This window comes from Brugia malayi, assembly GCF_000002995.4.
Source record: "Brugia malayi strain FR3 genome assembly, contig: Bm_v4_Chr3_scaffold_001, whole genome shotgun sequence".
In the NCBI taxonomy this organism is placed as follows: Eukaryota; Metazoa; Nematoda; class Chromadorea; order Rhabditida; family Onchocercidae; genus Brugia; species Brugia malayi.
The window spans coordinates 1,216,711-1,324,653 of NW_025062477.1; the positions used below are offsets into that span (position 1 = coordinate 1,216,711).

Consider the following 107,943-nt stretch of genomic DNA (forward strand, 5'->3'; position numbering starts at 1 on the left):
TTAATACTAATTAAATGATTCACTTTTCAGCATGAATGATTTTCTAGTATTGCTATTACTTTTTCAAACTTTTTAAGTATTTAATTATTACTGAATTGATTAACTTCATTACTTATAACATTCATACATTTTCATTTATCCTTTAGAAATTTTCAGTCAAAGATTATTCTCTTTTTTCAACCTAATTTTCATTTACACAAATAAATTTCACATCTAAAAATTTATTCTTGCAATAAAATATGTATGAATCAGTTAGATTTAAAAAAAAAAAAAAAAAAAAAATTTCTCATATGAATATATTAGTCTCAAATGAAACGTTTTTGTTAGATAATTTTATCAAAATAAGCTTAAATTTATACTTTATTGTATTTATTTCAAAAATTTTCTTCATTACCTCATTATTCAGATCAAAAATTTTTTTAGATCAAAATTTTTTTCACCACCCAATTTTTTTTAAATCAAAAATTTTTTTTCACTACGTCTTTTTTGGATCAAAATTTTTCTCCACTACCTTATTTTTTTAGATCAAAGTTTTAATTTTTGCAATATTACAGATCAAATTCATTCATTTCATATACCTATCAGAATCTATCAGAAAATAATTATTTTCGTTTCTTTCTTTTTTTTTTTTTTTTTTTTTTTTTTTTTTGTTTAAATTGGTATAGCAATGATTGGAAACATTGGAAGCAAAGTCATTTATTTTCTCAAAGCACTTAGCTTCTCTTTTCAGTTTTCAATTTTCAATGTCTTTTCATGTGGCTTCTGGCTCTGTAAATTATGCATTAATGTTATTTAATTTTGAAAAACATGAAATAACTAATCTGTCTTTCTTAACAACTTTCAAATTCTCAACCATTTGCATTTCTATTTTTCTTTTCAAAAACATTTCCATTTCCTCTTTTCTTTTTTTTTTTTTGTTTACATAAAGTTTAATTGCTTATTGTTTACAATCATTAAATTGATCATTTTAAATCCTTTCCTATTGCAATAGCAAAAAATTAATTTAGTTCAATTAATTTAATTCATAATTTTTGAAGACATATATATTTGTTGAAATGAATGAAAACTGTGCTATTAGAAAAATAATTTCAAGCATAATAAACATTTTTAAAAGGATGCAAAAAATTTTTCAACTTCATCTAATTAAACATTTTCAATATGACAGATGATAGTGATGTCTAAAAATTTGTGTTATCATTTTATCGTAGAAATAAATTTAAGAATGATCGATGAAAAAGTAATTATTGAGATGTAATTTTTAAATAAGTAATAATGCAGTTGTTAAATGTATTTTCCTAAATTTTAACAAAAATTATGGTGTGAAAAATTGGAAATTAGAAATGAGAAAATAATTGCTTAGAAAATAGAAAATAAATTTTTGGAATTTTTTTAAAAATATTCACAAGTAATTTTTTTTTTTTGAAAATTTTATTTCTTCAAATGTTTTGAAGATATCACATACACTTTTTTTTTAGTAAATAATTTTTTAAATTAATAATTGGTTAATATTTTGGAATTCAAACAAGTATATTTCATTTTTTAAAAAAAAAAAAAAAAAAGAAAGGATTGAATTATCTTACATCAAATAATTGCACATGCAAATTTTTTTTTTTAGCAAAATAAAAAACAAAAATAATTGTTTAATTATCATTTCATAGCCATTGTAAACTTTTCTGACTGTAAACTAATTGATTTTTTTTTTCTTTTTTTGGCAACTAATTAAATTTTAGAAAGAACCATTTCATGAAATTTGATTAGACCATTTTCATTTTTTACAAAAAAAAAAAGAAATGTTTTTTTTTTTTTTTTTTTTTTTTAAGCCTGATAAATCATGTTGTTAGCCTATGATATTGATGAAGCCTAGAAATAAGGCACAAATTTTTAGAATTTCTGAAAGTCCTAAATTGAATTTGAGAATATAAATATATTGTGTTATTTATTTCTTATATTATATTTATCTCAAGTAAGTACATCAAAACATTGATTTCTTAAGCTTAAAAATATAAAAATTTGATGAAATAATTGATTATTATTGAAGACTGTTTTGAAGATCATTTCTCTCTCTCTCTCTCTCTCTCTCTCTCTTAAACCTATAAGAAATTAATTATAAAATTATTTACGCCATTTGTATTATTGAATTGAAATTTTGAAAATTTTATTTAAACAATAAAACTTTGCTAAATAGAAAAGTAAATAATCTTTATTAGCAATGAAAATGTATGATTAGTCTAACTTTTTATTTAATTTGCTTACTTAAGTAATAATATAATTCTTTGTTTCTTTCAAAAAAAAAAAAAAAAAGAAAAGAAAAAATTATATAACTTTGGTAAATAAATTATGTTTGTCATTTGAATTAAATTAACAAATCTTTTTCAATTTAACATAAAAACTGAAAAAAAAAAAAGTTTTTCAAATTTAACTCATTCATACCTACCTATTAGCTAACTTGCCTTATTCAATATTGTAAATTAAAATAGTTTAAATAAAAATTCAAATGTTGAAATAAATTTCCGAAATTTTGATTAAAGCATCGATTATTGAAACTTTTTTTTTTTTAAGACATTTTTCTAAAAGTGAACATTAGTAAAAAACTAAAGTAAAAATGTAAAAAAAAAAAAAAAAAAAAAAAACATTTCAAATATGAGAAATGGATGTTTATTTCGTAAATAATTCATTCCCTAAGGGTTTTCTGAGATTTTTTTTTTTTTTAAAAAAAAAAAAAAAAAAAAAAAAAAAAAAAAAGAAAGCAATCAATTTTATTAACTACAATTTTTTCTCGATAAATATTGAATGCCTTTAACACTTAACCAATCAACATTTTCTCATACATTCTTTTTCAATCAATAAAATTTAGTCTTTTTTAAAAAAAAAAAAAATTTTTAAAAAAAAAAAAAAAAAAAATTAGCTCATTAGCTCATTATTTCATTTTTCATTTTTCAATTTTTTTTTTTTTTTTTTTTGCTCTATTTACTTGCAAATATATTATCGTTGTTTTTGCGCATTGATATTATTAATTTTGAAAAAAAAAAAAAAAATTTCTCATTTTATAGCTCATATTTCTCAGCTGCTCCTTTTTTAAAGTAAATATCACACTCAAACAAAAAAACAAAAAAAAAAAAACAAAAAAAAAAGATTACAACAAAATTTTCATTTCAAATAACAAATGTTTTAGTAAATATATAAAAATTTATCATTTTACAAATCTTTATTATATATCATTAAATTATATTTATATTTCATTAATATTTCAAATAAAATTAAAGACAGAGAAAGGGAGAGAGAGAAGAACTGATCAGAACAAAATATTCTGATCAATATATTTTTCTCGATCAAAATTAGAATTTTTATTCAATCAAAAAATTTCCAATTAAAAGAAAAATGCATTTTAGTTAAAAATTAAAACTATCTTTTAATCATATAATAATGATGCATTTAAAAATGAATGAAATTTATGAGCGTTTCAAATTAAGCTAATATCTTATTTTTTTTTTTTTCTTTTCATTCAAATTACATTCTTTAAAATTTGTCATTTGAGAGAAATTTTTAAATACAAAAAAAAAAAAAAAAAAAAAAAAAACGATAATTATTAATAAATTTTGAAAAAAAAATAAGAGTAAATTTATTTTTGTACAAATTTAACATAAAAAAAAAGAGGAAGAAAAAATTAACCGGAAATTGATATTTTAATTTAATGAGATTTTAATCGACAATTGAATGTCTTTTATGACTGCTCATAATAGTGCTAATGTGATAATTCTAATTGAAAATATCATTTCATTTTTTTTTTTAAACTTTCCAGAAATTTCGGGAAATTATATTTGAATGAATTATCTACTATCATTGAGAAAATGATAAATGATGCAAATTCTTCTCATTCTGATTCAATTTTTTATCATTCAAAATTGTTTGTTAGAATTTACAAATTTAAAATTAATTAAGAAATTACCAATAAAGAAATTAATTAAATAAATTTTTATTCAATAAATTACTAACCAAAAAAATATATCGTTTGTGATATGATAATACTTTTTATTATCTAAATTTAATTCATTACAAAAGTTTTATTGTTAAACTTTTATGTATGTAAACTATTTAATAAAACAAATAATTAAATCGTTCAAAAAAAAAAAAAAAAAAAAAAAAAGGAAAAAACTAATTTGTTGTTATTATTATTGGTTGTATAACTAATTATAGTTAGCTTCTTGAAAATAAGCTTTTTTTTTAAATTATTTTTAAGCATTACAAACTAAAATTGGAAAAAAAAAAGATGAATTGTTGTCTTCTATTTTTCCTTTTTTTTTTGAAATCGATTTATGTTTTTGTTAGTTTATTCGTAAACAACAAATGAATTAGTTCATTTCTTATTTTTTTTTTTTTTTTTTGCTGCTAAAGAAAAAGAGAAAATAAACAAATAAGTAAATAAACAAACAAACAAAAATAATTACAACTAATAAGATCATATTATTAGCTATTGATAAGCTTAGCTTAGCTTAACAAAATGATAACTTTATAAATCATTTTGAATTTTATTCCAATTGCAAAAAAAAAAAAAAAAAAAGAGTAAAAGCTTCTCAATTCTTTCTCTCTTTTCACAACTGTGAAATGTTTATATGATAATAATGCAATGACATTTCTACTATTTCCTAAATTTTGTAAATTTACCTAATATTAGTGTAAATTATTCAATTTTTATTTAAAATTTCTCTATTTCTACTATTTTTTAAATTCTGTAAATTTTATCTAATATTTTTGTAAATTTCTTTACTATTATTTAAAATTTCTCTATTTCTACTATTTTCTAAATTTTGTAAATTTTATCTAATATTTTTGTAAATTTTTCTATTTCTAATATTTTCTAAATTTTGTAAATTTATCTAATATTATTGTAAATTTTTCAATTTTTATTTAAAATTTCTCTGTTTCTACTATTTTTTAAATTTGTAAATTTATTTATTTCTAATAAAATAATAGTATCATTGAATGTAAGTAATAGTATTTCTTCTCATTTACATCTGTCTTCTTCATTTTTCCTCTTTCTTCTTTCATGCAAATAAACAGAGAGAGAGAGAGAGAGAGAGGGGGAGAGGGAGAGAGAGGAAGAGAGAGAAATTTTTGTTAGATTATAATAAAAATTATTTTTAAAAGGAAAAATACCTTCCTTCTTTTTCTTGCTTAATTGTTTATTAAAAAATTTACCTCTAATTTATTTATTTTATCATTTTATGCTTTTTTAAAATAATTCTATTAATTCATAATTTATCTAAAACAAACAATACAATATGATTAGTTGAATAATTTACAAATTTACAAAATAATTCTAATTTTAATGTTGATAAAATGAATTATTTTTGTTTTTCATTTTTTTGAAATTCTTCTACAATCTAAAATTAACACATAATTATAAATTCCATTTATTAGATTTTGTCGCTGTTGTGAGCTATTTTTGATTAAAATTTTATAATTAATATTTAATTTTTCGAATTAAAATTTGTTTTTTTTTTTTTGATTTTTATTTTTAAGTGCAAAAATTAAAGTATATTTTATAGATTAGAGATTATTATTTTATAATTAATCATATTTTTTCCTTTTTTATTGTTTGAATAAAATAATTGAAATAATATAGTTAGAAATTTATTTCATTGTACATTTTTTGCATCCTTTTTTTTTTTTTTTTTTTTTTTTTTTTTTTTTTGAAAATTTTTGAAATGAGAAAAATTTGATCAAAATGAATTGAATGAATAATTTTTAGGCAATATTTTTGTTTTATTTGTGAATGTTTTATATTCAAATATAGCAATTGTTTATATTTTCTAAATTATTCAATTACCAATTTTATAGTTTGTATAAATTTTTTGAGAGTTATTAATGATATTTTAATTTTTGAAATCAGTTTTAAAATTTTTATTTTTTAAATTTTTAAAATAACAGTTAAAATGTGAAAAAGTTTGCAAAAAATAATAAGTGCTATTTGTCGAGAAAATAGGAAGGATGGAATTACCCAATCCACAATTGAAATTTATTTAATTAAATGCAATATGAAGGATAAATGAAGGACGAAAGAGAGAGAGAGAGGGAGAGAGAGGGAAAAGAAAAAAAAGAGAAGAACTAGCACTTATATGGAAATATATTGAATTGTGAGGGAAAAGAAAGAGAGAAATTGATAAAAAAAGTTAATTTGGTAGAAAAGATAAATTGAGAATTTATAAGAGAGAGAGAGAGAGAGAGAGGGAGAGAGAGAGAATTTCTTTTTTTACATGGATTAACTGACATCTCACAAATACAATCCATTATTTATTTCATTGAAAATGGTCGATGATGATTCGTCTTTTACAAAGATTTCAAAAGAAATATATTTACGCTTCTTTTTTTCTTTTTTTTTTTTTTTTGTTCTAAAATATTTTTAATTTATTAAATTGTTTTGTTAATAAAAAAAAAAAGAAAAATAAAACAAAGAAAAAAGAAAAAAAAGTTTTGATCAAAAAATTCATTTAATTTAATACAATGATTAATTCAAATGTGATAGAAATGAAATTATTTCATTAATTGAAACTTTTTTCTATATTAAATTTTATAATTGAAATTAAATATATATTGAAATTAAAATATATCATAGTTCTTTCTCTTGATTTGTTATCAAATAACTGTATTGTATGCATTGATATGATAATTTAATCTATCAATCATTACTTGAATTATATGAGAGAGAGAGAGAGAGAGAGAGGGAGAGAGAGGGAAAGAGAAATAATTATAAAATAATTTTTATTAAAAAAGAAGCAATTATTATTTCTCATTTTTTATTGAAATATTATTTCATCTAACATAAATATTTCAATCTATTCTTCTTCTTATAGCTTTTGAAAATGATTAAAGAATTTCATAAAATAATAAAACAATAAAAAGAAAAAAAAAGAAATATGAATAATAATTAATTTTGTCAAAAAGAAAAATTTTTCATTAAGAATATAATTTTGATTAATTTTAACAAAAATAATTACTGAAATCATTGAATTTGAATTATTTATCTAAATATTATTTTACTGAAATACAACAATTACACTTTCTATGCAAACTGATATTACAACTTTGCAAAAAAAAAAAAAAAGAGAAAATTCTTCACTCTTTGTCTTCATATTTTGTAATCATTCTTCTTCATCTATACACATTCTATTTTCTCTAAATCAAATATTTAAATTATAGAAAATTAACTATTAAAACCTTTAAATATCAATAATTTTTGAAATAAAAATTTCACAAAATTTTATTCAAAAATAGATTAAAATTAGATTATTATAAAAGTCATAGAAAAAATTTTCTTGAATTTTTTTTTTTTTTTTCTAACAAATTTATTTAGTAAAACTCTTCAAAAGTGACCTTCAAAGAATATTGCTTTAAGGATGAATGAGTAAACATAGTATAGCGCATATTGCGCTTTCTTCGAAAGGTCAACTTGTACACAAATTGACCTTTTGCTATATATTTCACTAACACAAAGTAATATTTTACTTCAGAATAAAAATTCGTTAGTTTCTTCAGTGATAAACAATTATGAATGATTTATAAAATAAACAAACAACAATTGATGTATAATCATTATTAATTGATGTATAATCATTATTAAATCAACTAAGCATTATAATTTACTTTTGCATAAATTAAATAATTATTTTAAAAAAGGATTAAAAAGAATTTTATCATAATAATGTAAATATATAAATGAAAAATGTGTACCGATGCGTACGTACGTGATTATGTACGTGATTAAAATGTAGCTTAAAACATTAGCCTTGATTTAGACAAAGTTCAAAAAAAAAGTATTTTTCATTTTTGAAATGTCAAAACGACGAAAAGATGAAAAAAAAAGGAGAATGCTTGAAGGAATTTTAAATGCTTTTTATTTCATTGAAATTGTAAAATATATCTCTCAAATGATTTTTAGCAAATGAGTTTGCATGCAATGGAAATTTTTTCTTTTTTTGCAGAAATCGTTATTTTGATTTGTTGAATTATTTCAAAAGTAATTTAATAGAACAAACATATAATTAATTAATTAATTGAATAATCTATGAAATTTTAATTTTAATAAAAGATATTTTACAAGATATTAACAATATACAAATCAAATTTCCTTTCTCCTTAATTGACATAAATTAATTATTTTTTTTAGTATCAAAATTTTTGAAAACACGAAAAAAAAAGAGAATTAGGAATAAGTGGAGTTAAAAAAAAAATTAGTCCAATGAAATTTCGTTTTTTTTTTTTTTTTTTTTAAAAAGCTTTTTTAATTTTCTAAATTAAATTTAAACCATTACAGTTTAACTTCAATGTTAATGAAATTTCATCTTTGTTCAATATTTTTCAATTCTATTGCAATTATTATTAATTAACATTACTCTATTAAAGTATCAAAAGTAATGCTAGCATTGCCTTTCATAAATTTCATTATAAATTTAAACTTTTTTTTTTTAAATATTCTAGACAAAAAAAAAAAAAAAGAAAATTTTCTTATCTTTATTTTTATAAAAATTGCTTATTGTCATGCGAATATTTCACAAAAAATATATACAATTATTTGTTGCTTCTTAACATTTTAAAATTTAATGTTACATTTCATAAATTAAAATTTTAAAGTTTCATTTTATAAATGAGCAATTTTTTACTTTTCATATGCTATCATTTTATACATTCTTGAAATTAAATTGAAATCTTCATTGAATATGAATAATTCTTTCCTTTTTCTCTCTAATTTATACTATCCATTCATTATTTCTTCTTTTTAAAAGCATATGGCATAGATTAGTTAATATTTAAACATTAAATAAATTATTTGATTGTGAAAATTTTTTAAATAGCAGTTTAATCTGTTTCAATTTCCAAAGCAAATCATTTTGAAAACATAAAAAAAAAAAAAAAAAAAAAAAAAAGAATGAAAAAATCATTTTATCAATTTCTTTTCGTTTCTTTAATAACATTTTAAACATTAAATTTCTTTTTTTTCTTTTAATAAAAATAAATTCTTTCTCTTTGCTTCCACAATTTTTGTTTGTTTGTTTGTTTGTTTTTTTTTTTTTTTTTTTTTAAAATCTGATTTTCTCTGGCACTTTTGTTTGCTTACAATATGTTGGAATAGAAAATTTTATAGAATTTTATTTTAAACTCATATCATTGCAACTATTTTTGTCTTATATGATTAATCTGATCGATTAAAAAAAATTTTTTTTTTTTGATAAATTTCTAAATTTTTCATTTATAGACAAATGTTTATTTCCGTCAGTTATTTTTATCATCATATTTTGTTATGAATTCAAAAAAAAAAAAAAAATTTTGTTTCTTTTTTCAAATTTATTTTTTTTTGGTTAAATTTTTTAAAAATTTTCAACAACAAAACGAATGCAAATTTCACTACATAGCATATTTTTAATGCTCAATTATAATTTAAATATAAATTTTAATTTGAAACTTTTGAATTCAATCATTTTTTCTTTTATTCTTTTCGAGTTTGATCCGAACAAACGCTGAATCAAACATTTGAATGATTCAGTGACTCAGTATGTGAATATTGAAAATGATCTAGTGATTCAGTATCTGAATGATGTATCTGAATATTGAAAATGATTTAGTAATTGAGTATCTGAATGATTCAATGATGTCTGAATGATCTATGTGGAATCAGAATTGATGAAAAGTTATTTGTTGAACGAAGAAATAAATGTTCAGATTTTATTTTTATTTTTTTTTTTTTCAAATTTCAATTTTTGTTTACATTTTGTTTTTATTTTTTTGTTTTTTATATTGATTTAAATGAAAGGTTTTCTGTTTCTTTTCCCATTCTTCCTTTATTTAAAAACTTTTAAAATATTTTGATTTTTTTTTTTAATTTTTAAATTTCTTTTTTTTGTTTACTTTTTTCGTTTTGTTTTTTTTTTTTTTTTATTTTGCTAAGAGAATTAGCACATTGCTAAATGCATAATGTTTTGAACCTATGAGAATATCACATAAACTTAGTTGAAAAAATATTGAAATCGGAAGATACTACGGTAGAGAGTGTAACTCATAGATGAGAATTAAATAAAGAATCTTTTTTTTTTTTTTTTTTATTTATTTATTTCTTGATTATTTTATAAATGTCACAAATGATTCCATTAAAATGCTTCTTTCTCTTTCAATTTTTCATTCATTATTTTTAATTTGTTATGCAACATTAAATCATTTCAAATTATTTTTAATAATTTAAAATACTTTTAAACTACTGCAAATAATAGTTCGTCTTTTTTTTTTTCTTGAAATTCTCTTTTTCATTAGACAATTTTGAATTATTACTTTACTCAAAATATATTTACATTTTAAATTTTGAATTTCGGCTAACTTTAGATTAAATTTTAAATTGTGTTTATTTAAAGTTAGAATAAGTAATAAATATACTTTTTTTTTTTTCCAAGTCATCGCTTCATCTTTTATTTAATGCATAAAATTTTTCATTCCATTCCAAATTTTTCATTCATTTTTGCGCAATTATCCTTTGAAGTATTATTAAGCCATCTTCCAAAATATGCTATTGAATTAAATTAATACCAACAATCGATAACACTTTTGCATCATTGATGAGAATTCGTTTTTATTTTTTTCATATATCCTAAAAGCATCTAATATTAAAATAGCAATTAAATATTTAACAAATATTTATATCTATAATTTATATTAAAATATAAATTTTTTTTTTGAACAAAATTAAATTTTAAATTTTAGATAAACATTATTCCATCTTATTTCGAAAAAAAAAAAAAAAAATGCTCGAACCATTATCAAAGCCACACTTAAACATTTGTGATCCGGATAATCTTTCAGTGTTCAAGAATAACGGATGCTGTAAGTGTATAAATTATTTTAATGCAAAATTTAAATTTCTATTTGTTTAACTTTGCTTTTTTTTTTTTTTTTTTTTTTAAAAAAAAACTAAATTTCTTTTTTTATATAAAATTATTATTAAAATTTTGTATTACAGCAGAAGATGATCGACAACATTGGGTTTCAACAAAAGGTGCATTTCATCAAAGTTTTGATGAGCGAAATCAGAATAGTGTGGAAGAATTTAGTAATTCATGCGTTGATCTTAATGATCCGGTAAATTTATTAATGATTTCTGATTGAAATTAATTATATAATTATTTTGAGTAAAAGATGAGTAAGAGAGAAAGAAAAAAAAAATTGAATTATCTATTTGATTATTAAAAATAATTTAACATTTATGAGAAAAATCTATAATTATTCACTAAACACATATTCATCTGTTAATATTTTTTTCCCAATTTTAATTATTTGATTATTTAATTAAAAATTAAATAAATTTGTTTATTGCTCCATTTTTATTATTTCTTTTTTATGCTCATTTTTACCTGGTTGTTTTTGTTTTTTTTTTTTTTTTTTTTTTTTTTTTTTTTTTTTTTGTAGAAAAAAATTAATTATATCTTAGTTTTAATCAATTAATGTAATCAATTGATTTAAAAAATTTTCTAATTTCACTAATTTTTTTCTCGATTATTTCTTTACTATATTCAATGGATAGTTTACCAAATAAAATTTCAATCAAATTTCATCCATCCAATAATCTATGAAAACTTTTTTACATTAGCATTAATGCTTACATCATTTAAATAAATGTTATTTGTGTGAAGAAAATGTCGCTAAAATTTTGAGTGAATAAATTGATAATGAAAAAAATTCTATTTTTATTTTTTTTTGGAAAGATTAGAGAAAATTCTTAAAAGACTATCAAAAAAAAAAAAAAAAAAGAAGAAGCAATCTATCTTCATGACAAATTGCTTTTTATTTCTTTTAACTATTTCAACTTTTTAAGCAATTATCTCTTGATTGATTTCTAAATAGAATTCATATGGTCCATTCTAGAAATTTTTATTTTCTTTTTCTCTTAAACACTAATGTATTTTAATAAAAAGTTTATAAATTTCAAAATTACAACTTTATTATCAAAAAAAAAAAAAAAAATAATTTACTAAGTTAGAAGATGAAGTAAATGTTAATTTTGTTTATTTTAAATAATTATTTCACTGCTATAATACTGAATTTTTTTTTTTGCTGTTTAAGAAAATAAAATGACAAATTGAAATGAAACCTTTTTTTTTTTTTTGATCACTTTCATCGATAAATTATTCAAAACATATTGATTGATCATTTTAAAAAGTAACAATCACAAATTAAACAAATATTTGAGAATGATAAACTTTCTGTTATATTAAAACACATTTCATATCAATTTATATAATAAAAAATTTCTAAAACAAATATTTTATTTTGCACCTGAAATTTGCACTGTTTGCAATTTGCAATTTGCAATCTGCAAACAGTGCAATATGTTTAGTTAAATTTGCTAAATGATTTTTTTATCTTTATATATAAATTTGTTTTTCATTGTTTGCAAACAAATCTATTCGCTCATTTATCTTTGCTTATTACAAAGTTATTTATAAATCACATAAAAGAGAAAATTTCTCTCTGATAATCCCTCTTTCTCTCTCTTCTCTCTCTCTCTCTCATTTTCTTCAATTTTTCTCTTTTATTATTTATTTTTTTCTTTTTTTAAAAAAAAATAATAATAAAAAAAATTATAAAATAACATCGATCATTAAAGATGAATAAGATAATCCTATTTTTCTGTTATTTCATAAACATCTGTTTATATTTGCATTAGCATAAAATGATTTTTTCAATTGTTTCAACTTCTTTTCGTCTTTTTTTTTTTTTTTTCAGTCCTAAAATTTTGACAAATTAATTCGTTTAAATTTTTAATTTAAATTTATTACAATCATTTGAAATTCCTCTAATTCTTTATCTTGATATCTATCATAGATTAAAATTATTTAAAAGATTTTTGCTAGTTCTATTATTTTTAGCAAGAAATTTTATTTGTTTGTTTAAAAAAAAAAAAATATTTATTTCTTTAAAAAATTAAAATTTAACAAAATTTTTGCAATTTTTTTAACAAATTTTATGTCTTCAAAAAAAAAAAAAAAAAAAAAGATTCTATCATTCATCAAATTAATTCAAATTTTTATCTAATAATAAATTGAAAAAAAAAAGATATCAAATTAAAATATTTACTTAATTACTCTTCAATATTGCTACTCTACGTAAAATCTTAGCATATACTTTTGCTAATATATGATATGATTTAATCATATCATATCAAATTTAATCATATCATATCATATCAATGAGTGGGAGGATTTTTTAAATCATAAATTAAAATTTTTACAACTATTTCAAGCGAATTTATTGAAATTATCATCCAAAATGTTTAGCAAATATACTATTCTGTGTGTTTTTTCCAACAATTTTTTTTTCATCGTTTTCATTTCTTTCTTATATTTCACAAAATATTTTAGAAAAATTAGATGCAATAAATATTAAAAAAAAAAGAAAAAACTTTACTTTGGTAAATTTTTAGTGCTCAAATTTTAATTCATTTTTTAAAAATGAAAAAAAAAAATATTCGTAAAATTTTGTGTGAAAAGCTATCTTTTCTATCTTAAAAAAAAAAAGAAAAAATTATATATTTTTATTTATTTAAAAAAAAAAGTAAAAAATATATATTTTATTTTGTTGAATGATTTTAAAGAAAGAAATAGTTAAATTTGATTAAAGTATTTATTGAATTTGATGATGCATCAATTTATTCATCAAATTAGAATAATTCTTCTTGATCAATCATTTTATTTATTAATTTATTCATTTGAAAAAAAAAAAAAATTCTTTTTTTTTTTTAAATCTCATAAGAAATTTTATGAAAAATTGATTTCCTTTTTTTGTAGAAACGTTTTTCAATGAAACGACGTTCGGCATTTTCCAGTAGCGTAGCTCGAAATAATGCATTTTCTTCCGGTTGCAGTGGGACAGCAAATTCACCCGGTAATTATTTTTTTTGTTCCTGATTAATTGACTGTAAATAAATTTGAGGCATATTAATTTTTTCAAAAACAAGAAAAAAAAAATTGAAATAATTTATGGAAAAAAATTTAACCGATTTTATGAGAAATATATGTTATTTAATTAGTTTCTTTTCTTTTTCCCTCTTTGTTTGTTTGTTTATTTCATTCTTTCTAATTTCTTTAAACTATTGTTATCTCAAAAAAAAAAAAAAAAAAAAAAAAGGCTATGCAAATTTTAAATTAATTTTAGGTTGTTCAACTGCTACCGGTAAAGGTAATAATATACGTACACCAGGTTTTGGTGGACGATCATTGCAGTCTTCACTAGATTCAAATGATGTTGGACAAGTTAGTTTTTAATTATTTTTCAAAAAAATTTTTTTTTCTATATTTATTATTTACTTTTGTTTTTGTTACTAAATTGAAGATTAGTTCAAAAATAACAAAGATTAGTTTTGGTAATCTCTATTTTGATCTTTTGAACTGCAATTTATTCATGCTAAATTAGTCCTATTCATTTTGTAATTCTAAATTGAAATGATTAGTTCAAAATATTCCAAATTTATTTAAAACAAAAAAAAAATTTAAAAATAAAATGGAAATTTTTCACTTTTTTAAAAAATTCTTTCTTTTACCAAATGCTCAATATATTAATGTTAATGTTATCCTTAAATTCATTGTATGATTATATTTGCTTCTCTTTTTTTTTTTTTTTTTCTTAAAAATTTATTATTTTCAAAAAAATTAACTAAAAAATTTTTAAATTTTAATTTTGAAAAAATTAACTAAAAAATTTTTTAAATTTTAATTTTCAATTATTCTACTAACTTCAATACTTTTACTCTTTTGTTATTTAATTACATTTTACTTTTTTTTAAAAACTATAAACAAAAACGAAAAAAACATTTTTTTAAAATGTTAAAAATTACAGATTTCAATGAATTTAATGCGTGTTAATGGAGCAATTGCGCCATTCAAAGCATTATTAACAAGTCTGACAAATCCGCCTGATCCATTATCACCTACCGCATCAATAAAAGCTGGTAGAAGTGCTTCATCGCAATATCTTTCCGGTAGTGTTAGTCCAAAAAAACTTCATAAAATTGGCTCACATTATGTGCTGGAAAATGCTAACCGGAAGGAAAGTAGCATAACACGTTTATTTGATGCGCCAATAGTTAATGTTGAAAGTTAGTTAATTTTTCTCTTTTTTTTTTTTTTCTCTCAATTTTTAAAGCTAAAAAAAGTAAACAATTTATTAAATAATGCAAAGTTAATATTTAATTGATCTTTAATCTTTGAATGCTAGTAGTAATAATTAGAATATCTGAAAAAAAATATTATTATTACCTTTTTTTTTTTTATTATTGTTAAATTCTCGAAATTCTCAGAATTTAAATTATTTAACAAATTTAATAAAGTTTTTTTTTTTTCTTCTATCTATATTGTTGGGTTTTAGTATTTTGGAAGAAGTTTAAATGGATTGCTTTCTTGAATTTATTACCAAATGTCTTATAAATTATATTTGATTGGTTGCTCGCAGCATTTTATCATTTCAATTTCGATTTGAAATTTTAATCAAGAATTTCTGTATGATTGATCGAGAATAATCTGATAGTTTCTGCATTTTTTTTTTATCTTCTCAATAAATGTTTATAAATTGAGCTGTATTTTGACCTTTCAAATCAGCAATGATTGATTGATCTATTTTCAAGAGATCATCGAAAATTAGAAACAGAAATATCAATTCGAGAACTTTTTTTTTTTTCCTAATCGATTAATAAATATTTTTTTTTGGAAATTTTAGAAATATTATTTAAAGTTTACTTTTTTTTTTTGCTTATAAATGAATGTAATTTGATGATATTTCGAAAAGGGAAGAGAAAATAGTATTTTAAATTTTTAATATTATTCAAACGAAATGTAAAAATGTAAAAAAAAAAAAAAGGAAAAGATGCACAAAATGCTGTAACTTTGTCATTAAATTTAATATAATTTAATATATATCTAAAATTTTAAAATATTCAGTTGAATTATTATTACCATTATTTTCATTTCATAAAACAAAAACAAACAAACAAACAAACAAAAAAGGAAGGACAACAACAACAACAACAACAACAATAGCAATAAATTATATTGGTTAAATTATTAGAATGACTTAAATTTAATCAAATCATTCTTGAAATACTCCCAAATACTTGTTTTTTTGATTTGCTAGGCAAATAATTCATTCTTTTACAGCTAATTTAACTAATTTATTTCAAAATTTCCTTTTCATTAAATTTTTCAAAAAAAAAAAAATAATAATAATACATAGAATTAATTTATTTTGAATATTCAATTTAAATTATTTATTTTTTTTTCAGAATTTTTTTTGATATGCAAATTTATTTATGCTTATTTTGCATTCAAATATTGCTAAAATTATTCAAAATATTTGTAATTTTAAGGTGCAAACAATAATTTATACTCTGAATTAGAAATGATAAAAAATGGAAAATGAAATAAAAGAAAATTTATTTTATAAAAATACGCTTTCATCAATTAATTTAACTTAAAAATGAAAGTAGAGAGAGAGAGAGAGAGATAGGGAGGGAGAGAAAAAAAAAAGGGAGGGAATAAAGTGATTGATATTTATTTATAAAATAAATATCAAAAATGGTACTACATCTTCTTCACTTCCATATTATTTATTTTTTTTTTTATCTTTGAAGATCAAATTTTATTGTCATTTTTTTTTCTGCTAAATGAAATAAATTAAAGATGAAAAAAAAGTTTTTTAGAGTTTTCGAGAAATAACTTGAAATTTTGTCATACAATAATTTTTGTAGTTTTTCAAAGAAACAAAAATAAAGGAAAAGAAATTGAAATTTGTTTTTATTTCATTTTTTTTTAAAAAAAAGAAAAGAATGCAACTTTTTCAGTATGAAACTTTAATGAATTATTTTCATTCAAAAATTTAATGCTAACTTATTTTCCTGAAAGACAAATAATAATTATTAGTTATATGTGATAAAAAAAAAAAAATGATTATTGAAATGAAATAATTTATTTGTTTGATATGCTTCAATAAAATTGCTTAACGTTGGAATAAAATAATGAAAATAAAAATTTCATTCGTAAATTTGAATAAGTGAAAAAATTAACTTTTTTTTTTTTTATTATTTCTATTTTTAAGTCAAATTTTTAAAATCACTGTGTAAGGAATTGTATGTAACTAAAATTACTTATCGAGAATTCTCTGTAAAAAATTTTTATCTTGCAAAAACAAAAACAAAAAAAATGTAAAATTATAAATATATTTCAATACATTCATCTTACTATTATTAGCAATTAAAATTTAATCATTTTCATATTTCTATTCGAAAATTTCAATTTTTTTTTTTTCTTTTGCTTAGAAATAACAAAAATCTTAAGTGAAAAAAATTATCTCTGATGCAATAATCTCAACACTTAACTTTCTTGAAAAAATAAGAATTTAAAGTATGTTTTCATGAAAGAAAAAATAAAGCGAACAAAAAGATTTGAGTAAAAAAAAAAAAAAAAAAAAAGAAAACGAAAAAAAAAACTAAAATAAAATTTGGATAGTATCAATTACATTCTAAAATTTCCATTAAAATATTTTAACTGCAAAATCCATTTAAAAACTATGCTAAAATGACCACAAAATTGATCTTTTCCCGAAATTTTCTCTTTCTTTTTGCGCCAAATTATCTTATAACAGTCTTTAGGACTTTTACTTTTCACATTTTAATAATAAAATTTCATTTCATTTTTTTTTTTTTTTTTTTTGACAAATTATCTTATAACAGTCTTTAGGACTTTTACTTTTCACATTTTAATAATAAAATTTCATTTCATTTTTTTTTTTTTTGACAAATTATCTTATAACAGTCTTTAGGACTTTTACTTTTCACATTTTAATAATAAAATTTCATTTCATTTTTTTTTTTTTTTGACGTATTTTTTGTACAAAATTTTATTATAGAAAAATTGAGGAAAAAAAAAAATTGTTTTTTTATTATTTTTATTTCTCTTAAAAAAAAAATTGCATTTTATAAATTTTTTTAATAAATAAGCAACAATTAGCATTGTTTTTCCTTTTTTTTTTAAAAAAAATTAATTTTGTTTTTAATGAAAAAAAAAGATATTATTTTCTAATCGATCGATAATTGATAGTTTGTGTTAGAAACATAAAAAATTGTATGAAAATTTTCATTTAAAATTATTGATTGAATTTTGATTTGAAATTTTCAATTATTATTGTTTTCTCTAAAATTTCTGATAAATTTTATACTAATACACTTTTAAAAAAAGAAATATTTATGAGTGAATTATTTTGTAAACAAATTTTTGATTAATTAATTAATTAGTTAATACATTCTCAGTTTCTCTTCCATTGCCTTTTCTTTTTATTTTTTTGTTTTTGTTTTTTGTTTTTTGTTTTCTAAATTATTGGTGTAAAATGCATATTCAATTTAATCTTTTCTTCTCATTTAGGATGGAATTTTTTCATTAATTATTTTTTTTCTATTTAATTTTATCAATTTAATCAATGAAAAGAAATTGTTGGTATGTTGTTTTTGTGGAAATTTTTGGAAATTCCAGAAGAAAATTTGAATTTTCTAAATTCATTTGAATTTTTTTTTTTTTTTTTTTTGAGATTAGTTAATAGTTATAGTACTATTATAATGTGTCTTGAATTATTTTCAATTTTATTTAATGTATAATTGACAAATTGAAAATGTTAGAATTCGTCGAGGAGCAAAAGCAAATTTGTTTTATTCGTTTGAGGAAAAAATGTATGGAAATAATAAATAAAAATTTTGTTAAAGCTCTTCAAAATTTAGTGAAATTTGAAACTTAAAATTTAAAATCAATCGATAAATACATTTTTTTGTTTAATTTACAATTAATTGTCAAAACAGAGACAGAATTTACTTTGACTGTCCGATTTTACACTCAGTTATGCTGTTAATTTAAGTTTTTCTTGAAAACTTTTTCTGTCACAAAAAAAAAAAAAAAAAAATGTCTCAGTGACCTTAAAATTAATCATGAGGTGACAATTTTTTTTTTCTACCAAATTTTCACATAGCTTTTTTTTTGTGTGGTTTAATTCATAAGGTACAATTTAGTATTAATTTTAATTCAGATAAATTGAACTCTTTTCTAACAATTACTTTTCATTTCATAATCTAAAAGAAATTTTACTTCTCAAATACTCTCTAAATTTAGCAGTAAAATCTTGAAATCAAAAAAAAAAAAAAAAATTGAAATTAGGATTGATAAATTATTTTAGAAATTAAAAATAAATTACTGAAACAAAAGAAATATATATTTTCCGGTAGATAACAACTATCACAAGCAATTCTGTGATAAAATAATTTTGAAAAAAATAATTAAATTTATCAAAATTTTTTCGTAAGTTTAAAATTAATTTCAACTCGAATTGATATGAATTAAAAATATTCATTGAATTTTAGTATTTTAATTTTAATTTGAATTGTTGTGAAATACAACAAAGCAATTTGATGTACGTACCAAACAATATTTACTTTGATAAAATATTGCATTTTCAAAAAAATAAAAAAAAATTTTTGAAATAATTTTGAAAAATAATCACATTTTTTTTTCTTTTTCTTATTCTTTTTTAGTTGGGCATATTTAATTAAAATTGATGATAATAATTTAAGATGTACCATTTCATTTATATGCTAGATCAATTTTTAGTTCAGAAAATTATTGAAATTAAATTTTAAACTATTTTAATTTAAAAATGACATAGTTATTTGGTGTGATCCAATCATTAGCACTCATACTTTATCATTTTATCAGATCACTATTAGTGGCAAAAATGTGATATCATCTGGAAAAGCTCATTTTTAAATCATAAATTAATATAATTTATTAAATTTTAAGAGTCAATATTTGAAATAATAAATGTCAAAAATTTTATTTCTAATAAATTTTGTTAATTGCAAACTTTTCTGGCTATAATTGAAGAGAGAAAACTAAAAGAATTTGAAACTTAAATTTAAATAGCAAAAAATTCAAATTTTCATACTTTCTCATGTGAAAGAGTTTATAGTTATTTTAAAATTTTTGTTATTTTAATATAAATATTTAAGCATCGCTGTTTTCGAATCGTATAGAATTTTCTCGATAAAATACAACAAAAGTTTACATTGATCAATGATAATTGTCAAAAAAAAAAAAAAAAACTTAATTATTCTTAATTATTCTCATTGTTGTTTATCTTTTGTTGTTTTTTCTATTCCTAATCCATTGTTAATGAATTTTTAAAATTCACTTTCCAATACTATTGTTGACAATTTGTAAAACTGTATGTTTCATTTGTAATTTTAAATTAAATAAAATGAATGAATTAATGAATTATCAATAATAATTGATTTTAAATTTAAATTTTATTATTAAAATAGAAAGGTATTTAGGAGAGCAAGATTCAAAGAAATCATTATCACTTGTACTTAGCGAAGATTTGGAAGGTCAACGAATAGCAAACGATGATTCGGAAAGTCCATTAATGAGGAGAAAAGAAACAAGGTGTATAATTTTATTGAAATTTAATTGGAAATTTAATAAATTTATTGAATTAATATTAGATGAAAATATGAAATTTGAGAAAAGAAATAAGCTAATTAATAAAAAAATTTAATTTCTTTTAATTAAATTTTAATTAAAATATATTATTTCAGTGGTGGTCGGTTAATTAGACGTCAATTACTGTTTCACGTACGACGCGTTACCAGTGATTATGCTCTATTTTTTGCAGCAATTGGAATTGGTGCATTTTATTTAATCTTTATATGTCTTTTTTTTTTTTTTTTAATTTTTAATTTTTTAAATTTTAAAGTAAATAATTTTGAGTGATAATTTTAGTGAAATTTCAGGTTTAATGATTATTGACAATGAAATGAGCGCTGCAAAAATTTATCAACGAGTATATTTTAATAATTCAAAATTGTTATAAAAATTAAAAATATGTTTGTTAAGAAAAAAAAAAAAAATTATTGCAATTTTTGGAAATGTTTCTGTATAAATTTTTTTTTAATTTGATTATGTGATTCAATCGTACTTCTCAGCTTTTGTCTTTTTTTTTTTTTAATTTCAAATTTAATTCCATTTCAGGGATCATACGCAAGTTTAATTTTGAAAGCGCTAATATTGCTAAGTACAATTATTCTAGTAATACTTGTTATCAAATTTCATGTTCACGAAGTACAGGTAAGCTTTTTTTTTTCAAATTTGATAAAAAGTCAAAAAATTTATCAGTAATAGAATATCTATGATTAAATATTTGTTATCACAGAATGACATTTGTGTGTATTTTACGACAAAAGCGCATTATTTTAAGTCTTTTCTCGTTTTTCGCTACAAAATATCCATATTTGCTCTTTCTATTTTCGATAATTAAAAATATTCATTTGAGATGAAAATATTGTAAATTAAGATTACTCTTCTAAGATCATTTTACTGTGACATTTGCGCTCCAAAATTTAAGCATATAATTTGCAGTTATTTATGAATGCAAACAGTGCAGAAGATTGGCGAATAGCTATTACATGGCAGCGTGGTTTGCAAATTGTACTTGAAGTAATGGTATGCGCACTTTGTCCACTTCCAATTGATATTAATTTCTATTGGACAGCATCTGATGGTGACACGGTAGATATTTTTTTTTTGTTAAATAAATAATTTAAATTAAATTATTATATTTTTAACATACGAGTATAAATAATTGATATTTTTTTTTTTTTTTAAATAAATAATTTAAATTAAATTATTGTATTTTTAACATACGAGTATAAATAATTTATACATTTAACAATTTTTGAGTAGCAGAAATTTGTTTTTGAAATCATTTAAGAGTTTCATAAAAATGAGCAATTTGCGCATTTATAATTTCGATATCTTTTTGATGTTAAATTTTAATTAAAATTCCCTTTGAAAAAACATTATTTAAAAAAAAAAAAAAAGTGCTTCTTTGTATAAATATAGCATTAATTAAACTTGCGATGATATTATTTGAGAGTTTTTCCCGCGATCTCTCATATTTTTTTAAGTAAGCCAAAATTTTAGATGAAAACGGTAGAGTTACCACTCAATGTCCTTTTATCAATTCCAATGTTTTTTCGATTATATTGGTTGTGTCGTGTTATGTTATTACATAGCCGGTACAGTTTTTTTTTTTTTTTTTTTTAAATCAAACCTTTTAATTAATTTAACCTTAATTTCAATTTTAGGTTGCCATTTTTTTTTGCAGTGTTTAGAAATGAAAATTTAAGTTATTATTAATTTATATACTAATAAAATTTAAATAATTTATAATTAATTATCAAAATTTAACTAATTAATAATAATAATAATCAAAATTTAACAACAAAATTAACTTTTTTTTGTTTTTTTTTTTTTTGTATCTTTTAGATTATTTACTGATGCATCCTCAAGGAGTATTGCTGGTCTCAATAGAGTAAATTTTAATGCTCGATTTATTTTGAAAACTCTAATGACATTATGTCCTGGTATGTTTATTTTAATTATTAAAAAAAAATTTTAAAAATTTGATAAAAGAAACAATTTACATGAAAATAATCAAATATTGCGAATATTTTATATTTTTTTAGGATATTTTGTAGAAATCTTTTTACTACTTCTATTACTTACAATTTATTTAGTATTTTACTCTATTCTATAAGTTAAAGGTACTGTACTTATGATATTTACTGCATCATTATGGATTATTGCTGGATGGATTTTAAGGTTATGTGAAAGGTTTGAAATATTTTCATTATTTCAAACAATATATTCATTTTTCACTTCTCATAAATACTCTTTCATTTTTGTTTTCTTAATTAAATCTTTTTTTTTTTTTTGCTTTAATTAATTAAGATATCTTATAAAATGAAAAATTTTTTATTGCAATATACATATTTTGCATAATAATTTCAAATACTTTTTGTCCTTTTGTTTTTTTATTTTGTTTTGGTTTATAGAATAAAACATAAAATAATGAAATTTATTTGGAATAACTGTTGAAAAGAAAAAAAAAATTGATTATTCTAAATTTAATTTTAAATTTTAAACGAATTTATAGGCATGATACCGTTGATCCGATTAATATTCATTCACAAAAACATCAAGATTATCTTAATTCATTATGGCTAATTGCAATAACTTTTCTTTCTGTTGGTTATGGTGAGCTTTTGCTGTTCAAACTAAAATAATAATAATAGTAGTATTATAGCTATCTTATGATTATGATTACGATTATAATTACGATTATGAATTGTTAGAAAATAGAAAGAAATAAACATTTTATACTCTTCTGATCATGAAATTGTTGCTAAAATAATTTTTTTTTTTTTTTAATTTTTGAAATTTGCAGGTGACATTGTGCCAAATACATATTGCGGTCGTGCAATGGCTGTTATTACTGGTATTTTAGTAAGTTTTTTTTTTTTTAATTTAATTTCATTTTTCATTTCATATAAAAACAAATAATTTGTTTGTTTCTGAAAGAATGAAGGAAAACAAAAAAAAAAAAAAAAGAGAAGAAGAAAAGAAAAGTTTTGGAAAAATTTTAATTTTATTGAAATGTTTTTTGAAAATGAGAAATACTTTTTTTTCAAAAAAAAGTTATAATTAGAATAAATTTAAAATTTTAGGATTTTTTATAAATGTATAGATAAAATGTGGAAATTTATTTGTAGGGTACATGTACATCATCAATGGTTGTAGCAGTAATAGCTCGAAAGCTTGAATTAACTCGTGCTGAGAAGCATGTACATAATTTTATGATGGACACTCAGCTTACTAAACAAGTAATCAATTTACACTTTTTTATTGTCAAATTTTTGATGTTTTTTTTTTTTTTTTTTAGAAAATATTTTTCATTTGATAATGAATTCAATTGATATTTCAAATTTTAAGTAATATATCAATTAATTGAAAATATCTTTTATCGATATTTCAAATTTTAAGTAATATATAAATTAATCAAAGATATCTTTTATTTTCTCATTAATATTCATACATTTAATTTTAAGCTAAAACATACAGCAGCAAATGTATTACGTGAAACTTGGCTAATTTATAAACATCGATGTTTGGTTGATAAAATTGAACCAGCAAAAATTCGCATGCATCAGCGCAAATTTTTAGTTGCAATCTATGCGTTAGTTATTATTTATGAAAAAAAAAAAAAAAATTTTTCTTAAATTTGCATTTTTTACTTTTTTTTTTTTTGAGAAAATCAAGAAATTATTGATGGAATAATCATTGAAAGTTTGATATTTCAATTTTAGATTACGAAAGGTAAAACGAGATCAAAGAAAATTAGCGGAAAATTCGGTTTCACTAGGTGATGTCGCAAAGGTTTGTAAATGATTATTATTATTATTATTATTCATACTATTATTGTTATTATCATTATTATTATTAATACTATTATTATTATCATTATAATTATTTAGGTGTATTATGGACTTATTTAAACTTATTATATACATATTTTTTTTTTGATTTATCTAAAAAGAGAAATAATTCATATCAGTTTATCTCTTTTATAATTTCCGTTTGCTAATCTGTTTTTTCTGTTTTGCTAACTTATTCACATAATTATACTGCAATTTGCAATATGCAATCCCTCGAATCTCTCGAATTATCATTTAAAAATGAAAGCATACTAATCATATTCAAACTCAAAAACAAAATTGTTTATTTTTCTAGTCATTCAATTAAAATAATTTTTTGTAAATTAAATATTTTTATAAAATGATTTTGTAAATATTTTTGGTAAATTAAATTTTGTAAAATAATTTAAATTTTATAAATTAAATTAAATATTTGTATGAGAAAGAGAGAGAGAGAGAGAGAGAGAGAGATATTTCAGACAACATCAAATACATATGAAATGGTACATGATGTTCAAAATAGTCAAGAAGGCTTATCACTACGAATGACTGCTATGGAATATCAATTAGCTGATATTAATCGTGAATTAAGCGCATTAGTTGAATTTTTGAGACCAAATCGAATTTTAAAAAATGCTACGCTTACAACATCAGCAATTATTAATTCAAATGATAATGCTATTAGAAGACGATGTAATGCAATGGAAGTGGAAGTGGAAAGTTGAAAAAAGAAAAAAGAAAATTCATATTTTTAATATTTCAGAATTTTTTTTTTCTTTTTTTTTTTTTTTGCAACACACTCATAATTTGTGTCTCAAAAATTTTTTGTTTATTTGTTTGTTTGTTTGTTTATACTTATGTATAGCTATTGTTGTGAACAATAAAAAATATTTTGTTTACATTTTTCTTTTCTTTTTTTTTTTTTTTAATTTTTACTAATATTTGATGTAAATTTTGATGTAATGCTATAAAATGAAAGAGTAAATGATATGATATTATTCAAAAGGCTATTTTTTTTTTCTTTTGTGCATTATGAATTTTTTTTTTTTGAAATTTTCAGTTGTATAATTTATTTATGAAAATTGTAATTTAACTTTTAATTTTTACTTATTTGTTTTGTCAGTATAATATTGAAATTTGAAATGGAAGAATAAAGAAAAAAGTGAAATATAGAGGAAGAAGTGAAAATGATTCTCATCCATTACTCATCCAATTTTTTTATGTAATTTAATTTTAAATTTGAAATTTACTAATTGCTAAAGTAATTGTTTGCAATGATTTTGTTTATTTGATTTGATTTTTTTTTTTTCATTTCTTATAACAAATTTGAAAAAAAAAAAAGAAAAAAAAACAGCCTAAGGCATTGAGAGAGACATATGACAAATGCATGTAATAAGCTTAGGATAAAATTTACTGCTAACAACTAAATTTAAGCTTAGTTGTCTGACATGTAAGACAAGAATGCTAAAATTAGTTATGTTTAGATAAATTGCTCAAATAAAATGAAATCCATCTTTTTTTATTTTTTTTATTTTTTCAATTTTTTTTTTTTTATTTCAATCAAAAATTAGAAAAGAAAAGATTTTATAAGGTTATATTTATATTAATTGATAATTTTTAAATTTTTAATTCTCAAATCTACAAAATAGCTTTTCTTTTCCTTTCCTTTTTTTTTTTTTATTGATAGCTGAAAAAATGTTTAAAAATTAATTAACATTTTTTATTCAATCATTTTCACATTCATCAATTTTTGATCATAGCTCAACAATGCTTTTTTCAATGCAAAATAATTTTGATCATTGAAAATAATTTTATTATGAATTCGTTTCTTTTTTTCTTTTCACTTCATTTCATTTCAATTTCAATTATGATATAATTTTGAAATTTATGGCATAAATTGTAAGAAAAAAGTTTTCTTTTTTTCAAAAATATTCATAAGAATTATCAGAAAATTTAAAGAAAAAAAAGGAACAAAAAAAAAAAAAAAAACAGTAAAAAATAAAAATGAAAAGAGCAATTGGATAAATTTTTCTTATTTGCAAAAAAAAAAAAATAATTATACGTAATGTGCAAAATTTGACATTCGATTAAAATAGCAAATATAAATAAATTCAAATATAGAAATATCAAGGTAATTAAGCTTATCACGACAGAAAATATATCATTGAAAAGAATGAACATAGAAATTTAATATTATGATGAAGGAAAGAGATGCAAGCAACTGCATATAATTAAGAGCCTAAATAAAAAATGTCACCCAACCTTGTCACCCTCCATTCCTATCGTATATTTCTAATATAAAATATTCGTTTTCTTTTTTTTTTCATCAAAAAAAAAAAAAGTAAAGTAAAGTAAAGTAAAGTATGACATAACATTTTTTTCTCTTTATAATAAACTATTTATTTATCAAACAAAAAATTTTTTCATTTTTACAAATTATTAATCACTAGCTATACATTTAGAAAAGTTTTGCATAAATTTTACATTTCCTTTTTTAAAGTATTTTCTTTTCTTTTCTTTTTTTGAAGTAACAAAAATTGTAAATGATAATAATAAAGTGTACTTAATCATTAATAAAAAGATTGCAAATTTTCTTTCTTTTCTTTTCATTTCTCCCTTTCTCTGATCATTTCTTAATTTGATCCCTATGAAGAAAAAAAAAAAAAGTGAAAAATGAAAGAGGTGGATTTTTTAATATTTTTAAAATGATATTTCAAACTTTTCTTAGCGAACATTTTCTCCTGAGATCCACCCTATTTGAAATTGTAATTTCATTGGATGCAAAAAAATAAAGGAAGTAAGTATTACTTACTGTCTGAATTAAAATCACTATTTCAATTTTATTTTATCGAATTTATTAAATATTAGCTGATTGGTGTAGGATGGTGTAAAAATTTTAAATGCAAAAAGTTTTTTTTTTTTTCTATTGTCAATTATTTATTATTTTATATTTTACACTGATTTTTATATGCCTTGTTTTTTTCTTTTTTTTTTCTCTCTTCTATTTTTGATTTTAAATTTAAAAAAAAAAAAAAAATTGCTAACAATATTTGTTAATTATTTTCCTCATTTCATTTCAAATACAATATTCTAACTATCATATCAGTATGAAATAATAATTTTTTATTCAATTAAATTAATACAAATTAAATTTCTCGTTTCAGTAATAATAATATTTATGTTATTTATCTGTCAACACAGTTATATTTTCTTAGAAATATGATGAATATATTATCAACAAAGCTATCAATGAATGAATAACATAAATAAAATAAATATATATTATTATTATTATTATTACTGAAACATTTGAGAGAGAAATTTAATTTGTATTAATTTAATAAATATATATGACAATAAATAAATTAAGCAACAAATAAAGCTGTCATCATATCCGTTAGCATTCATTCATTTAACAATTTCATAAAATATATGTTCATCGAGTAGTCAGCCATCTTTTTAATCTATCTATTTTCAATTTTTCAACCTTCTATTTCTTTCCTCTTCCCTCTCCCTCTCTCTCTCTCTCTCTCTCTCTCGAAATGTCGCCTTCTCATGACATTGCTATATTTACATAAGGTGAAACCTTATGAGGAATGAATGATAGTTGACAAACAAGACATCTGTTGACAAGTTTGCTAGAGAAAAAAAAACATACACAATTGATAAAACTTTGCAAAAATAAAATAAAAGTGAAAAGCCTATTAAACAGCATCAAATGATTTTAAATTAAAAGTTTGAGCATTAATGAATAAAATTTTGCTTAAAATTATTATCAACAAATATCATAGCAATTTGAATAGGAATAGAAAAATGATTATTTTAATAATAAGTAACAAAAAAAGAAAATTTATATCTTAGATAAGCCATATCATATATACTTACCAATTGTAAGTTCAAAAAAAAAAAAAAGAGAGAGAGAGAGAGAGAAAGAGAAAAGATATGAAAGAGTGAACTGATCGATTAGAAATACTTTTAATGCTATTCATTTAATTGCTTGATATTTTCTTTGAAATTCATTCGTGCTTTTAATTTCTTTCCTTTTTTCTTTTTTTAAATTATTCGTTTTAAATTACTGTCACAACCAAACTAAAAAAAAAAAAAAACCCTTAGAAACTTTCTCTTTTTTTTTTTAAAAAAAAGAGAAAAATTTCTTTTATTAATTTTTAATTGGTAATTTAAATTTTTAAATTTATAAAATCTGAAAGGTACAGCCTTTCACTAATAATAGCTTATTACATAAATATATTTATGGATATAATTAATATTAATATATGAAATTTTTACTATTATTCTAAAAAAAATCATAATAAAAAATTTTTCTCTTTTTTTTCTAAAAAAAAAAAAAAAAAAAAATAGCTAAATTTTGTTTACAAAGTTAAATGGCATACATTAATACCTACTAAAGCTTATTTCTCATACTGTTTCCTTTTAGCTATTTTAAAGCATTTATGCTTTGCTTCCTATTTCCGTAAGAAGGAAAAAAAAAAAAAAAAGAAATTGTCGAAATAAATAAAACTTTTACTTGCCCAAAATTTCTTTTGCAAAAAAAAAAAAAAAAAAAGCTTTTCAATCAAAAAAAAAAAAAAAAAAGAAAAATTTCTATTTCATAAATTTGAAATAGATGAAAAATGTTTCAAGAGCTAAAACATCATTGTTAGATACGGTATGCTTCATATTTCCATTATGATTTATACTTTAAAAAAAAAAAGTTTTTTTTTGCTATTGTCAATCAACTTATTTTTTATTTGCTAGAAGTGTTCACCTCTTTCTCTCTCTCTCTTTCAAATGCATTTCTTATTTTTTTTAATTTTTAAATATTTTGTTTCTAACTAAACTAAATTTATTTCTTCTTTAACAATTTCATTTTCAATCTTTCTTCTCATTTTTATCACTTATTGTTTGTAATTTTTGCAATCATTTTGAAGTTAATTTCAGTTTCAATCAATTTTTTTCTTCCTTGGAACAATTTATGATATTTAATTAAATTAATTGATAAATTTCACCTTTTCCATTGTACTTTTAAATTCATCTAATCTAAATCTTTTCAGTCTCTCTCTCTCTCTCTCTCTCTCCCTTTTTTTTAAATTATATATTGAAAAAAAAATTTTTTTTTTTTTTTTTTGCTTCCATTATTTTTTTTTGCGCTCTAGGAAAATGCATAAGATCATCAATAATAGAAATAGATTAATTTAAAAAAAAAAAAAAAAGAAAATATAATGCTGCAAATTAAGCGCAAATAGTATGACAAATAACAAATTAGCATAAAGCTTTTTCAATAAAATATAAAAGAAAAGATTTTATTGCTTATTGTTTAGTGAGAATGAAATGAGATAGTAACGAGATTAGTAGAAAGCATTTATATAATTGATAAAGGCTTTGTTAAGAAACGAAATAACTAAGTAAGTAAGTAAGTAATCAATAGACCAAAGCCGCCATATAGGAAGCTTATTAGCTTTATGAGCTCCATTACGAGAATAGTTTTTTTTATTTTTATCCACAAGCTAGGTTAAATTTAATTAGGCTTACACCATAATATCTAATAGAATATATCATTTTAGTATTATCTAGTAGAGTAATAACAATAATAAGAATAAGAAAAAAAAGCATAAAAAATAAATTTCAAAAATAAATATTTTTTTGTGAAACTTTAAAATTAAACATTTAGAAAAGTATTATTGATAAGTAAAATTTATTTGATTAATTAATTCCTCAAAAATTATGTCATTAATTCTCGTTTGCTCTTAAAACTATTACATTTATTCTCAATCTTTTTTTTTTTTTTTTTTTCAATTTGTAATATACAATTTTAAAATATTTAATAAATAGCATAGAAAATATGTATGCAATTCATTTTATTAATTCAAAAAAAAAAATTTTTTTTTTGAATTAATTCACTGATCCATGAAGAAATTTTAGTATAAAAAGAAAAAATTTGTAATAAAATTGAATTCAGATGTAAAAATGTAAAGTAAAAGTGCAAATTACCTAGCTTATAACTGCAAAATTTGAAGAAATTTTTAAATTAGAAATCATTTCAGAAATGTATTTGTAACAATTAATTTTTAGATTTGTATTTTTGTACTTTTCTTTTTCCCTCTCTCTCTCTCTCTCTTTTATTTTTTTGAAATTTATAATTAATAGTTGTTGAAATTTAGAAATAAGGTTTTAAATTGATTAAATAAACAAAAAAAATGGTTTAAAATGTATTGATTGATGCATAATTAACTTTTTCATGATGTTTAATTGGAGAATAAGAAAAGTACAATTTGGGATTGAATTGAATTTTATTTTGGAAGAGGAAATTAAACTGCTAAAAAAAACAAAAAAAAAAAAAAAAATTTGGTTTAATCAGACTTTTTTTTTTTTTGAAGAAACATAAAATTGATCTTATCAAATCAGTCTCGACTTTTTTTTTTTTTGCGATTATTATTGTTATGAATAAATTTTAAAAATATGAATGATTAGAAATGTATTGAAATCAAATGTTTTTACAAGTTTATTTTGAATAAAATAATTGAACAACTGTTTAATTTATTTTTTATTAATAGTTTTACTATTTTAAAAAATAATTTAGACTTTGTTTTGGATGTTTATTTTAAATTAAATTATGTAACTATTTGATTGATTAGTGATCAAATTTAATAATAATCAGATAATTGCAATTTATTGGTGATCTTTGACATGAATTAGTGATAAGTGAAATAGGTTGACACTATTTTAAAAGTACTTATAAGAGAGAGAGAGAAGAAGAGAGGGAGAAGGAGAGAGAGAGAGAGGGAGAGAGAGGGAGAGAGATGTTAAATGGAGTATTTTAGTTGATAATATACGTATGGCAGTGTTCATTGATTTGAAATGCATGAAAAGATGTAAATGTAAAAACTTTGAGGCCAAAAGTTGAAGCCATAAAGTTGAATTTTGAATTTTCATATTATTATCCTTTCCTTCTCATTTTATGTAACATTCATATTCATCAATACTTCTGTTATTTCGATTATGAGAACATTAGGAATTTATATGAAATTTTTTTAAAAAATATAATAAGTTGAAAATTATATTTCTAAATATAATAAATTAGCTTAGCTAAATTATTTTATAAATTTTTCAAAAATATTGAATTCATCCATTTTAGCAGCAATTTTTTTAACTGTTATATAAGAGAACTGAATGAGAATTAAATTAATGAATTTTTCATTTTTTTTTTTTTGTTTATCATTTGATTTTTTTATTTGAACGATTAGCAGTCATTAAATTAATTTTTATAAATATCTCATTAAAAGATCATTTTAATCTTTATATATTAAGAAATCAAAAAAAGAATTTTAAAAAAAGATGAAATTAATTAAACAAACAAATATTTTACAAAATATTTAATTTCAATACAATAAGAAAAAAAAATTTTAAACTCTCAGAGTAATTGTATAATGATAGCAGTTAAAGTTTTTACTACATTTTAAATAATAATTTAAATGAAATATTGTAAATCATTCATTGTTGTCCAAAATAAGCAAAATGTCATTTTCAAATTACTGTTAACAACTTTTAAATAATTTAAAAAATAATTTATTTTCAGGGAAAAATGATGGGTAAATCAGGCTAAAAAATGGCGAAAAGCATATCTGATGTAATATTATAAAAGTTTTAAATTAGTCTTAATAAATAGTTTTGCAAAAGTTTGCAAAATGAATGCTTATTACCTATCATTTTGCTAAAGCATACAATTACCTAAAACTCATTTCAATTTTTATTCTCCTATTAATTAAATATTTTGTACTTGAAAATATATTACAAATATTTTCTAAATGATAAACTCTACCAATAATTTTCATCATCATCTTCTTCTTCTTCAAACAACAACTTTCACTTATGCAGGTTCTCTTTTTTTTTTTTTCAATTTTTTATTTTTAATTTTAGCAATGCTTTTAAAAGAAAGAAAAAAAAAAGTTTTGTAATATTCGAAAATTATTTTCATTTATTATTTATTTATTATTCGTTCATTTATATGAATAACAATAAAATTCATTATTTTTTCTTTTTTTTTTTTTTTTTTGTTTTGTTTTTTACTTTTTTTTTTCGTTTTATTATTGTATATAATATTAATGAATTAATTAATCACTTCTGAGCAAATTTCAAACTTTTAAAGGGAGAAGAATTTAAATTTAAACATTTCTATACTTTGTATTATTTCAAAAATAGAATAATACAAATATAAATGAATTAATTAATAGAATAATTTATTTAATTTTTTTTTTCCTATTTGATATTTTAAAGTAATATTTTAATAACTCTAATAGGTATTGTTGCCTTAATTCAAGAATTTTGTTGATTTTGAATAAACAATTTGAAATTTGTTTATGTCTGAATCAATTATCTATTGTACAAAGATCAAAATGAACAATTTGAGTAAGTCATATTTGATGATAATAATACTTTTACCAACCGATAATATACTTTAAAAAAAAAAAAAAGTGAAAATAAAAAATTATGTTAATAATTTCTGAGTTATGCTTTTGATTTAAAATAATGTAATTGAAAAGTTTTTTTTTTTTTTTTTGAAATGCTTTATTGATACTTTCTAGTTTCATAGCATATTTTTAGGATGAAATATTTGCATGCATCTTAAATTTACATAGAAATGTATGCATTAGTTGTCTTGACAACCATCTCATCATTATATTTAATAATAACCGAATTTAATTACTTAAAACGTATGTTTCTTTTTTTTTCTTTTAACCAATTGATTTGGATTTGTTTCTTTTTCCCTCTCCCTCTCTCTCTCTCTCTCTCTCTTTTAATTTTAATTTCAAATTTAATGCTTAAAAGATTTTTGTGACAATTTTAACAACGATTGTTAATAAAAAGAAAAAGAAAAAAAATCTGAATACTTTCTTTTCATTTTTTCCATTTATGATTTATTATTATTAGTGAAAAGTAATTTAAAAAGATTATTGATTATTATAAATTTAAAATTTTGAAATTATCAATTCAATATGTCACATTAATTTACTTAAGCAAAGGTAAATTATAAGCAAAATTATTTCTTATAATTATTAAATGTATTCATTAATGCATTAAATGCTACTGCTAATTGCTATTTTCATCTTTTCTCAATCTTTTAAACTATGCAAACCAAAAGTTTTTGCAAGAAAAAAAAAAAATCAATTTTTTTTTAAAGCAATTCTCTCGAGAAATGAAAGACAAATATTAAAATGCTAAATAAAACTTTCATTTTTTCTATCAACAAGGAAAAAAAAAAAGAAAAAAATATGCCTTCTAATTTTTTTTTTTATTTTTTTTATTAATTTCAATTGAATAATACTTAAATAATTTTTTTCATTTTATAAAAAATAAAAATAAAATTACAATAAATTATTCAAAATTTAATAAATAATTTTTTTTTTACTTTTTCTTTCGTTTTTTTTTTTTTTTTTTTCAAATATCAATTAGCTATTTAGAGCTATTAAAAAATTTTCATCTGATATGTGTTTGTTGTATTTTATATATATGTGCGTGTGTGAACGCATATCTCGAAGAATTCAATATAAAAACTTTTAGATAAAATTTCTTACTTAATTGTTTATTTGAATATCAAAAAAGTATTTGGCAGAAAATTAATTAAAATTCTTTATAATTTATTTCTCAATATTGAATTATAAATATTTTACTATTATGATTCCTCTTCAAAATATCAAAGTAAAAGTGAATGGAAATGGTGAATAATTTGATGTCTAATTAATTAATTAATTAATAGTAATTTTATCTTTTGGTCGATCCTTGTTTCTCATACGTTTACGGAGTTTGTTGATTTTAATAATTTATTTTAATAATTTAATAATAAAAAAAAATTTATTCATCTGTTAATTTTTTCATAACAAAATTTTCAGAAATAAATGAAAAAAATTTCTTTTCTTTTTTTTTTTTGCTATGTGAATTAATTTTTAGAAAAAATACTATAAATTGTGGCATTTGAGACATTTATCTTATCATTATCATAATAATATCATAATCAAAAAAGTTACTTTTTGAATTTTTCTTATCTTTTATCTTTTCGATTCACTGTTTACGATCATAGCAATAAGTTTTAATCTTATTACTATTTATTATATTCTTTGTTTACCATTCTATTTCCATTTTTTAATTGAATTGTAAAATTTATCAAAATCTATATCAAATTATCAGCTTAATATGAATGAAAAAATCTTCAAATATTTCACTGACAATTTAAATCTTTGATTAAATGTTTTTTTATTGTTATCAAAATCATTTTTCTTTTTTCTTTTTATACTAATAGTTTTATTTGCAACAATTTTATATTTATTATATTTTCCAAATTTTTTTTCAATTTTTAATAAAAATTTCATTTTCTTTTTTTTTATTCTTTTCTTTCTGAATTAATGCTTCTTTTTTTCTCTTTTAATTATTGTTTTTTTTTTTTTTTCACAATCGAATTTCATATTAAAATAAAAGGAATGTTTTGTTATTTTTTTTATTTCGCAGATGTTTGTTTTCTTTTTTTTTTTTTTTAAAAAAGAAATTTTCAATTCTTAGAAATTATTTTTAAAATCTTTGATACTTAATTATGCATAAACAATTTTGCAATTATAAAAATTGTATTATTATAACGTTCAAAATTAAAATTAAATTTTAATTTTAAAATTTAAACATAAAATCAATAGCATTAAAGCACTAAAACTAATTTCCGGCATTCTCATCAACTGAACACAATCAAACGATTACGAATACGGTTGCAGCACTTTTAACACCACTCGATAATTTCTACTCTCAGTTAAATTTACGATCAATTGCTGGTTACTGGAAATTATATTCAGCAAAAAGTACCACCGATGATAAGGTTCTTATTTTACAATACTAATTAAATGATTAAAATAATAATAATAATATTAATTAATTTTTCAAAATCATTTGTGTGAGAAAAAAAAAAAAAAAGCAAACAAACTTCCAGTATAGTTTCTTCAAATAAACAAAAAAAAAAGTTTGAGAAATTAATTTAGGATGTGACAATATTTATTTTTAATCGAAAAGATAATGTCAAAGCACCATCACGACTAGGAAGTGGTAATCGTCTTACATTAATTGATCTTATTCGATATGACATTTCACAACTTTCATCACTTGCTCATCCACGAATTTTACAAATTCTTCACGATATTGAAGAGAATAAGTGAGTAAGACAGTAATTATTTAAAATTCTCTCAAAAAATTTTGAAAAAAAAAAAAAAAAATTTCGATTAAAAATTGACGAAAATTTTTCCTTTAATGAAATTATAAAATATTTTTTTGAGATTTTTATCTTCAGATAATACTATAGTGATTAATTGATTTCAATTTATTGCATTAATGTATGATTTTAATTTTAGATTAATTAATTTTATCGAGAAAAAAAAGGAATGAAAATTCATTTTAAATTTTATACTTTATGAATTGTTTTGCTAGAGAGATGATAAGTTTTGCCTCGGAACATATTCAAGCAAGTTTGGAGGTGACAATGCTTGAGGATGGACTTAGTAGATTAGAAATGAAACTTGGTATTTTACAGGTATTTTTTGCAACCAAATATCATTTTTCTCCTTTTTTTTTCAATTTGTAATTTTAAATCTAAACATTTATGTGCTAAATTTTGATAGCTAACAATTGGCTATTAATTAGTGCATTGAAAATTTTAATATGCAATAAATGAATTTGAAATTTTCAATTGAAACTGAAAAATTTGAATTAATGTATAGAAAATTGTAAATGACAAAATCTATGCTAATTAACTAATTTTTAGATCTGAAAAGAAGCAAAAAGTTTCTCTCTTTGTTATAAAATTTTGTTGGTCAAAAAAAAAAAAAAAAAAAATAAGACAGTAATATCTAGTGGAATTCATTTTAAGCTAAATATTTATCTGAGGAGGAAAGATTTTTAAATTTTTAACTTAAATTCTTTTGAAGAGGAAAAAAAAAAGACAATTTCAATTTTTAGCTAATTGATGGCTTATCATATTTGCATAATAGCGCAAAAATACTTCATGGCAATTTAACACCTAGTGTTATCTATATAACACTTTCAAGACATTGGAAAATTGCCGGATTTGCATTTTCGGTTGCTGCTCGAGAACCGGTAAGCTTATCGAAATCATTTTCAAAAATAGCAAATTATCATAAAAATAATGATTAAATGTTTATTAATTTATCATTAATTTAAATTCCTTACTTTAAGAATTTTTAGTAAAAATGCTAAGATGAGTAAAAAATATATTGAATTAAACTCACTAAGAAATAATATTCTTGGAGAAAAAGATTAAAATAATTTCTTGAAACTAATTAACATAATAATTATTCATAGTATTTCATTTCATGTAAATGTAAAGTCACTAGACACACCTAAAACTATTTCAAATTGTTTTTTTTTTTTTTTTTTTTAATTTTGAAAAAAAAAGCAAGGAAAAAATTTTGTTATTTAAAATTTCAATTCATTATGCAAAATAAAATAGTTGAATAGCTTATTAGTAAATAAAGCAACTTTTACTTTTAGCAAAAAATGATAATTGTTCTGCAATGAATATAATTTTACTAAATGAAATGTTAATTTGAGAAAAAAAAAAGAAATCTAACTTAAATAATAATGAAAATATTATAATTCTCATCCTATTTCTTTCTTTTTTTTTTTTTTTTTCTCGAAATGATATAATGGAATTTGTAATAATTACTACTATTAATGTTATTATCTGTGCTTTTTTGTCTTTTTCATTTTGGTAACTTTTTTGTTTACAATTTCACTTATAGCAATAATTTATTTACACGTACGTGTGTGATGACGTGAAATCATCAAAAGATTGATGAATGATTAAAATAATAGAGAATGAAAAGTTTTTTTTTTTTATTTCAACACTAATAACAACATATTTGATTGCATCTTACGTCATTTACAAAATTTTTTAAAATGTTTTATTAGGACAATAAAAAAAAAAAAAAAATAAAAGATATGTATGGTTAATATGTGCTATTTCAATGAAGAAATGAAATTCAATTTTATAAATTAAAAAGGAAAAAAAAAAAGAAAAAAGAAAATTCTCCTTTTTTATATCGAAATCAGAAGTGTGTTAGTCTAGAATTTAAAGATAAAATGTTAAAAGAAGCATTTTTACAGAATGTATTTCCATGTTTTCCTTGGACCAAAAAGCTATCAGTTCATTTGCAACCGGATCTTGATTTCCTGGCACCGGAATATTTGCTAGCAAATAAGAATTTGGTCACTTCGGCAGCAGATGTTTTCTCGTTAGGTGTACTAATTTGTTGGATATGTTCTGGTATATTTTCTAAAATTTAATTTCCAACCTTTTTTTTTGTTGTTGTTTCAATTCAATTTTTCCACTTTTAGTTAGCAGCAATAAATATGATAAATATAGCTATAATTTTAAGTTAATATGGACAATATTAATTGCTTTATTTTGTTTAGAATATTTGATTAAATTTATTTTTGACAATTACTTTTGGCATTTAAAATTTGAAAAAATAAAAATATTTATGAAAACCACCATGAAAATGCGATCTTATCTCAATAGTTAATATATTGCAATTTAAATTGAAGGAACATAAATTTGCACCAAAAATTGTTAGAATTTCAAATTAATTTATAGTTATAAAATTACTTGTTTTTTAGTAAATCTTTGATAATTTCGTTTATTTTTCAACAAAAAAAGAAAGAAAAATATGTTAGATTAAATAAATTTTTGTATGATTACTTGCTTCTCTCTTTCAAAATAAATTTTGAAGTCAAAAAAAAAAAGAGAAAAAGAAATTCTACACAAAATTTAATTAATTATTTTCTAAAGATACTATACATTTAGGAGGAAAACGATTAATTGATGCTAAAAACAATATCGATACATATCGTGTAATTTGTGGACAAGTAATTTAGTTTTGTTTTTTATTTTTATTTTTTAATTAAAATGCTATTTCCAATCATTCTGTTAGCTAAGAACTAAGAATTGATATAATCTAGGAACTGATTTTTATTTTTTTTTTTTGGATTTCTTATTTGATAGAAAAATCTTTTTTTTTTTTTTGCTAGTAATAATAGTGGCCACAAATATCCCCTAATGCAAAAAAAAGAAAAAAAAAATCCTGGTCGATTGATCGATCGGTTGGTTGATCAAGAATTATCATTTTGTGAGCAATCGATTGACCGATCATTGATGAGTACCATAGGTTGACTAATCCTTGGCTTATTCAACATTTGGCACTTGGCTCTATGTGACATACATCTATACAAAACCCAAATTGTTGACAGCTAAAATTAATTTCATAAGTTTACAGTATGTAAGATTTTAAAAAATCTTTGATGAAAATAATTATTCTAAGAAAGTTTTTTTTTTTTTTTTTTTATCTCTATTCTTCATTACCAATTATTATACAATTTTAAAATTTTTCTTCACTTCCGCAACTAATAACTTTGCACTTTAAAACTATCAATTATTATTATTTCTAAATTTTTCATTTTCTGAACTGATAATTTAACTTGAAAAAAATTTGATGATTTTGCAACAAAATTAATGAAAAGAAGCAAAAAAAAGATATTTAATTTTGTACGTAATGAAAATTTTGAAAATTTGGATTTCTCAACGAAATGCGAATATAAATTAATTGACAAGACCTATTCTAATTTGTCTTTTGAATGATTAAAATTTATATTTTGGTTAATTAAAATATGTCTGTAAATCAGTATCATTTTTCAACTTGTAGAATAATTTCAAAGAATTGACTAATTTTTAAATCTCTATCCATAAATATCTTTTGAATCTCATTTTTTTTTTTGCCTTTTGAAGAAAATTGATTAATGAGAATTTGTTAGTTGTTTGATTATAAATAATAAAGTATCATTTTATCACTTAATTTTAACTATTAATATTCATTGTAATTATTATTTCTTGTCATCCATATTCACTACTTGAGTTTCACTACTTTTATTTATTAGTAAATTAAAATTAGGTTTATTTCAAATTGATCTGATTGATTTTTCATTTTTTTTTTTTTACAGCTTGATACGGCATTGAAATGTATTGCCGATGAACTTGGACCAAATTTATTGGATGCCATGGAGAAAGTACTCAGTTTAGATGTTGACAAACGTCCCACTGTTCAATTTCTTGCCTTGGTTGATAATAATTTTCTTTTTTTTTTTTTGTTCAATGTTCCTAAAGTCATTAATACTAATTAGGAATGAATTTGCTAATTTGAAATTTAAAATATTTTAAAAAAAAAAAGTATTTTAGAAGATTTTACTATTACTATGCAATTAATGCTACATTCAATTTCTATGTTTTCTATTTTAATATAAAATTGCAGATCAAATATTTTGATGATCCAGCACTATCTACACTTCGTCAACTTGATGATATTATGCAAGTTTTTGATCCGGAACAAAAGAATGCATTCTTATCGCAAACTCTTTATGATAATCTATCACTTATTCCGGAAGTATGGAAATAATCTGTTTTTTTTTTTTTTTTTTCTCGAAAATGAAGGAAATATTACTGAAAAAAGAAAAAAAAAGAAGATGAACATTTTTCAAAGATTTTTCAAATAATCAATACAAGCAAAAAAATATATATAAAATATATACAAACAAATTTTTTTAAAATTAATTAAAAAGCCAATTTATATTTTAGAATTTATGGTTTGTAAGGATATTACCACGTTTTGATGAATTTTTTATCGATTGCTATGATTTATATGCTGCCTTATCTCGTCCACTTTTCTATATGTTAGATCAATGTGAAAGTCACAATATAATTAAGCTAAAATCATGGATACATCGAATTGTATATCAAGCTATCCGTTGCACGGTTTCTTTTCTTACTAATACTGTAGCCTCTTTTTTTCTCCTATTCATACTGTAGGCTCAACTATACCGTAATAATTTGGTATTACTGTAACATTTTATTCTAATTCTTATCTTATTTGCATATTTGATTGTTAATAAAATGAAATTGTTGAATGATCAATTGTTTATTTATTTATCGTTTGATGAAATAAGTAAAATTTTCAGCTAACACCTTTAATTTTGGAAAATATGAATGTATTATTTCGACGTATGTCTAATGATAAAGAAATAGAGGATCAAATACAGGATTTAATTGTTATGTGTATTAAATCGCAAGATACTCATATTCAGGTAAAAATAATTTGAATTTTTTTTTTTTTTAATTTTTATTAATTTATGATAATCTTAAAGTTTCATTCGTATTTTAATCCTTTCACTCTTTCGTTTATTTTACTTTTCATTTATTTAATATATTGATAAATATTATGTTTAACAATATTTGTTGGAAAAAAAAAAAAACATTTCTTAGTTAATACATACATTTTTGTAGGATAAAGTAATTCGTAGCATCCCATCAACAGCTGAATTTTTTTCCAAATGGTTCCTTTCAAATCGACTTATTCCTTCGCTTAATTATTTTTCATTATATCTTAATAACAGTATTTCGGTAACGTTTTTTTCTCTTTTCTTTTTTTTTTTTCCTGAAAAAATATAAAAATGAACTCATTAATTGATTTATTGATTTTGTTGAACTATCACACTAACTGATCAGACAATGTCTTTGCTATTCATATTCAGATACTATATTATCTTTTAAACGTTTGCAATACTGTAAAGATGAAATTTCAAAATTTTTTAATCTTAGATTTAAAGATTACAGAGACGAATGATTTTTTTTTTTTTTCTTCTTTTTAGAGACAATTGGATTTTTTGGCTTGTATTGGAGCGCTATCAGATCGTTGCGATTCAAATATACTGTATATGTTAATTGCAACAATACGAATGTGTAATATGAAAAACGACGCTATCATATATACAGTATCACGTGTGCTAATATTACTTTGAATAAGTCGCGTCATTACAATAGTAGTCATTTCGTGAGTGGAAAAATTGAATCACGGAAAAGTTTCAAGTTGTAACGTATATTCCCTTTGTGGTCTAATTTATTAAATGAAACCCTAATTCCGCATATACAAAAATTTTCGCCGTTATCATTATAAACTGAAAGAATCTTCTACTGAGATTTCGATTTAAAAAAGAAAAAAGAAAAGAATTAAATTAATGTGCGAAATTTATAAGTATTAATTTTGAGGTTTGGTACAACGAATACTAATGTGTGATGCTACACGTTTACGTGATCGTACTGTAATTTGTACTTATCTGTTGAATCCACTAACGCTTGCATTAGCTTCAAATGGTCTCAAAACGACACAGTTTGAAGATTTGATCAATACAGTGCGAATTTTAATTGATATAGTTGAACACTTGAGAAATACAGAATCAGAGATGGATTCAACCAATAAAAATTCTCTTTCATCATTTGCGTAAGCTTTGATGACATTCTAAGTATAAATAAATACAACAATATTAGTTTAAGGAAGACCTTTTTCTCTTATAAGGTACCTTTGCTTTCAAAAAAATTTAATTCACTCTAATCAAAAAAGAAAAAAATTAGGAAAGTTGATTTTTGTTTCATGATTCATATATAAATGACCAAATCTGGCTTTTATTTTAATTTTCATTACTAATTAACAATTTAGACTTAATTTTAAATCTTGAAATATAAATTCATGTACAGAAAAATGAGCAGTCGACGAGTAAGTATGAGTAGCAGTCATTTACCTCTCGTTATGATCACTACTGCAAGACCTACCTGTTCTGGTTATGGATATGATTCAAGGTGATAATTACTTTTTTACTCATATCATCATTATCTAGTGATAAAAGGTGCTCTCATTTGAAATACAATGATAAAAATAAATGAAGAAGTAACAGCTCCTTTGAGAATGGTCTATGATACTAAATTGTTCCGTTTAATTATTCGCTTAATGGCTGTCAAGGATAGCAATAGACTGACTATTGATGTTAGGGGATATTTTTTTTCCTAATGTTTTTCAAATACATCTGTTAGCATAAATGCTTAGTTTTCATTATCCACAAATTCCTATAAAATGAATGACTATCAACTCTCAAAAGATTAATTGTTTTCTCCTAGTTTTCCATTAATTTTATCTTTAAAGTCACACAACTTAATGACGAAAATTAAATTTAGGCAACACATGAATAAAATGGAAAAAATTTTTCAAATTAAAAAAGAAACTTCTAGTACTTTTTAAAACTTACAGTCTGAGAAAGATATCATTCCTGTCCGCAGATGGCCGTTTGGAGGATCGAGGTCGTACCAGTATCAGTTCTAAAATGGGTAGCAAAAGTTCTTTGGAATCAAATCTGTCACTGAAATTAGGTAATTGAGAAATTTGCAAATTCTTTTTTAACACTCTTTCAAATTTCCTCAAATGTAATTATTTCTCACTTTTTTTTTTCCATGTCCTGATATATTACTCTGATATGAAAAATGTGGGAGTAGATTCAGTAAATTTTTGTTTACATACTAGCAAGCAAGCAATAACATAAGATTTGATCAATGTACCTGAATATGTTATGTCATTCAATGTTATCTCTGATTTTCCTTAAAATTCAAATTTCCTACGAAACATTTCTTTGAAGGTAATGCCAGCGATATATCAGATGAACAACAGCCGTCATCATCACTCGAAACTAGACGACAATCGTGGTTGGATGCTGATATCACGCACCTCTTCGATCAACCTATCACCGAGAAAGTAGATAGAGAGAGGTTTGTTTGTTGGAAAGAATAAAATATCCTTTAAAAAAAAAATTTATTTTTTAAAAAGAAAAATTATTTTGAAAAATATCCTGAAAAAAAAAAAAAAAAGAAATTGCTACATCGAACTGTTATAGTGTAAAAATCTAGTTTTATTGATTGGATTTCTAGAAAATTCTTTTTATGAGTTTTTAAGTTGGTACTGATTTCAATCTTTTATTTTAGCTTTGCTCTACTTTATATTATTCCTAAATTGAGATACTATCATAAGTTTAAAAATAAAATTTTTTTCAGGAAACGTTGCAAAAGTGAACGACGATCGAGAAGGCGCTCACCAGTTCTGGATGAAATTGGTGCAACGAGACAACCAACTAGGCCAAATAGTTTCACTAATTTAGGCCATAATCTGGTGGGAAACTATTTGACTTGTCTTACATCTTTTAAGTCAAAGCATTATCCATCTGATTTGTTTAAAGATTATCAGATAATATAAAAACATTCATAACAATTCTCAGGAATTTTCTAAAAGATTTGAAGTTTTTCCATCTTGTTTTTTCATATATAGCATTAAACTAAAATGATTTGATTCATCATTTGACTCAAATAATTTTCTTTTACCAAACATTTGTTTTTGTTTTTTTTTAGTTATGTAATTTTTAAGAATTTTTTTTTTTTTAATTTTATTTAAGAATATTTTATTTCTTAAAATTAACTCATTTCAGGCTTGTACGTTATGGAAAACCTTTTATTGATATGAAAACGGTGATTCTATTAATTGTTTCGGGTTGACATTACTATCAAAGTTGCATATTCTTGCATTCCTGTAAAACTTAAATTAATTGATTAAAACAGAGTATATTCCTGCATTCCTGTACAAATTTGTTAAGAAATTCATAAATTTGTGAAAATAATGCAACAAAGCCAGCATGTATAGAAAGTATTTCAAACATTCCTAACAAACAGAATAAAATAAAATAACCGATTAATTAACAATTTCTTGCACTGTTTTCAAAAAATAAAAAAAAAAAAAGATCTGAAAGTATTTGAGAAGGTTTAATCGTTTAAAAAATTTGAAAGTCAATTGTCTAAACTTTGCTGATTTCAATTTCAATTCACATAAATAACAATCAATGTTAATGAATACAAGAAACTATTATTGAATTTAAATGAATGCTTTGATAAATACTGATAAATCCATTTGTTTTAATTCATTTTTTCCACTTTCACTAATGAAAATTTCTGCTTTCATTGATATAAAAATAATTTTGTAAAATTTTTGTAATAAATTATCTATGCAAGAATAAAGGAAGAAATATAAAAATTTTGTTACATAATTAAATACAACTAACTTTATAATTTCTATTTTTTTTTTTCACTATAATTATAATTCTATGGTATAGTTTGAGAGTATAGTAAATATAATAAATCCCAATCGATAAATAATTAGCAAAGGTCATTTTAAGTTGGAAAAATATTGAAAGAAGAAAATCGATGATATGTGTGTATGTGTATGTATGCCTGTGTATGTGTGTGTGTGCGTATGTTTTAGTCATTTTTTAATCATCAAGCGCTAACATTCTCTATTAGATACTCTCTTACAATAAAAAGTTGAATTATTGTTCTGTTCTGATACTTTTGCGCCATGTATGTGCAAAATGTTTTGTCTTTCGTTATGTATATAAATCGGACATTTGCACTTGTATTATTTCATTTTTTCATGTGCGGTAGTAGTTTGTTGTGTGTTGCTTAAATAAAAGCTTTTAGTATATTTATTGCTTAGCTTTTTTCATGTGAGTAATTTTATATGCATTTTTTCTATCTTCTTTCCCCTTATAACATAAATGTATTTGAGAAAATTGTTTTTTTTTTTCTTTTACAACAGTCAAAAAAAAAAAAAGTATTATTGTTTTGTTGGAGTGATTAAAGTTAACAAAACAATCAAAATTTTACAGAATTGTAGAATAAAATAAGTGTAAAATCATAATTTAAATATATTATACTATCAATAATTTGAACTTTTTTAACTTACTTTTTTTTTTTATTTTAATACAAACATAAATCTTACTTCTTGAAGTATTTATTTTCAAATGGTTGAAATCTTTCAATTAACATCACTTTTCATCGTTTTGAACAACTGAAATAATATAAAAATATTTATTTCGCCATATAAAATTAAACTTTTTAAACATTATTAAAGATTGTTTATTATCTCAAACGAATCTTTTTAGAAGAAAAAAAAAAAAAAGAAATTAATTTGAAATAAAAGAAATAAAATTGAGAATTTGATAAATGACTCCCGCCAAATTTTAAACAATTTTTAGTTAAGCAATTATTTATTTCGCATCTTTTTATTATCATTTGAAAATAACTGAAAGAGAAAATGACAATTGGAAAAAATTCATTCGTAAATATACATCTCAAATCTAGAACTGCTATATTTTGATGAATATGGAAATTTATAATTTTAATTTTTAATTTTGAAAATTATATTTTGAAAAAACAATATAATGCCACACCCCATTAACGGAAGAGCTCGCTATACAAACATTTTTTGTCAACTTTTGTTTTATGAATAATGCATCTGTTTTGGAGAATTATTTCACCTTACTTACGTGTACGTTCACGCTTCCTCACGTAGCTCTAGATTACTATTTATTATCATATTGATACATTGTGCAATAATATTTCCTTAGTTCACTAGTAAATTACACTACATTCTAATATTTTTTAGAAATATTTCTTTAGAAAAATATTTTTTTAAAAATGATAAGAGAGCATAAATACGTAATAGCTTATCTGTTAATATACAGATTGTAATGAATTATCATTCTTGTTGTTTTTGTAATTTAATTACTATAAAGTTTGTATAATGAAAATATATGAATTATTTATATGGAAAGTTTAAAATATATTAAAATCATGCTAATACGCGATCTATGTACATAAAATATGTTCGAAATATTCTTTTTTTTTACCTGTATGTTGCAAAACATCAAAACATTTTATGAAAAATATTTCGGATATATGTGTTTTTTATATTATCATTATCAGTACATATGAGAGAAACTGTTGAGAAGTTTATTCTTATTTGAGGCACGTACATGAGTCATAATTTGATATGTTTAATTTTTTATTTCTTTATAAGTCTAGCTATTCTGTATATATGTTTAGGTCAAATATTTGATTTCAATTGTATTTCAGCAACAGGTCGAAGATTGCTGAAGTAGTATTTGGTTCGTCAGTGACTCATACTCCATGAATTTTTTCATTCTAAGATTGAAAGAAGTGAAGATGTCGTGAAACACACTTATTTTAACATTGAAAAATTTGTCGAAAGACAGTTGCAGTTTTTTTTTTTTTTTTCTTGTGATAGAATTTGACTGTTCGAATTTGACTATTTCAGATACCAATAAAAATCATTGAAAGGACTTTATTTGAAGATAGTGTATGTCGAGACGATTCATTGCTTGTGCATACAAAAAACGATACAATAAGTGCCTGGTTAGTTTGTTGGAAAAAAAATTAGAATGATGGAAAGAGAATTAAAAGGTGTTTTTGGTTTGAATTTCGCTAGTTTTTGTATAGATTTAGTTGTAATTTTTTTACGAATTCAATTTTAGTCAAACTTGTTAGATTTAACTATGAAAGTTTTAGGAATAAATTTAACACATTGGGAAATTTTTTGAAGATTTCGAACTCGAAAATTTACGTGACTCTATCAGTGGGCGATTGCAGCTATCATTCATAGGTTTGATAACAGATAAGGCAAGTTTGCCTTTAGGATATTTGAGAACCTGTGTTATATTGCAGCGAAGTCTTGATTGAGTTTGAAGTATAGGAACTCTTTTTTTAGAAAACTTAAACTTCCTTAAAAAATCATGCTGATTTATTTTAATTCTAATTCAGTTTTTGTTTGTATTCAGTTTTTATAAAAATTCCAATGAATTTTGATAAATGAATTAAAAATCTAAAAGCCAGATGCATATTTCACCCACTAGTGATATGGCTATTTTAATGGTTAACATTGAGATAAAAAACTAAGTGGCTCACATTTTTGAATATTTTACTTTAAATTTATGCAAAAATAATGAAAAGAATACATTTTCTTTCCTCTACATCATCTGTGCTTAGTTTGATCTCATTTTTATATTTGTCCCATATTAACAGATCTTTTGAGTTGTCCAGGTTTGTTAAGTTTCGACGATCCCTGCTATTCCAGTTCTATTTATAGTTTTTTTTTCTTTTTTTTAAAGCGAAGCTCAACTACTCAAAGATTTGACCAGCAAGAAAGTACGGAGGAAACCATTACCGAAACTTGAAGGTAGTAATGTTGATGATTATTAGATATATATGACTGTTAGATTAATTTTTATAAAATCATTTTGTGAAGTAGCAAGCTATTTGGAACTAGAAAACAAATTGCATAATGGTTTCAAAGATAAAACAAAAAATTTACACCTCTTCACTGCAAGCAATCTTTGAACTAAAATTTCAAAAATTGTTTGCGGTGATTTGAATTCTTAACCTGCTTAGATCTAATTTCTATGGGAAAAATATTCTTTGATTTTTATATGTTTCATAATAAAATTATAGACGACCAAATGTTATTGGAAAGATTTAAATGTTCTGTGTGTGGTATTAAATTTAGTCATTCGTTTTTGTTACAGTCGAAAATTTCGCTTCATCAGGTCTTGCAAGGTCACGAAACAAAATCAGTGTTGAATACTTCTTTATTGTCAAGGGGACGATTCATCTTCGAAAATTTTATGATAGAAAGGTGATGTATTAGGCATGCTGTTCTATTCCGGATTGTGTTCCTGCACAATTATAGTTGTGAGTGAGAATAAGATATGAGTTTTTTAATCATTCTTTAATAAATGCTTGTAAAGTAAATTATATTAGGGAATATCGGTTTATTGCAATATCATCTTTGATTATTTCGATTACTTTCAGGTGATTTAATTCAGTTAACTTTTTTTCAGAACTGTTTTATGAATAATCCGTGTAAAATCATCATTATTTTTCACCATCGCCGGCCACCCTAGCGGGTCTCAATTTTTCATTTCTTTTCTCATTATATTTCATTCCGTGTCTAAAAAAGCAGATAAATCTTACATTTTTAAAAAAGGTTTGTTATTTTGATTACGAATCTTCAGTAAAACTTAGATTATTTGCTGCTGTTTGCAGATACTGTCTGCAGGCCAAATAAAGCTCATACTGAATAAAGTTAGGTTTCTATATAATACATATATAATAATTATATTTGACGAATTGCAACCGATTGTATGGAGATTATATATCATTAAATGAAAGGATTTTAATAAGTTTGATGTTGTAGCATGTCAACTTCTACTCTGTCTGGTGATTCCATTGATGAAAATGCTTTTGCTATAGAAGATGTATCTGGTGCTATTGAAGATTATTTTTTTGAAGGTTCGGTTTTTGTCTCAAAACACCATTACGACTAAGCTTCAAAAATTATTATGGTTTAGCAAATCTACTTTGAAGCTTAAATGCACGGGACATAATTTTCAAACTTAAGAATTTCGAAGTTGCAAGTTCATTTCTACTATGAAGAAGTGCTTTTAATCAAAAATTCAAAATCATTTATTTAGGCTCATTGTGAAAATTCGATACACTGAGAAATCACGATGATTTCCTATAACTTGAAATGTAGTCATTTTTTATAGGCGCTGAAAAATTACTAGAAATATGGTTTGATAAGAAGCAGGCAGGTGCTACATCCTTGAGAAACATACCATATTCGGAATTAGTTGCTATGTTGGATATCGCCCACTGTCATATTTTACACTCTAAAAGCAATGAGTGTATGGATAGCTATGTTTTGAGGTAGTAAACTGCATAAAAGTTTTTTAAATATTAAAATATTTCATATTTTGCATTAGCTAAAGCATTAAGATTATTGTTGCTCCAGAATGTTTGTTTCTTTAAAATTGATTTGTTTATTAGTTTTCTATCTTACAAAGTTTTTAAAATTAGAAAGTTTAAAAATCAAGCATTATTATTGGCTGATAAAATTTGCGGACACATTGTTGATATGAAACTATCCATAAAAAATGAAAAACTAGATTATAAAAAGTCGAGAAGTCTAAATTTTCAGTGAAAGTAGTATGTTTGTTTCGGATTTCCGCATCGTTTTGAAGACATGTGGTACGACACGGTTACTTCACACATTAAGACGGATTTTACATCTTGCTAAGATATATTGCAATATGGATAATGTTATCAGTGTCTTCTATTCAAGAAAGAACTTTATGCATCCTGAAAGACAGCCTTATCCACATTCCTCGTTTGAAACTGAAGTTGATTATCTTGAGGAACATTTCACAGGTATGTATAGATGATGCTATTTGTTAAATAATTTCAGTGTAACTAATTGATTTTTTTTTTTATTTTTCTTTTTGTTATTTGAGATGAAGAAATGTTTGGTGATATTAATTCCCAATGTTTTGGTCTCGACATTTTTTTCTTCAGGAGGTTCTGCTTATTGTATTGGTCCACAGAGACAGGATTGTTGGTTTTTATATACAATGGTTACTCCACGCGCTGCTTTTACATTTCCGGAACATACACTGGAAATACTTATGAATGGATTACCAGATGATGTTCTTAATGTATTCAGTCCTAGTGTGAGTAAGGATGGGAATGATTGTAGAATGGTATTTATTATTGCTGGTTTTAATTGAATTTAGTTTCCTTTTTTTGATAGAGTCTGGGAAGAATGTGTGATTTTTTGTTCGATGCCTGAAAACGTCTCAATAGTAACTTACTATGTTACATCCTGTTTTATTACATTTGGTATTCTTTTTTTTGGGCTTAATAAATTGATAGAATGTTAAAAATGAATTTTTTACAGAAATCTGCCATCAATACAGTACTACCACCAGGTATTATCGTTCATGAGGAATTGTTCAGTCCATGTGGCTACAGCTTAAATGGATTAATCCCGCATTCAGTAAGTATCAAGTTGAAAAGTGTAAAATTTTTTCCCTAATTTGCGGAGTTTTTGAAACTTACTCAGCATCAACAATTTTTAGGATCATTACATAACGATTCATGTAACACCAGAACCAAATTTCTCATATGTCAGTTTTGAGACGAATCAGAATGCGTTAAATCTGAATGAGCAGATGTTGAAAGTCCTGGAAATATTTAGGTATGTCTTCATTATATATTTTTTGAATATTGTGTTTAAAACTTGAGTGATTTGTGGAGTAATTCAATTCTCAGAAGGTAAAATTGAAATTTCACGGGAGTTTTGTTTTGAATTTTATCTTTGTAAAATGGCTGACTTAATGCTGATCATTTTCTGGAAGTTCTTTTTGCAGGCCAAACAAATTTTTATTGACCATTTTCACCAATGAACTATCAAATGAAGGCAAAGAAGTGCAGAAGAATTTATGGGATCTGAAAATTTGTGGTTGTCGTCGTACGAATTTGCAGTTTCTGGAATTGCCAGTATGATTTGCTTTTATTTGCTTTACATGAAATTTTGCTTGAAAAAGAATATTCTTTACATTATAGCACAATTTTCATGGTTGTGAAAATTTATCGATTATTAAATTTGACCAAAAATCGGCAAAGCTTATTTGATAGTCACATCTCTCGTTTATTTCTAATCTTATCGTAGTTTACGTTCCTCTAATTTTTGTTTTATTGGTTAAAATTGATTAGTATTCAGGATTTATCTCTTTTCATAGTTTATTATTGCAGACTGAAACACTAGTATATGCGCAGTTCGAGCGAATGGAAAATATGAAGTAGGTAAGAAATGGTATTTGACCATCAATAACGACAATTATAGTAATGAATGATAAATAAATATTTGGAATTCTTTATCTTCATTAAACCGGGTTTTCTATTAATTACTGGTTTTATATTCGTAGTATTTCCAATTTTCTTCTTTTAATTTCTTATTTTTATTCTTTTTTCATGAGCTTCTTGTTGAATCCGCTTTTGTTTTCGTTTACGCTTGCTGTAATCCGTTTATTCTTATATTTTTCTTTACTACGGTTATTTCTGAAGAATTTTATTGCCTATCACTTCTGTAAAATAAATAGTTTGAAGAATTGGAAGAGAGAAAAAATGAAGCAAAACAGGCGGGAGAGATTGCTATCAAGTTCAAATTTGCAGTGGGATCGATTCAAAAATACTCAAAATAGTATCAAACTGGATAAATGCTTGCATATACACAACATGCTTTATTATTTTCAAGCTTCTTTGTCAATTATTTGTCTTTATGCTTTTTTCCTAATGAGATAAATACTTTCGAAATAATTAATCGACTTCTGGACATGAAAATGTAAATAGTTTTTCCAAACCATACAAGTATATTGTTTGTAGCGTTCTGAAAGGGAAAATAAAAACCAATAACTGCAATTCCTAAATTATATCAGATTTCCCGGTTAAGGACTCAAGGTTTGGTGTCAAAAAGATAATTCCAATTAAATCGCAAAAGTATTCCAGAAGTTTTGATTGTGTACATGCTAGCCGCACAGGGGTTATCTTCCGCACTTTAGTTTTATTATTAATTTTTTTTCTGTTCGAGAAGTAATGCTCTTTTCAGTCTTGCAAGAATAGCAAAGGGATCAACTGAAAAGAATAACAGTGAAGTGAATTTCAAATGATTAATAGTAGCATCTTTTATGCTGTGAATTTCTTCAAATAATCCCATCCTGTCCTTCCTTTTCAGCTTTAATTAGAAAACCCATGAATGTCACAGTGGATTATATTTGCTACTAATAAAACACACTTAAATAAAATTAGAAAGCATTGATAAATGATAGTAAACAAATAAATAACACAGATACGATAGGAAAAAAAAAACTTTCCTATGTTAAGTGATTTCCTAGAATCACAACGTTAAAATATTGAAATATATCACAACATTAATTACAGCATTAAATCATATTAAATATTGATTTACAACATTAAAATATAAACGGAGGGGGTAATAGTTCATTTGGGAATTTTGGATTCTTCAATGAAATGATTTATAATTCACTCATTTTTAACTTTCACACGATATCGACACCAGCGTATAAGAGTTTCTGGTGATCGCATCAAAAAAACAAGTTTGCCGTATAGACGTGATTCCAAGTAAAACTGACGTTTTTCGCGAACTACATATATGTCATGGAACAGACGTAAAAGGTTCTCACAGTTTGGGATATTTTCGATCTGTAAAGAAGCTTTATAGCTTAAAAATATGAGAGACAAAACAATCAATATTTTTTTTACTGGCTCCAATTATTAGTAAGATGAATACAAAAATTCTATGAATATAAAAAATAGCAAGCCCGATACTGAGTTGAAGATAAAATTCAGGCTGAATTTGAGATTATAAGTTTAATTCATCGCAATTTCGGGTTTTTCAGGTTTTTAATTGAAAAAGCTTAAAAGATGATGAAAAATACCATGGCCTTATGTATTGGCGTTCGTACAATTTCACGAACAAAACGACCAACAACCAGTATAACAGCAACATACATTGCGACCATACCACCTGAACCAACAACAATACTCATCCAAGATGGTATTACTCGATCAACAAATATCACAAACTTCTGATCCCATCTGAAGTGATATATTGATGTAAACTTTCAAAATGACAAACCCTACGTAATTTCTCTTCAAAAAAAAAAAAAAAAAAACAACTTATAGGTTTTAGAAGTTTAGAAAGAGAAAACTTACGTAATACTCCAATAATCACCATGGTATTGCCATGTGCTCATGGAATGAATTCGTTTCAATGCCAAATTAATGGCATCAGCTGGTTGTAAATGGCCATTAGGAGGTGCAAGTAAATATTGAGCAAGTGGAAAACTCATCCTAGCAGTGGTTATGTTGCCATTGATCAAATCAAGAAATATTTTTGATTGCTTTGAAGTTAATGCTGCTGCAAGGATGAATTCATGCGACCGTTGTGTGGAACCAACAGGTCGAAGTAGAGATATTTCGAAGACTATTTGTGTTGTCTAAAATAAAATCATAAAATTTTGACATTTCTAGAGATAGTGTTATTGTATCAGAACTATCAATTCATGTGTAATGATACCTTCAAAGATTGTAATTTCGCTACCAGTTGTTTCTTTCCCGGCAAAGAAATATCCCAATTTTGAAGCGAATCGGGTGTCAAATTAATCAAGAAGACATCTTTGAATGTGTAATCTGAGATGAAAGACAGCGCTCTGCGTTTTATGTCACTTTCCTCCAGATTCGTCAATTCATTAACCAAAGCTTGCATATTATGCGTAGATAAATGCGGCATCGTCTCATCGTTAAATACAGCATCAGTTGAATAGAGAAACTGCATTTTGCAAAATTTTAATCCGCCAAAAATTGAATTCTAATTTCAAATTTGGAACTTTTCATTATATAACAATTCCGTTCCACATTTTGTCAATGGACAATAGTCAATCTTTTTGATACAATTTTACGGATTTATTATCAAACTTCTCTTTCCGTTCAACTCTCTCAATTTTGGAAATTTGATATAGAATTAATTTTTATAAAACCACTTCTGAGAAGTCTGATATTTGATATTTCAAATTTTAAAACTTTCCAAACAATTCCATGAAATATCTCACCGGATAACCCTCTATCGATGCCTTGAAATGAAGACGTTTCGGTGGTGCTCTTGTTCCAAAACTGTTTAAAAATGCAAAAAGCAATATAGGTGCTAGGATGATCACTATCAATATAACTACTGATAAGACACCCTTAAAAAACTTTCCAGACGTTGGCGTCGGTCGACCTTTTCGCGTTGGGAAATACTAAAATTTGAACTTTTTTATACAGAAAAAACTTAAAATAGTTTTCTAATATATGAAAAGATAAAATAATAAAAGTAAAGGTAATTCTTGAAATATTTTGTTTCTATTGCACAATTTTGAAAAATGAAGTTAAACGTTATATAAAATATCGAAAATTAATGGTTTATAAGAACTGCCTGCTAATGTCGCAACTTCAATATTTATATTTCAAAGTATATAACATAACAGAAATATTTATATTTCAAAGTATATAACATTAAAAAAAAACAGAAAAAAACTACATTATCCAGCCAATGATCAAACAATATCCAACAGTGCTGTGCCTCTACTTCGTTGTAATAATTTTCCATTCGAATGAAATCTGCCATTGTCAAAGCCGTCGATGTGAATGTCCAATCCATAACTGTTCGGAGTTCGAAAAGAAATGGTATGTTGAGATAACTAAATCAGTATTTCGTTTTGGATTTGATAATAATATATATATATCGCATATAAATTTAATTAAAATTAACAAAACCTGTAATTTTTTCGCATCATTCTTTAAAACTTTTAGCCAATTCGTTAAATGCAAATTAGGAGTGTTACGGATAGAAGATGATTAAATTCTGAGAGGTGTTATAAAGCCGAACATCTTTAATATAATCAGCCGGAAAATTCCAGAACCACTAGCTAATATATCACGATTCATCACAGATGGATAACCATTTCGCATATGCCACGCACTCATTAGCAAATATGCACTTTTAATGAGATATAATGAAATTGATAATCTATTCCATGTTACCATACTTCCTGCAGAGAGAAAAAAAAAAAAAGCTAATTCTGAGTAAAATCTGAAATGAAAAGAAAAAAAATTAACTAATACATTTGTTTTTGAAATCATCAAAATAGTCAAAGTCTTAAAAAAAAAAAGAACATGTTAAGCCCAATTCAAGCTCTGAATCGAATAAATTTGTAAGTAACCTGTAATAGAGGGAACAAATAAAAATATGACCACATGTAGTAAAACAACGAGAGAGATATAGTAAAAGAAGCGAAATTTCGTTTGCTTAGATAAGTAAAGCCATCGATCGACTATCATAATTACAAATACACAAATTAAAGTATAGGCGAACCATCTTGGTAATCTTGCTACCTGCAAAGGAACCGAAATAAATTACGCAATAACTACTTCCAACAAATATAATTCCCTCTCAGTTTCGCTTTCAGTTCGATTTTACCCTTTAAATATTTCAACATTGCGATGTTTAGTTAGTAGTTGGCATTACTGATGATCTCAAAAATTCACTTCTGAAAAAACCATCTTTTTTACCAGCAAAAAAAAAAAAAAAAAAAAAAAAAAAATCAAAATAGATTAAGGACGAAAAATAAAGAAAGAGGAAAAAACTAGCAGCAATATTGAGCATAAATTAGCAATTACTATACGTTTACCTGCATATCCAGTAGCACATTTCCGGAACCACCTTGTCCTATCATCGAGTAGAAAAAGGATATAAGTATTAGACAGAGCACATCACATCCTACCATCCATGGATACCAATCCATAGACGACTGAGTTTTCTTCATCAGCAACGCTTTGCAGAATTTTTCGCATGACATTGACTAAAGGATTTTTTAAATCTATACAAATCATTCCAAAACACTAATTAAGAAAATAGTAATCGCACCTCACCCATGTTTTCACTGTCTTCTTCCGACACAATATCATCGCCCAAACTCAAGTACTGCTCACGTACTTGAAAATCATTACGCCACATACCAAGTCTTAGCAATTTATATCGATGAAAGAAAACCATCGCAAGTAAAGCTATATCCCAGTATGATCCATTAATATCTGGATCCATTGCCAGCAATCTAATAATATTAAGCATTATTTCAGTGGTTATTATAAATTTAGTCATTTATTGCTTTTTTTTTTTGGTTTGGAAAGTTCTCAACATCGGAAAGTTCAGAAATATGAAGGACATTCAATTGCACTTTATCGAGTAAAGTATTTTGAGACCTACCAAAAAAAAAATGCTGTATATAACCAAATGCCAAAAAGACTATTCTCTAAGATTTTATGCATCTTACATATTACAAAAGACTTTTGCAAAATGTTTTTATTAATGATTACACTACAATCAGTATTGTTGGATACTTGTACCCATTTTTTTATAGCATAACCGACCGGTAAGAAATGAAAAAAAAAAAAGAAAGACAGCATACCTTTGAATACTAAATGGATTATTATCCGAAATGTTTCTTTTACCAATCAAAGCCAAAACTAGCTCGTTGCAAAACAGTAGTCGAAACACGATGAGAAATTGAATGTAGGAAGCAGTTATAAGCCAAAAAGATTTCGGTGGACGTGGAATAGCAAGAACTCCCCAGAAAAATACCTTAAACAAAACTGAATTAGAAAAAGAAAATATATAAAAATAAATCGAATTATAGATTTTAACTGAAATCTGCATAAATGTGCAGTAAACAATGGCTGCACTTTTCTGTAGTACTTGAAACCTCAAAAAAAATGGAACAGAATTCGAAAAAGATAAACCATTAACGGCAGCGGAAAACTGATTAATGATGATTTAGATAAATGTACAATAAGCATTAATATGAAGCAAATAAGTTGTGACTGGGCTATAATCGAATGCGAAAAACTGAAAAATAAAAATTTGAGCCATTCTATCTAAGAAATGAATATATGATTTTATGTTCATACGATTGAAAGAATATAATTTCATATGAAATTATATCAGGAATCTATATATACAACTAAAGCAACCTTTATAAGTGTAGATTTATATGTGTTTATATGTGTAAATCATCTCTTATTATTATCGGTCATTTTGAAAGATTACCGGTCAAATCTGACTTTATCTAGATTATTTCCTTACAATGTAAATGAAATAAGCAACAGAGAAAATGAGAAAATTTTTGAACTGACCAGTAAAGAAATTTAAATGCAGGATGTATAGCGCGATATTCACTTAATGCTTCATTCCAAAGTATGTTTGAAGAAGCTACTGATTGAAAATCTTCGTGAACAACTAGATCTTTATGTAGTTCACGCAATTTATCCTCCGTATCAGCAATTCTTAATCGCTGCAAAAAATGTGTTTCATTTACTAAATATACGAAAAATTATTGCTACTAAAATAGTTTCTAAAGAAGTTACTGAATAGATAAAAGAAAATTCTCTTATTAGGAGACATAAAGAAATAAATTACTACAATAAACAGTCAGTTATTACTCAAGGAAATTTTAATTACTATAACAAACGTTACATCTTTCAAAACTGCTTTAATACGCTTTTTATCTTTATCTAAAACATGCGCCACAAAAGCATCCCCTTTGGAAATTCGATAGAGCCACTCGGGATTATTCAGAAGTTGAAAGATGTGCATCATGGTTACTCTGACGCTATCAAGAACCTAAATAGGCATATTTTTTAATGGACAAGATTTTATTACAGGAATAATACAGCTTATATATGAGTCTACAGTAGTACTAATAGTACTTATACCACTGCATGATTTTTAATTTTTCCATTTTATGAATAAAGTAATACACTTTTAATGAGATTCATCAAAAATTTCAGCAACTGACGATAAATACTTGCGTAATAAGGTAGAAATCTATCTTTGTGCAGTAGAAAAAAGTTCTGAGCATTTGAACAATCTTAGAATATCTTAATGTTCCATTTGTTATTTAGAGAGTAATGCTAATGCTTCAAAACAGCATTAGTTTCATTCAAATTGTTTCGGAAATCATTACCTCAACAGTTTTCTCGACCATAGTAGTAGTATCAAGGTTTTCACGAATGCTTTCTTCAAATTCATGGGAAATTAAGAAAGAAGTTTGTTCCTGTTCAAAATTAATATCAGAATTTGGTAGAGGGAAGAAGCGCTCACTTACTTGGTGATAATATCCCGACCTATAAATAATGAAATAATAAGTGCGAAACAGAACTATAAAGAAATATATTTTTTCAAATATTTTCAAGTAATCTGAGCATTTTCTTCGAATTAGCACGAGTTCCAATTTACCTCTTAATTTCTTCATGAGATTGAGGAGGAGATCCTATCGAAACCGGCGCAAGTTTATCCTCTTCTTCAATCATCATCCAAAGACACCTAACATTACTCTGTAATCGCCGATTATTTTTTTGCGTTTCACGTCGTTTCAATTCCAGAAGTAATTGACCTCCTCTGTAATGCATGAAAGAACAATAACTGCGAGATAAAACTATAAAGAAGTAAAGAAATATATATTGCTGAAGCACTGGTCTATAACTGTAGAATTATGAAGTGAGAGACACGAAAAGTAACTTATAGCACACAAAAACAAAAGAAAATTGATCTAAACTCTTCAAGTTTCTATTTCTAAACAAACCTTGAACCAAGAATACTATCTGCCCTATAATCCATAATGACGAATTGGAAGTACCACGAATTGAACACACGCATTTGATATATAAGAATAACAAAACAGATCACATCATAGATCAGACTTGTTTTTTTGTAATAGCCAGGACATTCGTTAGAAACACAACGAAGTCCAATGACTCGCTCCAGCCAGCATGGAAAAGCAAAACCAAATTTGCAAAACGCATCCTTAAAAAAAATTTCAAATTTTCAAGATAAAAAAGATTAACAGTTCAGTCTTGCGTTTATTTGGGCCAAGCTATTCAGATGTTAAAACATATATTAGACCCAAAGGGTGAAAAGTAACAAACTCAGAAAATTTTTGAAATAGAATTAAAGAAAAAAAAAGAATTCTCGCGCGCACCAAGTATAAAATTTTAACAGCTATGAGGAAAATATTGTAGTAAACGAGGCAATTCCAATAGATAAGAACACTTTTGAATGAATGACAGGCATAAAGCGAAATTCCTTTCCACATAAATAGAAATACTGCGATAATGTAACCGAAACTTAGTATTGTACCATCATTAATACTGCATATTAAGATGATTATCATCGATACCCAATGAGAATACAGAAAGACTGCCGTATGAATGTATGCCAAAAGGTTTCTAAACAGAAGAGGAATTTGAAAAATTAATGAGTTAGTGCTAGGAAGTAAAAAAAAAAAAAGTGAATTTTGAGAAACTGCTAACTTCAAGTTTCAAATATCAAAATTTATAAATTCGAAACAAAACACTTACCCTTTTGTGGATATAAAATCATTGTATAAAGCTGGAATTGGCTGATTGAAATCAGCCTCCGATAACGGCGTATTGTCATCATCAAGATGTTCCTCCTGAATGCAACGTTTCATTTAATTCATGACTATCAGTATTTCTATGAAAATATGTTGAAGTAAAAAGTGTGGAATATTTTGAATTCTTGCACCACTTTTTTAAAGATCTGTTAAACTATATAAGTTTTACAGTTCATTTGCTCCATACTCAATGCAAAAAAGGAAGAAAAAAAAAACTTTTAGTTTCTAAACATATGCATTGAAATGAAAATAAAACTTATATACAAACCTCTCTATTAAAAGCATTCTTCTGTATCAAAATCAAAAAAAGAAAAATGAAATCGGCAATAAATTTTGGAGATGATGATATAGTAAAGGATAAAACAAAGAATTCTTTTACTTCAGCATTCCACTCACTCCAAAAGTAATCGTGGCAATGAGAGAACTGAAAACGTTTTTTTTTTTTTTTTTTTTTTATACAAATATTTAAATCTCTTATACAGATGAAAAATTTCACAGTGAATTAGTTGCATTATTGCAACAATCTGAAATGAAATTAATAGAATTAGCAACCTGATGAGGCAAACCAAGTGTGAATAAATACTCAATTATCAAAACTGTCAATGTCATATTGGTATAAGAAGACCAGACTAATTTCTGCAGCCATCTTCTGCATATCCGCAAAAATGAAACCACTACTAAGAAATAAAGACCGAATATGTCATGATGACAACATGCCAATATTACTCCTACGATCGAGCAAACCTGAATTTTATAACATATTGGAGAAAATTCTGCAAAAATAAAAAACTATCAAATAAGTAATCGAAAAAAAAAAAAAAAAAAAAAAAAACAAGATAACAAATGAGTAATTCTATATTTGCTTTTGAAACATGATAAAAATTTCATTCAAACTTTCCACTCACCTCAACACCAAATTTATACATCCATTTTTTCAAAAGGAATTTTAGCAGAGAAGCTGCATCCTGAAATTTTATCACTCTTAAATAGAAAGGTGAATGATAGAGAGAAGCAATGGAATCTCGATTAGAAACTTTCTTGCATTGAATATAAATAATTTCTTTAGTTGGAAGAATTTTTCTTTCACTGAAAGTGTAAAATTAATTGAAAAAACTCGACTCACTTCTTCAGCATCAGATCTTTGCACTTCGATCAGCCACTTCGACTCCTCCTCCGAAAGTGCACTACGCATAGATATTATTAATAAAAGTATGATTACTGGCCAGGTCTAAAAATGCTGATGAGAAAAAACTGTGAGGCGTAGTCCAATATTATAATTTAGAAATATCTGAAGCTGAACAATAACCTGATTTAGACTGAATCCAAACCACTTAGCTATATTATGGTCTATAATGACTTCATGCCCGGATGTACAATTTTGTGGATATATGTAGATGGGTAAATGAAAGGAATATGTTACAAAAGACATTAACCATTGAACTGAAAGCAGTAGCGTAGTTGCCAAACACGCCAAAGTACCTGGAATGGAATGGAACTTGAATGAATCTAAAATATAACATATGAATTTAAAGCATAGCTGAATTTCTTTTTTAATTCAGTAAAACAAATTAAAGTTCAAATGCTAGGAACTAACTGTCAACATACTCAAATGAATGAATTTTTAAAAGTATAACACTGAAACTTAATAATACTCTATTGACAATATAATTACTCCAGAACTGAAAAGAATCCTAGTACTGAAGTGAAGTATTCTTACATTTCTGCCCAGCAGTGATAAAGATCGTCAGCGATAACATTAGTAAAACAATTCCAGCTATCGATAAATTATAGCCAGCAAAACAGCATAACGATACCGCTATTAAGGTATCATAACTTGTCGCTAATGTACGAGCAAATATAGATGTAGACTTCCTTAGAACATCCATTGAGGTATCAAGACTGAACAATACTTTTTTCAAATTTAACATTTTCAAAATTGCAATTCTCAAGAAATTTTTATAATCGAAATTAAACGAAGTGAAAATCTCAATGAGAATCCAAGGTTTAATACAAGGTTTTAAAAAAAATGATTTAAAACAAAAAATTGAAATTTAGGAAAGGAAACTGTAAAAAATTGCACCCCAGAGAAAAAACTATTAATTTTACTGAAACAAGGAAATAGTACTATAATTTTATACATGGCAGTTCATCAGTCTTAAAGTTTTTTATAGATAAATAGAATTGAACAACCTACCCTTTATTATCTTAAAAAACTTTGAAAACAAAAGTTTAAACTTTGATAGCCGAAGCAAAAAACGGAGACATTTCAGAAAAATGCAAACCTTTTCATGTAAACGAAAATCAGTAGAAACATGAAACAGAAGGGTAACCATACGGCAGATGCTAAAGGCCGAACAGCAGAAGAAAACCACTGATAATTACTGAGCACTAGCCATTCACCATGGATTAAAATATACATATATTGTAAACAAACATATAATATACCTAGAATTCGCTAAAATTATTTGTAAGTTGTAAAATATGATGAACTAAAAAAAAAAAAGAAAGAAAGAAAAACAAGTTGTAATCTGAATTTAGAAAGCAGCAAAAATTTTTATCCTAATTTCGGAAAATATAAAAATAATTGTCTAAAAATGGCACTAAGAAATAAAAAAAACCTCAAGAAAAAAAAGAAATTCTCAATCAGATAAAAAAATGTTATTTAGCCATGAAAAAAAGAAAATTTACATGTAAAAAGGCAAATATAAGGTACGACCCATTCCAGGTGATTAACACTTTCCAGAGAAGCTGCAGTAACAGATGGCCATCGCATTGATGTTGCAGGTGCATTCGGAATTGTTTCTGTTTCTAAGTTTTCAAATGTACTAAATGCTTCTAGGTATCTCCCATCAAAATAACGCATCATGTAAAATGGTATAGAAAGCAACATCTGAAACATTTCCAGATTTATAAAATTATAACTGAAAATGAAGATAATGACGGATGACAGTCATAATCTTGATTCACTATGTACTAAAAGTGACTGAAAGTAAAACCAACCTTTTTTTATGACGAATATAATTATCATACTAAGTAAAAAAAAACTTATCAGTGCTCTACAATGGATATCACAATGTATGAGAAGCTAAAAGTTGGCTGAATTATGCGTCATTGTTTATCAAATGTCAATAGACATCACTGAAAACTTCACAGTTAACATACCTTAATTAGTAAAGGATAGAAAGCAGCAGGTCCTACTCCAGAATGTAACCCCAGTTTTTCAAGCATAATTCCTTGAAAATTCATAAGGCCAGAAATATATTGAAGTAATAATAAAATCTAAAATTTTTTGGTCAGTGAAATTTTAAAATTAATAATTTGATGTAACAAAATCTAGTGGTTAAGGGAAATATTAGGAATCAAACAGATTTTCATTTATAAGCCCCATCAAAACTATGGTGTAATCACAGACAATAATTATAGTCTTTTAATTTCAACAGCTTCCAAAGCACAGATCAAGATTTATTTAAAATCTAAATTTTCGAAAATATAATTGGCCTATAAAAAGTAAACTCACTGAAGCAAATGTTAAAATGAAGGGTGCAGCTGACAGTCGATGACGCTTTTCTCCAATCAGTGAGAATAAAAGCCATGAAGCAAGAATCCATAGAAAATCTAACCATGATGGAAAGAGAAGCGCCCAAAAAATTATTGAAATTGGTGTCAAAAGATATATTTGCTTTAAATCAACCGATTCTACTTGTGATTCGGCCGTATATTCTATCCGTGAAAATGATCTTCTGCAAAAAGTGAGGCGTATTAACATACTAGAGATAACTATTCTATTTCCCGAAGCTAGGAATTGTAACATTTTTATTTTTGAAAGGTTATTTTTGAAAGAATAGGCAATTATACTATGCCAAGTACCATAAAAAGACAGACAAAAAAAGTAGATCCAATTGAAATCTCATTGTTCACTGACCTACGTATATCTCGTACGCTTCGTATAAATCTAATTTTGATACTTTATTATAACAACCAAAAATTAACTGGTTTCATTTACCTTCTGGCCCAAAAGAGTACACTTGCCAAGCAAAGTTCCGTTACAACTCCGACATAAACATTCCAGGAATGCTTTTCACATTCACTGTTAGCATCAGGTGAACAGAAGAAATATGATAATCCTAAGATCCTGTAAGTGATATTTCAGTCAAATTATGCTGTAGAATTTTGGATCATATTAATTATTTTATTGCAGCTATTTAAAAAGGAAAATAAAACAGAATACAAATTTCATTTAAATCAATAAATTTGGTTGTTTCTTTTACAAAATTCTTGCAAATTCGTAACTATAATAGTTGTTAAATTGTCATTTTTAATAATTTACAATGGTTGTTAAAATTGTCACAGAAAGTATGATTAAATTTTGGAATGAAAAATCTTAAGATTGTAAAAAAGAACAAAGATGAACCTTTTGAAAGTAATGCTGAGATTTTTTTGTACATAGGTAATCTGTACAATAATTAGTAAAAATAAATGTAATACTAAACAGATTGCAGCCAAAGTAATAGCACTTGCAATAGGTGTTAACACTCGTCGTATAGCAAATGTTGCATTTAAGAAGAGTGAAAGTATAAAGAGAGTAAGATGAAAGTAACTCTGATTAGATATTGCAGTAAATGCAAGAAGTGCAAGACCCGTTAAGCGTAAACGCAATCCTCCACAGCGATCCATATAAATTCCACGTCAATTGTCACCTTTTCCATAAATTGCAATATTCATAATGCTAAGAAATATAACTATTAATTCATCAAAGAACAAATCAATATTTTTTCTAATAATTTATTATTTTACAAAAATATCATTAAATCCATTGTTATTTCCTATCAATTAATCTTAATATCTTAACATCTAATCTATTTGCATTCTTTTAAATGAAAAATTTCTAAAAATTTCGCGAATCGTTTTTTTTTTTTTTTTTTTACGCAAATTTTTGTCAACTTATCGTTACTGTGATACATTCAAATTAGGGAATAAATCAATGAAGTAATTTTATATGAGATTTCATTACAATAATTAGAGATATCTGTTGAAAATATCCAAATGCTACATAAATTTCATACTTAATTATAAATTATGCAAATGTGCATGTTGCAAGATGATCTATGATCAGGTTGCAGCATGCAGCATGCAACGTGCAACTAACTCACTCAAATAAAGTTTGCAAAATGGTCATTTTCATTGAAAGTTGGCAACTTGCCAGGGAATGCGTTTTGATTTAAATTATTTGAATTTACTTCTTTTTTTTTTTTTTTTAATTATTCTGCAAGTTATCATGAAAAGTGGAAGAAAGACTGTAATATTCTTACATTCTGAACATTTGCGCATACTGCGGAAAAGTCTGAAATTTTCATATCCTCTCTTAAACTTCGTTAAAAAAAAAGAAAGAAAAGAAAAATAATTTCATTTCAGTTAAATTTTTTTTATTCTCATATAATACACCAATAAAAAGACATCGATTGATCATGTTGTTAGTCTTACTTTTTATTCAAAAGTTTATTTTTTTTTTTTTTTTTTTGCGTAACTATTTGCCCACGTCTTTTATTTTTTGCGTGTGCTTCCCTTTACGTTACTCACGTACGTTTATTCAAACTGAAATCACTCTGTTAAAATTCTCAGAATTGCAGTAAATGCTTAATGTTATTGGACGTTTCAGGATTCACCAGTTATTATTTGCTGAGCAAACGTTTTTCATCTATTCTACGCGGAATTTTCTTGCCAATTGGTTAAGTATTAAAAGTATAATTGAAGAAATTTAATTCTTTCACATATTTTCCTGTTTATTTTATGCATTCATTTCGAAGCATTTAATTTTAAAATTACTTTTATGAAGTGCTTAGTGCGTAGGTTGAAGAGAAAGTGAAATTAATTGCATTTCGAACATTTCTGTATTTATCTGTCCTTCCCACTCATTGATGTCCTTCATTAACATTACTTTTTTGGGCTTGGTCCATTCTTTGAAAGTACCCAAGGAAGGATCTTATGTGAAGAATGGACTTTGATTTAAGTCTGAATGTGAGTAAATGCTGTTTAAATTCTAAATTTGCCATGTAATTTAGTCTGTGAATCTTTCCTTTTAAAATATACAAATTTTCGATTAATTTTAATTTGGTAGTAATTTGATGAAACGGAATTTATAGAAGTTGTTTAGACACTTCCATTTTATCTATCTATTTTACGTTTTAATTTTAATCCTTATTATATACTTTTTTATTCTTCCTTTCTTCTGCTGGTTTATTAATTGAGCTTTCCACAGAATTCTAAAATAGTTTTTATTTTATTTTAATTTAGCACTTTGAAATCTTTTAATTTCTTTATAATTCTCTGTTCTATTCATTTACTTTAGATTCACAATAGATCACGAGGAGAAAGAGATGTAAAGGAAGATTAAAATGTATTATTATAAGAGGAAAAGCAAATGTAGCTGAATGCTTATTTGAGAATTCGTTAGATTAAAACTTTAACATTTCTATCTCTGAATTATTTCATTAAATTAAAATGATTGAGAACATTTTTGAAGTTCTAAATTTTAATTGAATGTAGTACAAAAAATATTTATATTAAAGCTAGTTTAAATTTATACTAGCTCATATGAATTCTTTTGGTTTTTTCTTTTTTCACATAATTCAGTTAGCTTAATTATGAATTTCTTCTTAAAATTTCTCTCAATTTTTTTTTTTTTTTTTTTAGCTAGTCTTATAATCAGTAAATAATCATAGTGATTTTGTTAAATCATTGTGCATTATAAATTGAAAATAGATTGATAAATTGTGAAATTTCGCAAAAAAAAAAAAAAGAAAAAAAAGACAAAAACAAAAGAAAAAATTCTTTCAGGAAATGCATCCTGTCTTGTTGTTTTCAATGATGTCTAAAAATGGTTCGTTTCTTCACGCTTTATCAGGTTAGACAATTTTCTGCATTTTAATGATTTTAAATGAATGTACTTACTTAGTCTCAGTTTGCTCGGCTGGCCTCTCTAACTATCTCTATGCTAAGTCCCATCTTTCATCCTTCTTTGTTCCATCTATAATACATAGGCCAGGAAATGTCGCTATATACAGGGCGGTGTTGTGCAGATGTTTGTCAGTGTATGAGGAAAATAAAATAATACTCTGGCGGTCCCTCTCGCATGGTATCATTTGTCGTCCATTTATTACTCTAATCATCGCTTGCATTCATTTTAGTTTTATTTATTTGATTTCTTTCCTTCAAGAACTATCATCTGTTATCCATAATTAAAATTGTTTAATATTTAATAGAATGCTATATACATATACATATTTATATACTTCTTTCTATAATGTTTTCTAAATGTAGTATTCATATCTGTTGTGATTAATATTGATAAAAATGTTGCAAATGCATTATTGTATCTATATATTTAGTTGTTCAATTTTCCTTCATCTTCAATACAAATTAATACAGGTAAGAAGAGGAAGAGGAAGAGGAAGAAGTTGTACCTTTGGTATAGTATGCAGAAATGATTTCTCTCAATTATCAAGCATAAAATTTCATCTAATAATTTATACTGTTCAATAAAAGTTTAGATAATATGAGAATGAATAATTAATGATGTGAATATTATGATAGCTTTTTTTTTTTGCCCTGTAATATGAGAAGTGACGAGTAATTTGAAATGACACATTTTTTGCTATGAAATGAATCATTTTGTCTGTTTGAGAAAGGATTGAATAAGAGTACTAAGCTTCCTGTCATACTATTATCATCCATCCATCCATCCATCCATCCATCTATCTATCTCATAACTAGTCCTTGTTACTAACCAGTTAGCCTACAGTTTATTTCATTTGTAAAATGTCTTTTTCACGGTGAAACCATCTGGTTGCCGTGATCATAGCAATGCATCACTCACTATACCCTTTTTAACGTTTAAATAAAAAAAAAAACAATTTTTCTGTTCTTTACTCTTTTCTGGTTTAGTCCGCTTGAAAAGACATCATTTCCTGTTATGTTATGTTGTCTTACTCTATCATATCAATGTTTAATTTTAAATTCTTATCATATATTTTTATCACATTTTTTGGAAAGAAATGATGGAAAACAATAAATAGTTGGATCAAGATGAATTTTAGATTATTTTTTTTTAACAATTCCCTTTCAACTTTTATGAATTGAGCATTTCTTTTATTCATGTTATCAGTGAGTAATGAGTGTTTTGATATGAAGTACATATGAAGTAGATATTGAATTTTTCCTCATTAAACTTCTCAGGAAATATGGATGGTTGAAAAATTGCTTTTATCGCATATTTTGATAATGCTAAAAGAATCTTCTACTGTCAGGCTGTACTAAAAATTGTACATGTGTGAGACTAAGTTTTGAAGCAAGTTATCAACAAATTGCATTGCTAGTTTGACTACTCATCGATTAAGTTTAGTAGAGGTACTGGAATAGCTTTTTAGGCGATAGATGATATGATATGATATGATATGCAATGATACAGAAGTTGTTCATCGCGAACCATCTTCTGATTACAGGTCAGACCTCTCGATATATTAGGGTTTATTAAAAATCTCGAGATGACATCGAATATGGGCAGAAGAGGAACTAGAAAAGTCGAATTAGGCTGTTGCTAGGGATATCATACAAGACTTGAAATTATTAGAATTACTGATCCAGTTGTGTATCACATCAATTTTGTTCTGTAAGAGGTGAAGAAGATATGTATGAGGTTCTTAATTTTGAAAAAAGAAACACAACGATCGATTTGGATTTACGAACAAAATGATGAAAATGATCGGATGATATGAATGGTATGAAGAGTGATTGAGGATAACAACTAATCGAGAGTCATTGATAATCAGGCTTGTTTACAGTGTTATTATCATATCTGTTTTTTTTTTTTTTATCACTGGGAGTGATGACCAAACAGATAAGAAGCTCACTGAAGAATTATCATCAATGCAGATGACCGAAAGAGATGGGAAAATGATAAATTACAATATCATATTAAGCTAACACGATGAAGAATGAAAATAACTATTTAGTGGCTGAAAGAAAGAAAGAAAGAAACGTTTTCAATATATGAAAAGATTTGAGGTCATAACAGTTTATTAAATGGATTTATGAAACAGTGGTGAAATTACTTGAATTATGAGACTATAAAGAATACTTGAATGGAAAAATTGCACTGATATGAAACTAAAGGATGCCAATTAAAAAAAAAAAAACAAGGCTTAAGAGTGGTACTGTTTTAAGGTTGGATGTCGGATTGCAGAGACATTATGTCACCGATAATTAAACTTGAATGTAAGATAGTGGAGACTTTATTGGAATGAAGTTGAAGTACCAGAAAGTTTATTTCTGAGGCTTGATATATGTTTAAGGAAAATATTGCAAAGATAATCATTGATAGTTAATCATAAATTAGTATCAGTTAATGTTCGTTGTTTTTTCTTTTTGCTGATTAAATGTATTTTTTGTTCTTTTTTTTTTTTCTTTTTGATTTTTAGCTTTGACTGGCAGCTTTGCTAGTATGCATAGAATGTTGAAATGCAATAATTGTTGGCTGTAATATAATTTTAATTATTGTCTTAAAAGGATATCTTTTATGTGCAATTCTGCCATTAATTCTATAACAGTAATATTGTCAACTAAAGGATAGATATAATTAATAATATCAGAAATTACGTCTGTGTAACTTCTGATATTATTATTAATAACTTTCATTACATCTATGCTATCCTACAAAATATTTTGTGGATGTTATTCAGTTTGACTAACCTGAGATTTTTGTATTAATCCTTATTGATGTATTCGATTTTGTAGCCTTTTTTTTTTTTCAGGGAAATGTCACATAATTCAGTGTCAACATCAACGTCCGGATCGATGGAAAGTGATTTATGGGAGGAGGAAAAAGTGAACATGGAGAATTTTATACTCATACGAGTTCTCGGAAAAGGAGGTTTGAACGATTTTCTTTTCTTTTGTAGAATTATGCTAACTTCATCTGTTTTTTTTTTTTCTGCTAATTTTAGAGAATCATATAGATTATGTGATGAAGCCATTAGAATTGTAGAAATTTTTCAGTTTTGAATGACAACATGAATGTTCATTCAGCCACTCTTTGATGCTTAATATTAAGGAGGATTTAATAGAATTCGACTAAGATTTGATTTTATATTTATTATTGATCGAAAAATTTTCCCACATTATCAAAGTTTCTTTTATAGCTTATGGAAAAGTATTTTTGACACGAAAAGTCGGAGGACGTGACCACGGAAAAATCTATGCAATGAAGGTACTGCGTAAAAGTCGTGTTATGACAAAAGCCAAAACACTGCAACATACGCTATCCGAACGTCATGTGCTGGAACGCCTCAAAGGATTGCCATTCCTGGTTGAAATGATCTATGCATTTCAGTCCGATTCAAAACTACACATTGTTATGGGTAGGATTTACAATTATGTAGTCAAAAATGTTGAGGGATTATAAAGAATGGAAAGTATTGTTAATTAATATATCAACCTTTTGTATTTTATATCATATTTTGAGTTTTTAGTTTCTTTATATTGCAGAATTCATCAAAGGTGGTGAATTATTTACTCATTTATGCAATAAAGGATCATTTGATGTGCAGTCAGCAAAATTCTATATTGCTGAATTGGTGGTTGCCATTGATAGTGTTCACAAGGTAAATGTGATTTCTTAGTGTCAATAATACTTTCGAGAACTTTAGTTTACGATTTATAGATTTTCAGTAGAGTTTCAAGTTTTTAGTTCAACATTTTTTAGTCAGTTGATATTATATTATTGGAATTATGATAGAATTTTAACTGAGAATGAATAAGTTACTTAAACCAAGCTACTTTGTTTTCAGCAAAAAGTTGTGTATCGGGACTTAAAACTGGAAAATGTTCTGTTGGATGAAAATGGACATATCAAATTAACAGATTTTGGATTGAGCAAGGAGCTGAAAGATAATGAGGTGAACATTTTTCTTTTCTTGTCGCTTGAAAATTTGTTTTTCATGGATTCCTAGCATTAAGAATTCTCAGTAATTAGAACTGTGATGGAATCAGTCAATTTAATTTTACTTATTTTTCATTGAGCTGTAGTTATTCGACAAACATGTCTAATTTTACTTAAACATTGTTGAAATTTGGTTTAGTTACACAGGGCAAATTCGTACTGTGGTACCATAGAATACATGGCACCAGAAGTAGTAGAACGAACAGCAGAAGGATATGATGAGACAGTGGATTGGTGGAGTCTAGGTGTCATTGCATTTGAATTATTGACAGGATGTTCACCGTTCACAGTTGATGGACATTCAAATACGAGTAGAGATATTGCGAGGTAAAAGTTTTCTTAATTAACAACAACCATCTATAGGTTAACATAAAATAAAAGCTGCAGTGAATACATGCATATGTTAACAAGTTACACGCATATGATAACACTAATTTGATCATATCATTTTCAGAAGAATTCTAACAAAACCTGTACCATTTCCGCGAAACTTTAATAAATTCGCTTTGGATTTCATTAGTCGTTTGTTGGAAAAATCAGCACGATGTCGTTTGGGCAGAAATGGTGTTGATGAAATCAAGAATCATCTTTTTCTTGCTGATATTGATTGGCATCAATGTGAACGGCATGAGTTAGAACCACCAATTGTACCAAAAATTTCAAACGATGTGAGCTTCTCTTTCTGGATTTCATGGTATGTGGTATTATAGTCGAGTAATTGGCACCCTGGCTTTAGCTTCTCAATTTCATAGAGGGAAAATTTTTTGTTACTATACTAATTGTTAGTTTTTATCATATTAGGATTCTCATATAACTTTTTTTCATAAAACGTGATACAGTTATAAATTCAAACTGCAGATAGATGTGACCAATTTCGCTCCAGAGTTCACAAATCAGATGCCAGTCTATTCACCAGCTGATACTCCTCTTGATACGCGCAATCTTTTTCGGGTATTTTTTTTTTTTTTTTTTTTGGTTTTTTCTGCTTGTTATGAGTTTCTAAATACAACTTTTTTGAATAAATGGTTTAAAATTCGGACTTTGGGATAATTTTTTATATGAATAAATTATGAAATTACAGCAGTTAAATTTTCTCTAAAACTGTTGCTTATAGTATAGTCTTCCAGGGTTACTCGTTTGTGTCACCATCAGTAATGTTTGCTAACAATAACATAATTGGTGAGGAATGTTTGGCAGAGGATTTCAGAGCGCTAGTTTCGGTTTCACCTTTCTTTTCTAAGTATAAATTGGATCGCTCAGAAAGTGGTCTTCTTGGAAAAGGATCGTTTTCAATTTGCAGGTAAAAATCGGAATTTATTTTTGGACGAGGCATGCTAAGACTTACTTTTTTCTGAAATCACTAAGATTCGGAAATTTTACGTTTGTCTATATGGACAGTTGGATATTTTAAATATTTCAGATGACAAATTTTATTTTGAATGGCAAAAAAATTGATAAAATTAATTCAATTTATATTCCAGGAAATGTGAGAGGTTATCGGATGGAGTTGTATTTGCTGTGAAAATAGTTTCTCAACGCTTTCAGTCTCAGGCAAGTCGAGAGGCGAGCATTCTCAACTTAGTAGGTGGACATCCAAACATTGTTCGCCTCATTGATGTTCAGTCGGATAGTTTGCATATCTATTTGGTAATGGAATTACTTGAAGGTTTGGTTGAAGTTTTCTGTATAATAATATTTATGAATCATTTTATATTATATCTTTCACAAAGTAAAAATTGTGTAATATAAATTTAAATCGAAAGTACTGCTGCTTAATGCCTTCAACAAGATGACAAATTTGTTTATTAGAAAAATTCCAATCTACAAGTTAATGCTGAAGCTGCAACACATAAGATGTTTTACGCTTTCTTAGTGCATGAAACATTTATGGCTTTCATATTTCATTTCTTTTCGATAAATATAAGATTAAAGGAGCTTTGGTTTTTAGTACGTAATGATTCTATCGGAAAGTTTGAATTAGATCATTCCTAAGCTAAAAATTCATAAACTCTAATTTTGCAGTACTAAATTTCTGTTAGATTTTTGTTACGATTTAAAGCTGAATTGGAAGTTAACATTTGTTTAACATTTATGAAGCTCCTATTTCTTATAAAATAATATTCTTTTTGTAGGCGGAGAATTGCTGACTAGAATTAAAAAAATGGAAACATTTACGGAAGCTCAGGCTGGTAAAATAATGAAGCAGCTCGTATCAGCGGTTTCCTATCTTCACTTTAGAAACGTTGTACATCGTGATTTAAAGCCAGAGGTATCAACTTTTTCAACAACGAATAGTATGGCGTGTGTATGTGTGTGTGTGTGTTACGAATTGAAATGAGTCAGGAACATATTTAGAATTTTTTCTGTCAGATTATCATTTTTTTTTACGATTCAAATTTGAATTTATTCAGTGATTGTATCATTGAGGCAAATCGAGTAGTTGGAGGAATATTTTAAAATTTTTGACCTAAAATGCTTAACACTTTCTGGTTTTATATAACTTTGTGAAATTGTAATGATTTTATTGTCTATAGATGCTTCTTTTCAGAATATTCTTTTTGAGAGCAATGAACCGCAGGCAAAATTGCGTTTAGTCGATTTTGGGTTTGCCCGTCTTCTGCCATCTGCAACAGACAATTTGTTAACTCCCTGCTTCACTTTGCACTATGCGGCACCAGAAGTTCTTGAGAGCGATGATCAATTGCCACAATATAATGAACAGTGTGATCTTTGGAGTCTTGGAGTTATTCTCGTAAGTTATGGTATTTATTCATCTGTTTTTTTTTTTTTTTTTCGTGTGCTGGATATTTTTACTTTTTTGAGTGTAACCATTTGTGGTGGAGATCAGCTTTGTTTTAGGTGCCAAGTATCATTTTATTTTTTGTAGTACGAAAATATTTCAATTTTATTAGTTTATCAGATATTGGAAGGATTTTTTTAATAGTCATGAAAAAAAAAAATGATGTATTCGTAAAAGTCAATTCCATAAAATTGCTAAAGAATCTGCTAACTCTCTATAATGTTTTCATAATTTGAAATTTAAAACTCAGTCGAAGCTAATGTAGAATATTATTATCTTTCATATGACACTATATTTAAACGTATTTGAAAGAATAAAAATTTAGTTCACGATGCTGTGTGGTAACGTACCTTTTCATGCACGTAGCAAATATGAGTCAGCAACCGATATTATGAGACGGATTCGAAATGCTGAATTCTCGTTTGATGCATCCCAGTGGCGTAGTATCAGTACAGAAGCAAAGACTTTAATTACTTGTTAGTTTTGATAGTATTTACATTAGCAAAAGTAGAACTGTACATAATATTTTTTTTTTGCATGTATTGCAAAAGTGATAATACAGTTAGTGATATGCAATAAAATTGCTAACGAATCTGCTAGCAAATTTAGGAAAGAATGTAATATTGAAAATCATCTTCCTTTTCATGTAAATAGTAGTGATTGTTGAAATTTTTGAAATTGATTTTTAAGTGCTGTTAACTGTTGATCCAACAAAGCGTTTATCTTTGGATGAACTACAATGCCACCCATGGTTGCTAAGTGCTGCTGCACAAAATGAAACACCACTTCAGACTCCGACAACACTGTTAAGATCTCAATCCCACACAGGTTTGTTAAATAATTTTTATTTTTTGTTTTTCATAAATGGTGTTGACTGTGATCAAAAGAGCATAAAGTGGCTTTTATTTATCTCTTCTATTTAAATATTCAATTTATAGAGTATTTATAAGGAAATTCAATTTATAGAGTATGTATAAGATTTTTCAGAGGAAACATTTAACGAAACTATCAATGCTTTTCTGAATGCTAACCGTGAGGGATTCCACCTAATGGAAGTTGCTGCAGCTCCACTACTTGTAAAAAGACGTGGCATGAAACGGAAGAGTTTCGGTTCACGTGAACCTTCTCCTGGATTTGAATCGACAACAAATAAGAAAGCAACAGTTACTGGTCCACTTGAAACAGTGCCGGAAGTTGCATCACCGCAACTTTCACGTCCGTCATTATTGTTCTTGCAATCATCAGCCACGGATTATAGGAATTCTAAGTCTCCGACAACTTCCGGCAACAACTCGAGATACTGAAGATTCAACATAGTTTCTTAACTTAAAACTTTAATTATTAGAAGTTTTCTAGATATAGTGTAACTGGTGCGCTGCTTATTAAAATGATAGGGTCAGCACTTATTGATAACATTCCCAAGAGAATGGCATTACAAATTGAAAATGACAAATTGCAACTTAGATCTCAAAGTATGAAGCCCAATAAGTGATTTTAAACTGCGTTTATAGCGTTTTTTTTTAACGTAATGGAATTTTGTAATTATTGTATTATTTCTTATTATATCTATATACTGATGAATTTTTTGGATTACCTTTTTTTTTCTAAGTATCTGATCGATTTTATACTTGCTAAATAGTTCTGGAGACAAACCATTATTATTATCATTTTCTTAAAACAAATTTATGCCTCTTAAAAGTGTAAGATCGATCAGTTACAGAAAAAATTTGTTATACTTCTTGATAATTTCATTGCTTTTCTTCAGGAGCCTAATTTGTCTATAATGTGTCATTTATGGTCAGTATGACAGTTACGGTTCTAGCATTTTTCTTGTTTTCCGTTTTTTTTTTTTTTTGTTCAAACTTTTCACTATTACTCCATGCTGTTTATATGTACATAGTTCATTTGTTTTTGCTCCATCTTTAGCTATCAGTTTTCAGAATTCATAGAAACAAGACGGCAAAATAAGGAGCTTTTAATTTAAAAAAAAAAAAAAAATCAAATTAATGATTAATTTGGTTTTCCTTTTTTTAAAGATCCATAGAATTGCTGTTTTTTGGTGTTTTGTACAAACCTTACACTTTTTTATGCGAACCTTTAAATCCTAAGAATCGGTATTGTTTTTCTGATTAAGGATATGAGGAAAGCAAGTGAAAGAGACATTTCCGTTTTTTTTTTTTTTCTTTTTTTAGGGCTATTTAATTATTTACGACCAATTTGTTTTTTAAATATGGAGCAGTTGTTTTAGTAAGTTTCGATAAACACATTTTCTTTGCCTCTTATTTTTCTAATTTACTAAATAAAGATATTTAACAGAAAAAAAAGGAAAAATTCTTTTTTTTTTTTGCCATTTATGGTCGCAATTATTATCTTTTGTTTATGTACAGCCTTATGTTGATAAGAACAGAATGTATGGTTGTATTGAACAAGATCGTATTTTACTTACTTATTTTTTTCCTACTTATTGATCTTTCTGTGGAAAGTAAATCCATGAGAAACTTTATAAAAATTTTGAATTCGAGATTTCACTTTCCCGAAAACTTTATTAAATTTGGTCATTCAGTAAGTACTGTTATATCTTTCTCTTGAATGTATTATGCCTTGTTGATATTTCACATTCTGTCAATAAGTGAACTTCTTAAAATGTAGTTTAAGAAAGAAATCCTCGAATGTTTTATTTAAAAATATATTTTCAAATAAGAAATAAATGTATTTTGTTAAGTAACTAAATTAAAACATGGTGTAATAAGAAGTTAACAATAAGTGAAACAACTGAAAACAACGTTTTTTACATTTTGGCTATTTTAGAGTAGTTGAAATCGATTGTATTGAAAAAAAAAATATGTGGTAGTGGGACTTACTTACTTTAAAAATTTAGAAGAAAAATTATAGCTAGGAATGGAAATAAAGTAATAATATATTTTCAAACTTTTCATTCTGTCCCTTATTCTCTCTCTTCCCAGACAACATTTCAAAGTGGAAGTTAAAAAAAACTTTTCCTTTACATTAAGCTAATATTAGTTCATCTTAAATTAGAGTAAAAGTATTATTGTAAGTTAAGGCATAACCTTGATGGAAAGTATTGTTAACATGCATTTCTGAATTTCTTCAAGCAAATTAAGGAATCATTAACTCCTGTTCTCTATATGTTTTTTCTTTTCTACAGAAGCCTAATCATAATAATCGTGAAATATAGAATATTTAGGCATACAAAAGTTAAGTTATAATTTAACAATTATGTTTGATCATTTCAAACCGATCCTTTTCCAGAGAGCTTTTACCAATCGATTAATTGGTAATCCAACAACATTGTAATAACAGCCATCAATCTTTTCGACAAACATTCCTCCGCAACCTTGAATACTATAGGAACCAGCTCGATCACTGAAAAGTTTTTTTCAAACATTTTTATAGTAAGGATTTTCACTTAGGTTAAATTTGCTTCTAAAATTTATTTGAAATATAGGATTGTTTTTTGTAAAATAGAAGTAAAAGAAGAGGAGAAGAAGTGAAATCATTATGCTTAACGTAAAAGGTACTTACAATGGTTCGCCAGAAGCAATATATTCTTCTATAACATTTGCTGGAATTTGACAAAATTTGACAGTTGTTCGCTCTACGAATTGCTCACACTGTTGATTATTATCTATGATTGTAACACCAGTATAAACTTCATGCACATTTCCGCTTAATCTAAAGAAGATAAAAGATTGCAAAGAATCGAATGCAAAACTTTTCATATAATATTTTTGAGAGTAGGATTCATTTTTTACATTTAATTTTTTTTTTTTACATTTAGAAGTAAAAGAAGAGCATCTAATTGTTCGTTTACCGAAATTCATAGAGAGAGTTAGATAAATGTATGAATAGAAAGGATAGTAAATTCTTCAATAGTGTAGTGAGAAGTGCATTTCTATAAGTTTAGAATAATTTACATTTCAGGAATACCTGTGAAGAGTAGCTCGAGCATCTTCTACATTTATCGGCTTGCCAATGATATTGTTGTTAAATAGAACCACTGTGTCACAACCAATAATCACATCGTAATCTTTGATATCCTCAAAATCGGTATGTAAAACTCAGATAGGCAAGAGTTAAATTTTGAATTCTCAATTTTTAGTTAATTACGAAATTTATGTTAGTCGTGTTTCGTTACATTAACGAGAATGTGTCATCTAATAATTGAACAGGTTTTATAATTAATTCTCTTTGATCACAGTTTTTATTTGAAACTTATCATAATTTCAAAAAGTGTGATTTCAGGAGGGTAATAGCGAGATTTTATCGAAATCTAGTCGAAACTTTGAAAGTATGTATAAATCGAAGTAGCTAACAAAAGGTGCAACCATAAGTTTTGCAATCTTCACTGCCTTCATACGTGCTGTCTCACGTACAAATTCATCGACGGCTAGGTCTTTACTAAGATTTTCATCGTAATTTGATACCCGTACAGTAGGTTCTATTCCCTAAACTGGATTAATTACTTAATGACTTAAAAAACTGAACATATTTTTCAAGCATTTTAAAAATATTGCCTTAAAAGTTTGTCGAATCATCAACTTTGTAAAATTTCAGAGTCCCAAACCATACGATTTGTTTAAGGAGTGTTAGACGTTGCTTGGAACCACTAGCAAGAATAATTCGAAGCGAAGCTATGGATGGTGGTACCAGTGCCATTGATCTAGCCTTACGTCGGATTCTTTTGCTGTCCAAATTGTTTACCAACTCGTGGGGCAAACCTGAAATATTAGGACGGTGTGTTTATCCTTATAGCATGAATAAATTTACAACGAAATAGGTCATATGAGTAAACAAGCTATAATTCCAAGCTAAATGAACTTTTTTATTTTAAAATGTACGACGCTTCATCGCCCTTATCATCATATCCTGTAGTTAGTACTCTCAGTACTAGATACAGTATTTATCTATAACTGAATCAAAATAGTTTAAATTGAGTGATTTGACATTAATAAGAATAGTTCTCCTTTTTTAGTTAAATGTCTAATTTCCATCAAATAATATATAAATTATTCTCCAATTTCAGATCTCGTAAATTTCGTAGAGATGTGATATCGAAAGCATATATTATGGAAATTGTGGAGCGTTCAAAACCAGCAATGGTTATTACGAAGGAAGTACATTTTTTTTTTTTAATTTCAGTTTTAAACTGAAACCTCACTTAACTCCTTATATCTCCATATTGTGAGCTTATATCTGAATTATAATATTAGCATATTACTGCGAAAATGTTATAGGAAATCCTTCTAAGCCCAGTCTGCGGGTTAGGATAGTTTGCACTCAATATCAAGTAACATGAGGTTTGAAAAATTAATTAAGAATTGAATTTAAATAGGAAGCTGCGAGAAATGGTAATCGCTACGTAGAAGGTTATTTCCCAAGTCCTTTAGCATTTATTTTTCCTGATCTGTTACCTGGCAATGTTGGGCAAGCTACATGGCGTGGCAAATTCTCTAAAGTAAAGCATGCTTTGGTAATTCATCTTGCTGGTACCGGAGACCACACTTATTTCAGGTTTGATTTTTTTTTTTTTTTTTAATTTCCAGAATGACATCAGATGATTTAAAACTAACTATAAGAAGCAGAAAGTAATACATTTGTGAAATGATGGAACAGTGTTTTTAATCCTAATTGGGAATCGAACAAACACTTTACAAATTTATGAATAACATATATTTAATAAAAATTTCAATTATTTTACATCCTTCTAATTTCATTTAGACGTGAATTTGGTTTTGCAAATGACTTGATGAAAAGCAACATAAGCTCAATTTTGCTGCAGAATCCATTCTACGGATCCAGAAAACCACGAGACCAATTCAGGTCTGCATTTATCAAAGAAATTACTTTAATAAATAGTACAAGGATCGAAACGTTGTCTATTGTTTTTTGAGTATGCAGGAGACTTAGCTTGTAAATTTCAAATTGCTTTGTTGATTTATGTCATATAACGATTTTTAGCTTGTTGCATACTTCTACATGAATGACAATACAAATTTAACTTATGACATTCCAGGTCAAGCCTTATCAACGTTTCTGACCTTTTTATTATGGGTGGTGCACTGGTTGCCGAATGTAATTTTTTACTGAAGTGGGCAAGGCAACAAGGCTACTGGCCTGTAGGTTTGGCTGGTGTATCAATGGGTGGTCATATGGCTTGTCTGGCATGTACAAACTCTCCAGAACCAATTGCACTAGTACCATGTCTTTCATGGACTACAGCTTCAACTGTTTTTGTCCAGGTAATATTACCTTTTATGTTTTCTCAGTAAATCTTTTCCGGAAAAAACTAATTGTTTGAAAATGATTGAATTTCCATAGGGAACACTATCGAAATCAGTTTCTTGGGATGTGCTGACAATGGAATTACTGTCTAAACAATTTCAAGATGGAATTCGAGAAATACCAGGATGCGACTGGCTTGATAGATCTTATGAAATGGAGAAGAAACTCAATGATAATTCACCATTCAGTGCTGCGAAATGTGTAGTGTAGTTTTCTATTTGTTGTTGTTTATGTTCAAATTTTCTCTATTCCTAAGATCGCTATCCTATCAGCAACCATTTTTCTCACAATTATCAGTTTAAACTTTAAGATCCTTTCCACTACAGTTTATGTATGTATTGATGGAAGAATTTACTAATCTGTGCAACTATCCCGCTCCAAAGGACACTAGGCTCATAAAGAATATCATTGCTGAAAATGATGGTTATGTTATTCGAGCTGGAGTACCTACAATGCAACAAGTTTGGCCTGGAACAACTGTAGAGGTAAGTGGGAAATCATTTGCGCCGAGTTCACTTGGACATTCACTTGGAGTTTTTTTCTTCGAAATTAATACAATTGTCCAGTAATCATTCTAGTCTACTTCAAAACTTCTTTCTAATACTGAAAATTGATTAATGATAATGATCACTGTCTCTTCTACAAAATTATTTAATTTGCAGATAATCAAAGGAATGGGCCATGTAGAGGCATATCTAGCTAGTCACACACTGTTCCGAAGATGTATCAGAGAAATGCTACGAAAAAATCAGGAACTTTATAGCTGATTCTCCTGATAGTAAATTCCATAAAACTACATTCACAATTTATGTATGTAAATGTAAACTATTTAGATAACTATTTAGATCAAAACCTCTTATCTCTGAAACAAATTTTTTTTTTCCCTTTACCGTTGTAATGCCCTTATGAAAAGCTATATCATACAAAAATCTGCTTAAATTTTGTGGAACAGAGAGTTCTGTACTGGTCAGTATCACTGGTCTCCCCGACTTACGGTCTAAATATTCAACTGTTGCTTTTAATTTACGTCACTGTTAAAATCTATTTGGTATTATAAAGGAAGACCATTATTAACGTATTAATAAAGTAATGATTAAGTATTCATATAAACAAAGATGATTATAGAAAGTCCATGCCTAGTCTGTTAGTCTAAATTACTTATTGTTCTTCATTCACTGTCAGTGATTATAAAATTAAAGAAATAATATGAATAACTAAATCAATTAAGTCTGCTGAAATATGGATACCGATAAAACCCCAGATGAAATACGTCGTGCATTTTCTTTCATTTGTTGAAGATTTGAAAATTTAATAAAAACTTGGGTTACTATACCTGTTGTTCCTGGATGTGTAAATCGAAAACAGTATATTAAATTAATGTCTCTTTTGAACCATGCGTAACAAAACTTAACATTAAATTTAGCAATAACTACATATCTTAACATTTAAAATACTAACGCACTACCCTCACTATGAATTACAAAAAAATTGAGGTTCTTAAAAAAGGCAGACCAAACGAAAATATGGGGGAAGGCAGAATACTTGTGCATTGCGTATGAGGTGTGAGAGAAGCATCAACGATCAAGAAGAACCGATTATATGAACTTAGCAATTATGAAAACAGAATCATGTGTACACATATGTATATATAGAATGCTTGAAAAGCGAAACAATTTTGGGGCTTATTCGTTACCTGACAACTTTATCACAATTTTTAGATCCATGTTAATATTGTCATTAGCAAATCCTAACCAAAAATTGTAGTATAATATAAAAAAGTTCGGCTGCAGTACATAACAGGAAAACAAGTCTAAAATAATTATAGAAGTTCATCAAGAAAATAAATGAAAAATCACCTTTGTATATTTGCATACGGAGCTGTGCTATATTAACTCACTAGAACTGATAATCTATAGCGTTTGCTCAACTATGCAGAAAAAATTGATAACAGCAATTGATGTTAAGGAAAAAATCAAAGAATGATGACGCCCTAAAAAGCACTAAGCGGAAATAAAAATATTAAAACTGGATGACTATTTGCTGCAGAAAACAATTTAGCATGGACCTTTAGCATGTGTTGTTTACCTGAAACCGTTGAATTGCTGCAAAATGCCGTGATATCGTTTCTAGATTATATACCGATTCGAAATGCAAGCCCTAATCCTTATCCCTTACTCCTATTTATGATGCTGAATTTCAGGCATCAATAAGCTGAATTACTGGTCAGTTGCTTTTGCTCTTCGGTCTTTCGCGTCCTTTCACTGTCACCCACATACTCTTTCGTCCCTTTATGTATGTCCAAGCGTGCCGCTTGCCGTAGACCAAAACGAATGTTAGCAGTGGCAGCAACAGCAATGACTGAAATTATTTTATAAAATTGTTTAATATTGAATTTATTCAACACGATTTCTTACCGGTGTCTAGTCTGATGTTTTACGTAGTATTCCGATTAGGTGTGTTCTAAATATCACTAATGTAATAAGTGTTAGTTATCATTTATGACTGAATTTGCCTTCTGAAGATCTGGAATTGAATTTCTCCCTTTCCTCCTCTCACAGAGAAAGGTCAAATAGCCAAGAATTATACGAGTCATTGCTGTTTAGGATTTGGTTTCGAAGAAGATTGTGTGAACCACATGTAATAGTCATTACGCAAAGAGAATACTGTGCACAATTTTAAAATCATTTTATCTTTAAAACTTCTAGTCTTTCTGCACTGATAATCATTACCGAAATTCAAATTACCTTCAAAAACAGTCTCTTCTTTTTCTCATAGAAAGGTTCCGCTGTCCACCGCATAAATGTGCAAATATCTTTTGCTTGCTGACTGGCAGTTGCTGGCGTACCATCTTTGTATTCAATACCACCATCAAACAACTGCTGTGGCATACTAATGACACCATCAGGGAAATAGGGATTATAATGCTTTCCTTCATCCAGCTAAAAATAAATAGCAATGATGGAGAACAATCCGATAACAAAAATAATTCTGACAGTTTAATTTACAACCTAGCATGAAACACTGCGGTTGCAATAATACAATTAAAATGATTCCTTTTAAATCAGTTTACATAACAGACAACACTGAAATGGTTGCATTTAATCGTTTCTGAAGAATCTTTTGAAAGTCAGACCTTTACACCAGCCGGTGTATCGACATATGAAGTTAATAATGAGAAAACATAATCTTCAGCACCTTCTCGCGTGAGCAATAACATCGAAAGATCAGGTGGGAAAGCACCACCATTTGCTGCTTTTGCTGCAGCAACATTGGGATAGGGTGAAAGCAAATGATCATTTAGATCGCCCTGTCGTTCAATTGCATTTCCTGAAATACGTTTGAGCAGATAATCTTATAGAAAGAGAAGAGCAGATATCAAATGTCTTTCAATATCAGATAAATTGAAGATTTGCATCTCTTTCTGGTCAAATTCAATTAAAGAAAGTTAAACCATTAATAAACAGTCATCACAAAACTGCAACATAAAAACTGCCACATACCAGCTTCATCAATGTCAGGCACAGTAATAGCAGCAGCTTCTGCTTTTGCTTCCTCTTCAGTCATAATATTTCCAACTAAATGACGATAAGCTATCCATTTCATAGAATGGCAAGCCTTACATACTTGCTTGTATACTTCATAACCACGACGTGCACTGTAAATAAAGTACTTAGACAAGAAGTTACGTTAGTTCAATATTTTAAAAATTTCAACAGAAACAAGAATTACTTTTCTGAAACATTTTTCGTGAAGTCCAGACTTTTATATAAAAAGAGTTCAGAAATTTTTATATGCCTCTTAAAAGAACTTTTCTCACTCAAAAACTAGTCCAGCTTCATTACTTTCAGTTTCACTAGACTAATATATTTCCCAAAACTGTGTTCCATTCTGTTCTAGACAAGTATAAAAGCTCTAGTGAATTCGATTAATTTTTTCCATTTAGCACATATAGCTTTCATCAAATAAAATTAAGTGTTTAAATGAAATAGGGAAAGAAAACATACGAAGCCATGTCGATTGTACCAAACACTCGTTTGTGATCCCATGGTAACGATGCAGGATGTGGAAAATGTTCAAAAGCTTCCACCTTCACTGCATTTTCCAATGCATATAATAAACCGGCACCAACTACTGATACAGTACCCGCTCCAACGGCTAAGGTGCGCTAAAAATAATACTATTTTAATTGAATTAATCTATCATTATGGTTTCACTAGTCACTCACTGCTTGGTGACTGATTTTGTTAAAACTAACAACTCCTTTTAATCGAATATCTAAAAAACTTAAAGATTTAAGTCTAATACACGAAAAAATATAAGATTTTTACTCCCTATTTATATATAAGCACTGCTGCTTATCATCAAAAGTATCATTTCTTATTTTATTTGGTGCAGTAAATCTCCCGCCAACATATCGGATATGACGTCAATCAAGTTCTGGAAAAAATATAGAAGATACCCCTATAATGCTATTTATTAAATCATTCCAGATTTCGTATAAACTTACCCGAAAACAATAGCCGAAAGTAGCCCTATGCATCGGCGAACTGTTCCTAAAAACAGCAAACTTGAGTAACATCGTAAGTAAAAAGTATTTAGCGAACCGAAATGTTTTTACAATTAATTGATTCTGCCACAAAGTTAATATTGAAAATGAAAATACCGTTGTTCTATTATCTTTCAACAAAATCCTGGCTTATGACAAGTATTTTCTTAATGCAATGAATGCTTTCATGCTTCTCACACTTAAAATTTCCAAAAACAACTAGCAAATCAGACAAAAGTCTACTTGAAATAATTCTCAAATATCAGTGAGCATAACTTCACCAGCATACAACACCTCTGCTAATATCAATACCCGCTCCCTCCTTATCAGTAATACTATTATTATCTTAAAACGACTAACAAGTTTAACTCTTTTAATTATTGTTATCTCTTCAAGAACAGCACTTTATTTAAAGCATAACTAAACCACAAATTACGCTTTCATATTAAGTTCATCCTGTTGACTAACTATTCCTCCAGTCATTATCATTGCCTCCTGAAACAGTATCTCAAACAATCCTACCCAGCGTGATGAACACAAAAAAAAGACCTCAAGACATGGAAATACAAAAGATATCCTATACCTCACCTTGTTTAAATAGGTTTACATTGCTTATTTAAGATACTTCAGCCAATGCTCACCTATTCCTATATATTAGATTTCGTAATACTTAGGAAACTTATACTTACATATTTTTTTACAGCACTAAAAGAAACCAAAATATAAATTGTGCCAGGAATACCTGGATCATTCGTTCAATATGTGACAATGTCATTTGTATATCTGAGTTATATATATATATATGCAAATAAAAGACTAAAGCTGGTAAAACATACATAATGAACAAAAGTATACATCGAAAGCATCAATAATTAATAACTAGATCAATATCTACTAGTTATCACAACAATTATTATTTCCGAACTTACGATCTGTCCTAATTTAACAATTTGGCAATATGCAAATTGAAGATAAATGTAAAATCTTCAAGTCTTAATTCATAAAACGATATCTAAATGATTGCTTCGAAAGAGAAAGAAAGAAATATATACAAAGAACTAAATCAGTCCCTTTTCAATCCTTTCTATTAAAATTTTTAAATCCGTAAGAATTTGTCTATAATTAAAGTTTCGATTAAAAAATACTAACAGTACCCACACTTAATAAAATATTTCTCGAATTTTCAGAGTCTTCATAAGGAAAAAACCCTCACAGGAACAACAATCTCCTTGTAAAGCTCATTTTCATTATTTGATTCTACTACCAAAACTCTCACACCAAATGATCAGAAAGTCAAAATTTCGCGGCATCGTTATGAAAAATCCAGATCTCATAGAGAAAGAGAGAGAGGGAAGAGTAAGTTCAGTGAGCGGTAAAAGAGTGAAGATGAATTAGTAAATCAATAATGGAGGAAGAAGTTCTTGAGAAAAACTTGGTAATGCTGGATTATTCCAATGATTTGATTCTACTAATATATTTTGTAAGATTTATAATTGAGAATTATTTGAACTCTTTAACATACTTGATCATGTGCTGCTTTCTCGATTTTAATTAAGCTTATTCAGGAGACAAAATTTATTTAATCTCTAATTACGTAATTAAAAGTTAATCATTTGATGATAATTGGCTCATCTTTCAATATTTTTCACTCTCGATCACATGTATAATACTACTTTTATAAAAGATAGATATGTAGTTTGATGGTTAATTTCTTATCGATATTGATTGATAATAGATGATAATAGAAAAATATCATAATACAATGTAATATGTAATACCCGAATCGATTATCAAATTGTTTACATAATAATGTTTCATTCATTAGATAGATAAAAAAAGTAACTTGGAAAAATTTTCAGTTTGAAATTAGCGCTACTGGCGCTAATTATTATCACTACTTGTAAGTGATAATTTTTTTAACGCCTCATTCTTCATAATTCTTTTAATTGCGTAAAAAAAAAAATTCTGATATAAGATATATGAAGAATAATTTTGGATTTCTCTCTGTAATAATAGTCGTGAGATGTAATAATGCAATAAATGAAATTGATAAAATTATCAAGTTAGGCGCTAACGGCATTCAATCAATGCTAATGGTTTCATTATTAATGCTTTGGAATTTGTTCTTCCAGTTTTAAGAATTTTAGGAAATATTTTAAATATATTTTACTATGATCATTGTTGTGAACTGTTATAGAAATTATGACTAAGAAGGCGTAAAATAATTACGACTGAGAAGACATAAAACAAAAGAAGAATAAAGTTATTATTGATTCATTTTTTGTAATAGTTCAATTTTTGTTTGAATATTAATACTATCATTTTGAATTTAAATTTGACGATTGTTCCTATTCTTTTATCTTAGCAATAATGCAGTTACAAAAAAATTTCCCAAATTTTCAACATGAAAAATGATTAGCAGAAACATAAGATAAAAATATCGTAATAAAACATAAATATATAAAAATAAGGTAAAAATTGAAATTTAACTCTTATTTTGTAATGAAAGTAAAATTAAATGATTTCAGGATATGTGCTATTTTCCAGTTCCGAAAGTGTAGCAAAAATCACTTCAAGAATTCGAATTAAAACAAACTTATATTTGCTAAAATAATGCTTTCATTTTAAACTGCTTATTGCATGCTGAAAAGTATGAAGAAAACTATTCCCGATTTAATTTTCCAGGCAGACAGGTGGAGTACATTCGACAGTTACGACGAAATTCTCAAACGCATATGCAATAATATTTAGCTAAATAATAATTGTGCAAGTTTAAATTACTTCAATTTCAAAAATATATTTAAATTTCAATAACTTAACAATAACAATAATTTCTCTTAGAATTATGGTAAAGAAGCAAAGAATCTATTTAACATAATTTTGTCTGTCTATTTAACCTATTTTATTTTTTAACCTATTTATTACAAAGAATTCTCTCTATTTAACTCTCACTATTTAACCTATTTTAACCTTTACCTTTTCACCTTTCTTGGAGAAAAGCTCTTCTTCTTCTTCTTCTGCTTCTGCTTCTCTTCAGTTTCTGTGCTCTTTTGATTATTGTCGCCACCGTTGCTATGACAACGATTTGGATGCGTGCGTATGCGCGCTTATGCGATGCGTTAAGGATCGGTTAAGATAGGTGACGAAATGCTTTCAGATTTAATTTTGCATTTATATTTTTTCATGTTTGTAGAATGGATGAGAAAAAGTATGATATAATTTCATTTAGTTTGAAAATTATCCTTTATTAATTCCTTGTTGCTTTTCATTTTCACTCGGTTAAAATAAAACGGAAACTTCAAAAAGTTTGCTGTTGTCTTTTTTTTTGTAATAAGCAATGATATGGATAAGAATTTCAATACATTTTGAAAAGTATAGTTCCGAGAATTCTGCATTGTGTCGGGAGCTTATGTCACAGTATTTGAAAAAAGAAAAAAAAAAAAGAATTGGCAATTAGTCACTGTGCTCTTTTTTCTAAATACAATATGATTTTTATTACTGGAAAGTTTAACGAATTTTTAACAGATAAATTTGTCATTTCTAGCATTCATTATTTTATCTGCTGTTTTTTGACAAAGTTTTAGTGTTTGTTTCCTGCACTCAGTTATGATTTCTCATTATTATTGTTATTATTATGATATTATACTGTTTACGAATAAGTTTTTATGTTTTTTTTTTTTTTGTTGCTGTCATTATTTGGTCGATCAATTATCATTATTTGATCTGAAGATGCACTACTTCTTTTGTATCTCCTCTTGTCGTCTTTTTTCTTTTTTTCTTTTATTGTTTTACCGTTATAAGTGCAAGAGTTGCTTTTAAACATTTCATAATTTTTAGTTGTAGATAATTTCATCCTTTAGATGACATGTATTCCAGATAATAGTATTTTCTCCTAATTCATATCAGCTTCTTTTTTGTTCGAAAATAACTTTTTCAACTATCTCAATTCATTACCTTGAAATTTTCCAAAGCAAGTAGAGTAATTCCGAATCTATCCTACGAAAGTTTGCCTTTTTCGGTAGTAGTGTGCACTATTTGTGATGAAATTTTACGATTGTTGATGTGTCGAACTTATTCACTTAATATTGAAATAAGTACAGAAAATTCAGTTAATATAGAAGATTTATCATTTATTACTGAAAATGAGATCAATAAAATTATTCATTTGAAAAGGAATTGAGAATGGTAGAAATGTTTTGGATTCACAGTTTTTGTCTGCTTCATCATAAATCACTAAATTTCCACGAAAATTTTCATTAAAATTTCTTGTTGTTCATTTTTCGACTTTCTGTAGGTGTTAAATTGTCCAATGAGTTTTATTATAATAGGATATATTCCCTTCGATCTCTCAGAATAGTTATAATAAATAGTATAGTTATTCAGAAGTATTGTAAGGAAATAATTAATTTTAAATAATATAATTTACATGATTTGTCCTCACTTACCAGTGTTTAATAATGCCTAATAATGCATATGTCTGTTTGATAGTGCATTCTTATCAATCTTGTTTTCATCGTGTTTTACGGGAGTATAAAATCTGTGGACCTAATTTGCAATAATAATTCATTCAAACTATTGAATAGTTATGCATGTTATGCTGTAAAACAATGTTGGAGGGGAAGGAGTGTAAGTGTAGGTAAGTAAATCGTTTATGAGGCATGGTTGTTTAAACATTTCTCTGAATATGTTTTGTTATCAAAATGTGTTGATAATCGATTTTTCGAGGAGAAAATATTACAACTTGTAGGACTTCATCGAACTTATAAACAATTTTTTTAAAGGCTTTAGTTTAAATTCCAATTTCATTTAGTGCATTCATTTAAATGCACTGTATTCGTGTTAAAGAGGAAAAGGGAGGTGAAAAAGGAAAAATTATCAGATAAGAATGGCATCACAGTTCATTCATCTCTTAGAATCTAATTTTTGCTGTAATGATGGTCATTTTTCAATTTAAAGAATGTTTGTAATGTTTTTATTTGTTTCAATATTTGATATACGGGAAAAAAAAACAGAAAGATCGACAGCATATCTCAACAAAGTTTCGGTTGACGTTTCATAAAAAAATGATATGGTTTAGAAATCTTCCTATATACACATTAGGACAAATTGATAACGAAAAGTAAGATTTTTTACAAATCAAATGTTAAATTAATTTAGGACTTTTTTCAGGAATTTGTTATAATTCCAGTGATTTCTAATCATATTTATCCATCAGTAGTAAGAAAGTTTTTTTTTTTCTTTTTTTTTTTCTGCTAAAATCTTTCATCCGAAAAGAAGAGAGCAATTCGGTTTGTCACTATAATATATGTTGATATACTTATGTATGCATTGATCATTCTATCTACTTTCGCTGCTAGGAAATTAGCATGATTTAATGCAAAGTTTTTAACTAGACTAAAGCGTAAATTTTGTTGCTAGCACGTTAGCATAAGTAGATAGATAAGCTAAGCCTATTCTTTCAATGAAATGGATAAACAAACTCTTGCAAGCTTATTTTTAATGTAAAATCACAGAAATTATGCAGTAATTTCTATAGTAACTTATTAGAATTAGGTTTGTGATCGTCCAGTCTTCATTTTCGGTAGAAATAGAATGCGGTTTTTGTGAATTTAAATATCACGAATTGAAAATATTAAGAACTGCTTTTTATATGGTTCAATTTTTGGCGCTTGTAGAGGAAATTCATTATCATCTGGGAATATCAAAGGTGAAGCTGATTTGCCGGTTTTTAGGATTTACTTGTTTGCCTCATCTTTATTTTTTCATCTCCACGGATAAGTCATCATCATATATCAAAAGACTTGGAAATTAATTGATTAGATCTATTGCTTTTGCTCTTGTTTTTGTGTTAGTTTCAAGATTTCACCGTTTTTAAATACTTAAGCCGCCCATGTATATCGCCATAGGTACTGAAGCCACACATGCAGTCTGTGAAATTACGTCTTTAATGATCTGGTGATAAAATGTTAATGCGATCTTATTTTTCTGTTTCCTATTTGATGTTTATAATGATATAAAATTGAAGAGAGCTAGCAGAAAGTAAAGAATAGTTGATTTTAATAAAATTTCCTTTTCCTAACAGAATGTCTGAGATGTGCTAAGTTTTTTCTAGAAAAGGAAAATATAATTAGACATTTAAAGTACTCTTAAATGCGCTAATCGTTTCTCTAATTTTTTTTTTTTTTTTTTTTTGAAATTAAAAAAAAAAAAACATAAAGAAATCTGTTCTTAAGGTTTGGAAAGATTCGTCTGACATATTAGTAAGCTTCTTTGGTAAGAGATCATCTATAAATTATTTGGAGACTTATGTTGAATACTGGTATGTAATAGTTTGTTTGATGATTTTGCATTGGTTTTTTTTTTTTTTTTTTTTTTTTTTTATAAGAAATGATTTTTTACTTTATGTATTTTAGATATATGTGCTGATGAATGAAATTACCAGAGGGATTGTTAATTTAAAGATCAGAAATTTTTGATATGGGGAATTATCTCTGAATTGTAGTAACGAGATGATAACTAGAAGTAAATAAAGAAAAAGCAATGTCAATCACTATGAGGCATATTTTGTTGAAGTTGATGAGATGAATATACTTTTATCTGAATACTTATTGATGATATTTTCCTTACTTCCAAATGCATAAATTTTCCAGAGCCTTCCCTGAGGCATTCATTCTTTTCTTCTCTTTCTCTCCCTTTCCACTATGCATTTTAATGTATCATTACAACACTTATATGTGCCATTCTTCATGCATTGTTAAGTATCTTAACTTTAAATACTGTCAACTTGATAAGAACAAAAAAAAAAAACTCTCTGACACTGAATTTATTAGGTAGTATTTCTTGTTAAAGCTAATGTGAAACCATTTGATTTCATTTTTCCAACTTTAATTTCTCTTTCAAATATGCTATTCATCGTTGCATTATATCTATATTGATATGGTAAAGTTTAGATTTTCAATCAAATTCATCTAGAGAGATATTAACGAATATATACTGCAATCATGTAACAGTATATGTATCAGATATACCTCCTAACCGTAGCTAAACTTTATCCTCTAATCGGTGGATGAGCTGATGATTGTTTTACTTTTCATAAGATTTGCTATTTTGTTGAAAGAATTCATAGTACACTCAAATATATATATATTTGTATATGGACATCTATTTGTTTGTAGAAGTGTGTACCTATATTTCTAAGTTATAAGTGTGTATGTGTGTGTGTGTACCTATTTCTAAGTTATAAGTGTGTATGTATGTGTGTGTACCTATTTCTAAGTTATAAGTGTGTATGTGTGTGTGTGTGTGTGTACCTAAATGTTTGTCAGCAAATGTATGTAAATGTGAGTTTGTATATCTATCTATCTGTCCAAATATGCCTTCGTTTGTGCTATTTGAGTAAACAAAATTGTCTCGTTTCGACCATGTCATGTCATGTCATCCTGTCTCTGTTTTAAAGTAGGAGTAGGCGTAACTTTCGCTGTATAGGCGCGAAGGTTTCTCTGTAATATTTGCTATTAGTCGTTTGAGGTCAATCGTTAAATGATGGTAAGATGAAGGGTTACTCATGTACTGCTGTTGGCTATTGCTGTTGCTGACTGACCATCATCATTCGATATGGTTTATTTCATATCTTCTTTCTTTTCACTTCGTCATCACAATGTACTCTCTCTAGGTCATCATTATAATAGTTACATTAAACTTTGAATCATTGAATATTTCACACATTTACATTAAACTTTGAAAGGCATTGAATATTTCACATTTGTTAATATATGTTTTCTGTTGAGGGAAAATATCAGCGAACAATGAATGCTACAGTATTTTTATATATTTGAAAATAATTCGCTGTAAATTATTATCATATGAATCCTTGCTAAGGAAAATATAATCTCCCAAGAGTTTTGAATTAGATTATTTCTGACTTACAATTTAATTTCTTCTTCAGATAGAGTAGTGGATTTTTTTTTTTTCTCCATTCTGCTTTTCATTATTTCCTTTTTAAAAAGACTTAGAGGAGAGATTAATTGGAATTTTCCCACTGATGGTATTGCAATAGAAATTGCATTTGTTAATAATAACTTCATGTCAAGCTTTGTAAGACTTAAACTAAATCATAATAGAGATTCTAAATTACGCATAAAAAGCATTCAACTTTAATATCATCATTGTTTCTTAATTTTAATAAGATTTAGACTTTAAAATGGTTACAAATAGGTATTCTAGGATGGAAGAATCGATCAGTAAAAAAAAAAAATTTTTTTTTTTATAGCAGTTAATTATTTTTATTATGAAAGAGATCCATGCAAACAGGATGTGTTGTATAGTATGTTGGTGAGCTACAACAAATGAAATATGAATTGAAGATTTTTTTTTTGCTGTGATTATTTGTTTTGGATATATTTCCGATTTGTTGAGGAATATTTCAACATAAAGGGTTGTGCAAAAAAAAGAGTATAAAAATGCTCTCTTTTGTCAGAATCGAATCTCATGTAATGGTTTTGTTTGTTTATTGCTAACCATGAGCTCTGTGAATATCATTTTATACTGTGAACCATTAATTAATTAATTAACCTGAGAATGAACCTGATAGACTAAATTAGATATTTAGCATCAAGAAATTGTAATCATTTTGTTTTTCACAGGTAATTAATTCTAAGAGAGAATTTAGATAGTACAATATTGAAGCTATAAATGACTATTGTATATTTTATTTCTTTATAAAATTTCTTCCTACCTCTCTTCTTTAATAATTCTCGTTCATTCATTAAAAGACTATTATATTGGATGTAAGACTAAGAATTAGTTACTGTTTTTACACAGTCTGTTGTGTTTTTTACCTTAATTTTCTTAAGTTATCAAGAAATGTTAACTGTCCGAAGAGAATTTCTATTCTAGCAGGTTGTCATTTTTCATTTCAGATGATGTGATGTCGTAAGAGAGGAATTAATGTGTTGCAATCATTGTGCTTATCATGTGCTTCATTTTTGGACTGCGAGATGCATTGCATTTAAACTCTAGGATTTTCTTTTGTTAGCATAATTTTGTTAACATTTTTATGCTTCATAATTTTACATTCTTTTTGTAATGAATAATGTAAATTTATATGAAATGAGGAGGAGAACAAAGATGACAATCAAAAATCAATTTTAAAAAAAAAAAAAAAATTAACTTTTTAAGATGGCTGATATTTCTCAAACTTGACCTTTTATACTATTCGATTGTCGATGCTCAAAAAAAAAAAAAAAATTTGAATTCTCATGCATGTGAATAGTGGTTATAGTTGATGGTGAAGAAGAGATGATCAGTTCAGAAAGGCATGTTGACCATACCCGTCGGGTAGTGACAATCACTGTATTATCCTCATTTAGGTGGAATGGAGTGGAGCGTTGCTTGTACGGGTACAGATCTGTCGATATATGTTATATGTTGGTATGGGTGTGTGTGTGTGTATGTATGTGTATGTACGAAATTGAGCAATTAGGGAGGAAGGGGAAGGTGGGGAGGGAGGGGGTGGTATAAAATTGACCATGAAAGCATCTACCATGCACAACACATCAAGGTGTGTATGTGTATGTATGTGTATGTATACATGTATAACACCCGGTAGTTTTATAAGATAGGTAGATGAAAAGGATGTTGACAGTGTGTTAACAGTCATTTTCTGGATGCCTCATGATTAGATGTCATGGTGAGGAATTGAACTGAACTGAACTGTTCGATAAATGTTGTAATCTTGATGATAGTTTTGATTTAATAGAGTTCTCAGGTATCATGATCGTATTTTTAGCTCATTTTCATTACTGAAAGTGACAATTACTGAAATATATGGAATGATTTTTGATCTGTGAAGATTAATTTCATACTTTTTAGCACATTTAAGCATTAAAAATTGAAAAATAAATTAACCAGCTTTTTATAACATATGTTGTATATACTATCTGTCATTGTTGTTTCAGACTAATTGATACATAGTGTGTGTGTGTGTGTGTGTTAACTTGCCGTAAGATAGTGTTACATTATCTTGAAAATTTTTTTTTTTTTTTTTTTTCAATGTTCTGTCGTTTAATTTATGAAACGAGAAAGTTTTCAATTCGTTCATTTTCTTTCGCTATTGTTAGCTTAGAATTATTTGTGTATAATTTAACAGAATTTTTTCTTTTTTTCTTCTTTTTTTTTCAGGCTTGCTGAAAAGGGAGATTCACCCAAACATCTATACTTGTCTAGTTGCTACGTTATACAGCTGTAATTTATTTTTGGAAAACCTGTTTGAAAAAAACAATAAATAAATCTGAAGCGATCACATTCACCGTGTGGTGGTCCGTCTCCGAAAATGGAGAACGGCAAATTGGCGGGCACCGAATCATTGGAATCGATTGAAAGTAGTAGTACCAATTCAGTGATATCTACACGAGCAGTGCCTAATATTACTGGAAATGAGCCAGTACGCACTCTATTCGTTTCCGGTTTACCAATGGATGCGAAACAACGCGAGCTTTACCTTCTTTTCCGATCCTGTCGAGGCTATGAGAATTCACTACTTCGAATAACGCAATCAAAAGATGGCGGTATTGCATCACCTGTTGGTTTTGTCACATTTTCTAGCGCAGAAGATGCTGAGATTGCTATGAAAGCGTTGCAGAGCGCACTTTTTGATCCTATCACTGGTCATAAAATTCGTCTTGAAAAAGCAAAAAGTAATACAAAAGTAGCGAAGCCTAAACAGATTTCGCCACCATTAGCAGTTCTTCCACCGCCAACCTCCGTTAATCCGGCAGCTTTTCCTCCAGGTATGCTGCAAGCTGCAGCTGCAGCTGTTGCAGCATCAGCGGCACCACCGCCACAGTCCGTTTTTGCACCACCTCCTCCACCACCAGCAATAGCTGCTCCCACATCACACCGACAGGATTTAATCAGTGCGGCATGTCTTAATGATTCACAGCTTGCCCATATTCTTAACGAAAATCATTTCCTCCTGAATTCAGTACCGCAATTTGCTGCAGCTGCCGCAGCTGCTGCTGCTGCAGCATCTCAACCACCATTTCTGTTACCTCCCGCTGCAGCTGCAATTGCTGCCGGTTTACCATTACCTCCCATTGCAGCTGCCAATGTTTCCTCAACACCTTTTTTGCAACCAAATGCTGCAGTTGCTCAATTAACAGCTGCTACACAACATGTTACCGCTGCACAACTAAATGCTGTAGCTGTAACATCAGCAAATGCAGCTGCAGCTGCTGCTGCTGCTGCTGCAAAGGCTACAGCAACAGTATCACCAGCATGCTCCACACTGTTTGTAGCCAATTTGGGAGATGGAGTCACAGAAGATGAACTGAAAGCTGTGAGTTTTTTTCTTTTACACTTTCCGCTCTATCATTTTGCTTCACTAAACTGATAACAAAATGATGATATCACACATTTGATATCTTATCCATCTAATCTCAATAATCTTTGTGAAATATCTGTCCAAGTGAGGAGGATATCAAGATAGACTAACTACTACACTGACCTATCTTTTCTCCTCATACGTTCATTTGCTTTAATTTCATTACGTCTTGCTATGAAATTTCAACTCAATAACATATATAAGTAAACATTCAAGTTTTGATTGTTCGTATCTGCTGTTGTAATTGCTAAGAAAAGAATTGCTATTATTTCGATACGAATGAACGTATGGTAGTATATAACTCAGTTTATTGTTTTGAATCTCATATAAGTATGAAAGATAATGAGTGCAATGATAAATACAATGGTAGAAATGCTCTTCTCTTGAACTATTTGTTATCATTTAAGCGCTTTTGATATATGACGGACGTTAATATATTGTGTTTGTGTGTGTGTGTGTGTCACCGAGTACAACCGAATGACTATTCTTGGTATCACCTTCACTTGAGCAATTCATTAACTCAAAAAATGTTGTTGATCACATGGAAATGTGATGAGTTGTGATTTATAGTTTCGTAAAAAAAAAATTAATGAAATCTGGAAGCGTTCCAACTTAGAAAACCATTTTAATTATCATATATTTTGAAACAAGCAAATAAGCGATTAGCTATTACGATAATGCAATTGTAGACCGTAATTAATTTTATCTTAAACTGAACTTTTACTGCGAAAATTAAAGAGAAAAAAAAAACTAGATAAGAAATACTTTGATAGTTTTGTATTTTTATCAAGTATGATCACTGAATAAGTGCAATGTTTTTATTTTCTTTTTTCCGGTTTTCGTAAGTGAGATATCACTTTTTTTTTGAGGTAAAAAAATTTTACTTCTTTCTAGATAATACTTCACAATCAAAAAATATTAAGGTGAAAATATGAAATTACTTTTGTAATCACAGAAGAAAGAAAATAGAGGAAGAATGATCCCAACATATCACTTTACTTACATCACATCACGAATCAGCTAGCAGATCACTTATTTACTTACTGCCTACCTAATCATAAAAATAAAACCGTGAATAGTTGAAAGCAGTGAGAAATTACTTTTTATGGCAAATTATGCATGCATTCTTCACAAATGCACACTTCCATATTACTTAAGCACTTACTAAAAAGGTTGAAACATTTTCTACTTATCATAACTTTTCCTGGAAAAAAAAAAAAAGATTCTAGATTTACTCTTTGCTATTTTCATCCTTTCATTTTCTCTTGTGCTCACTGAGGGAAAAAAATGCTTCTTTTAAAAAAAAAGAAAAAAAAATGCTAAAAATTGAATCTCCATTTTCTTTTTCTTTCTATATGATAGGTTCGAGCAGCCTTTAGAAGGAAATGAGACCAAAAGAAGTAAAGCCTAATCATAGTTTATTCAATTTGACAAGTTTGTTATGTGCATATTATAAAAAAAAAACTCATTTAGCAATAAGCTCTCTCTCTCTCTCTCTCTCTCTCTCTCTCTCTCTGAAAAGCAAAATTCATAAAAATATGTTTTTAGGGAGTTATGGGATTTCTCTCGATTTTGCTTAAATTTGGACAAAATTGATGTTTTTAATTTTTCTCTATCAGTATGGCAGCTGTAGTTTTTCTTTTTTTCTTTTTGTAATTTTTTAAATGCAAAATTTTACTGGAATGAAATATGGGCAATTCATTTTCAAGAATAATGGTTTTTTTTTTTTCTTTTATTCAGTTAAGAGAAACTTAATATTCAAAATTCATTATAGCCTGAAATCAATATGCAAAGGAATTCACATTAAATACAAACATTCCTCTAAAATGTATTTTCGATAGATCAGCGCGACTAAACTTGGCTATGAGTATGTAATTAATCAATTTTAGTAGATGAAATCTTTCACTTTTCTTTAGGTTTTCTGTGCTTATCCCGGATTTACACGATTACGGTTGCATACCAGGAATGACACAACTGTAGCATTCGTAGAATTTCGAGATGTGCGACAAGCTACACTAGTAATGAATGCTCTACAGGGTTGCCGTATTTCAAGCTCACATCGCGGTGGTATTCGAATTGAATATGCGCGAAATCGAATGGGAGACATTACCGGTCAATGGTAAATATTTCCCTATTTTCATATTTATTAGAATGAGGTTTAGTTAGCCAAATATCCTTCCAAATTTTCGCTGCTATTTATGATTGATCAGTAATATTATGATAAATTGAAATTAGAGGATGATCATGATTAGTTTTTTGAGCTTTTTCCAAAAGTATTCTTGCATGTTTGTGTTATTTTGCTACGAAATATTTACTGTGTTGAATGATTGAGCAATATTCATGTATCTTCATTTTAAATAGCTTATGAAATAACGGAGTATTTTATAACTTAGGCGAATATCAAAGAGGAAGAATTCAGTAACTGACGTTCATCTATTGAACAGTTTCAGAAGGATGGAGCACTAGTAGACGAACTTACTCAGGTCTTTGATCTCTTGGACGATCTTTCAGTATGTTGTAAATTTTCATATTTTAAAAATTTTTATTTTGCAAGCGAACTCAGAAACTCATCGAAATGATTCTGTAGTTTCGGTGAGTCATGTTTTTGTTGCTGATAATTATTAGTTGCATCTTCAGATTATTAATTTTCGTTTTTTCTCAATTCTTTTGTCTTCGTTTTGCTATTAAAATACAAATGTTGGAAGACAGTTTTGAAAATTCACAATGGATATGGTTGATTCAGGAAAAAATTAAACCATGATGGGTATAAATTGAATTTTGAAAGAATTTGTATATTTTCAACTGAATTACCTTTTTATATGTTAGGGAAATAACTTTCTTCCTGAAAATTTTGCTATATTTTTCCTTATCTACTTTGTGTGATAAAAAGAATATATATGTTTATACATATTAAGCTCGCTGCACTATGCTTAATTTGAATAGAATTTAATGGATCACCCCCATTTTCATCGGAAAAAAAAAATTCCAGTAAGTTTATATGGATGTTAATTTGTGTATTGTGTTTTTTAATTTCATATATTTTTCCAGTGAGAGTAAAATTTTGATCCTTTAGCGTTCTATTAAAATTTCGCAGCAGTGAGATAAAAGTTTTTGATGCAGTACAGTTGGTCTTAAATTGGTTTTTCAAAAATATTATTATCTGATAGGCCTTGTTTTGCTATTTCTTTGCATTATTTTGGTTTCTATTAAGAGGTCGCTTATTAGTAGATGGTTACTTGAATGGGTTTCTCTTTTCCATTCACCGACAATTTCGAGATACCTCGCCGTTTAGAAGTGGACTGTATACTTTTTGATCTATGCGATCTCAAGTTTCAATTTTGTTTCCTTTCCATTCTTTTGAATATTTCTTGCTTCCTTCTTTCTTTGTTTTATCTATCCTCTGAACACAGTAATAATGGCAATAAATGAGTATATAATAAGAGCAACATTGTTTAATTAAGTTTTTTTTTTTTTTTTTTTTTTTGCTGCGATATCTTTTTTGATTATATTGGTTTTTTTTTTTTTTTTTTTTGTAAGCTATAAGTTACATCGATGAAATTGACCAAATATTGTGCATTCCTTTGTTTTTGTCTTCTGAATTATTTATATGTTTGTGATTATGCTTTGTCCCTGATTCTTGTGTTTTTTTTTTTTTTTTTTTTTTTTTTTAAAAAAAACAGTGAAAAATAGATAAGGATAACGAAAAATACAAACATTTAACTCTTTGCTTAATTGGAATTTATGACATTTTTGAATAGATTGGCACAGAAAATTACGAATCATGATTGTTTTAGTATTTTTATTCCAGTAGTTTCCAAAATTGCATATGCTTATGGGATATTCAGAATTGTAGATTTTGCAAGGAAGTATGAATATTTTTTCATTTGTTATTTCTCAAAAATATTTCATTTTTTAATTTACAAAGTCATTCTTTAGAAATGATACATTCTTATTATTCTTTAAAATAAAAAATATAACTGTAGAATGGAATGAAAAAAAAAAAAAAAAAAAAAAAAAGGAAAGAAAGAAAACAAAAAATTGTGTAGATTATTTTTATTTAATATGTTGAATTACTTTTGGAAAATGCATAAATTTTTTTTTTCTTTTGTTTTTTTTTTTTCCTTTTTTTTTATAAGTTTTATTTTTGGTTTAGCATGAGACATATAAATTTCAGTTTACATTTACGCTGAAATTAATCATAATTCAGTTCGTTTTGATTTCCCTCATTCAGAAGAAGGCCGTTAATTTGACAATGAGCCTAATTAAATAAATTAAGCATCATCTTCAGAATCATCATTTGAAAATTATGCTCAAACAAACTGTCTGTAGATTTTGTCTCAATTTATTTGGATCATATCGTACTCAGTCCATTTCTTTGGATTTTTCTAGAATTTTCTAAATCTGAATTCCTTAAAGAGTTTCTAATTTTTGTTTATGCTACTTGTATGTTTGTAATTTTTTTTTTTCTTTTTTGTTTTTGTTTTTGTTTACACATTGTATATTGGTCTCTTTACAAAAAAAAAATTCAACTCAGTTACCTTATATTGCGATTATTCACTAATTTTTTTCTTCTTTTGCTTGCTTGAATACGGGTTCCGGCGAGTTGTTTGTGTGTTATGAGTTTGAGAATTTTTAATTTTTCAAGATCTTTCTGATGATATTTTTGCTCAGAAATCTTTCAGCTGTATTTTTATGCTTGCTGTCACTATCGGCATTAACATTTACGTTTGACAATAAAACTGCCATTTTAAATATTTGAAAAGATTTGAAAAGAGAGTACATTTCACAGCTGCAATATTTCCAACAATGTATCTAACTTTTTGGGATAGTAAGTAAGCAAATTAAAATTAATAAGAAATATTATTGCAGAACAAATAAGAAAAAATTTTTATGTATAAGTAAGGGATGGTTGCTGAGCAATAAAATTGGTAAATCAAAAAAAAAAAAGTTTTTTTTTTTTTTTTCTAATTTCTATAATTAATTGTTAAAATAGTTTTTGACCTTCTGTGCACCACAACTTTTCACAAATAGGTAATAGTTAAAGCCACACACACACACATACACTCATGCACCTCCATTTTTCTCTTTTTTTTTTGCATTCTCAATATGTTACCTTGAAAAGAAAGAAACAAACCTCAGACTTATTATTCATATCTATGAAATTTTATATTTCATTATTTTAGCTTAAGTTTATTCTTTTTTATCTTGAGTAATTTTTTTTTTTTTTCTATCCTAGTTTTTTTACATACAAATTTCTTGTATTGATATTTTAAAAATTTGCCATACTGTTAAATTAATTAAATTTCCTATCGAATGGCTTTTGCCATTTTAGTGTTTAACACAGATAGATAGCATCGTGTGGTCATTGCCTTTGAGAAGATATATTGAAAGTTATTTGTAGATTTCCATGATTAGTTTACCTAGTTATGAAGTTTCTTCAAACTGAAGTTTTCATTTCGTATTCTTTATGATATATTTGTAGAGAAATTAAGGATCTAAAAAATATTCATAAATTAATAATACTGATGTCTTTTTAGATTATCAGTTAAGTTTCTTGCTACTATTTCTTTTTGCTTTCTTTTCAAATTTCAATTTTTATGCACACAGTTCACCGCGAGCACCGTATTCAACAGTTAAAGAAATGCAATTGCCAGTTTACACCTGCTAATTTGACTTATACAATTTCTTTGATTGTTTCTTCCATATGCAAATTACTTTCCATTTTTTTTTTTTTTTTGAGTCTCTTTTAATATAGCAATTTTTTTTTCTTCTGCTTCTTCAAAAATTTTGCATTGGCATGTTTTGTAAAAGATGCTTATATTTGTGTAATGCATTTGTTGCGTGCAGAAAAAAAAAATTTTGTTTGTTTGTTTTTTTTTTTTTTTTTTTGTTTGTTTATAAACTTCTTATTTGCCGAGCAAATTGATTTTAATATGAACTCCCTAATTGTCGTATTCGTCACTTCATTATTAATTTTTAGAAATTTCATTTTTCTTTTTTGTTGTGAATGAAATTTCTCTTTTTTTTTTTTTTTTTGCTATTTGCAGCTGCTAACGACGACAAACTGTTAGACTGTTTGGAATTGCTTTTTTTTTCCCTTTTTTTGTTTTTTTTTTTTTTTTTTTGGAAATTCAACCAATAATTGAGTGCAAAACAGAATGTGATCAATTCTGTGGAACTTTTTTTGCAAAAATTCATCAAATTTCAAATTTATTAAAGGAAAACGATTTCTTTTTTCCTCGTAAATTTGATGAGATAATTTTATCAGTTGCTTATTGCATATATACACCTTTTCATGCACATACACTTTTCATTTATTATTATATCACTTTACACTAATTGTTTGTAAAATATTTGTACCTTTTCCTTTTTGTTTTTGATCTTTAAACTTTTTTATTCATTTTTCAAATTTTATGTCAGTTTGTTTGATTCTTTATCACATTTATTGAACAAATTTAAACAAAATTTACTTTTTTTTTTTTTGAAAACGGTAGCTATACACAAACATGTATATTACATCATAAATTTGATAGTTTTTATAAAATTTAATCATTTAAAAGGAATAAATGTGTATATTTTGACAACTAGTAATGTTAAACTGAATTACAAGACAGATGTGCCTAACTGTATTCGACAAGAAATATTGCAAAAATTTCCTGACATTTCTTATTTGATGAAAATTTTCCTTTTATTTACAAAATACTAGAATATGCAGCATCATTAATTTTATAATTTCAAAATAATTCTAAACCATAAGAAATTGTTCGAAATGATCGTCATTACATTTAATTAGAATCGACATATTATTATATATGATGTTTTCAGTATTACAAATACAAAGACTTATGCGACGTCTAAGTCACGACCAACAATTTATGCATTAAATTAAACTAAACTAGTTATTACCTTTGAAAATTCATGATTCATAGTATTGATATGGTGTGATTCTAAGTTATACTTTAAATCTAGCATATCTTTCACTTATTCATTATTCCCAAATATTGTGACATATCAAAAAATGCTTTGAAATTTTAAAATTTTCAGCTGATCTATTCAAATATCAAATGAATAAAATTTGTTGAAAGTGAATAAAAATAAATCTAAAATAAGTTATGAATTGGAGAAAACTAACATATTACAGTTCATCTAGGTGCACAGTGTTATTGACTTTACAGATGCTTTTTCTGGTCGCAGAAAGTCAACAGTGAGTGCAGTGACAAAATTAAAACTAATTTGCTTTTTTGAATAAAATTAATTTTTAACGTGAAACAATTAAAATTTATATCTTTTATTTTACTATTCTGCTTACATTGTACTGAAGTTTTATTAATTTTTTTTCGAAAAAGCAGTTAGCTGCAATTCAAATGACTAAAAGTTGCTTACTAGGAAGGTTTTTTTTTTTTTTTTGAATTTGTTTAAATTGGATTTTGCTTTACTTTGCTTTGCTTTCCTTCTTTCTTTTTTTTTTTTTTTTTTTTTTTAGAATATTTTAAGCCGAAATTTTTGGGAAAAAAAATTGAAAATTATAGAGTTGTGCAAATTATATCACACATCAAATCATCATCATCATTTTGTTGTAGATAAAAAAATCCTTCTGGTCACTACTAAAATAATGGAACAGGAATTATTTATGTGGAAAAAAATGTCTGATCATTAATGAAGAGGTGAATAAAGATCGAAATATGCTTCTCTCACAAATTAGTTCCATTATTTGTCATCTTCATTTTGTTGACATCGCTTTCATACATAGTCATTTCTTATTCCAAAAATAAAATTCCATTCGTGACAATACGAATTTTTAATCAAAAATTTCGAATAAAAAATCATTATTTTTTTGAATTGTAACAAATTTAACTAACCTAAATAGATAACCTAAATTTTTCAATAAAAAAATCTGGAACTACTGAAAGGATCAATGAGTAAATCAATTTGGTGATTGAAAGAAGAAATGAGTGTCAAATTTAAAAATCATAATAATCTCAATTTTTTGTTTCCATTTCAATTTGCAAACATTTATTTATTTTGCTTGTTTTTATAATTATTAAACTTGTCCGTATGGAAAATTTTAACATTTTAAAAGCTCTAAAATTAAATTTTAAGGATTCCTGGAGAATTCGATTTTCATGTTTTTTTGTTTGTTTTTATAATTATTAAACTTGTCCGTATGGAAAATTTTAACATTTTAAAAGCTCTAAAATTAAATTTTAAGGATTCCTGGAGAATTCGATTTTCATGTTTTTTTGTTTTTTTTTAACTTGCAGAGAGAGAGAGAGAGAGAGAGAGAGCTATGCAAAAACATATTTGTAAATGATTGGTGATTATTTTTTCTAACATTTTCTTGAACTATTAGCTATCATTATTGGTGGTCCATTAAATTTACTTATATCTGAAATGTTATTATTATAATCAGAAACTTTTTTTAAAATGCTTCTTGCAAAAAGGATACAACAAGTCAGCCTTGAAGTAGTTAAATTTGAAAGATTTTATAAAATATGCTATTGCAGTCAATAATATATTTTTCATGTTAATCTTTTTTTTTTGATTAAATATTGCATAATTAATCTTACTAATTTTATACATCAATATTGAATTTCGAAAAAAAAAAGCACATAATGTTTACAAAAATAATAGATTTGATATGTATTCACATTATAAATACTAGTAATTAAAAGTTTTTTATAATTTCAAAATGGAACAAATTTCATAGATTGCTGTTAAATAAGAAAAAGTAAATGAAATCATATTCAAATTTCAATGTTTTCTTTTTTTTTTTTTTTTTTGTAATCAAAATCTATGATCGATAAAGAACAATCTTATTTAGTTTAATCTTTTTTTTTTTTTTTTTGAAATGAAAAATCTATTCTAATTTAGTTGATAGAGAAAAAAGTTGATTGTATGAAAAGGCAAAAAAAGATAAATTAGTTCTTATGAGGAACCATACTGTAACAAATCTTGTCTAAATTAATTTGAAGAAATGAATTTTAGATTTTGTTCTTTTTGACTTTCCTTTTCTTTTCTCAATAATTTTTCACCTCTTTTCATTTTATTTTTGAGACAAATAAATTGTGATATGTATAAGAATGAAAATAAATAAATAAATAAAAAGATAACATAGAGCATAATACTTTGTTTATTCTGTAGATCATTTCTTAGCTCTTTTTCTCATTTACTTATTTTGGCTATCTTTTTTTTTAGTGTTTATTAATTATTAAGCCGAATTTATGTGATAAGAATAAATTGAAATATTAAAAATGTAAAACTCTATGTCTTAGCAAAATTTTTCATTTCAAGAAATAACTTTAATTTGCTCTAAAATAAATGATTTGTTAAATTTTAACTTTCAAACTTTTAACTTTAAGATATTGAAGTTGTGAAATTTTCTCTTGTAAAAACTTTGATGAACGCAAATTTTGATGCGCCACAATTTATGAATAATATATTACTGTAATATACAGTAATGTGATATACAGTAATATGATACATTAAATCACTGTTTATACAGTATGTAAGCATACAGTACACAAATAAGTAAGTTAGCAGTACTTAAGTAATAATATTTTTGCCCCAACTGTAATTTTCATTTCAATTCCCTTTTTTTTTTATTTTCAGATTCAATCTGAGCATATATTTTTACTGTATTAATTATGAAAAAATATTTTTGATTTAATTTTTTTTTCTTTTTTTTAAAAAAAATATCCCTTGAAGTTTAAAGCATATAATTTAAAGAAATAATAAATATTCTCAATTTTTTTTTTCCTAAACAAACGTCCAAGTAAAGTAAAATAAATGAGACCTATTAAATTTAATCACTGTAAGTAAATCTCTTTCACATTTTAATGATTCGTAAAAGTGCCAATTTACTTGAAATTTTAATGATACATTACATTTTGCTTGCACTACTAATTTTGATTATGTAATAATTGCCAGTTGAAATGCTCTATGATTTACTAATCATAGATCATCACTGGATTTTTTTCTTTTTTTTTCACTTATATCTGATACAATTAAAAAATCGAAGTAAATTTTTTTTGCTAATAATACTTTACAAAAAAAAAAAAAAAGAAACATTCAAAAATGAAAATTTAATTTTGATAAAGTAAGCAACGATTTACAATATTATCATAATAAATCTTACAGATACAATATTCTTTTTACCAAATTTCTAGTGCAAATTTTCGACATCTTTTTAAAAATACCATTTGGAAACCTAAAATCAACCAACATAGATCATATTAGAGCACCTTTTATTATTTTTTGATTCAACAAAAATTGGTTGATTTAATTTTTAACGTTTATTTCTAAGAAGAATTTGGCACTGTTATCCAATCTAACAATTGATAAAAGTACTGATTTAGTAGCAGTGATGGCAATAAGTTCCAATTTTTATGTTATGTCATTTGCATATTTTCCAAAAATAAATTACACTCATTATTGAGCAGCACTTTGTGATAATTAATTTTATGATAAGCACTTTATGGTGATAATGCTTATTGCTTCAGTCTTCAAATCTATTAAAATAATAGTTTATCTTTTCAATTAATTTGTCCACTTTATAGTTAAACAATCAATTTCATGAATGTTATATCACAAATTATTGATAGTGATAATGATGATAGCAGCTGCTGTGTCAAGATCATAATTAATAATGATTTTGCATAAGTAATAGTAATAATAATCGCAAACTTTCCTTCAGTTTCAAATCTTATATCACATTTGAGGCTATCAATTTGTATGACACTAGCACATTTGACAGTATCAATTTAATTTAATTAATTCGACTCATTAGGCCAACAATGACCATTTGCCAACTTTCTGAATTGTTTTTTTTTTTTTTTTTCAGTATTTCAGTATCGATGGAAATTCGATATAACTAATTCAGTTTAAGTAGCTTCGATTGAATTCAATTTGACATAAGTAGATTCTCTGGTTTCATTGGACATATCTCGCCCCCACATTTAATTTCATTTTAAATTGGGTGCCAAACTGATGAAAATTTTCATCTTATAGCCTTTAAATTAAAGCGTGCATCAGTCAGTCCCTCTTCAAATCATTTTCAAACATAATTTTCGTTAGAAATGATGAACTTTTAAATTGAAAAATAATAAAGCATAAAATTATGCATATGAAAATATTTTTTTTCTATAAGAAGTTGATGAAATTTTCAGTTGTTTACTTCAAAAACTAATTGAAAAATATAAAATCTGCATATTTAAAATCTACTTTTTTTTTTTTTTTAAAAAAAAACGAACTAGCAAATATTTAAGAAGCATGTATTATTTATTCTTGTAAATCGTACCCTTCAATTTTTATTTTTTTTTTTAGATGCATAAATATTGCTCAACATTCTATCATACAATTTCAAGTACTTGATGGGTCTTTTAAATATAATAGCAGCAGTTTTTAAAGCAAAGACGGAACTTGATAGTTGTTAAACGAAATTGAAAATTAAATTGGGTGAAAATTTTCGTTTTGAATTTCAAATGATTTAGTGGATTCCTTTTTTAATATTAAGAAATTTTCGTGGAAATTTTTTTTAAGATCTGAAGTTTTTTTTTTTTTTTTGTTGTTGTTGAAGATTATTTTATAGCTTCAATTTGGTTTAGTGAATTTCAAATACCTTTATTGAATGATTCAACCAAATTAAACGTCTTCCATGTACTTTTAAACGTTTGGAACACTTTAGTAACACAAATTTAAGCACTTTTCAACTCTTAATAAGAGTTTATAAAAATGACAGAATCAATGTTTAGCAAAATGTTCACAAAAAAAAAGAGAAAAAAAGAAATACAAAATAATAGAAAAGCAAGAATTACTTTTCATTCTTTATTGATAAAGCATTAAGCTAAGTTTTTAGTATATTTGTAATATAATATTTTGAAAATGTCCTAGTTCTGTCTTACTTACTTGGCCTATCTAAACAAAAGAAAGTTTTTTTTTTCAAAAGAAAGCAATTAATTCGCTTGAAATCTCTTGAAAGTACTTTTAAGTCTACATTTATTGATCAATTTTGTTACAGTAGAAGTCATTCAATTTGTTACTGCAAATTTTTCAAGTATAAACATACTTTAGCAATTATTTATAGTTGAATGAAACTAAAATTTACGAAATTATATGTTAATAACAATTAACAAAATTCAAAAATAAATGGATTATATAGTATAAACTGTATAATATTTGTTTTGAAAATAATTTAATATTATGTGCTTAAATGGCACACATAACATCCATTAATTGCTTTTAAATTTATAAAATAGTCCAAAAAAAAGTAGAACGAATAGATAATACAATAAATTTGCAAAATATTGCATTAGAGAAAAAAAGACATTTATTAACAAAAATATTGAAATTTGAAAAGGAAATAACTTTTCGGAATACAATAGATCTGCTTTGGTTGTACTCTCTCAGATGCCATCGAGATGAATCCTGAAAAGATTGCTAGGTTTGTCTCAGTTTGTGACTAAGAGCTTCTTCAGAACTCTTAATTTAACTGAATCATAAAAATGAAATGATTGTTTTAGCTAAAAGAAAATGAAATTTCAATATTTTAGCTTGCAAAAAGCCAAGAAAGAAATTTGTCAAAATTGGGAATATTGGAGAGAAAAAGGATGATTGATTTTGGCAATCATTTAAGCTAATCTACAAAAATTTCTCCTACTGTTTCAAATTATAATAAATTTTCATTTCTAATCACTTCTGACTTTGGCATAAAAAATTTGAAAGATGAAATGGTTAAGAGATAAACTAACATACATGTTACTATATATAATTTCAAATTTGATTTTGATTTGATGAAAGAAATGATGAGACCAAAGAATATCGAAGATGAAGATCTAGATTAACTTAAAAAAAAAAAAGCAATTTATGGTGA

At 25.8% G+C, this 107,943-nt stretch overlaps 10 protein-coding genes and 1 non-coding gene across 13 annotated transcripts; 6 read left to right on the forward strand and 5 right to left on the reverse strand.

The window, feature by feature from the left end:
* Nucleotides 1-10,784: 10,784 nt before the first annotated feature.
* On the forward strand, nt 10,785-25,101 carry Bma-kcnl-2 (Uncharacterized protein; the record flags this gene model as incomplete). Its single annotated transcript, XM_043079636.1, has 19 exons — nt 10,785-10,863; nt 11,000-11,118; nt 13,824-13,920; nt 14,191-14,288; nt 14,872-15,130; nt 20,396-20,507; nt 20,660-20,748; nt 20,855-20,904; nt 21,093-21,188; nt 21,480-21,629; nt 22,044-22,138; nt 22,389-22,486; nt 22,667-22,736; nt 23,059-23,159; nt 23,350-23,408; nt 23,675-23,785; nt 24,011-24,138; nt 24,269-24,338; nt 24,856-25,101. 19 exons carry the CDS (start codon nt 10,785-10,787, stop codon nt 25,099-25,101), a joined length of 2,127 nt encoding a protein of 708 aa, XP_042935570.1.
* A 6,854-nt stretch (nt 25,102-31,955) lies between these two features.
* Nucleotides 31,956-48,091, forward strand: Bm13767 (S-adenosylmethionine decarboxylase proenzyme, putative; the record flags this gene model as incomplete). The annotated part of the gene is made up of 22 exons (XM_043079637.1): nt 31,956-31,962; nt 35,128-35,228; nt 35,389-35,558; nt 35,831-35,933; nt 36,359-36,496; nt 37,526-37,685; nt 38,226-38,287; nt 39,416-39,532; nt 39,724-39,855; nt 40,047-40,223; nt 40,427-40,552; nt 40,752-40,868; nt 41,117-41,246; nt 41,514-41,745; nt 42,000-42,101; nt 42,547-42,665; nt 42,929-43,058; nt 43,341-43,455; nt 46,450-46,547; nt 47,300-47,367; nt 47,714-47,823; nt 48,029-48,091. 22 exons carry the CDS (start codon nt 31,956-31,958, stop codon nt 48,089-48,091), a joined length of 2,577 nt encoding a protein of 858 aa, XP_042935571.1.
* A 294-nt stretch (nt 48,092-48,385) lies between these two features.
* Bma-smd-1 (Uncharacterized protein) lies at nt 48,386-50,831 on the forward strand (the record flags this gene model as incomplete). The annotated part of the gene is made up of 8 exons (XM_001896781.1): nt 48,386-48,479; nt 48,737-48,896; nt 49,168-49,397; nt 49,542-49,726; nt 49,924-50,022; nt 50,105-50,223; nt 50,396-50,525; nt 50,781-50,831. The coding sequence occupies 8 exons, from the start codon at nt 48,386-48,388 to the stop codon at nt 50,829-50,831; spliced, it is 1,068 nt and encodes a 355-aa protein (XP_001896816.1).
* Nucleotides 50,832-52,067: 1,236 nt separating this feature from the next.
* On the reverse strand, nt 52,068-63,727 carry Bm11405 (Uncharacterized protein; the record flags this gene model as incomplete). The annotated part of the gene is made up of 31 exons (XM_043079638.1): nt 52,068-52,247; nt 52,484-52,643; nt 52,761-53,044; nt 53,125-53,376; nt 53,657-53,842; nt 54,124-54,283; nt 54,472-54,634; nt 54,806-54,977; nt 55,274-55,444; nt 55,510-55,696; nt 56,051-56,223; nt 56,382-56,487; nt 56,775-56,932; nt 57,115-57,261; nt 57,605-57,764; nt 57,877-58,038; nt 58,223-58,443; nt 58,619-58,865; nt 58,998-59,092; nt 59,322-59,477; nt 59,606-59,797; nt 59,959-60,018; nt 60,177-60,281; nt 60,360-60,532; nt 60,771-60,952; nt 61,336-61,498; nt 61,742-61,943; nt 62,216-62,332; nt 62,571-62,793; nt 63,057-63,185; nt 63,465-63,727. The coding sequence occupies 31 exons, from the start codon at nt 63,725-63,727 to the stop codon at nt 52,068-52,070; spliced, it is 5,349 nt and encodes a 1,782-aa protein (XP_042935572.1).
* Nucleotides 63,728-65,862: 2,135 nt separating this feature from the next.
* Nucleotides 65,863-65,949, reverse strand: Bm16767. The gene has a single exon (XR_006228088.1). It is a non-coding gene; the product is annotated as an Unclassified non-coding RNA Bm16767 (non-coding RNA).
* A 2,914-nt stretch (nt 65,950-68,863) lies between these two features.
* Nucleotides 68,864-74,150, forward strand: Bma-rskn-2 (Protein kinase domain containing protein; the record flags this gene model as incomplete). Its single annotated transcript, XM_001896778.2, has 14 exons — nt 68,864-68,978; nt 69,247-69,465; nt 69,593-69,708; nt 69,895-70,002; nt 70,186-70,373; nt 70,501-70,714; nt 70,905-70,997; nt 71,174-71,346; nt 71,528-71,712; nt 72,179-72,315; nt 72,595-72,798; nt 73,172-73,322; nt 73,537-73,674; nt 73,834-74,150. 14 exons carry the CDS (start codon nt 68,864-68,866, stop codon nt 74,148-74,150), a joined length of 2,358 nt encoding a protein of 785 aa, XP_001896813.1.
* Nucleotides 74,151-76,091: 1,941 nt separating this feature from the next.
* On the reverse strand, nt 76,092-77,434 carry Bma-dod-18 (maf protein; the record flags this gene model as incomplete). Its single annotated transcript, XM_043079639.1, has 5 exons — nt 76,092-76,230; nt 76,390-76,539; nt 76,795-76,904; nt 77,193-77,312; nt 77,432-77,434. The coding sequence occupies 5 exons, from the start codon at nt 77,432-77,434 to the stop codon at nt 76,092-76,094; spliced, it is 522 nt and encodes a 173-aa protein (XP_042935573.1).
* Nucleotides 77,435-77,500: 66 nt separating this feature from the next.
* Bm2938 (CG32112-PA, putative) lies at nt 77,501-79,916 on the forward strand (the record flags this gene model as incomplete). The annotated part of the gene is made up of 8 exons (XM_043079640.1): nt 77,501-77,601; nt 77,891-77,981; nt 78,200-78,378; nt 78,586-78,687; nt 78,881-79,106; nt 79,186-79,350; nt 79,476-79,634; nt 79,812-79,916. The coding sequence occupies 8 exons, from the start codon at nt 77,501-77,503 to the stop codon at nt 79,914-79,916; spliced, it is 1,128 nt and encodes a 375-aa protein (XP_042935574.1).
* A 1,456-nt stretch (nt 79,917-81,372) lies between these two features.
* Bma-cyc-1 (Cytochrome C1 family protein) lies at nt 81,373-83,728 on the reverse strand (the record flags this gene model as incomplete). The annotated part of the gene is made up of 6 exons (XM_001896775.2): nt 81,373-81,507; nt 81,894-82,088; nt 82,283-82,476; nt 82,650-82,804; nt 83,154-83,314; nt 83,657-83,728. 6 exons carry the CDS (start codon nt 83,726-83,728, stop codon nt 81,373-81,375), a joined length of 912 nt encoding a protein of 303 aa, XP_001896810.2.
* A 10,297-nt stretch (nt 83,729-94,025) lies between these two features.
* On the forward strand, nt 94,026-97,541 carry Bma-mec-8 (RNA binding protein, putative; the record flags this gene model as incomplete). 3 transcript variants are annotated; one of them, XM_043079641.1, is made up of 3 exons in its annotated part: nt 94,026-95,030; nt 96,992-97,194; nt 97,469-97,541. In XM_043079641.1, 3 exons carry the CDS (start codon nt 94,026-94,028, stop codon nt 97,539-97,541), a joined length of 1,281 nt encoding a protein of 426 aa, XP_042935575.1. The 3 variants fall into 3 exon arrangements, with proteins under 3 accessions (XP_042935575.1, XP_042935576.1, XP_042935578.1); XM_043079642.1 differs by having other exon boundaries at nt 97,520-97,541; XM_043079644.1 differs by lacking the exon at nt 94,026-95,030 and having other exon boundaries at nt 97,097-97,194.
* Bm17595 (Uncharacterized protein) lies at nt 94,844-95,215 on the reverse strand (the record flags this gene model as incomplete). Its single annotated transcript, XM_043079643.1, has 2 exons — nt 94,844-95,021; nt 95,199-95,215. 2 exons carry the CDS (start codon nt 95,213-95,215, stop codon nt 94,844-94,846), a joined length of 195 nt encoding a protein of 64 aa, XP_042935577.1.
* Nucleotides 97,542-107,943: the final 10,402 nt, after the last annotated feature.